The 144,179-nt window shown below is 40.2% G+C and overlaps 4 protein-coding genes across 6 annotated transcripts in view; all 4 read left to right on the forward strand.

Moving 5' to 3' along the window:
- Nucleotides 1-12,619: 12,619 nt before the first annotated feature.
- Nucleotides 12,620-78,587, forward strand: nbr1b (NBR1 autophagy cargo receptor b). Of its 3 annotated transcripts, XM_056400702.1 has the most exons (23): nt 12,620-12,846; nt 24,727-24,789; nt 25,372-25,390; nt 25,515-25,537; nt 32,316-32,504; nt 42,356-42,433; nt 42,551-42,804; nt 48,061-48,186; nt 54,279-54,485; nt 55,357-55,516; nt 56,130-56,213; nt 56,396-56,581; nt 57,425-57,541; nt 59,722-59,797; nt 62,168-62,278; nt 64,190-64,360; nt 66,415-66,696; nt 68,579-68,789; nt 68,950-69,198; nt 69,528-69,619; nt 71,863-71,938; nt 73,908-74,001; nt 75,133-78,587. In XM_056400702.1, exons 1-23 carry the CDS (start codon nt 12,745-12,747, stop codon nt 75,304-75,306), a joined length of 3,144 nt encoding a protein of 1,047 aa, XP_056256677.1. In that variant the 5' UTR covers nt 12,620-12,744; the 3' UTR covers nt 75,307-78,587. The 3 variants fall into 3 exon arrangements, with proteins under 3 accessions (XP_056256677.1, XP_056256678.1, XP_056256679.1); XM_056400703.1 differs by lacking the exon at nt 73,908-74,001 and having other exon boundaries at nt 75,133-75,317; XM_056400704.1 differs by lacking the exons at nt 12,620-12,846; nt 24,727-24,789; nt 25,372-25,390; nt 25,515-25,537 and having other exon boundaries at nt 32,479-32,504; nt 42,356-42,453.
- A 4,126-nt stretch (nt 78,588-82,713) lies between these two features.
- On the forward strand, nt 82,714-84,994 carry LOC130185468 (cilia- and flagella- associated protein 210-like). The gene has a single exon (XM_056401945.1). It carries the CDS (start codon nt 82,716-82,718, stop codon nt 84,165-84,167), a length of 1,452 nt encoding a protein of 483 aa, XP_056257920.1. The 5' UTR covers nt 82,714-82,715; the 3' UTR covers nt 84,168-84,994.
- A 13,761-nt stretch (nt 84,995-98,755) lies between these two features.
- On the forward strand, nt 98,756-110,162 carry LOC130185748 (transmembrane protein 106B-like). Its single transcript, XM_056402378.1, has 8 exons — nt 98,756-98,895; nt 101,709-101,897; nt 102,105-102,168; nt 102,276-102,429; nt 102,526-102,666; nt 102,898-102,941; nt 107,200-107,253; nt 109,490-110,162. The coding sequence occupies exons 2-8, from the start codon at nt 101,711-101,713 to the stop codon at nt 109,608-109,610; spliced, it is 765 nt and encodes a 254-aa protein (XP_056258353.1). The 5' UTR covers nt 98,756-98,895; nt 101,709-101,710; the 3' UTR covers nt 109,611-110,162.
- Nucleotides 110,163-141,611: 31,449 nt separating this feature from the next.
- LOC130185725 (ADP-ribosylation factor-like protein 4D) overlaps nt 141,612-144,179 on the forward strand; it is a 3,663-nt gene continuing 1,095 nt past the window's right edge. The window contains exons 1-2 of the mRNA XM_056402341.1: nt 141,612-141,767; nt 142,492-143,211. Of these exons, the coding sequence (XP_056258316.1) occupies nt 142,768-143,211 (444 nt within the window). The 5' untranslated portion in view covers nt 141,612-141,767; nt 142,492-142,767. The remainder of the gene's footprint in view (nt 141,768-142,491; nt 143,212-144,179) is intronic.

The raw sequence follows: 144,179 nt of genomic DNA on the forward strand, positions 1-144,179 counted from the left end.
CATTTTTACGGTCGTATGTCAGGAAATGTTTTGTTAAAATGTTTAAAATGTTTGAATAAAAAGTTAAAAAAAAAAAAAAATTACCAAATAGTTGTATATTACCTAGATTTACAGGGCTACTTTTAAAATAAATCAGTAAAGGGATTATTAACTTTAAATTTATTCTTTTAGCCTTCAAATGTTTTATAATTTGTAATGGTATTAATTCTTGGCATTGCATTTGCATTACAAATTCTATCCTACATTATTGTAGAAAAAGTCTACACTGAAATCTGCTGAGCGGGAAAGTGGACACACCAAAAGACCACAAGAGACCCAGGAAACCCACATGCCTGTTCTATAATGAAGATGAGGATTCAATTCCCACTGGAGATTCAAACAGCGAAATTCAAAGAAAGGTAATTTAACAGCTATACAATGTGCTAGGTGGGGAAATTGGGATGCAGTTTGATTCGACCAAAGACAGCACTACCATGTATAATGGCTACTGTCTTCTCCACAATTTGTCATTTAGACAATGCATTAGTGTGCATTACTTAGTACATCTTACTTTTTAATACATTAGGGATTGAAAATTGTCCAAAGAACTGGTATCAAATTAAGAGTATTGGTTCACCTGTAATCAAAAGTCAAAATTGAATCTTTTCACCCTATATAAAAAGTCACAAACCTGCAGCTCAGACACATGGTGAGGAGAAATTATTTCTGAAGACAACCAATTTAACCCAGGATTCCAGAATCCAGGAGAATCTTCAAGCAATGAAAATGCTGCCCAAATCAGGGACCTCCAGAACCAGATTAAGGCCTTGCAGAAGCAAAATACAAGACTGCGCACCATATTAGTTAAAAGCAAGTATCTCTTTTAAATTAAATACTAATGAGTGCCTCTTCATTTTAGAAAAAAATCATCGATGTGTACTTAATTTTAGACTAAATATGTAAATGTAGAAGAAGGAGATAACTTTGATGCCAGATGAATCTTGAAATTCACATTCACACATGATTCAGTCTGGTGATGATTCCCATTCAGACGACATGGACAAACCAATCAGTAGATTAGCACACAGCCTTAAATTGAGCATGTGAGACAAGACATGCATGTGCCTTTTACTTTAAATTTGGTTTCATGTTGTTCAGATAGATAGATAGATAGATCGATACTTTACATAAATATACATACAGTGTGATCATTTAAAGCATAGGCTACTATCCAATATCAGAACTGTCAGAATCAAATTAGTTTGAACGAGCCATAATTGCTCAAATCGATTTGTGAGCTTTTTTCTGTATTTTTTTATTCCGTAGCAACATGGGGAGCATCAACAGAAAGAGTGACAACTTCAACCTGCAAATACAGCACCTAAGTGGCCAGTTTGCATGAATATTCTATCACACATCATAAAACTGAGAGAGAGCCAAACTGTGCAACTTCAAAGATATGGAAAATGAATTTGGCTTAAACAATGTTTGGTCATCATATGTATGTGGTATCTGATACAAAACCTTTGGGAAAAAAAATATTCTCACAGTACAGTTGCGATGCAACTAAAGACCCAAATCAGACTTGTGCATGCAACATGGACTATATACCAAAATTTGCAGACATTTCAGAGTTATCCTGAGTAATAAGTGGCTGAAAATTAGTTGCGTACATGGGGAGTGCAAGTGCAAGTGTGTCTTGAGAGGATAATTTTTGCTGCGTCCTTATGGAATACAATTATAATATACAGTGATGCAGTTGAAAAATAAAAACTTTTATTTACTGTAGAAATGCTATTCAAGCTGTGCCCTCACCAGCTTTCGCTTTCAATTCCAATGGCAGTTTAAGTTGCTGCTACTGACTCATCCAGAGAGGTAAGCTGTAGAGGTAAGCTGCAACCCTTGTGTAAATGTTCAACTGAGGCATTGGTTGTTGTCACCTGACCAAAACGCCCTTTTCTGTGCATTGCCAGTGCAGAAAGACATTTTGCACCATAAAGACCAAGGAGACCCTCCAGATGTTGAAAAAGACACTTATTCTGATCGTTTTGACCAGTATTTTTTCAATCTATCACCAAAGTGATTATGAGCTGCTCATATCTAATTTCTGGCAGAATGGAAGATGTTAATGAAAATACTTGCTATGAAATTATAAGAATATTGCCATATCATTCTTTTTTTTATTCTTCTACAGTTGAAATACACACACACACAAGTGGATGAAAGAATATTGTTACCTTGACACAACCGAAGGATGAGACACATCCATTGAAAACATTATTGCCCAAAATGCCTCAAAAACAAATCTGGCAACCAGTGGTAAAGTGTTGGGTTTTTAGCTATTTCTGGTGTGCTGCCCTCTTATCACAAAGTGTTAGAAATAGAGCGAAGGTGCCATCCTCCTCCATGGTTTGGGGATCCAGAAAGGGCTCAGCAGGGTCCCCTGGAGTGGATTTTTGGGCCTCTTTCTTTCTTTTAACTATGCCTGTTTGAAAAAGAGTTATCTTAGTTAATGCCATATCATCATTATCATCAAACATATCTTCCTTGTGTTTCATAGAATATGTAAACTGAAGCATATCTGTATTCTGCTATTTAAGTGCACTCAATTGAGCTTCTACTGTATAACCTCATTGTCTGAGTGTTACCCTTTATCTTGTTCCTGTAGATTATACACTGAAAATGTGTATGTGTCATTTGAAGACATATGGCATATTTGGCTATTCATAATAATTGCTGAGGCAGACATCTCACACCTGTCAACAGTGAGTTCTGAACAAAATATTAACTTTCCAGATTATGCCCTTTTTATTATTCATAAGACTGTAATGGGTTAAATTGTAAAACTACTGTGGGTTATGTGGTTGGGCTGGCCTCTTATATCACAGTTGAGTTCTTAAGGTGGTCCTCGGTTTCATACTGTATATTATGGTTGTTGGTAAATGCCCACCCTAAAAAGCAGGCAGTCTGGTGTAATTATGTAACTGTCAACTTCAACTTCTAGATCTGATTGTGGTGGTTGTCACTTTTTACAGTTTTTCCTTGGACCAAAGAATGAGTTGCACCACAATTTACCCACCAATATTTACATTTTAAAAAGGAGTGGGAAAGTAACCACACAGCACAACTAAGTTTCAGATACAAAGACACTTGGCAACTCAATGTGTACTTCACTGAAATAACTAGTTAACTTGGGTTGGGAATTGGTGAGAATGTTGGAACCAGAGGAAGCAGCTCCAATGTTGATGAGAGTGCAAATGAGTGCAGACGTGCATGGTGAACAGACAGAATAAATCCTCAGTGCGAATGTTAGACTCACAGTTACATATTTGTATAATGTTTGTGCTTATTAAACTAACATGAAAACATCATCATGTGCTCAAAACAGTGCTCAAAATTTATTTTTAGAGCACTTTTCATACAAGAGATGTACCTCAATATTTTGAGATGTACAAAGGTTTCATCTTTCATTTGTACTAAATTATTTATTGTAGAATTGTCTAGGCCCAAGGGGTTGTAGATGTTAATTGATTTCTGATCTTTAAAGAATTAGAAAGTCATTCCAATAGTGCTAAGCGTATTGTAGAGTGTGTAAAATATAATAGTACTAAAAAATAAGAAATAAACACGCACAAATAATTATTCTGTTGAATAACCTTTTAAGAGGCTCTCATCTAAATATTGCATCGCCTTGAGTGTAGCACTTTCTTGCCCTTTGGCTGCCTCCATAACACTGGGGACACAGCCTACATTTTCCATGGCCAAACAAAACAATTGTGTGTAAACCCGCCATCTTGAATTATGGACCTGCAAACAAATTTGAACATTATAAAAATAGATGACCTACTAAAACAATCTGGGAAAACAATTTGGCCTACCAGCAGTCTTCAATATTGGTCAATAGATGAAAAATATATATTTTATTGATAGTCAAAGCTAAGGAGGAGGAGGAAAATACATGTTTTTGAATAGTCTATTTTTGTCAGAATAGTGCCACCATGAAGCCAAACAACTTCACAGACCTCCTTGGTATTGAACATACAGTGGGCACGGAAAGTATTCAGACCCCTTTAAATTTTTCACTCTTTGTTTCATTGCAGCCATTTGCTAAAATCAAAAAAGTTCATTTTATTTCTCATTAATGTACACTCAGCACCCCATCTTGACAGAAAAAAACAGAAATATAGAAATTTTTGCAAATTTATTAAAAAAGAAAAACTGAAATATCACATGGTCATAGGTATTCAGACCCTTTGCTCAGTATTGAGTAGGAGCAGCCTTTTGAGCTAGTACAGCCATGAGTCTTCGTGGGAATGATGCAACAAGTTTTTCACACCTGGATTTGGGGATCCTCTGCCATTCTTCCTTGCAGATGCTCTCCAGTTCTGTCAGGTTGGATGGTGAACGTTGTGGACAGCCATTTTCAGGTCTCTCCAGAGATGCTCAATTGGGTTTAGGTCAGGGCTCTGGCTGGGCCAGTCAAGAATGGTCACAGAGTTGTTCCGAAGCCACTTTGTTATTTTAGAGCCCCTCCCCCCCACTCTCCAACACCACACCATTCAACTCACCTGAAACAGACAAACTCACCTAAACAGCCAAAGACACACTACAAACCAATTCAAACAATACAAGCAAACAATACAGGCCACCTCACCTGGACTAACCACATGGTCTCAAAGAGGCTCACACAGGCCACACCCCCACTTAAAAACACTTCCTCTTCTGGATTTCTTCCTTGCTTCTCCTAAGAGTCTGTCTATCCTAAGTGCTCCCCCTGCTGGGCCCCCAGCTAACATTACTTCTTCTCATCCAAATCCACTGACTGGATCTTGCTGCCTCATCTGACATGTCCTTTACTATTTTCCTCACACTCTGTCCACTTGCTCCTAACTCCCTTACCAAAGAGACAACAGACCTTGCTACAAATCCTCTACATCCTACTTCCACTGGACAAATCCTAACTTTCCATCCTCGCTGCTCTGCTTCTGCCCCTAACTCTACATACCTGAGCTTTTTCCTTTCATATGCTTCTTCAACTAAGGCCTCCCACGGAACAGTCAGCTCTATGAAATATACTTTCATTCTACTCCTAGACCACAAGACTATGTCAGGCCTTAGCTTTGTACTGGCTATTTCTTGGGGAACAACAAGCTTTCCTCCTAAATCTACCTGTATTTCCCAATCACAAGCACCCTCTAAGCTGCCTTGCCTCCTTGTTGTGTTACCAACTTTCTCTCCCTCTTGAACAAACTTGATTGCAACTCTCTTTATTTTAGGCCCTCCTAAATTTGCCTGCCTCCGTGACTCTTCAATTCCTGCAGCTAAGCTTTTTAAAACCTGGTTATGTCGCCACGTATACCAACCTTGCGACAGACTAACCTTACACCCTGACAGAATGTGCTTTAAAGTTGCCTCCATTTACCTAGAGTTTTAGGTTCTGGGGAGTTGGCAATACATCATAAGTTGCCCCTATCAAAAATCTAATGCTACTTTCCTCCATACTCCACAGTTCTTTCCAGCTAAGCTTTTTCTTGTCTACACCTTCCCAATTCACCCACTGTCCCTGCTTAGCCTGGGCCACTGCCTTAGCACCCCTTAATATTTCCTCCTGTCTGTAGCGTACATACGTGGCCTGGCATCAGTCAAAAGCCATTAATTATCAAACCTAATTCGTAGATGTAGTATCATAGTGTATAGCCATAGTGTATAGCCATAACATATTCTCTCCCACCATTGCCAACTCATCACACTGCTCATTTCATTATTATTTTCATCTTTATGATTATTACATCTTGCATTTACTCTGTAGATAGTAGTTTAGTTAAATAAACACCTTTATTTACACCCAGTTGTTGTCCTGTTGTATTCTTTTGACGTAGAGACTGGAGATCCATTGAATCGAGAAGTCATGGCTTCCGATATGAGATTGATAAATTTGGCAATGAAGTAATTCATTGTTGTCCTCCTAGAGGACTGGTGCCCCATTTCAACGAGAGTAAATCCTTAAATATGGCTTAACGCTACATGTCTATGAACCTGCTCCACGACTAGCTTTCTCTTCTCCTTGGGACCTGCTCTACTCCACACCGGTTTGCCTGGGCCAAGCCCCAAGCCTCCCCGGCCTATTTGGACATTACCCACAGTCTCTGTATGCCTGAGCGTTGCTTCCGCCTCCTGCACTGCGATTCTTGGATTCCACTTTCTCCCCTTGAATGGGTTTGGAACCACCTTACTAACTACCGCATCTTTACTCCCAGATAACAGGAGCTCTGTCCTAACCTTGGTACATTTAAACTCCTCCACTAGACTAGTTACTGGGAGCTGAAGTATGTCTTTCCCATACAGTGCCACTGTGCTTAAACATCTAGGAACACCTGGCCACTTCCTAATATAGGAGCTAATTAATCTTTCCATATTTTCTGCAGCAGATAATGGAATCTCATATACAGACAGTGGCCACATCAGCCTGGGAAATAACCCAAACTGCAGACACCATAGCTTCAACTTTCCTGGAAGCCCTGATTTATCTATTCTATCCAGTCCCTCAGCAACATCCTTCCGAAACTGCACTACCTGTTCTCCGTCATTCAAGTCTGCCTTGTACCACCTACCTAGACTCTTTACTGATTTTTCACCTAATTAATGGAATTTCCTCTTCGTCTATTACAAACTTCCTATCACTTAACTTCCCTCTACTTATTGAGATACTTCTAGACTTACTAGGCTTGATTTTCATACTAGCTCACTTTAAGTTTTTATTAAGTCTCTCAAGTACTCTTTTCATACATGGCACCGTTGTAGTTATCAACGTCATGTCATCCATGTAGGCCCTAATTGGTGTAAGGCGCATCCCATCCATCTAGACTCCATTGAGGAAGTAGGTGACAAGAGGATGTTAGCTAAACTGACATCCATCATGAACAATAACTCTCACACTCTGCATGACACTGTAGGGTCTCTGAGTAGCTTCTTCAGCAGCAGACTTTTACATCCTCGCTGTAAGAAGGAGAGGTTCTGCAGGTCCTTCATTCCAGCAGCTGTCAGACTCCACAACTCCTGCTCTTCCTGACCATGTGCAAACTTGCACTTTTTCATGTACATATCGTGTGTATTGTGTATATTGTATTTATTAGTGTATATTCGGTATATTTTTGTTGTATATTTCCATAGATGTTTTATTCTGTAGATGTTTATTTTCTGCTGTGGTAAATGAATTTCCCAGTTGTGGGATAAATAAAGTTAATCTAATCTAATCTAATCTAATCTAATCCTGCCGCCTCTCTCCACCTACAACCCACTTAGAAGCTCTAATGATTACCTCCATCGCCAAGGTGTTAAATAGTGGGTACCTCATAAGATATTAGCTGAAGATCTCATATTTTATTTAAATACTAGTGGAATATAGGTTAGTAGTTTTTTTTTTATTTGTAGTTTTATTACAGTATGCTCTTTAAATTGTGCTGGGGGGAGATTTTAACTTCATAACTGTAAGTGCCCAGAAAGTGCCCAGACACATTACGGGGCAGTTTTTGTGGAACATGACTTCAGTGTTTGTAATATTTTATTTCTAGGATGACATGGCCACAATCAAGAGGACATGGTAGTGCCTGTTGCTCCTGTCCGGTCATTCAGTTGTCAAGTGTGCCTGATTTCTCTCTCACATTTACAACTATAACATAAAAATGTGCGACATAATGCCAAAATTATGCATATAAATAAAGTACTATTGTTCCTAATCTCTAACATGTCATTTAAGAGAATTTATCTGTTTTAAAGGTTAGCACAGAAGAGGAAATCTTAAGATTCCACCCCGTCATGAGTTGTTGACAAATCTAATCTTATGACATGCAGGTTAATGGTTCTTTATTATATGATTGTTTCATCTTGGATCCAAACCTCCCACTTCATATGCATACTTTGTACTGACATTTAAAAAAAATATTTGATCTTTGCACCCTGTGATAATTAAATAATTGTGGTCTGTGTACAGATAAGAGCGGATATGGAGGAGACAAAGAGGCCCAGGACAATCAACAATTAGGCTTTTGATAGTTGCAGACTTGCAATGTTTCAGCATATTTCTCGCATGAAGCATAGCGTTCAAATTGATAATCCCAAAATTTGATATAGATTATACAGATGTCACTGATTGGAGCAGGTTCTCCAACAAGTACAAGCAGGTCTTCCGGAGAATGTACTCTGTGCTGAATTGCTCGCATCTGCATGCCAGGAATTTATACTGTGCTTTGAAACTGGATTTTTTTAATAGCTTCCATGTCATGTGACCTACTGACTCAAAATCTATATTAGATATTATTACTACACTGGACAAATAAGACACACCTCTTTTTATCGTATTTTATTGGTTTTTTTTATTTTATATGAATATTTTTATGGAAAGAATCTGCATTTTTTTCAATAGCTTCCATGTCATGTGATCAAGTGACTCAAAATCCATATCAGACATTATTACTACACTGGACAAATAAGACACACCTCATTGGATTGTATTTTAGTGCTTCCACAATTTTATATAAATATTTATATGTGAAAATCAGCATTTTGTTTTCAATAGTTTCAACGTCATGTAAGCCAGTGGCTCCAAACCAATGCAGAATCGTATACTACACTGAAAAAATAAGACAGAAGTTGAGCACATTTCAGAGACACCTTATTTGTACAGGAGACATTTCCAGTTTCCTTTCTTGGTCTCTGCAAATTCTGTGTTGTCCATTGCTACACACACTGGGCATGGAACCAACTTTCACAGTCATCACATTGGACCTGTTGAAGTGTAAAACAATTTATTGATTTATTTTTATATTTTTTTATTATTTTTTTTATAAAACACCAAGTTGTCTAAATGCTTGTGTCAGGTGGCTTTCTCTTAGCATACCCAAGTGTACTTTTTATGTCTACATCACAGTTTCACATTGTAACTGCTGTTTCACAACAACTCACCCAGTCTGTAACAGGAGGTCCAGATCCCAGGGGCCTGAAGGCTGCACAAGTGTACTCATCAAAGACTAAAACAAGAATTACCAGATATTATATATTAAGTATACTGTAGGTATACTGTGTGTGTGATTTACAGCATATATACCTGATGCCTCTAGGATTTGGAGAGCCATATCTCTCCTCCCCCTTCTCATATCCCTTTACTCTATTACTTTGCACAGCACTGCTCCTTGTCTGCCTTCTCTAAACTGTGGCATTGTCCTATCCATCTTTTTTAGCTGTTTCCTCAAGCCTCTCTCTCTCACTGACTTCTCTTCCTGAACATATACATATGCCAAAGGTAATTAATCTAATTTCAATTTTAAAAAACTCTTAAACATAAATAGAATATAATATATAATATAATAATATAATTAGATATAATTATATAAGCAATACATATCTTAAAAGCTACAGTATAATTACAATCTACTTGTACATTGCAGTAATGGCAGCATAAAAAAAGTTACAAAATTAAGCTAACATTTCAAAGATTCTGAGGGCTAAACAAAGTTAGTTTTTTAACAGTACCTGCACAAAGCACCTCTGTCTAGACTCCTTGTCTGTCTTCATGCCAGAGGACCCTCAACCACTTCAGATTTGTTGTTGCTTTTAAACACAGCAAGTGTAAGCAGATGTAACATTTACCTCACTAAAACCATGAAAAATGAAAGACCTAATAATAAAATCTCTACCTCAAGAGGTCTGTATTTCTCTGTCTCTGACCTCTTTTGAAGCACCCCATTTTGAGATCAAACAACAATCTCCTTTTCCATGCTCTGTTTTTCCAAAATGTCTTCTACTTCCTTCTTCTTCCTTTTAAATTCTACGTGATTGTCATTCAAGTTCAGTCACATTATCTCCACCTACTGCTTCTCAGGGTTTCAGTAAACCTGAATCCTACAGTCCTGCCTCACATTTGGTGAATTTCAGTTTTTGCTATGTAAGTTTTAAGTTCTGTATTGTCAAATGCACAACCATTGCAGTGAAGTAGTTATTGGCATAATTCTCAGGCCCCCTCCAACAATGGTCAAACAATATTCATGTCTAAAAAAGAAAGTCACATGAGTAAAAAATGACAATCTAAGACATCAGACACAAAATAAAATAGAATCAGCTTCTTACCGTGAGTGATGGGGTCCTACATGCATTTTCTGCCACAGGTAAAACAGCGTTTGTTATTTCACGAGAGGTTTCTGTATCTGGATTTTATCTGTCATCTTCTCACAGATGTGAAATGTTCTCAGATGGATAAAGGTTTTGTAACATACTTTGGTCCACCAATCAGGATTTAGCTAGACTTTAATCAAAATCTGATGACAGTTCACAGTTGTTTATGTTGCCAGGTTCCCTGACAATTACATCTGATCAAACCACACCCACACAGTCCTGACACAACCAATCAATGTTATATACCCTGATTGTTGTAGAAATATAGAAGAAATATAGTCAGTCACTCCCTCTCTCATCCCCCACTTCCTCTTTCTCCTCTCAAACCTAACCGGCTGAGGCAGGCGGCCCCCCCACCCTGAGCCCGGTTCTGTTGGAGGTCTCTCTATAATAAAGTAAGGTCTTGAGTTTACCCTGTAAAGTGCTGTGATATAATGTATATTATGATTGGTCGCTATACAAATAAAATTGAATTGAAAATTGGATTGAAAAGATTGGAGTGTTTCTCAGCTGATATAATTTTTAAGTAGTATGGGCAGTTTTGAAGTATGGTCAGTGGGCCAGTGGATGAATCCTACTGGATCTGGTGATCCTTTGACTTTTCCTCGAGTGCCATCAGAAGGTCAAAGTTTTCACTTTTTCCTGTGAAATATCATCTACTGTATGGACTGGCACAAAATGTTACATAGACATGTATGTTTACCAGACATCGTACCCTAATGATTTTGGTAATTCCCCTGACAATACCTCTGGACCCACAGCTTGTAGTTTTTGACTGATCTCCACACTTATTGGACAGATTGCTACAGTTGGAAGAAACCTCAAGATTAACTGTAACAACTTTGCTGATCCTCTGACAATTCATACTCAAAATCTAAATTGTTTAGAGCCACTGTGTCCTCATACAGCCTCACAGAGCTGATAGCAGGACTGCAGACTTTTTAAAAAAATAAATAGATTATGCTACTTGTATGGTGCATCAGACACAGCTGGCAGTTTCTGAAAATTGATTGTAATTCAGTCTCTGTTCTAATTCTGCAAAATAAACATGAATCAACTAAATGTTAATTTTGTTGTCTTGTATTAATTTATGGTTGTCTACTGTATGAAACGGGAATCCGTTCTCAGAGTAAACTGAAATAGGATTTTAACTAGATTGGTAACACTGATGCAAAAGCAGCCTTTTTACTATTGTTGCTTCTTAAGATGCAGCCTGTTAGGTAATTAGTCCAATGGTTTTCAACCTATGGGTCAGGCCCCTCCAAAGGGTCACAAGATAAATCTGAGGTGTCTTGAGATATTTTAAGAAGACAAAAGAAGGTTCTGATACAGAATATGTTTTCAGTTATGGACTTTTCTTTAATCTTTGATTTTTTGTGAAATATTGGATCTTAGTTATTTAATGAAACCACATGAGAAGAACTGACAGATTAAAAAACTATCCAATATATCAAAGAAGAGGGAAGGAAATTGAACCTGAAAGCAGCAGCAATGTTTTTATTGTGCATGGATGTATGTATTTTTGAGCACAATTTAGAGTTATTCTCTTTTCAGATATTTATTTTGTGTTTCTTGGTAAAATAGACTTTTCTAATGCAGTAATTGATTATATCAAGGGTTTTCTAAGTCTGAAACTGTGGGCCACCTCCACCCCATCCCACCTTGGTTTACTTTCCTCGTTTCCCTGAAATCCTGGATGCCTATGGGATCATGATTATGTTATTTGATCACATAGAGACTCAACAATTGAGCCAAGACAGCCTAATACTGCTGTTTGACATACCTTGAGGTTAAACCAAACACATTAAAAAGGTCTTGTCCTAAGGCTATTAGTTTCTGCCTCCTACTTTGAAAACTTCTGGATTATATTAATATATTATTGATATAAAAAACATTCTAATGCTTCGTCTTTGTTTCTGGGTTGTGTAGAAAAGACAAACTGACCAGTGGCAGTATGGTATGAACGGATCAAAGCAGAGAAGCAGAGCGTTGGTCAGAGATAAGCAGTCCTTCCTTGTTACACCACACAGCATATAACAGTGAAAACATTATTGCAAACAAACAAATGTACAAAAATAAAGCAGTCATTAATAAACACAAAACAACAACAGAGCCAGAGGGAGTGACCACAAAGACCACAAATCCACTGTTTATATAGCTTTCTTATTTTTGGAGTTAAAATGGTTTTTATGTACTGTTTGGTCTCATTTTCAAAAACTATAAACAAGAGTTTAGAATGGCTAAATTTAGATTTATGGATATGACATTTTGCCAGAACCAAATTTATATAAAATTCTTTAGGTTTATTATTATTATCATTAAAGATAGCAAACGGTACATTTTCCCAGTGAAGAGAAAAGTCAGCATCAATGTTGTCAACACTCATACAACCTCAGCTGCGCTCTTTTTGCGCAGTGACGTGGCAGCGGACGTAGCGTCCACTGTTCCGGACACATGGTACAGAGTGGGCGTGCCCAGGGCGCTGATGTAAACACAAAATACGCCTCAAATAGAGATTAACCCAAATAGCCTCGCTGATCGGGAAGCGCTCTGTGTGCGTCGTGTGTAATATGTGTTAGAGCGCAGACAGGCGACGCCATGGACTTCTACATCAATCTGAAGGTGAATTTCAGGGGAAATTCGAAGAATTTCCTCCTGTCGGGAACCGAGACCAAGAGCTGGGAGTCGATGGAGGCCATGGTAAGAGAGGACGATAAACTGGGCGATCACCGCACACAGTCAGCCTCCCCTGCCTCGGTACTGCTCATATTGGCAACTCTCTTTTACATTTGCTACTATTTGTGACCATGGTTGCCTCTTGCGGGATTAGCCTGCCAGCTCCAGATGCTATTGCTATTGCTAGAGATGCTGTTGAAACAGCACTACCTTCATGCAGCTGTCCTGTGAGCTGTAAATATTGCATCTGTGAAAATATTCCATCAGACTGACAGCATATACCAGAGTCAAACGGCAGGGAGGATACACTATAAGTAGTTTGTCGTCATGGAAACACTGTTTACCAGAACAGTATAACTGGTTTGATCTTGTATCTGGCCTGTTAGCATCATGGAGATCTAAGTGAGTGTTCCTGTCAATGCACTTACTAGTCTGCTGTTAATAACAGCAGCAAGGCCCAGCAGGAGCTCTTCTGAATACACAGCAATAACAATCAGGAATACTATGACACATTAATGTGGTCAGCATAATACTATAAAACATGCCTATATACTGCTGTTATATTTGATCATATGGTAAACACACAAATCACAAAATTGTAAAATGGCTTCCTAATTTCAGACCTTTTTCTGTTTTCATTTGCTGTTCATGTAATCTCATCAATCCCACCATGATTACTTGTTGTCTTTTCTCAATTCAGTATTTAATGCTGTGTGGCGAGGCGGCACAGTAGAGCAGTGGCTAGCACCGTCGCCTCACACCGAGAAGGTTCTGGGTTTGAATCCCGGGCCTGGGGCCTTTCTGTGTGGAGTTTGCATGTTCTCCCTGTGCCTACGTAGGTTCTCTTTCGGGCACTCCGGCTTCCTTCCACAGTCCAAAGACATGCACAATGGCTCCAGCCCCCCCGCGACTCTATAAGCGGCAAAGATGATGGATGGATGGATGGTGTGTGGTGGCCATGTTGGGGGTGAGGGGGTGTCTGCCTCAACTGGTTGGATTGAGAGGAGGAAAATGGGGGAACAGCTGTATACACTGTTGATAGACAACAACACAAATTCTATAAATTATTCAATTTATGCATTTTCCAAAAGTGTCTATACAGTATGTATTGTTTTCACTTGAAAAAAATCATTTTTATATCCTTTTAGTCGACAATGCAGAGTGACATCAATGAATGCTCAGATAAGCCTATAGGGGCTTTAAACAGGTAACCAACACACTTCAGAGTTGGCTTAAAACTTGTCCAGGGAAAATAAATTTCTCCTACACTTAACCTACAACAAAGCCACTTGTCCTGGCCAAGCAGATAAGCCTTAATATCAAGTCCTGTAGTATATTATTAACATTATCATATGTTTTTCATGCAAAATCTAAATAATTGGAAAGTATGACTGTAAAATAAATGTAGTGGAGTAAAAAGTAAAATACTTCCCTCCAAAATGTAGTGGATTATAGCTTATAGAGGAGCAAAAACTTCAAATTACAAGTACTACCAAATTATACTCTAGGACTCAATAATAAGGCTACCTGTACCATGTACCTAGTTATTTTCTACAAATGGCATGTTCACACACACAGAGGATAGACAGGCTTGCTTGAAGTCTCAAAACCTCTTGAGAAAAAGATCAGCTACACTGAAAGCCTGTGGTGTTGTGACTGCTGGTATCGTGTTGTTGAATGATATTAGGTCAGAGTCGTCTACTTCTGGCGATGCTTTTCCCTCTAGTTTGGGACTGTTGTCAGTGTCAGAGAGTTTTAACCCACACACTAATAAGTGATATACCTATTAATAATGCATGTACTTGATATTTGGTTATGGACCTTTGTTCCCTGTGTTTATCTTGAAGACGGGGCTTCTCCTCAGTCTGGTACATTGCCTACAATGAGGAACTCCCTAAAAGTCAGAGAACAAAAGTCTCCAGTTAACGACACTGATAACAAGACAAATTTTAAGATAATTGCCTGCATTCCAGCTCTGCTAGATGGACGCTGGTGGAGTACGTTTCTGCAGCATTGATGTATTAATAGAGCTGATATGGTGCCACACGACAATGTTACAAACTGTTGACAGCACACACCAAACTGCAAACAAACTCAGTTATAACTCTTTGTATTAATGGATTTTAAAACACTGAAGATTTTATATCTCTAAAACATTCCAAGAATTTAGAATAGTGATTTTATGTGTTACCTCATCCCAATGTAAAATCTATGGGCTGAACAGGAATGCACGGGCGGGGTCAGAAAATGTTTTGGCTTATGCGCTCAATTTCCATTAAAATTAAGGCTACCATCTTGTAATCTGGTATCCAATTATTTACAATACATCTATCCCATGCTTGTAAACTAGCCCCAATTTGGAGGAAGTTAGCAGCACTAGTTACCACACAGTAGGAACAGCTTGTGTAACTCAATCTGAGTCATTTGTAGCCAATGAACTGTATTGATGATGGTTATTTAATTATAGCCATGTTAGATGTACTCAAGAAATTCCTCAGTGTTATTAGATACATTTAAATACTGGCTTTTAAATGCTACAGAGGTATTTATGTTGCTACTGACAATCTGCCTGAGCTATGATTGCCAGTGTAGACAAAGTGTTACCCATAACTTTGATTAAGGACCATCATAATATGTATACATACATATACTGTATGCGTATTTATCAGTCATTGATCTCCTGTAGCAGCAGTGAGCAGTCCAATCACTGATTGTAGAAGCTTAATAATACCTCGAATGGAAGAGACGTATCTCCGGTCAGATTCAATTAAATGTTGAACTGGTGGTGAAGCTTCAGTGCTGTTGCCATGGTTACTTACAGTTAAACAGGGACACATTAATTTAGACCTACAAACTCCTGCGTCATAGATGTCTGCTTACACTGTCCAGTTGCTACAGGTTACTTTTCCGCCAATGAGATTGGAGAAGTTGTAGTGTCCATGGTAAAATGCAGGAAACCAGTAGTAAGTCATGGAGTTATTTCACACGGTAAAGTGTTGCAACAAACAGTAATATGCAATGAACAAGAGAAATCTGAATCTCGCACAGTTCTGAGCCACTGAGGGGGTCACACACCATAAAACAATATAATGCGGAAATCAATGCGAAAATTTCTAATTGCATTTTACTAAATGCTAAATTGAGCATGTGTTTTACCAATGCATGTGGCCATAAAAGGGCGTAGGTTTGGTGTCAACATTGGTGGGAACTCAACAACTCTGCCACCCCTACAACACAAAGAGCATTTTTTAATGCTCTCAGTTGAATGGTTTATTAAGATAATTGTATATTGTATATATTGTATACAATTGCATATAATGGACAGTACAAGAAAGAAAAACTGCAAAATGTCAGTGAAAAATATTTAGGAAGATAAATAATAGATGATAATATAATATATAGCCTACAATAGGTATTTACAAAATATATACATTGCACAGATGATGTATGTTACTTATATAAGATCTGTGTTTCATTTAGATAAAAATTATACAAACTTTAGGAAATAACTTAAGTTAGAACTTTGAAATAACTTAATGGAAAAGAGAGAAAAATCAAACAATATGTTTATATTCAGTAGTCCTACCAGTGCTGCAGTTCTCCTTTTCTACTTGATTTCACATTTAAAACCAGCTCCATCTTGAGCAGCTACATCAGTAAAGTGCTGCTAATCCACTGATGCATCAGTAAGGCTGCTGACGTAAGCTAGCTCTAGCAGGTTTTCATTTTAAATCAATGTGGCTGCTGGATCGTTAGTTTACTACCTAGGCAATAGAGGAAAGGGAGTCATCTGAAATAGTACCTTTTTCTCCCATGCTTATGGTCTGGACTGACAGCACTGATAATGTACTGTTGTTAACACACTTAATCTGGTCTCACCTCCTCTGTCTGGCAGTAAGTGTGATATTTGTATGTGACATGAGATGCAGTTTCAGCCAATCAAATGCTGCCATGTCTAATTGGTTGCCTTGGAGACTTATCCTCATGGAGGGTACATCATAATTATCTAATGAGTTCACTCCAAACAGTGTAAACGAGTTCACTGAAATACTGGTAGGGACAATTCTATCCTCCCAAAATATAACTCATTGATTTGTAACTGTATCCTGATTGGTTGATTTCTAGCCGTATTCTAATTGGATGATTTATAACTGTATTCTGATGTGTTCTGATTGGTTAGTTGGTTTGTAGCTGTGTTCAGATTGGTCGATTTGTTGCTATATTCTGAATGGTTGATTTGTAGCTGTATTCTGATTTGTTGCTTTGTATCTTATTTGTTGATTTGTAGCCGTATTCTAATTAGTTGGTTTGTAACTGTATTCTGATTATTTGGTTTGCAGTTGTATTTTGATTTCATATCCCAAATTATTGATTTTTTGCCGGATTGTTATTGGTAGGGATGGGTACCGAGCTCTGGTATTGAACGGGCCCCGAGGCTACATTATTCAAGACTGCAGTATCAATAAGCTGCAAATAATAATATTATGCAAACACAGCCCCATGTCACAACTGTGACAAATGTTGTGTATGTTCAAGTTTTTTTTTCTTCCTCAAAAAGTATCGATAAGACTACCATTAAAGTACCAAATTGATAAGCAGTATCCGTAAGAGTAGTAGTACTGTCAACACCTTAACGATACCTATTCCTAGTTATTGGTTGATTTGTGCCTCTTTTCTGATTGGTTTGTTTGTAGCTGTATGCTTACAGGTTGATTTCTGGCTATATTCTGATAGGGTGGTTTCTATCTGTATGCCAGTTGGTTCATTTGTAGCTGTATTCTGATTGGTTGATTGTAGCTGTATATTAATTGGTTGCTTTGTCCCTGTATTGCAATTGGTTGGTTTGTAGCTGTATTCTGATCACAGGGTTTTTCCTGGCTGAAAATTAGGCGGGGGTGGTACTAAGCCGTATGACCGGGGGGTCACAATATTTATATATCCTTTATTATTATCTCTCCAGTCACTGTGGGTCAAAGCCACTCACTCTATGCTTTTGAGAACATCTGTGAAGATAAATGAAAAGTGATGTTAAAATCATGTAAACACTGGCTTTAAAAGAGATGATATTCACTTGTTTGAAGAGCCGCAAAATCAGGTTGCCGCCTCCTTCTGCAGGTAGAAAATCCAGCGCATTGTATTCTTCTTCTTTGGCAATTTCGGATCCCTCTGCCTGATGCACAGATTATGATACAGTGCCACTACATTGCCATAGTGGCGTACAGTAGCAATTGCAGTTACAAATGTCAAATCCACCAAGTACTGAGAAAACAAGTAGGCCTACTAGGATTTTGTCAGGAGGGGGAGGCGGCACGAAATTTGACAGCAGCAAGGCCCAGCAGGAGCTCTTCTGAATACACAGCAATAACAATCAGGAATACTATGACACATTAATGTTGTCAGCATAATACTATAAAACATGCCTATATACTGCTGTTATATTTGATCATATGGTAAACACACAAATCACAAAATTGTAAAATGGCTTCCTAATTTCAGACCTTTTTCTGTTTTCATTTGCTGTTCATGTAATCTCATCAATCCCACCATGATTACTTGTTGTCTTTTCTCAATCCAGTATTTAATGCTGTGTGGCAAGGCGGCACAGTAGAGCAGTGGCTAGCACCGTCGCCTCACACCGAGAAGGTTCTGGGTTTGAATCCCGGGCCTGGGGCCTTTCTGTGTGGAGTTTGCATGTTCTCCCTGTGCCTACGTAGGTTCTCTTTCGGGCACTCCGGCTTCCTTCCACAGTCCAAAGACATGCACAATGGCTCCAGCCCCCCCGCGACTCTATAAGCGGCAAAGATGATGGATGGATGGATGGTGTGTGGTGGCCATGTTGGGGGTGAGGGGGTGTCTGCCTCAACTGGTTGGATTGAGAGGAGGAAAATGGGGGAACAGCTGTATACACTGTTGATAGACAACAACACAAATTCTATAAATTATTCAATTTATGCATTTTCCAAAAGTGTCTATACAGTATGTATTGTTTTCACTTGAAAAAAATCATTTTTATATCCTTTTAGTCGACAATGCAGAGTGACATCAATGAATGCTCAGATAAGCCTATAGGGGCTTTAAACAGGTAGCCAACACACTTCAGAGTTGGCTTAAAACTTGTCCGGGGAAAATAAATTTCTCCTACACTTAACCTACAACAAAGCCACTTGTCCTGGCCAAGCAGATAAGCCTTAATATCAAGTCCTGTAGTATATTATTAACATTATCATATGTTTTTCATGCAAAATCGAAATAATTGGAAAGTATGACTGTAAAATAAATGTAGTGGAGTAAAAAGTAAAATACTTCCCTCCAAAATGTAGTGGATTATAGCTTATAGAGGAGCAAAAACTTCAAATTACAAGTACTACCAAATTATACTCTAGGACTCAATAATAAGGCTACCTGTACCATGTACCTAGTTATTTTCTACAAATGGCATGTTCACACACACAGAGGATAGACAGGCTTGCTTGAAGTCTCAAAACCTCTTGAGAAAAAGATCAGCTACACTGAAAGCCTGTGGTGTTGTGACTGCTGGTATCGTGTTGTTGAATGATATTAGGTCAGAGTCGTCTACTTCTGGCGATGCTTTTCCCTCTAGTTTGGGACTGTTGTCAGTGTCAGAGAGTTTTAACCCACACACTAATAAGTGATATACCTATTAATAATGCATGTACTTGATATTTGGTTATGGACCTTTGTTCCCTGTGTTTATCTTGAAGACGGGGCTTCTCCTCAGTCTGGTACATTGCCTACAATGAGGAACTCCCTAAAAGTCAGAGAACAAAAGTCTCCAGTTAACGACACTGATAACAAGACAAATTTTAAGATAATTGCCTGCATTCCAGCTCTGCTAGATGGACACTGGTGGAGTACGTTTCTGCAGCATTGATGTATAAATAGAGCTGATATGGTGCCACACGACAATGTTACAAACTGTTGACAGCACACACCAAACTGCAAACAAACTCAGTTATAACTCTTTGTATTAATGGATTTTAAAACACTGAAGATTTTATATCTCTAAAACATTCCAAGAATTTAGAATAGTGATTTTATGTGTTACCTCATCCCAATGTAAAATCTATGGGCTGAACAGGAATGCACGGACGGGGTCAGAAAATGTTTTGGCTTATGCGCTCAATTTCCATTAAAATTAAGGCTACCATCTTGTAATCTGGTATCCAATTATTTACAATACATCTATCCCATGCTTGTAAACTAGCCCCAATTTGGAGGAAGTTAGCAGCACTAGTTACCACACAGTAGGAACAGCTTGTGTAACTCAATCTGAGTCATTTGTAGCCAATGAACTGTATTGATGATGTTTATTTAATTATAGCCATGTTAGATGTACTCAAGAAATTCCTCAGTGTTATTAGATACATTTAAATACTGGCTTTTAAATGCTACAGAGGTATTTATGTTGCTACTGACAATTTGCCTGAGCTATGATTGCCAGTGTAGACAAAGTGTTACCCATAACTTTGATTAAGGACCATCATAATATGTATACATACATATACTGTATGCGTATTTATCACAGTCATTGATCTCCTGTAGCAGCAGTGAGCAGTCCAATCACTGATTGTAGAAGCTTAATAATACCTCGAATGGAAGAGACGTATCTCCGGTCAGATTCAATTAAATGTTGAACTAGTGGTGAAGCTTCAGTGCTGTTGCCATGGTTACTTACAGTTAAACAGGGACACATTAATTTAGACCTACAAACTCCTGCGTCATAGATGTCTGCTTACACTGTCCAGTTGCTACAGGTTACTTTTCCGCCAATGAGATTGGAGAAGTTGTAGTGTCCATGGTAAAGTGCAGGAAACCAGTAGTAAGTCATGGAGTTATTTCACACGGTAAAGTGTTGCAACAAACAGTAATATGCAATGAACAAGAGAAATCTGAATCTCGCACAGTTCTGAGCCACTGAGGGGGTCACACACCATAAAACAATGTAATGCGGAAATCAATGCAAAAAATTCTAATTGCATTTTACTAAATGCTAAATTGAGCATGTGTTTTACCAATGCATGTGGCCATAAAAGGGCGTAGGTTTGGTGTCAACATTGGTGGGAACTCAACAACCCTGCCACCCCTCCAACACAAAGAGCATTTTTTAATGCTGTCAGTTGAATGGTTTATTAAGATAATTGTATATTGTATATATTGTATACAATTGCATATAATGGACAGTACAAGAAAGAAAAACTGCAAAATGTCAGTGAAAAATATTTAGGAAGATAAATAATAGATGATAATATAATATATAGCCTACAATAGGTATTTACAAAATATATACATTGCACAGATGATGTATGTTACTTATATAAGATCTGTGTTTCATTTAGATAAAAATTATACAAACTTTAGGAAATAACTTAAGTTAGAACTTTGAAATAACTTAATGGAAAAGAGAGAAAAATCAAACAATATGTTTATATTCAGTAGTCCTACCAGTGCTGCAGTTCTCCTTTTCTACTTGATTTCACATTTAAAACCAGCTCCATCTTGAGCAGCTACATCAGTAAAGTGCTGCTAATCCACTGATGCATCAGTAAGGCTGCTGACGTAAGCTAGCTCTAGCAGGTTTTCATTTTAAATCAATGTGGCTGCTGGATCGTTAGTTTACTACCTAGGCAATAGAGGAAAGGGAGTCATCTGAAATAGTACCTTTTTCTCCCATGCTTATGGTCTGGACTGACAGCACTGATAATGTACTGTTGTTAACACACTGATCTGCTCTCACCTCCTCTGTCTGGCAGTAAGTGTGATATTTGTATGTGACATGAGATGCAGTTTCAGCCAATCAAATGCTGCCATGTCTAATTGGTTGCCTTGGAGACTTATCCTCATGGAGGGTACATCATAATTATCTAATGAGTTCACTCCAAACAGTGTAAACGAGTTCACTGAAATACTGGTAGGGACAATTCTATCCTCCCAAAATATAACTCATTGATTTGTAACTGTATCCTGATTGGTTGATTTCTAGCCGTATTCTAATTGGATGATTTATAACTGTATTCTGATGTGTTCTGATTGGTTAGTTGGTTTGTAGCTGTGTTCAGATTGGTCGATTTGTTGCTATATTCTGAATGGTTGATTTGTAGCTGTATTCTGATTATTTGGTTTGTAACTGTATTCTGATTATTTGGTTTGCAGTTGTATTTTGATTTGGTTGTTTTCAAGCCATATCCCAAATTATTGATTTTTTGCCGGATTGTTATTGGTAGGGATGGGTACCGAGCTCTGGTATTGAACGGGCCCCGAGGCTACATTATTCAAGACTGCAGTATCAATAAGCTGCAAATAATAATATTATGCAAACACAGCCCCATGTCACAACTGTGACAAATGTTGTGTATGTTCAAGTTTTTTTTTCTTCCTCAAAAAGTATCGATAAGACTACCATTAAAGTACCAAATTGATAAGCAGTATCCGTAAGAGTAGTAGTACTGTCAACACCTTAACGATACCTATTCCTAGTTATTGGTTGATTTGTGCCTCTTTTCTGATTGGTTTGTTTGTAGCTGTATGCTTACAGGTTGATTTCTGGCTATATTCTGATAGGGTGGTTTCTATCTGTATGCCAGTTGGTTCATTTGTAGCTGTATTCTGATTGGTTGATTGTAGCTGTATATTAATTGGTTGCTTTGTCCCTGTATTGCAATTGGTTGGTTTGTAGCTGTATTCTGATCACAGGGTTTTTCCTGGCTGAAAATTAGGCGGGGGTGGTACTAAACCGTATGACCGGGGGGTCACAATATTTATATATCCTTTATTATTATCTCTCCAGTCACTGTGGGTCAAAGCCACTCACTCTATGCTTTTGAGAACATCTGTGAAGATAAATGAAAAGTGATGTTAAAATCATGTAAACACTGGCTTTAAAAGAGATGATATTCACTTGTTTGAAGAGCCGCAAAATCAGGTTGCCGCCTCCTTCTGCAGGTAGAAAATCCAGCGCATTGTATTCTTCTTCTTTGGCAATTTCGGATCCCTCTGCCTGATGCACAGATTATGATACAGTGCCACTACATTGCCATAGTGGCGTACAGTAGCAATTGCAGTTACAAATGTCAAATCCACCAAGTACTGAGAAAACAAGTAGGCCTACTAGGATTTTGTCAGGAGGGGGAGGCGGCACGAAATTTGACGGCGGCAGCCGCCTCTTGATTTGTATCTGTATTCTGATTGGTTTATTTGTAGCCGTAATCGATCGGTGGGGGCAGGCATACACAAATGACCAAATGAGCAGTTGACAGTTGACAACAGATTTTACTTTCAAAACCTATTTATTGGCTGGCCAGTTGAAAATGGCTTTTATCGCTACCATTGAACTTTTACAATATATATCTCAGCCATATAAAATGTCAAGAAAAATAAATACCTTTGGTTTGTGAAAAATAAATGTTACTTCAACTCTAACCAGTTGAAAATGTAAAAAGTAAAAAATAAATAAAACAATAACATTAAATAAATAAAAATAATAAATAAACATATAAAGATCAGCTAGATGGGGCTGTAGAGTCAGTGGCAAAGTTTGCACCCAGGCTCATCTCTCTCCCCTGCACCTTCACCCAGCTCTCTGCTCTGCTCTCCTCCACTTTGTTTAACAACTCCTCCCTGTCTAATGTTACTTGTCTAATAAGATTACATTAAAAGTGTGAGTAACGTAACGCTAACAGCGTTATATAGTTTACACTCACATCACATCTGATTACAAGTGTGAACATTAAAATACTATTTTTTACCGAGTCGGTAAAAGGCTTATGATAGGCTACCTGACTAGCGTCTTCTTCATCTGTTGTCTCTATCTGTTGTATCTGAACAAGCTCATCTGAAAATGCAGTCAGAAGTTAATACATAATGACGTGTACATATTAGCTTAATGCTATCAATTAGTTTACCCAAGTTAGCGTCACTGAGTTGGCTAATAAGTCTACCTTTTCTCTGCTAATTCGCTGCCTTATTCTTCACGACTACACTTCTCTGACTCTGACCTGGTGCCTGACGTGATGTCACTTTCAAAACTGCGCTCTCGCGAGTAATTAACTCCAATAGGATCCCCCAGCCACCCCACTCCCTCCCTCCCCTCTCCTCCCCTCCCTTCCCTCCGCTGTTGCGCTCATCATCACACAGGCTGTGCTGTGAAGGTGCATTTGCGACAATTAAAAAAAAAAAAAAAAAAAAAAATTTTGAAGGCGTGGTGGCTATGATTTAGTGAATGAATGTAGAGGAAACACTGCCATGTGTCAAGAAAGAATGTGAAATATAGGCTTGAAGTCCTGGGATTTATGGTTCATCTCTTACAGCCACAGTTACCAGGAAGAGTTCATTTGTCTGAGTGCTGCTGAGTCACAGACATCAGACTTCAGTTGTTGTTTTGCCAAACAGACAGGTGTAAGTTGGTTTGCTGTACAAAGTTTAGCATTATCTGTTTTTCATTCATAATGATACAACATGAGCTCTTACTGGTTCATGTGTAAGCATAATGAATGCTACCTGGATACAGAGTTCAGCTCTCAGCCAGTAAAGTGGCTGTACAAGTGAGGGTGGGACCCACTCCCTGGCCACTGCTTCCTCCGGCTGAGCAGGGATGGACATGAGCCTTTGAAACCACTTTCATGATGCCAAAGACAAATGCACAGAGAGAGGGAGGGAGACGAACTGTGCTTTCTTTGTCCTTTGGCAACTGAAACAGTCATGAGCACCCCCTCTTCTCACCCATTTACCCACATACACACTCACATATCTCATTTTAGTCACTGACGTCATCTTAATTGAAATTGAAATTATGACCACTTTATCTGAGTCCTTAGCCTCTTATTCTGTCATCCTTTAAGAAAAGCTGCCCCATCATCCTTATCAGCTCTTTCTTTGTTTTGTGTGCAGGTGAAGCGTTCCTATGGTCTGTGCAGCCTTCAGCTGACCTATCTGGACGAGGAGAACGAGGAGGTGACAGACTCTGTTTGTGGTCACTCTATTCTTATTGCTGATTCCCCACTTATTTGCCTTCCTGTTACTTTAAAGGGGCACTCCAGCAATTAAGTATTGTACTTCCATAAAGTTGGAGGACTTACAAGAGATTAAAAAACACAATGGTCAAAATTGGTGCAACAGGCTGACATATCCTTACTTTTTATTCCCTGATAAAAGGTGAGCTGTATGATCCTACAGTTCCCATAATGCAACTCAACAGCGCCTATATTTAAACCTTTCCCGCCTGTTAAATGCTAATTCAAATTTTTACCAATTCTGTCAAACATTTAAAGTTTCTAAACCCAACATGTTTTCCTGACGACATCACCATGACATCATCAGGGTTCTTTTCAATTTGACAAAGCTCCTTCAAGACATATAGCAGGTTTTAATATGATAAGTAGCATTGCCTGTGATTGGTAAACTGACCCTCATATGTAACATTGATGGAGTGGCTCTTTAATTACTGAAACTATATCACCCAACCAATAACCAACTGACACCACTGTGAAAATGTTGACATATTTACATCAAATAAGCTCTACTTTCTTTCTTCAGGTGTCCATTAACAGTCAAGGTAGGTAAACAGACAGTAAGCTGCAGCAGTAAGCTGTGATATGCTACTCAAATCTATGAGATTTCAAATAAATTAGTATGAACGTCACATTAAAAATGGATCCTTTTTCTGTTTCTTATTCTAGTCGAGTATGAGGAGGCATTAAAGGTAAGCAGTTATTTATATACTTATGTTAAGTTCTGTACACCATGTTTTAGCTCAGCTCGTGTTACCTGTTTAAAATATGACTAGTAGTGACTGCTGGCTGAGTTCAATTACAGTATTAGGCACACACAACATGCAGAACACGAAACCACTTAAATTGTTTCTCACATCGATAAACTCAGTCCTGTAAACCTCAAGAGACAGATTTGCTTCAGCAGGTAACAAGTTACCTGTATTTCTCTCACTGCAAGTGACTCTGTTTTTTGGGAACATTTGCAGCAAACATGCATGAGTAGGAATCCATCAAGAAACAGCACAAGCAGGTAACACAGAGGATGAGCTGGCAGCAGCAGGAACAGAAGCACTAGAACTGGCAATGGGACTTTCAATCATTTCTTGAATCGGAAATTTTTTATTTCCTGCCAGGTCATTTCCCAGGTTACATTTCACAATTTAAAGGAAAATCTGAACAAATTCAAATTTTCAGGGCCCAAAAACACAAAAATATGCGATTAGCCCAGATTCACATCCAGGAGCACTAATGAACCAAGTGACTTCAATGGCCTTGACACGACCCAATGACCCCTGGGTGTCCCCATCACTCAGTCCGAGCTGAGAAAGCCTCTTGGATGCGACGTGAAATGTACATAGTATTATAGGGTAGGGTAGAGTATTAGGGCCATGCATGAGAAAAAAAATGAGAGGAGGAAGATTTTTTTTCATCATGCACTTTGAGAAAAAAAAGTCGAAATGTCAAGAGTAAAGTTGAAATTAGGAGTAATTTTTTTTCATTATGCACTTTGAGAAAAAAGTTGAAATGTCGACAAAAAAGTTGAAATGTTGAGAATAAAGTTGAACTGACTCAGAAGAGGAAGATTTGTTTTATTTTGTATTTCAAGAAATAAGTCGAAATGTCGAGAATAAAGTCAATTTCCCCTATCATATTTCGTGCCTCTGTCAGCACGCAGTCGCGCTGGGCATCCTCCCAAAGGGCGCAATGGATGTGAGTAGTCTGCTATTACTTCGGGGTCATTGTTTGTTCTGTAGGCCTCCATCCACATTACATAGCGACTTAAACAACCAATACAACCATTGATAGCAATGCTGTACAGCTTCAGATTATCGTAGGAATCCATATGCCACAGCGTGTTGGGACCTTTGTTGTGGTAATGCCTTTTCCTACTGAACAGATGCAGTTTTCGGCACAATCTCTTCAAAGTCTTAATGCTGATAACCACAATGTGTTTATGAGTCTAAAGAGAAAGAATTTCTTTGTCGCTAAAGCTGTTTCTGAAGTACAATTTCACCAGTTCATCTATACAAGTCATTTTTTAGAGGCATACGTACTGTTTGATATTGTCTCTGTAGCGGTAACGCCATATTTTAGAATTTACTCTAGTTGAAATGGGGCACCAGTCCTCTGGGAGGACAACAATGAATTACTTCATTGCCAAATTTATCAATCTCATATCGGAAGCCATGACTTCTCGATTCAATGGATCTCCAGTCTCTACGTCAAAAGAATATACAACATGACAACAACTGGGTGTAAATAAAGGAGTTTATTAACTAAACTACTATCTACAGAGTAAATGCAAGGTGTAATAATCATAAAGATGAAAATAATAATGAAATGAGCAGTGTGATGAGTTGGCAATGGTGGGAGAGAATATGTTATGGCTATACACTATGGCTATACAGCTAATGATACTACATCTACGAATTAGGTTTGATGATTAAATATTGCTATTTTTCGACATCAACCCAGTCATGAGCAGAGTGTTAAGACCGGCCTACTGTGAGTTGCGCTGTAGCTGAAGACCCTCGGCTGGAACCCAGGTGGCTGTGGATTGGAGTGGATGATGCCGTCCTTTATATGCTCCACCGGTGCTATTCTTACTTGGATGAGCCAGGTAGTTACATGAGGATTATGTTATTTGATTTCTCAAGTGCATTTAACACCATCCAACCCCCCATTCTTAAAGACAAACTGGAAGGGATGGGGGTGGATCCCTGTTTCACATCCTGGATTGTGACAAGACGACCACAGTATGTCAGGCTGGGTAACTGTGTCTCAGGGACAGTGATGAGCAGCACTAGGGCATGGCTCCGTTCCTGTTCACCCTGTATACGGCGGACTTTACATACAACTGATTCCTGCCATGTCCAGAAATACTTGGATGATACAGCTATTGTGGCGTGTATCAGGAATGGGCAGGAGGAGGTGTACAGGGATCTGACGATGGCCTTCAGTGAATGGAGTGACAAGAACTGCCTCCTTCTGAGCACCTCCAAGACCAAGGAGATGGTCATGGACTTTTGGAGGTCTAGGCCCACCCTTCAGCCAGTCAACATTCGAGGGAAGGACATTGATGTGGTGCACACTTATAAATACCTATAAATACCCAGGTGTGCACCTGGACAGTAAACTGGACTGGTCCCTGAACACGGATGCCATCTACCTGAAGGGGCAGAGCTGGCTCTTTTTCCTCAGAAGGCTCAGGTCCTATGATGTCTGCAGAGAAATGCTGCACGTTTTATCAGTCAGGGGCAGCAGTATGTCCGACATGAACACAAAGAGACTGGACAAGCTGGTAAAAAAGGCTGTGCCTGGCAGGAGTCTGGACTCACTCGGGACTGTTGTGGAGAGACGCATGCAATGTAAAATGGAGGCCATCTTGAACAATACGAACCACTCCACAACATTCTGGCAGGACAGTCTCTCAAACGTCTCATCTCACTGCGCTGCAGAACAGAGAGGTTCAGCAAATCCTTTATTCCCACTGCCATCAGGCTTTACAACACCTCAGCCAAAGGTGGACTAAACTAATTATTATTGTTTATTTATTATAAACTGTTTTTATTATTATTATTATTATTATTATTATTATTATTATTATTATCAACATTGAGCTAATGGACAAATGGATTTCCCCTAGGGGATAAGTAAAGTATCTTTTTCTAGTATTATTTTCTTATGCACCTAATTTTCCATTCAATGCTTACATACAACTTACATAGAACATAGGCGTTAAGCCTGGCCCCAAGATTTGTTTTGCACACAATTTTCTACAATTTAAATTTAAGCACATACTGATTTCATTTATTTCCAACCCTGTGAGGTAGAAATGCTACAGCTTGGCATCCGCATGTGCAAGTGCACAATGTTTACTCTAGAATTGATTACATTTTGATAGATAGGAAAATGTTTGCACTTACTCAGACCACAAAATTCCACATTATTATACCTGATCACTGTCCTGTCTCCTTTTCAGTGAAAATGGGTGACAGCTAAATTGGAGATTTGACCCTCAACTTCTTAACATCCCTAAATTCTATGAGTACGTACGATCACATATCATATTATTTCTTGAAACCAATGACAATGAGGAAACCTCTTCTACCTTATTATGGGAAACATTTAAGGCATATAAAACGGGGTGTGTAATTTCTTTTCAGGCTTCCCGAAAAAAGATGACAAAGCAGAGCAAGTGGAACTACAATAACAAATAAGCGAATTAGGTGGCGGAAAACACGCAGCAACCTTCTATTGAAAAATGTAACAATTTCATTACTTAAGTATAAACTTAATCAAATGCTTTCTAAAAAAGTCAGCAGAGCAATTACTTATATGAAACAGAATTTGGCGATAAACCCCAAAAGTTACTGGCAAGGCAACTACGTAAATTGGAAAGTGATCGAACTATACACCAAATAAAATCACAGACAGGTAATATCCTTACCTAACCCTAAAGAAATAAATTAAAGTGTCCAACACTTTTATGAGGGGTTATATATGTCTCAATCTACTGCCTCTCTGAGGGACACAAAAGAAGTGAATGTGAACTACCAACACTGACTCAGAGTGAGCATAAAGTCCTGAGTGCAAAAATTACATGTGAAGAAATAAAACAATCAGTTGGAATGCTCAGAGACAGCAATATGGTCCTGATGGGTTAGGTAACAAGATGTACAAGAAGTTTAATGATTTACTTGCCCCCTATCTACTTAAAATGTATAATCAGGCACATAGCAATGAGAAACTACCACAAACCCTTAATGAAGCAGTCATAACTGTAATCCCAAACAAAAGCGAAGGATTTGGAGGAGGTTAGTTCATATAGGCCAATCTCCTTATTGAATACAGATCAAAAGATCTTGGCCAAAATACTTGCAAGAAGACTAAGTCCTCTAATGGGTAAACTGGTGCACACTGATCAAATGGGTTTCATCCCTAGGAGGAACTTCTTTCATAACCTCAGGCGCTTCTTTAATATTATGCATCCCCCTATTAACAAATCGTGCTACAAACACAATCCTATAATACACAATTTAATAAGAATAAGGAAGCAACTAGCAAAACATTTTAAATGTAGAACATTTTCATTTTTGTTGCCAATATCAGCAAACCCTTCTTTCCCTCCATCCAGTTTAGACGGGGCCTTTGACATGTGGATAGAACTAGGGATACGGAATGTAGGAGATTTATACATGGATGGGACATATGCATCCTTTCTTCAACCCTCAACAAAAATATGGGTCACCCAAAAAACATTTTTTTCAATTCCTTCAAGTCTGAAATTACCTTGAAGTACATCTTCCCCAGTTTGAGACTACTGGACCAGGCTGGCTGGATAATTGCATGAAAGAGCCTGTGGGGTTAGAATTTACAATATCATATATATGTGATACACTTCAAAATCTTAGTTGCCCAACTACATCCACCATAAAGGCAGAGTGGGAGAAGGGATTGGGTGAAGAGATACAAAATGATATTTGGGATGATAGCCTGGGTTATATTCATACATGTTCTATAAATGCACATCATTGTTTAATACAATTTAAAATCATACACAGGTTACAATACTCAAAGGAAAAACTACATAAAATATGTCCTGATGTCTCTCCTGTGTGCGAAAAATGTGAAATAGGAGAAGGTTATTTCATCCACAGCTACACCCTTTGTCCCAAATTAAAAGGTTACTGGAGGGATGTCTTTGCATTTTTATCACTTGTACTGAAGGTTCAGATAGAACCCAACCCAGTTTTAATAATTCTGGGTCCTAAAACTAAAACTGGCACAATGGCTTCAGCATATGGACTGGTCACTGCAAATAAACGTATTCTGTTGGTTTGGAAAAAGAAAGAAGTCCGAACATTGAAACTTTGGCCCACAGAACTGGTGGGGGAAAAAAAAATTGGCAACCCTGATTTCTCTTCTAGCAGGTGGAACCTGTTTGTAGTGCAGTCCTAGATGGGGACAGGGCAGGGATGAGGGTGACGGTTAGGAGGGTTTTGTTTGAGATTTCTATGTGTTTCTATTTTATTATTTCGGTAAGGACTCTTACAGGTGACGCTCCAAATATGACTGTATTACTTTTTATGTCGCACACTTATATTTTTTCTTACTCTTATGTACTTTTATACATTATTTTGCACTTTTGCTCAGCGGTTTATGTACCTTTTTTTTTTTTTTCTTTTCTATTTCCTGTTGGTTTGATCAATGTTTTGTCTAATTTAAATGTTTTTATTTTTTGATATTGTTATTATTTTATTTTTTTCTCCTACATGTTCGGATTTGTTGTCTGATTATACATAAGAAGCAGTTACTCATTGATTGTGGTTATCTATGCAAGAAGATGCTTCATAATAAAAATATTTAAAATCTGATCATTCTGTTGCCCCAGTGAATGCTGGGAAGTTATTAAACCCGCCTCCTCTGTGTGCCACTTGATGATGAAGTTCTCTTACACATCAGCCAGTTTAGCTGCTGCTCAGCTCAACCTGTGCTTGTTTTCACACAGCGATGGGGTCTAGTTTTTCTGCAGCTGCATGCAAATGTGCTGACTGATCCCAGATAAGACAAACAAACAAACAAACAGACAAACAATAAACAAGTATCAAACCTACTGTAACTCCCTAGAGTAGTGGTTCCCAAACTTTTCCAACTCATAGCCCACCTGAAAATCAGGACTGACTTGAAAGCAGGAGAAACTCAATTATTCATTTTTGTTTGGCGATTCACCCTTTGTCTCTAGACTCTTTCCTTGTAACTCTTCCTGGTGCTAACCAGCTATCCATTTTGACCCTCCAGTTTTTGCTATGGATGCAATCTGTTAGTGTGCAATCAGACTCAGATAACAAACAAGTAAATGATGTGTTCCAGCAGCGAAAATGTGAAAGCTCCCATCATTGGCTTATGATAGTGATCATCATAATAAAGTTTTAAATGTTTAAAAAAAAAATTTAAAGATCATTTCATTTTTAATTGTATTTTTCATATAATTTATATCATTTCACACAATCGTACTGTTTTCAAATGATTTGTTGACCCACTTGCAGTACCTTCATGGCCCACTGGTGGGATCCGACCTGCTGCCCTAAAGTAAATTAGTACAAAACACAAGAATATGCGCATTCATCCCTACAACTTCAGTGCTAATTACAAATAAACGGTAGATATTTTATCACAGATACTAAGAGGTAGCCAACTAGGACACTAGGACAAACAATATCTCAGATTTAATATACACAATCACAACAAAAAGAGAGGCAGAGGACGGAACCAGTGCGGCTGCCAGACTGCTGGGAACCTGGCATTTTAAAAGTTAGCATGTTTTGAATTAACCAATAAGCAGTAGATATCTCCCAGGTCAAAGCCATTAATCCAGCCAGTCAGATAAGTTCACACTCTCACACAAACACGGTCATACAGTCTACAGGTCAGGAAATACTATATTTTGTAACACTGGATTAACTAACCCATTCACTTGTTTCCCAGAGTGCAGCAAGGCAGGGGAATCGATTGCACATGAACGTGTATGAGACTCGAGGCCAGCCGGCAAGAGTCCCCACCAACAAGGCCAGTGGAGCAGAGCCCAAGAAGGGCTTCAGACCTCCACAGCACTGCCCAGCCCTGGCCCAGGTGGTCAGCCGCAAGGTCCAGGCTGCAGTGCCAGAACAGGGCATGGTAAGACCCCAACACACAGTGTATTTCTTTGTGTATGTATCAGTCATGATACTTTCATAAACTTTGTAAGTGACACATCACACCAGTGTATTCCAGTGTTGCTGGGTATGGATGAGTCTTTTGTATAATATTAACTTTTGTATGAATTTTTGACATAAAATAATGAATTTCCCTATAATTAATAGTGTTTGATGTATCTAGCATAGGACCTTATGTCAAATAAGGGTCATTAATATATATATATATATTTTTTTTTTTTTTCAAGTGTAGTTTTTGGGCTTATTATGCCTTTATTGGATAGCACAGTAGAGAGAGACAGAAAATGGGGAGGCAGAGAGAGGGGGAATGACATGCAGTAAAGGGCCGTCCGATGCGGGATTCGAATCGGGGCCGACTGCAGGGGCACCTGCTCAACCCACTGCGCCACCCGACGCCCCGGGTCATTAATATTATGAGCTTGTGAAATGATGTTCACAAATAATTTCACAGCCTGCAGTTGTATATCACTTTTTGTTTGCATGTAAAAAAAAAAAAAAATGTGTGCACATATCTGAATGTGAGAATTTATTTGGTAATGTGTAAATAAGTTTTGTAACTGTAGAAATATTTTGTGAATGTCTGAAAAAGTTTTGTGCACTCAAATATAATTTGTACGTGTGTAAAAAGTTACAAGCTACAAGCTAGGAGTTACAAGCACCAATTTTGATCCGATATTTACACCTGGAAAATAAATGTAGTCTGAATTGCCAATTACCACGATTCCCAATGACCAGCCAATTAGATGAAGGCAAACTGTCCATTATGGACAATAGGGTGGAGCTGGGGAGGAGCACCTGCCCGGCAACCTGACTGCACCAAACTCCCGGCTGCATGGTGCAAAGTCAATGCTAACACAGTTAGATTCCATATTTCAAAGAAAAGTTTATAGCTATGTGCTAAAGTAATCTTAGTAGCTAATTGCGTATATGTCTACATTTGGCCAATATTACATATATGAGGAGTAACTTGTAATAACATGTCTTGTTAATTTACTGCATGTAAGCTAGCTGTGTGGTGTAACCACTTGGGTAAAAACCATAGACTGTATATAAAGCGTTTAACATATTATAATATCAGATACATGCAAAAATATATATTTTCTTTACATGCACACAAAAAGTGACATACATCCAACGATGTTATCATTTCACAAGCTCAAAATAGTAATTACCTTAATTTGACTCTATAGACCTAAAGGTATGTGTTTCATAGTCATAGTGGAGCAGCCATGGTGTTAGCAGCAGGCTAACAGGAGCTCCAAGTGAATGTTTTTCACACTTCATCCCCGCTTTCTCACACGGTTCTGCTACTACAGTGGATATTGCTAGCTTTAGCCTGGTAATCACACTGAATTGTGGTTTTGTTTCAAAACGGACTGTCTCTAAAAAAATTTAAAAAAATAGCTGTCTGTAATAGGCTAATTATTATTATTATTAATAATTATAATAAATTATTAAGAATTATATAACGTACCATTTACCAAATAAGAAATAAATCGATAGGCCTACAAACAAACATAAAACCAATGTCGGTCTAGATATGTTGTAAATTCAGCAGGGGCATATCCAGATGTAACTTTAATACAAGCAACAGCCATTGTTGCAAAGAAACAAAATTAAAACAATGCACTCTTACTTGTGGCATACTCCATACATAGAAAGACAGTGTGTGTTTTCGATATTTTGCTTTATGCAACATCCACTACTGGCTCATACAGGGGCTTTCATCCCTGACACGTATCCACAATTGATTCATGAAAAATTATATGTTTTATATCAAATCAATAAGCCTACAAACAGACACAGATTCAATGTGATTATACTGTAAATTTAGCATATGCCAAAGTTACCTCACGCGAAGAATCACACAACACACACACACACACAAGTACATGCTAAGACACTGAGTTGATTTACCTTAGAGTTGCTCTACTACCTGAGTTAAAAGACTAAGAGTTAACGTTAAGTCTAATTAGCCAATCACAGTCAGCTTTGCCCATTTCTTTTTTTTTTTTTTTTTTGGAAGAATCTTTTGGGCTTTTTGTGCCTTTAATGGACAGGACAGTAGAGAGACAGGAAATGAGGAGGCAGAGAGGGGGGGAATGACACGCAGGAAAGGGCCGTCCGAAGCGGGAGTCGAACCGGGGGCCAGCTGAAGCGAGGACTGTAGCCTCTATATATGGGGCGCCTGCGCTACGTGACTCCCCAGCTTTGCCCATTTCTGCCCAGTAACTGTCAGTAGCAACTGCTGAGACACTGGCTGCTACGGTGACTGTGGCCACCAGGGGGAGGAGGGAAACACACACACAAACCCCCTTTGTCTCCCTAGACAGACAACAGCTTTTAAGATGAAACTTGTGTTCTAAAATGGGATAATGGAGGGAAACTGCAAGTCCTATTGAAAAGATCACCTTACCATGGTCGTCCCAAGGCTTCAATAAAGAGATTGATATCTTATCTGTGCGTGATGTCATCCACTATAAGTCTTAACATTCTGTGCAATACAAACCCATTATAAATTCAGAAACTGTCTGAAAATGACACAAAACGTAAACTGCGATTTTTGGAAAACCGTAATAGTTCGTTTTCTCCTGAAATCAGCTCCTGAATTTGTATTGCAGTCTATGGTAGAGTTGGAGGGTGCTCGCATCACTTGGAGGGTCACATTTCAGATTCTGTTATCTCTGTGCTAAGGTAGACACTTTGTATGAAACAGGACAAATTTGTCTACTACTGAGGAAGAAATTATGTGTGAAAATTATGTGGCCATAAGGACGAGTGATGTCATCCCCTCAAGCCCTGAACATTCCGTGCAATAGACACCCATTATAAGCTCAAAAATTATCTGAAACAAAGCATGCAACTAAGACTGTGATAATTCAAAAACTGCAATGATATCATAAAGTTGAATACAAGTTTAATAGCTGAATGTCTTTAAAGTTTGAATGAAGTCTGTAGCTGAAAGTATGCTGAAGTAGTTGAAGCTCAAAGAGGCTGAAGATTTCAAGGAATTGAATATTCTTTCCTTTCATTTGAATGGCAAAAAGATTGCAGAACAAGCTTAATATTTTGAAAATTATAAATAGTAATAAAAAGTTTTGTCCACCCGATAATGTACAGAACAAGCTGAAAGATTTGATATTTGAATGGTTTCCGTACAAAAAAGTATGAAGGAGTAGTTAGAGACTGTGAAAAGGCAGAAGAAGTAAGAATAACTAGAAAATCCATTTCCTGAAGAAAATGCGTGTGAATGCTGAGAGATGAATGAGATTGCTGAAGCAATGCTGAAGAAGCTGAAGCAACTCCTGAAGCAATGCTAAAGTAGCTCAAGCAATGGCTGAAGATAAAAGAAAAAATTGTAAGCTGGAGGTTGAATGAATAAAATGGTTCAAAAAGACCCGAACTGTTGATGAACGGTTTAACAAACAGCACAAAACTCAAAAAAAAAAATTACAAAATGTACAAAACAGAAAAACATCATCAGAACAGGAAATGTCACACCTGAAGGAGATCTCTGACACACTGTTAAAATAGTTGAGAAAGCAGCTCATATTAAGAAGATTAAAAAAAAGTACAGTGCTTTGAAAAATGACATGCCAAAATTTTAAACTGGAGGAGCGGAAGTCCTTAACTGCAAACGCTGACAATTGACACATTTTGTTGAAACAATTGAAAGCCAATTTATTTACTGGCGAAAGTGGAAGTTAGAATAAAATGCCTTTAAAAAGTGAATAAGTAATTATGGTGAAATATGAACTGCATCCTAGCATTAGAAACTTTAATTTAAGATATCAATAAGCCGAATAATCGCTAAATAGCGTTGTGTTGTGAAAACTTTTAAGTTTGAATGAAGCCTATAGCTGAAAGTATGCTCAAGAAGTTAAATTTCAAGGACGCAATAGATTTAAAGGATTTGAACATCATCTCCATTTACTTACACTGTGAAAAAATTGCAGAAAAAAATGATCATTTCGAAAATGAATAATATCAAAAAGTTGAAGGTAAGGATACATCTCTTGATGAAGCTGAACATTTTGATAGCTGAATGGTTTAATATGGCGCAAAGTGGGGGTGTGTATCTGTTTGTGTGTGTGTGTTTGTGTGTGTGTGTTTGAGAGCCTGTCTATCTGTCTGTGTGCCTTTCTGCTTGTCTGTATTTATGTGTGTTTCTGTGTCAGTCAGAATGACAAACTGAAATTAACTGCCAAATGCTTCCTTAATAAAACTGGACTGAAACATATTTCCAGTGAAAACAGTTGAGATGTGTGTCATTGCAGAACTGTCAGTAAAGTGGTTGATAAACACCACACATATCAGAGGAGTCTCTAATCAGGTAATTTGCCCCAGATGTGTGCCCCCTCCCTCCACTCAGAGGTTGATAAGGTGACAATGCTGTCTCACTGGATGCGCACCTGTCTTTCTCTTTGAAAAAGGTAGCACCTGACAAACACTGGTTAAAGGTAATCCACCAATCAGAATGAGCTCCAAAGGCAATTGACCAATCACAATCAGCTCCAAAAGTAATCCACCAATTAAAATGTATGTAATGTGGAGTCAGTTAGATTTCAAACTGAAATTAACAGCTAAATGTTTCGTGAATGAAACTGTCTATCTGCCTGTCTATCTGCCTGTCTGTCTGTCTACATTTCTATGTGTCAATTTTGTGTGTAAATGTGTGTGTCTGTGTGTCTGTGTGTGTGTCTGTGTGTCTGTGTGTGTAAGAGATAGTCCGGCTGTTGAAGACACAGAGCTCATACAAATAATGGGAGAAAGGGGTCAGTGAACTTCTCAAATTCCTGCAATTTAATACAAAACAGTACATCATATCAGCAAAATTATCACTTGGCCAGTGCCACAAGACTCTCCTGAACACCTCTATGTGGTTTTGGTGTTTCTAGAGCCAAAAGTGTGGAAATAGGAGCGAGTTAAAAAGAAGGGTTACTTCTGGTTTGAGGGTGCTCGCATCACTTGGAGTGTCACTTTTCAAATTATGTTAGTCTCTGTGCTCATGTACACACTTTGTATAAAACAGGATGAATTTATCTACTAATCAGGAAGAAATGATTTGTGAAGACCGAAATACATGACTGTAAGGATGAGTTACACAGAATTTTTCAGACAAATTGTAGCGCTTCCCCCACTAACAGAAACTCTACAGACTGCAGATGAGACACCACACTGACGTCAGTATGTCAGCATGTCAGCACGTCAACACGTCAACACATGAACAGTGTCACTAGTATTAGTGAAAAGACAGATCAGTATAAGTAAAATCAGTCAGCTCTTTTAATGCTTTCTTTTCTTGAAAGCATTAAAAGAGCTGAAGTCGTCTCAGTACACAAAATATATGGCGATATTTAGAAATCTCCTCTGTAGAACTTGATAAATGCATGATTTAACCCTTTGATGCATAAAGAGACACACTCTCATGCTTCGCTGCTGCTTTGTGTGATCAAGATTCGGTATCTTGCCTGTTTTTCACTTATGATAAGCGGCTCCCAGCAAAAACACAGGGAAACATTTGTTGATATACATACTGATACGATACCAGCAGTGTTATATATAAATGACACCTTTCACTAGCCTATAGTTTCAATATATGAACTTTATATGAATATGACACAGACATGACATTTTCCCGGATCTCTCTCTCTCTCTCTCTCTCTCTCTCTCTCTCTCTCTGTGTATTTGTGTCTTGCTCTAAACCAGTGGTTCTCAATCTTTTTACACCAAGTACCACCTCAGAAAATACTTGGCTCTCCAAGTACCACCATAATGACCAACACTATACAGTAGCGTAGTAAGCCTAAGCATTCATCAAAAACAAGGCAGAGGTTTTATTCCTAAAGAAGTATATTTAATATTGTCAGCCAGTGTAACATTTTACACAGTTTGAACAGTAACACTGCGCTTAAATATAGGAAAATAAAAAAAACAGTTCTTAAATAATGATTCAATTAAAATATATTGCACATAAAAGTAAAATAAACATTGTACTTGTAAATAAATGTAAAAAAAAACAAAAACAGTTCTTAAAGACTAAATAAAACTGTACTGTACTTGATTAAAAAAAAATCAAAACAGGCTGTCCGAACTTCACACACTACTGTATGGCTGCTTTCTGAAACAGAAACACACACAAACAGAGAGGAAGAACAATAAGATTAAGAATAAAACAAAAGTGAGGAAGAGCATTAAGATTAACAGCTGTACTTAAACATACACAGACTATTGATGACAACTTACATGAGCTTAATGTGATGGGTGCGCGTGCCTCTGTGAACACAGTCCTGCAATGTCTGGGTCATGCGATGGTTTCATGCATTCGTTGCTCAAAACGTCGCCACATATCACACACTGCGGCCTGGGCTCTTCCTCTCTCCCGCTCCAAATAAATCCAAATTTGATATAGTTTTCGTCATATCTCCTCACTGGTTTGTGCCTTTTTGTTTTTGCTAGCAAAAACAAAAGGCTAGTGGTGCGCGTACCACACTTTGAGAATCACTGCTCTAAACAATTGTAAACAAAAATAGGCAAACTGTATGTAGAAAGACAGAGCTGCAGTAGCAGTGGTGCAGCTGCCCGGGAAACGCGAAGCAGACTGTGTGTCCAGTGCTGTCTCTTATGAACCAATTTGTCTGGCTATGTCTTAAGTTACTGTTTCTATACATGGATAAACTTGCTTTGGCGCTTCTCTTTTTTTCGCTCTCAGTCCCATTAGTGCGAGATACAAGCACACACACCTCACCTACACCACACATGTGAGAGATTTCTGGATGGACGTTGGAGCTGGTCTATGTTTAGCCATCGTTGCAGGGAGTGCAGACAATAAGCCCAAGGGAACAACGGTTGAGGCCGCTGTCGCTTTGTCAAAGAGGCACAGGAACTGGACATATGGCAATGCCCTGCCCTATTGGAAGTGGGCAAGGAGCCGCAGAATGTTATCCACACACTGATCCACACACTGAGAGGATGGACAAGGCGTGTGATAGAGGATGGACAAGCCGTGTGATAGTGTTCAGAGCCACACCAATGAAAATTGTGCTCTGAGAAGGAGTCAGTGAGCTCTTCTCAAAATTGACTGTGAGACCCAGCGTGAGAGAAGGAGCTGTGACTCGGGTCGCCTGTGCCCTTGATGGTACACAGATCAGCCAGTTGTCCAGTATTTTCATGCCCCATGAGTGCAGGGGCGGAGAGACCGAATGGAAGCACCCGGAATTGAAAACAACGGCCATAGAAGGCAAAACGTAAAAACAGGCTGCATTGTTGAGGTGCAATGGCACATGAAAGAGAGTGTCCTTCAAGTCGATGGATGTGAATCATTCCCCTGGGTCAACAGGTCGATCAGCTGTTGTGCCAACCATGTGGAATGTCAGTACCTTGAGAAACTTGTTGAGCTCCCTTACATTAAGGACTGGATGAAACCCGTCTGTCTTCTTCTTCACCAGAAAACAAGACAAGTTGGACCCCATTGGATGTGACAGGGGATTTCCCAGTTCTATTGCACCCTCGGCCAGATTGGTGAAAAGCCCTCGTTCGGGGCTAAAGCCTTTGCCAGGTCCTGGAATGATGGTCAATCCGACCCAGTTGGAAGCTGGGGGCTTGCATTGGAATTGGATCTTGTACCAAGGATGAAACCACCCAGGGATCTGAAATGTAAGCAGCCTAGCATCTGAGCTACTGCTGGGAAAAATAACAGACAACTGGCCCTGAGGCCTCAATCCCTGGTCTCATGACCTCTGGAGGTCTTGGGAGCGGGACAATGAGGAGCCCAGGCTCGGTGGTTTGCAGAACAAGTGAGCTGGGCCATGAAAGTTATCGACTGGCCTCCAAGCATCGGGGCATTGAAGCCCCTTGTAACTCCTGGCGTGAGATGATGGCAATGGTAGGGAGAGGGAGAAGGCGGCAGTCACAGCAACCCTCTGCCTGCCAGAAAGGAGTCAAGCTGAGTTTGCACCAAGGTGGACATTAGGCATCCAAGCTCCCTGGACATAAAGGCAAAAGCCTGCAATGAAGCATCACTGAGGCTGGTAATGGAAGCATCTACCCCTGCTTATCGCAGGGAAGCTGAGAAAGGTGAGCATGAAGTGACAGAAATAGTTGCCGATCCGCCCCATGTGTGATGTTACATCATAACCCCTGCATTAACGGATCATCAGTGACTAAACACTGGAGTCGAGGACACCTGGAATCTGGTCTCAGGGCTTCATCAGGGGGCATTATGAGGGATGCAACAGCAGGCTCAATAGCCGGCATGTGATGCAGGCCGAACTGTATCCTGCATAGCAGCCAAGGATAGGCCATCTGAAGTATGATGGGAGCATCTTCTACTGTCCTCCCAGCATGCATGCAGCTCCCTCAAATACTCCTCTGAGAGGGGAACAGTAAAGGCAGCAGCGGGTGGCCTGCATCGTAAAAAGGCACTAACGGGCACCGTGTCAGATGGCATGTCAAGTGGCAGTCCTCACAGAGCTGGCCCCTGTGTCATCCATGGAGCTCTGGTCTGAGGAGCGAGAGCCCGGCTCCGAGACATGGGACACACCCTCCTCCTGCTTCTAAGAGGGTGTCCAAGGCTGTCCAACCCCCACTGAGGACATTGTATGTATACTGGGAGCACTGCTGTCACCAAACCAGGGTTGTAACATCTAACAGATCAGCTCCAGCGAGAGCAATGTTACTTACAGTTGGAACAAACCAAAAAGCATGTTTGGAAAAGACACAATCTTCACCAACTGATATTAACAGCTAAGCTAGTAAACCTGTCAGCTCAAACACCACTGCTGGCTACTAACAACCAAAAACATGGACCGATGTTGCTTTCTTTTTCTTTTCTTTTCTTTTTCTTTTTTTTTTTAGGCAAGCACCTTCTTGCCATTAACTGTAAAAAAACACAAACTACCAACGCTATCACATGCTGGGAACAACAGCGAGAGCACAAAGTAAGCTTAATAAGCTGATACCAACAGCAGGATGACCAACGTCTATACCCCACTGAGCACAAAGGGCAGACACTCCGCGTTCCCTCAGGAGACAGCTTGTCGCAGCCTCTTGGAGGGCACATATTCTGCAGCTCTGACCGATTTGGTAACAAGGCTACCAGTGATGAGTTTATTTTAAGATTGATAGAGTTAGCTTTAGCTAACACTATCACAGAAGTAACCCTGCGACACGGCCCTCCAAGGCCAGTGCTAGCGGTACAGATGGTAATACAACCATGGTACAGACGCATCTACTACTGCTGAAGCCAGTTTGTTTGAGCATTTCAAGCAGTTCTATAAACAAACGAGTTAAAACTCAGACGGATTAATTTTATATACGGATTTTAAATGTTACTCATGTCTGTGATTCTTCAGTGGTATACAATCATTCATTTATTTTGGGAGTGGCAATGATTTGGGCTGGTGATTGATGGGTAGAAGGAGGTTCTTATTCTTTTTATAGAAAAAAAAACGGTACAAATGAATGTGAACTAGTTAATTTTTATGTACATGAACTGAAATTTGAACTAGTTCTTTTTAAGTGAGAACTGGCACAACACTGGGGACTATCATCCTGCCCTGTCATCAGCATGAAATTGCCAGGCAGTGAAGACTCAAGGAAAGTCTGGCACGTGACTCCCTGTTAAACCACAACATGTCATGGACAATAGATTTATTTTGAAGGCGAGAAACGTATCACATTGGAATGATTTGTAAGATGATGATGATTCCATGCCACCTCTACACACACTGGCTAACACCAATGTTATTTTGTGTACATCCAGTGTTGTGGGTGTAGTTTTTTCTGATTGATTTTTCTTCTTCTGTTGATCAGGTGATCATGAAAGAAGTGAAAGGCACTAAAGAAGAAGACAAGACTCCTCCTGCCTGGTTCACCTCTTACATGGAGAAAGTAAGAACAACCAGATGGAGGTGACACTGTCTTTCAGCACAAGTTAGGTTTTCTGGTGAAGGAAATGTCTTATTACTAAAAGATGGACTTTCTTACTCTCCCAACTTCACCCCACAGTTTAAGGACCAGGTGGTTCGTGAAGCGGTGGAGAAAATCTGCAGGGAGTTTTCTGGACAGTGCTGCATCCACAAGCCACTGGGAGGAGGGGGAGGATCAGGGGGAGCTGGAGGAGGTAGAGGGGAAGCAGTAGGTGGAGCAGAGGCCCAGCAGGTTCCTGAGGTGTCCTCCACCCTGCCTGGAGCCCCATCTTCCTCCACCCCTCCCTGCTCCTCCTGCAGGGGACAGACCACTGGAGGAGGCTACCAATGCAGGTATGTATTGTTGGCAGCTAACTGGCTAATTGCAAGTCACTTTGAATTAGGAAATTACCTACATGAGTGCAGAGTCACATAAAGGTTCCAGCAATAGCAGCTTTTTGACTAATTATTTCCTCTTTGCTGTTCAGTCATTATAAGCTACCATCAATGAAGCCAAACACAACCTGCAAAATTATCTCTTCTTAAATACTAGTATTCTGCCCTTCAGGCATTTAGTGTGAGTTTCGGGAACCCCCTACAACATTTCTGTTTAATGGTACAGTCCTATGACGCAACTTCCTGTCTGGACAGGAAGTAGGAACAAAAACAGCACGTGGGCCACAGGAGGTTAGATTTCAGTCCCACCAGAGCACAAGGCATTTATCTGTTGCCATCCTGTTGTTGTGCCATAGAAAGCATTGCCTGTAAGTTTAAAAACCTTTGGGGGGTGCGCTCTCCAGTGCTGAACATTTCTGAGTGGTTGAGTAATCGCATTTTATTTCACCCACGATGTTTAAAAGTCCACAGGGAGCGAGCACCGAGTGAGCAAACAGATTATCCACACCGCGAAACAGGTCTGGGAGAAGGTAAAAAAACTGAAACGGGACTTAAAATTAAAAAATTAAACCACTACAACTGGAGTGGCTATGGTTGCCACCTGTCACATATAATACAGGATCATTTCGTATTTGAAAATAAAATGCTATGTCCTGTATTGAATGAATACGGGACATAATTTGTCCCATATTTTCATTCATGTTATGTCCTCAAAGTGCTGTGTATAATGTAATGTCAAGTAAAATTTTTGCATAATCTTCCCGGGACTTTAGGCCAGGTTGGAAACACAGACAACAATGGGCCACAGGAACCTTTTAGTTCCTGAATAATTCCAGGTACTTTTTGGTCGAAACGCGGTTCAAGAAATGTTGATTTCTTTTGTGATTTGCTAGTGATATTTAGCATATTTAGCATTTAGCCTTCACCTTCATTAAAGCTATATACATATATGTAGCTGTTAGAATGAATGCGCACTCAATAGGAAACTGGACTGTGTCCCCAAAATCTCCAACAAAGACAATGTCAAGCTCAGGGAGCTTGGTGATCTTTTAATGGAGCTTTGTTCTGCTAAGGAAGATGGATACCTTCCCGGGTTTAACCTGGATACTGCCCAATAGAGGAGAAATTACCCAAAGTCATCAAGATGTGTGCCATAAATGATGATCAGAGCAACCGCTCATTACTTTGGTCAGCCTTCTTTGATGCCTTTAACATCCAGAGCTCAACCTCTTACTCACTCAGAACCTGTGCTGGACAAGTTGACATATCTGGAAGAAAAGCAGAGGGCTTCAAAATCGAGTCAGTGAACGGGAAAGTCTGTCTTGATTTACCAACACTTAGAATGTACCCACATTCTTGTAAATACCGATGTCAGATGAAGCTCTTCATCTCCCCCACCTGAAGTCGGTGGCAGACCACATTCCGACGCTTGATCCAAAAGCCCAAATTCTTCTCTTACTAGGAAGGGACATTGTTAGGGTACAGAAGGTTCGACAGCAGGGCAGTGGACCACACAACGCCCCTCTCGCATAGAGGTTGGACCTAGGCTGGGTTCTGGTGGGTGATATATGCACACAAGCCAGTTGTGAGCACTTTCAGGACAAATGTGCTGGAGAATGGTAGCTCCCTGTGAGAGCTTTATGCAGCTGAAATAGAAAGTGAGTTATGGCAGGGAGCAACCAGGCGACCTGTCCGACTCTGTCAAGGGCAGCAAAGTAAGAGTCACAGAGCGCACGATTGAATGCACTTTGTTCAACTAAACAGGACAACAAGCTGGCTCCATCAATTGAGGACATGGTCTTTTTAAAAACCATGGATGAGGAAGTTTATAGAGATGAAACTAAGAGCCTTCAAGGTACTCAGGCAGTGTCTCCCCAACAACCAGGAACAAGCACCCTTGTCTTTGCGTTGCAGCTTAGAAAAGGAAGCCAGAGGTGAAAGAGCAATACACTGCCTACATGGGGAAGTTGTTGGAGAATGATCATGCTGAGCCAGCCCCTGCACTGCAAAAGGATGTGAAGTGTTTGCTGCTTTTGAAAGGAAAAGGTTGCCATCACCACTGATGTGCAACACGTTTCATTGCTTTGGTGTAAGGGAGGATCACCAAAACGTTCTGCAGTACCTATGGTATAGGGATAATCACCTGTCCAAGGACATCATCGACTACAGAATGAAGGTCCATCCTGCTGTTATGGAGGCATTTCTTTCAGAAGATCAAGCAAAGGTTCTGAGGGACCTAGACCTCAGCAAAGAGACTGCTCCTATGCAACGTAGTCTGGGACTATGTTGTGAAATAGCAACACATGTTCACCTTTTCATTGTCCTACAATGACAAACCTTTCACCCAGTGTGGTGTCCTGTCCACAGTAAATAGTGTCTTTGACCCCCTAGGCCTGGTAGCACCTTTGTCCAAGGGAGAGCTTTACTGCGGAAGCTGACTATGGACACCAGGTTATTTTTTACAGATGCAGATCTGTACAGTGCTCAGTGGAGACAAGTGTAGACCCTTGGCAACACGTTTTGGACATACTGGAGACGAGAGTACCTCCCAACCCTACAGAGCCAGCGAAAGTGGAATGTGGAATGTCCTGAAAGCACCATCAAGTTGCTTGCAACAGCATTGGTCACCTCAGCTCTCCCTAGCGCTGATGGAAAGGTGCGCAAGGTGGAAATTAAGACTACTAGTTATGGTACTCCAAAGACTTTCTTGAGACCTGTCTCATAGATTGTACTCCTGTTGCCGGGAGGAAAGGCCAAAGAGTGAAGGACTGTCTTTCATAAGTAGTGACCCTGAGAAGGGCCAGGCGAGAAGTATTCTGCCCCTCGGGCATTCATGTTCCTTAGTGTGAGTTTCGGGAAACCCCTACAGCAAATCTTGTTTAATGGTACAGTCCTATGATGCAACTTCCTGTCTGGACAGGAAGTAGCAACAAAAACATCACATGTGGGCCCTAGGAGGTTAGATTTCAGCTCCACCAGAGCACAAGGTGTTCATCTGTTGCCATCCTGTTGTTGTGCTATAGAAAGCATTGCCTGTAAGTTGAAAAAACATAAATAAGCAGTTCAACTTAGTGTATTAAGAAACATTTTGTGACAGGTAGCTGTTAGCTGTTAGCATTTGTTTGGTTGGTCTTTATTGTTTATTATTACTTTGGCTTTAGTACAGTGCTAACCATGCTTTACACTTGAATACTTACCTCTGTATAGGAATATTTTAGTGATTATACTGTATTCAGTTTCACTCCATTTTCACGTCATCATGCACCTTGAGTTGTATTAATTAGTCAGACCTAGAAAGCTACATCCTGACTCTCATATCTTTTGTGAAAAGAGCTCGGCTAGCTGTCTAATTGAGGTTTTCTACACCTTAAGGAGGACAGTATAACTGGATATGAGAAAAATGATTAACTTCTTATGTTTAGAAAACAATCCAAGTTGTTTTGGCAGCGTTGAGATGGCAGCATTTAAACCACCATGTAAAGAGAGAAAAAGTTCTGTGTGGCAAGTCAAAAGTTTGACTAGTCAAAACTGAATTACAGATATCTGCTATGACGTCACTGAAAACGACATTTGGCTCGTCACACATCTATAATGAATATGAGAGATCTGTAATTCAGTTTTAACTAGGCAGAATTAAAGTTAATGATATCGCAAACGTCATTTTGACTCGTCAGAATTGTTGTGCATGACGTTGCTCATTTGAGGCTTCCCATTGGATACTGACCCAAATGAACTGGAGGAAGAGAGAAGAGGCTTTCCATTGAATATTCGCCCAAAAAACAAATGATTTGAACAGTGTTAACAGAAGAAATGGCGGTTGCTGTTGTGGACAAGATAATTAGAAAATGCCATGAAATAGAGCAAGCTCATTATCAATGAATTTGTGGGGAACGAGAGCTTCGTTCACTTGAGAGTTGCTCTAGAAATGTACGACGTATTGAACATTTATTGTCTCCAGACACACGATGCGCTCCCGCCTACAGTAAGCCCCTACTCCTACTTGCCATAACTTCTGACATGATTATAATAATTAATCTGCAACGTCAATTCGCCTAGTCATAACTCTATTTCAAGATATCTTTAATTACATTTTGACTAGGCAGAATGAAAGTTAAAGATATCTCCAATTTGAGATATCTCTAATCAAAATTCATTTGAAGATATCTATAACTTGATAATAGATATCTACAATTAAAACTATCACTATCCATAATTCCAGTTGGAGATATCTACAATTTAATTCTGATTAGTCACAATTCAGTTCAAGATATCGTAGTCGAGATATCGTTTTGACTACGATGTCTCGTAGTCAAAACGAGACATCGTTTTGACTAGTTAATAAAATCTCAAACTGGAATTATGGATAGTCATAATTTAGTCGCAGATATCCTGATTGACGTTGTGGCTATCTACAATTGGATTAAAGATATCTGTAATGAGAAACCCCATACACATGAATGGGAAAAGTCATTTGTCCTAGGAAGACTGAAGTTGTGGATATCTGAAATGACAATTGTGGATAGGAAGAATGTCATTGTGGATATCTGAAATGTCCATTTTGACTAGGAAGAACTGAATTGCGGATATCTGCTGTAATGCATATGCAGACTAGCCATTAAATGTTAAAACGTCTTGCCATAAGTGGTGTGGTAGTTTTGGACATTGGGCATAGCCAGACTAGCTTTTTTTCTCCTGCTTCCAGTCTTCATGCTAAGCTAGAGTTATCACATCCAGCTATATGCTCAGAAAACTACTACGGTACTTTAGCATTGCTTTCCTACGACACTGTTGGACTCATGATGGACAGTTAAATAGGATAAATGTAACGTTAACACAACTGTGCAGATAATTATATCTGAGGCATCACTTACATGAGAATGGTGCTTGTGTAGTATTTAACATGTTGAAGTCTTGTCTTGTTAATGATTACCATGTGAAGGTGAAGTAAAAGGCAAAGTCAAAGCTTGACAGGAGACAGGAGGAGCATGCAGAAACTATGTTGACAGACATGTAATCTTTCCCTGATATCTCAGACATTAACCAGAACAGTCTCTGTAGATAGTGAAACTGAGGTTGCACTTAGTCATGCTGTCAGTTCTTTAGTTGGAATTTCCCTAACTGTTCTCTCTTTTTGTAACATTCTCCTGTCTCTCCTCACTCTCTGTATATCTTTTTTCCCCTCTCTCTCTTCCCTCCGTCTCTGTCTCTCATCAGTGTGTGTACTTCCTGTACTCTGTGCGAGCCCTGCAGTTTCTCTCATGATCCCAGTCACAACCTGGTGAGAGCCAGGACTCCTCTGTCCATTCCAGAACATGGATCACCTGCTCCTGACCACAGCAAGTATGACAACACAATGGTGCTACAATTACATATGTCCTGTTTTCTATATTTGTAGACATTTTTATGTCATATTTACTTTTTCTTCTGTTCTTTAACACATTAGCAATACGATTTACAGCCTGGGGTTGATAGTGACAAATTACAAACAGTGGTGGGGGAGGTATTCACACACCTTACTTAAGTAAAGTTAAGTAGGAGGGATTCTATAAATACTCCATTACAAGTAAAATTCCAGCATGTAGAGTGTCATTTGAAAAAATGTAAGGCTTATCATCTGAGTCAGCTCAGACGTCTTACCTTTTACGTTTTATTGCACTTACAGTGAAGCTCAGTGATAGTTTTCTTCAAGTCCAGTAATAGTAGTTTTCTTTGCTTCATCCGTTTCTGTGTCCGGCGCAGCCTCTGTCATGCTGTTTGCTCCGTGTGTGTGTCTGTGTGTGTCTGTGTGTGTATGTTCGCGCTATGTACCTGCAGCCCTGCTTCTACTGGAGAGCAGGCCTTTTATATGTTACCAAACTAATTGCCAGCTATATAAATGACAGCTTTACAACCCTGAACCGTGTTTAAAAACTCACTAACTCACTTGAGTGCAGTCTGATAAAGTTGAGCTTGCTTAAAGTAGTAGCTACATGTGGGAACTGAGTGCAGAGGATTGTAGAGGGGCAGGGGCCCAAATTCATAAAATGCAGTTTTTTAGCTTCATCAACATGCATCAGAATGCTGAATTGACTTAGTTAAGAATTATTAGAAATATATATATATATATTATAATAATAATAATAATAATAATAATAACTAGAAAATTCCTGGAGAAGTTTTGAATGTGCCTGCTGCTTGGTGCGTGCACGTTTTAATCTCTACAGAGGACATCATTTTGTCTTGACACTGACCTCAGTCACTGCAGTTGTCCCTCAGAAAGCCTTTTGAAGCTGTCACGACTGGCCAAAATAACCTCACACTAATGGTTTCAAACCCAAATTTGTCCCCACAACAATAGCAAGACATGTATACACACATGTACATGCCCTAACAGAAGTTGATCTCCAATAAAGTGTCCAGAGCCTCCAAAACCTTGTGCTACCAGGTTGAGACACTGTTAATATCCATATAATGATGATCGAGTTAGTTTGTCTTTTAACCTTCAAACAGCCCTTTGAAATTGTCAGGACCGTCAAAATTACCTCACAATAATGTTCTTTTTTTATCCAAAATTGTCCTCACCATTATAAAAAGACATATACACACACATGCAAAGAACCACACATCAACACGCACACACAAGTACACGCAAATACACTGTGTTGATTTATCTTAGAGTTGCTTTCATACCTGAGTTAAAAGGCTAACAATTAATGAGTTTAAATAGCCAATCAGAATCAGCTTTGCCCTTTTCTGCCCTTTTCTGCAGTAACACCTGCTCCTGAATTTGTAGTTCAGTCAGTAGGAAAGGTGGAGGGTACTCCCATCACATCCTGAAAAACCGTAAAAGATATCAGAATGAAACCAAAACTGGGGGATACAGGACCTTAAGAATCTCTACATTTTCAATTAAAAAATAGTCAATGAAAGTTGGAAATTGTGGGATTTAAATAGAGTTTGTCTGACTTTTTTTGGGGAAACATTTCAGGGATAGCAGTTAGATTTCCCAGTTAACTCTGTTTAGCGAGTGGAGCTGTGCCTAAAGTAAGACAGCAGACATCGCTGAAGATGTAATAAACATCACAATCCTCTACACTGAAGTTACAACAACACCACACCGAGCAAGTGAGAGAGAGGGAGAGAGACAGAAGCTAGTGCTAACTGCTAAGCTAAAGTAACTAGCAGATCGGAACAGCATGTAAACAACTGCTGAGTTTGTGAAAGTCGCTAAAAGGAGCAGAGAGCTCTGAGTGCTGGAGTGGAACTAGTGTAAGTTTAAATGTACAGCAGGTAGTTAGACACTGTGATGAAGAAAGTAACATTAACTGTGCTCAGACAGAGCAGCAATAAACTCTACCAGTAACAGAAACTGACTGGAGATATGACACCACACATACGTCAGCACGTCAACACGTGTCAGTGTCACTACTATTAGTGAAAAGACGTCAGTAAAGGAAATCACTGTGTAAAAATGTTCTCAGATAGAAGAACAAAGTAAGTCAGTTAAAATGTTTCTGAGGAAACATGTTACTGCGTTACATTTGAAAATGAGAATAAGAACTTTATCCATTACCTGTTCAACAAACAACAAACAGAAAAGAGATATTTTCATCTGTTTCCCCCACCAACCCCAGGTGTCTTTTACACAATAACACCGCGCTGGTAAGGATAATAACAAACTGTTAGGAAACACTACAACCAAAGCTGTCTGTAACTGATTATCTTACCTCACTATGAATCTTAAAAAGTGGCAGATTGTTGTAAACTGAGCGACTGGCTGAAACAAACCAGAACAATCAGTTCAAATGATACCTATCCCAACAGCTGGTTAATGTCTGACTTTGGGAGGATAAGCACATTAACCAGTGTTATTTTGTGATTATTATTTTTTACGGCGCACAGTAAAATCAGTCACGAACATGTGAAGGATTACCTCATGTGTTGTCTGTGCATTAGTAGACAGAACTTTTTAATATCTTTTGCGCTTGCAGCTGATAAATAATCTCATAAAATCATAAAGTCGGCTGCTGCAGTGTTTATGAAGATGTTTCCTGAATCAGGGATTATTGATCATGCCAAGATTTTTTTTTAATTTAGAGTTTCTGGAGGAAGATTAATCGTTTAGATCATCAACTATTTGATAAGATATTTGATAGATTTATTGTTAGAAAATAGTCATAAGCGGTAGCCCTAGTTCTTTGCGTGTGTGTACATGTCTTTCTATAATTGTGAGGAGAAATTTAGTTAAAAACTATTATTGTGAGGCTATTTTGGCCAGTCCTGACAACTTCAGAGAGCTTTTTGAAGGTTAAGCTTAGGTAGTTTCTAACACCACTCACACACATACATTGACATACACACAAACCATGTCCACCTTTGGATATTCACTGTATAAGTGTCTCAAAGTGGTAACACACGTTTTTTGGAGGCTCTATGGTAGACAGCTCTGCTGCCACACAACAATACACACATGCACATTGGCAGAAATACACAAGTGCACAAGTGCAGTCGCTGCCAAAACTTTCACACAACTGATTGCGATTGGCTAATTAGCCTGATTAACTCAGGGCATTTTTTACTGTTGTCCATGTTCTTCTGTTCTAGCAGGAGAAGTCACAATAGCTTTATTACAGCTCAACTTCTGTTAGTGCATGTACATGTGTGTATACATGTCTTGCTATGGTTGTGGGGACAAATGTAGGTTCAAAACCATCATTCTGAGGTCACTTTGGCCAGTTTCAAAGAGCTTTTTGAGGGATACCTGTAGTGACTGAGGTCAGAGTTAGGATAATTCTCTAAGACATGAATGAAACTCAAAATTCCGTCCTCTGTAGAGATTGAAACGTGTACACACCAAGCAGCAGGCACATTCAAATGTCTTGAGGAATTTTCTAGTTAAATATTATTGTTCTACTATTTCTGATTCATTAATATGTAAATGTAGTGTAGTAAAAGTATAAAGTAGCATGAAATAGAAATATGCGAACACAAGTAGCTCAGTTTTGTGCAAGTACTTAAATAAATGTCCTTGGTTCCATTCCACCACTAACAACAAGAAAGAAAGCTGAGTCTGCAGCCAGCCTAGCTGTTGTGTGAATCAGTTGTGCTAACTGTAAAGCAGTCGTGGTGAAGTAAATGCAAAAGTGGAAATTTACCATGTTGACTATAAACGTTTAGTACAGTAACATTTGATAATTACCACCAAGACGAGCTGTGGCTGATGTGAATTCGTTTTTTTTTTAGATGGTGGGATTGCTGAATGAAGCAATCCCACTCTATGTTGTTGTCAGGTCAAAAATGTTTCTCTTTATTAGTGTGAATCCTGAGGCATTCAACATATTATTCTTACTTCTTCCGCCTTTCTACGGTCTCTAACTACTCTTTCATACTTTTTCGTACAAAAACCATTCAACTATCAAAATATTCAGCTTGTTCTCTAGATTATTGGATGTATAAAACTTTATTCTACTATTTATAATTTTCAAAATATTAAGCTTTTCTGTGATTTTTTTGTTTTTGCCATTCAAATGAATGGAGAGAATGCTCAAATCCTTGAAAGCTTCAGCCTCTTTGAGTTTCAACTACTTCAGCATACTTTCAGCTACAGACTTCATTCAAACTTAAAATGTTCACAAGACAGGGCGTCGAGTGGCGCAGTGGGTTGAGCAGGCGCCCCATATGTAGAGGCTGAATCCCGCATCGGACGGCCCTTTACTGCATGTCATTCCCCCTCTCTCTGCCTCCCCGTTTCCTGTCTCTCTCTACTATCCTGTCCAATAAAGGCACAAAAGCCCAAAAAATATACTTAAAAAAAAAATGTTCACAAGACATTCAACTATTAAACTAATATTCAACTTTTTGATATCTTGTACAGAGAATTATCACAGTTTTAGTTTCATGCTTTTTTCAGATCATCATCATCATCATCATGGCTAGAGTGGAAGAAGCTCTACAATTTGTCTGAAAAAAAATCTGTGTTACTCGTCCTTACGGCCACATATTTCGATGTTGACGCATCATTTCTTCCTCATTAGTAGACAAATTTGTCCTGTTTCATATAAAGTGACTGCCTTAGCACAGAGACTAACAGAATTTAAACTGTCAGCCTTAAACTGATGGGAGTACAAACTGTCAAACTGTCCTATAGACTGCAATACAAATAAATTCTGGTGTTTATCAACCACTTTACTAACATTTCTGTCAAAATCTCACTATAGACTGCTCCAACACTAAATACAGACAATGATTTACACACCTCTAAACTGTTTTAACTGGAAATATGTTTCATTTCAGTTGTAATCAGGAAGCATTCGGCAGTTAATTTCAGTTTGTCACTCTGACTGACTCCACGTTACCTATATTCTAATTGGTAGATTACTTTGGAGCTACTTTTGACAAGTACATTATATCACTGCCTTTCTCAGAAAACACAAGGCTTTAGCTGATAGGATTGATAGTCTTTGATTGGCAAGTGTCAGGTTGAGAGGTGTGTCTTAGCTGAGTCCAGGTCCAGGAGTTGAGCACTGATGATCACCATGACAACCTCTGAGTGCAGATGGACAGACAGAGCTGATTCAGATCAGCCAATTAGACAAATTCTGTGATGTCTGTGGTGTTTATCAAACACTTGACTGACATTTGGCAGTTTTTATGCCGAGAGACATATTGGTTTCAGGATGTCTGTCCATCTATAAGGACAAACGTCCCATTCTGGTGTACACGATATCTAAGTAACGCCTCAACAAAACTTCTTCAAATTTGGCACAATCATTCACTTAGACTCAAGGATGAGGTTATTAGATTTTGGGGGTCAAAGGTCGATATTCAGGGGCGTGGTGACCTCAAAACACACAATTTGGCTTGACTTTGACTGGTTAGATTTTGGTGGTCAAAGGTCAAGGTCACGGTAATCTCACATTTATCCACCTTGAATATTTGTACCAAATTTTATGTCAATCTATTCAGTTGTTGTTGAGACAGTTAAATCTGAACCAAGGTGGTGGACACACTGATCACCCATCATTGCCAGCTATTCAACCATGCTGCTAGTGGGACAAAACTAAATACTAAAAATGTCATTTTTGAGTGGTTTACTACAGCAAATAACAGTTCAACTGAATTCACAGGTTGACCATGAGTGCACCAGCATGCACACTAGATTTTCAGTTATGATTTGTTTTTTGGGGTAATGCAGGTAAGTCATGAAATGAAGTGAGGCTGTGTGACTCCTATCTTACATTTCTTCCCTATATTTGTGCCCAGTAATAATACTGTACAAAATATTAGAGATCAGTATACAAAAGCTATTTTAATCTCTATTAAGAAGTGTCACCTCATACAGAGGGTTTGGCCTATACCTGGAAGACCAGTTTGGTTAGTGGTCTGTATGTGCATCTTCATGTTGCTGTCTTCGTTTTCATCACTGTCCATTGTTGTGCGGTTCCTCCCTCCAGGTTCTACAGGCGAGGGGACCGCAGTTTCCGGAAAGCTGAGAAGCAGCGGCTGAAAGCAGAGAAACGTCTGCTGAAGGCTGAGGTCAAAGAAATCCGCAAACAGCTGAGGATGGAAAGGCGGGGCATACAGTGGAGCTCCTCCCACAGAGATGGAAGCTCCTCCCCAGTCCTACTGCAGCCTCGGGCCACCCAGCACAACAGCCCAGAGTAAGGCCTTGTTCAGACCTGCATTAACATGTGTCTTCATTGATCAGTTCCCAAGTGGTCAGCTCTGAGTTCATCAGTTCACACCTGCTTTAAAATGAATCTCAGTGACCACTTGTGATCAGATCTCACTTCCCGCTTTATATCTTTATTATATGCAAATAAACAGGTTTTTGTTTTCAGCCAGTCAGACAGATGGGTCCATCATCAATGTGTGCATGTGTGTGTATGTGTGAGTGAGAGAGATAATGAAAGAGAGAGACAGAGAGAGAGAGAGAGGCACAGAGGGGTTGAGTGAATCATTGCTCTGCTCACAGCTCTGTGAGAAATGAAATAAGGTTTTATCCATTTAAAATAATAGGGGATGTAAATGAGTTGTTGGTCCTTCAATGTGGCACATGACACATTTACATTCACACTGTTTAAATAATGTGGCCATATGTGGTCCAGACCACCTCTGAATGAGGTCTGAGTAATCGGATCTCAAATGTGTCCTCAGTGCATCTTGGGTACGTTCACACCTGAACTTAGAGCTGACCACTTGTGACCAGATCACCTGTGACAGATGTTAATACCAGATGTGAGCAGGACTGAATAGGACTGAACAGGTCTGGCTCCCTATTAGTTAGATTGGAGGCCATTGATTCCCACCCAAAGGTGCTTGTACCCCAGGGTGTAGTTCTGCAGTCAACAGGAGTGAAGTAACTCAAGAAAAACAAAAACAAAATTATATCCTTATACAGGGTTAGCTATAACACTTGCACACCAAAAGGTAGATAAATGGTTAAATACTGTACATAGCAAATATTAAAAAGGTTGTTAAAAGAACAACTCAAGATGGATGCAGGACAAATGGACTTTATTTCTTACCCAGGCGTCCAAAACGTCCTTGTCCCCTGGTGGTTCCAGCCATGACGGCTGCATTTCTGGACGAGAACCTTCCTGATGGAACCCGATTGCGTCCTGGGACCAAGTTTATTAAGTACTGGAAAATGAGGAATACTGGAAGTACTAGCTGGAGCGCTGATACTAAGGTAAAGACCTCTATGCTAGCCATCTGCTCTTTTCTCATGGGTTCACTCAAATAAAAAGTGCTGTTCTATTCTTAGTGTGTCGAGTAGACCTCATGGCAAACTGCTAGTTGGATTAAGAAATATCTGTTCTGGCTTGATTGTGCCACAAGAGGAAATCTCATGGAGTGTCCAAGATGTAAAGAGATCATCCTCTGAGAAGCATGAATAGGTTAAATTGAGATTATACAAGAGTGGCTATTAGATTTTAAACCTTTTGAGAATATAGAGAAATTTTGACCACAGTGACACTAGCGCCATCAAAAGAATTGAGTCATCCATTCATCAAAGCCATCTGCCCAATGTCTGTAGCCTGCTGGATTTCTAAGATTATTAATGCAGTGCTAAAAATGTCTTTAGAATTTCTTTAACCAGTGGCACCTTAAAATCTTGTCCATGAAAATCACAAACAGGAAAACACTGGTGGTGATCCCCTGACTTTTTGTGTTGTGCTATTAGCAGGAAAAAAACTTTTCCTTTTCCAACGTAAAGGTAAATATTGTCGGATATAGATTGTAGATAAATAAATCCCCACAGATACGTGAGCATCATATTGTGCTTTGTTTGCTTCCTTCAGCTGAAATTCATGTGGGGAAACTTGGCGGTGGGATCTGGGGACCGTTGGAGAGAAGTGTCTGTTCCCTTCCTTCAGCCAGGACAGGTGAGAGGGCAACATGGGGGAAGTTTTCATTTTCGCCTATCTTTAGAAAAATATGCTGAATTTGTCACCTAGATCATACTGAATCACAAGCATATGGTCAGCACAGCACATCACTGTTGTGATATTTGCACTGTATTGCACAAGATATTACTGCTTTCTTGTGATATTGATGTTGTTTCTAGGTTGGTATAGTGAGCATAGCTCTGTGTGCACCTGCCTTGGAGGGCTCCTACACCTCCCACTGGCGTCTGGCCCATGCTGGAGAGCAGTTTGGCCCGAGGGTGTGGTGCAGCATCGTGGTTGACCCTCTGGCCCCTGCGCCGATGCTGGCTGATGGGATACTGGTGTCACCCTGTGTCACGCCACAGGTAGATAAATGGGTGGATGGAAAAACAGGAAACCACTGGAAATTAAACAGTGCCAAAAATTAAATAAATATTTGTATAAACTGAAATCAGGGCTTAAAGTATTCCGACCCCATACTGGATCTCCAGCGTAATGTTGTGAGAATAAATAAATAAAATTAGAAGTCAGTAAACTTGGGAATTTGTTGTGGATGTGGTTTTTCAAGTTCAAGATAATAAAGTTCACCTACCTGTCTTGGCAACACTGGCAATGTAGCATCCTCTAGGAAGATACTCTATGCACCAGTGATAAGAAAGTGCTCTCTTGTCATGAATTGGACCCTGGTCATTACGCTGCTGGCCGCGCACATGACCGGGACCGACAGTTATGATTGACACCATGTCTGCGATCAAACATACGTGTGTGCACTTGAACATGATCTGTCCTTCACAATTTCTTTTTTTACAACCCAAAATGAATGAAGAAAATAAGTGATAGTGGCCTTCTTGATTTCACTTTAAACTTCAGTTTACCAGTTCTTTAAGCAATGTAAATGTTACTGTATTTATTTATATCCCATTATTATCTGTTTTTCAGAAGGAAACACTTAAAAGTTGCTATAGTATTGCAGAATTGGTTACAGCTGTCTCTTACATTGCAGATATTTTTTATAGAGATTAGAGCAAAATGGTGTAAAACGCATATTGTATAGTACACACCCCCCCACCCCACCCCACCCCAACCACCACCAAACAACATTTAAGCCCTGTAACATACACACAGATAGATAAATGTATATACATGCACAGAGACATACTGTAGATATGGGTGTGTATGTGACTGAAATGATTTGTCTTTATCTGCAGGGTAAGAACCCACTGGCAAAGGATGGAAAAGCCTGTGTAGGTTCTAGGGAACAAGCTTTAATGTCCGTGGACCAAGAAGAGTACTACATTCCCTCTGTAGACCTGCTCACTGCACAGGTAATGAAAGCTGAAATCATTACACTGCTGTACACTAAACCAGCTAATGTTTATTTCTACGGATGCACCAATCCAAGTTTTTCTCCCCTATACCGATTCTAATACCTGAATAGGTATTGACCACTACCAAGTACTGAACAGATACCAGTGCTCTTTTTTCCATAATGTAAAATCTAATCTATAAATCTCTGTGTGGAAATGATTAAGATCTGAGTAAATCAAAATGAGGGTGTAACATCAGATTGCATTTTAAGTATAAGTGAAGATGATCATACACCATGTGTTTTAGGCTTGTGCAAATGTGATATATTTTTTATTAGTTTTATGAAATTGCATCATTACAATGCATCAACCTCAGGACAGACATGCTATCACATTCTTGTGTAATCCATGTAACATTACTGCTGTTGTGTTCAGTTACAGACCTGACAAACACTGCTTAGCTGCTATGTGTGTCCACATGACAGACGAGACAAGCATCACTGTTTCTACATCTTTTGACCCAAACATTTCAATTGTGCGTGGCTATGTGTTTGTCCTTATCAGTGTATTCTTTTTTTAACTGCAGTTGCCAACAATTCATTATTAATAACAAGAAACCATCTAGCGAAAGGCAAAAAGGCCTGTATTCTGATAGTCACCTGTATTCTAACTCAGCCTTCATTTTTATCTCACCTGCTCACCTATAAAGTCTCTGACTGCATCCTGCACTGTTGTGATGCTATTGTGATGATAAAATGTGGTACAGGTGTTTATATTTATATGTCTGTCCACAGTCCTATAAACCTGCCAGAGGACTGTGTTCAGAGGCTGCTCAGCCACGCTGTTGTGGCTGGTATTCATTTAATCCCAGCCCATCTTTCCTGAGCTGTTATCCTTTATTAAGCTGTTAAATACGTAATAAAATATATTCCATCCATGCAAAGTTTCAAACCGATCTCCTGACAAGTCTATCACTACCTACTGCTGCATATGAAGTATTTTGGCAACATTAGTTAGTCAAAAAAGTCAAAGCTGACACTTTTGGATTCAAAGTAAAGACGTCGAAATTCCAGTAACACTTATAGTAAACAAAAGAACTTTTATCTGACCGACACGTTGAAGGCCACAAGTCGAAACGTGTTTGTCAAAAGTTATTCTACTTACTACAAGTGTTGCTGGAGTTTTGACCTCTTTGAACTTTTTCCTTTCTCCATGCAAATTGGAAGTAGTTGAAGTTGTGCCAGAAGCCTTATTTTATTTCTACACGGTTTCAAAGTAAAGGCCAACCATTTTGCCTTCACATTGAAGTGAATTTATGGTGAAGCACATGCAGAAAGTGGCAAAATAACATTAATACAGGGTCCGCAATGAGTAACAGATAATAAAGGATATTTTTACTAAACCACATCAAAGTGCCAAATGAAATCTTTACATGTGTGGTAATCAGTAAAGTCAGTAGTGTGTGGTGTGCATGAGTGAGGGATGTTGGTGCAGGTGTGTGAGGTGCAGAAGAAAACATAAGGAATAAACTACGGCAGCATAACCAAAGCCAAGATGTGGTGTGCAGAGAGTGGTTAGTTTTATATCCTAGAACACAGCTGGCGCCACAGGTGTTCCTGATCTACCAATCAGCTACCTGACAGACAGATTAGTAGGGGGCAACCAAACTAAGGGGACCCCAGGGGTCATCGCACCTTGTTAATAATAATTTTATCTCTTGTTATATGCTGAATATTATCAAAAAATACATTATACATATCAAAAGCCCTTTCTTTTTCTTTCCTGAAAACATCATAATTCTAAAGATTCATCTTGAATTTCTTTCTCACTTTTTATGATTAATTGAAAAACCATTTAGTCTATGATTGAGTGAAAAATGGAGTACAAGTTGACGCCTTCAAACATCTTTTTTTGTCTAACCAACAGTCCTCAACCAGAAGATATTCAGTTTACAGTATAAAATAGAGATACATCGTCAAACTGGAGAAGCTGAAACCACAAAATGTTTTTCCTTGTTTCTTGATAACTTACTTCAACTTGTTCTCCAGTGATTAACTCTGCATTTCTCTAAAGTCTGGGAACTCTTGAGAAACAGGAAAAAAAAGTGGCATGTACCAAACCCCAGAAACACTACCAGCTACATTTCCAATAATGCAACTGTAAAGCATGTTTAGTGCTCTGTTGTTTTTATCCGTCAGGATCTTCTGTCTTTCGAGCTGCTGGACATCAACATCGTCCAAGAGTTGGAGAGTGTCCCAAACAACACCCCTGCTGGTAAGAAGAATTGTAGTGGTGCCAGTTGTTGGTGAGTGTGTTGAACATGGACATGAGTGTCCCAGGCTCATATGCAGGATAAGATGTTAAAATGGCTCACAGAGAAATCTGGTTATGCATATTCCCCTACACATGATACATACTGACTACTGCACCTGTGATGTTTATAGTCTTGTAACCGTTAAGCTTAGATTCATTTGACTGTGACTGTTGACCTGATTCGATCGAAAACAATCCATGACCCCATTGCTCTAAAAGTGACATTATACTTTCTCTGATGCCATTGTTTGTGTTTCTTTTCCATCAGTTGGTAGAAGCCACGCCTATGCAGGTAGTCAGCAGCATTCAGAGACCTCCATGAGATGTTAACAGCAGGATCCTATTTCTGTCAGAATACTCCAGCTAACATATTCGGGTATATCAAAACCGGGTTAAGGGCTTGTCCTCAGGTCTGTACTACAAAGCAGGATTTGAGGTTATCGAGGTAACTTCAGGTTTAACTCTGGGTTTTCAGTCCTACGACGGTGGTTCACTTATTAGCAGGGTAAATCACCGTGGTAACTTATGCTGAACTCCTTATCTGCTCCGGTGCAGGTTAACTTCAGAGGATCAGATCAAAACCTGTCAACAGCCAAACAACTGACCAATCAAATCACTGGAAAAACTGAGTCATCATTCCTACAGGATCCTTACAGGGACAAAAGAGTTTACAATAAAGTGTTCAATAATAACGAGCAGTAGATATTTATATAAACCAGTGGAATCGTTTTTCTGCTTGAGTGTTTCCATGGGTCCACTATGATTTTAAAACAAAGCTTCAAAAAAAGGCACAGAGAGTTTATCACACCAAATAAATATATCATAACTAGTCTAGCTTCATTTGAACTGAACACAGATTCTTTAATCCGACAGGATTCCTGACAGTGATGAAGCTTTTACTCTCTTCTTCATCACTGCAGCTCAGAACAACATGAGGAGAAATAAAAACAATGATCCACACACTGTTCAATATTAATCCATTGTCCATGATTAGAAATGAAAATTTCAGTCAGACTGACTCATCAGACATCAACTACTTCTCTGTTCCTTTCTTTCACTCCTCTCTGCAGCAGAAACAGTCAGTTTGTTCATCATCAGACAAAAGAGAAAAATACTCATTAAAAAACTTAATAATAATTCATGCACTTACAATATATCCTTAGTCAGATGTTTATAGAAATTATATTTAGACATAATAATAATAATATGTTTTTTTATTCTAGTCATGTGATCATATTGTTTACACTTCATCTTGTGGAATATCACTTTTGGACGTGATCATAACGGAACATACCAGCAGGTATCAGTGTTTGTTCTCATATCATATTAAGTACTTAATTCTTGGTTCTGATGATGTTCCTTATAATTAACAACTCTGCCTCTTTCTCATGAAAGCGCTTGTAAATGGACAGGTTCAAACTGAGTGAAATGACCCGGAAGTATCTGAGCAGCAGCCATGATCAGAGTTGGTTGATAAGGAAATGAGCTTCAATGCTTCCTATCTTATCTCCTTTAGTATAGGAAACACTGGACCTTCCTTTATGAAAGGAAAGGAGAAATACTTTCCCACAATTCCTTGCTACAGCAACATTTAAGGGACATACCATTGCAGTTTCACCACAGCAGACCCACATACATGAAGAAACATCACAGCAGCTGTTTTATGCTTATGACAAAATCCAGAACTGATGGAAATCTTTGTCTGATCTACTGAAGCCCAAATCCATAAATATAGATTTATTATCTTTACTTCCAGTCAGCAGTCATCATGAAGAACAAGCTTATTGAATTTATAGTTAACAATATTGTCATCATAACAAAATACTATAGTCTATACATAAATGTTGTTTCACTAAATCCCCTCCCATTGTGTAAAGCACTAAAACTGAATTTTCTCTACTTAACAAATGTATAGAAATGTTAAAAGCACCTATGACAGGAAACAAAACTTGTGTCTGAATTTAATTTATTCTTGTCCCTTGCTCAACTCCTTGTTTCTATGCTGCTCAACTTTCTTTACTTATATTTTCCTTTCATATCATCTTATTTCAACATTTCAGTCCAGTTTGATTTGTTTTTATGGTTAGGTGTTATAAATAAGTAAAAAAAGTGCAGTCAGATTCTATCTGCACCGCGATTGTCTTTTAAGTCCCTAAGAATTATCCTTCACATCTTTTCTTGACACCTTTTCTTGACCTTGACCTTTTCTTGATCTTTTCATGATGTTTTCCATTAAGGTTGCAGAGAAGATGTTAGAGAGGAGATTGCTTTGTTTTTTCGACTTCAGCCTTGAGGTCAATAAATTTTCCGTTTGTCTTTTCCCCCATTCAGACATGACTCCCTGTATGTCCCCTCTTCCTCAAAATGGCCACCTGCAGCACAAGAGCAGTCCCTCTTTGGGTCTGATCCAGGAAGAGACAGAAGTCATCAATAGTATCATGGGTAATGGAGTTTCCCATCCCTACTTTTTTAAAGTTCTTTGTAGAGATTTGTTGATACTGTAGCATCCCAGGAGCAGGTGTGTGGGAAAGCCTCCCAGCATGCTCTGAGGCAACAGATTGGTGTGTTTGTGTTTGTTTGTGCTCCTGCAGAGGGACAACTGTTCCTGTATTTGTACAGTGTTCTATGCGGTTACACCAAGAGTGATGTGTGGGGACAGTTAGTCAAGATCCTCCTGCCTCACAAATCCAGGGTCTGATTGAACGATGCTGTGTCTGTAACCAACCCACAGATATACTCTGCAATGTCAAATTGTTTTGTAGCTGAGGACCCAGGATTGACAAAGTAGTAAATCAAATAGTTCCAAAAAAGAAAGGGTGCCACTTTACAATAAGTCTACACTTATAAAGAATTTATGAGTGGTTTATAACTAGTTTATTAATTAGCTTGTTAACACTTTATAAATCATTTATACGTTTTTATAACACATTAGATATAAATGGCAACAATGACCTGTTGCTTGCCAAATAGTGAGCCCACATGTATCTGTACTGTTCAGCCTCATATCTCATTAGTTACTGAGCTTTCTTTGTTTTTCTCCACCATCAAGTGTTTGTACCTGCTGCTTCTTCACATATTTGTATAAATTATGATTCATATATATTATAATTCATGCTATCAGATTGTTTTACACAGTGGATATTAAAATGGAGATGCTTTTTTCTGGTTTATATCTTCTTTAGGACTTTAGCATTTCAGGTAGTTACAAACATGTATGAATCATAAAAGAAGCCTTATTATAAAATGTAAAATACATCATAATTTATTAATCAGTTACAATGAGGCTCCTTTCACCAGTTATAAATGGTAATAACTCATCAGTAAGAATAATGAATAGTAAGCCTTAACTTGATGTTGCCAAATAGTGAAGCTGCATCAATATATGAAAACTGTGTTATAACTTGTTTATAACTGTTTGTTTATTATTTATGAAGCGTTAACAACCGAATTAATTACTTAATTATAAACCATGTATAAATCCTCTATAAGGGTAGTCTTATTGTAAAGTGGTACCAAAGAAAGAGATAAATATACCGTGTGTAGAGATGTGTAAAATGTGATGGTCACATAAGGAACCAACGTATAGAATAGACAAAAGCAGAGTACCAGATCACACATATTTATATAGTTTTTAATTTGGTAATAAAAGAGTCGATCATTAATGAATGTCATTAATGGATCCCCGGGATCTCCTACATGGATCCACAATTAATCAGTGATGCATAGAAATAAGATGAAATAAAAGCATTAACTCCAGCATCTTGGTCTGAAACACTTTATTGTCAATTAGTTCAGCTCACACAGTCGACAGTAGATCTGCTTTGTTTCCATGTCACTTGGGTGTTTTACCTGTGATCATGTGACCACTGGTCAGGTGTGTGGGAACAGCAGGTTTATTCCTCATCAGCATTCAGAATAGAATGGTCATCTCTTGTGGACACACAGATGCTCTGTCCGAAAAGACAGCATCACATTAATGTGATGATTTTTACCGGCAATAAAACACATAAAAAAATAATAGTTAACTTAATAAAACCATGGCGAATTTTATATAAAACAAATAATATTCAGCCTGACCAAGCCAACTCAATTTATATGTACTTTTCAAGTTCATAAACATTATTTTGTCCACAACCACTCAAAGACTCATTACCTTATGGCAAATCTTCCATCACTTTGAGGATTACCCATAATCCTTTTCCATTACTCCTTTGCTTTGTGTTGCAGGAACAGGTTTACGACAGTAGATGGCAAAGATGTCCCATTTAGCAGGATTTAACCTGAACCTTTTTTTAACTGATGTTACAATTATACCTGTGTGTCAGCATTTGTTGTCTTGTTACTGGTCCTCAGAGGTCCCCCATGGGACAGTCTCTGAAGCTGAAGGGGGTGGAGTCCCAGCTCAGGAGGAAGGGGAGGATGACATCAGTGGGACTCACTTTGTTTGTGAGACTGTGATTCGCTCAATGACCCTGGAGGAGGCCCCTGACCACGCCCCTCTGAGAGGGCCCCGCCCGGGGACAGGTAAAGGAAGTCTTTTATTGATGTCCCTTACTTGTAAGTCGCTTTGGATAAAAGCATAGGAAGTTCTGGAGACATGTCACTGGTCTGAAGCTGTCTTTTAAATGCTGCTGGTTTTTATATTGTCATCAAATTTGATTCTAGGACTTTTATTTCCCAGCAAACATGAGGAAGCGGCAGAATTAGATTTTTAGAGGAAAATATAAGTAAAAAAAAAACCCACAATATATGTAATGTCATTAAAATAACAGTATGTTGGGGCGTTGGGTGGCGCCGTGGGTTGAGCAGGCGCCCCATATGTAGAGGCTACAGTCCTCGCTGCAGTCGGCCCCGGTTCGAATCCAGCATCGGACGGCCCTTTACTGCATGGCTTTTCCCCCTTCTCTGCCTCCCCATTTCCTGTCTCTCTCTACTGTGCTATCATAAAGGCATTAAAATCCCCCCCCAAAAAAATAAGAGTATGTAAAGTAATAATCTAAAAACTGGTCGTTTTAAAACCAGGGTGCAGTCATACTACATATCATGGTGCTGGTAGTCTTCCAAACCTGGACATTTCAGTCGGCCAGCAACTCATGGAATTTGTTATGGGATTAATGTTGAAAATATGAACTCACTGGGTGGTAGATGATATTCTTATCAACTTTTTCAACCGCACAAACTAACGTTTATTCATCATCACAGCTTTTGCTCACAAACTGCACAAACAAACTCAGTTTGAGCAATGCACTCCAGTGGCACTCCAGCTCACCAAAACTCACTGAAGTTCATTCGTAAAGAGGCTATTACCTACAAGAGAGCAACAATATTCCCACAGTGCTTTGCTTCCTCAGACCCTCTAGCTGGCAGGATTATTACTGTTTGAGCGACTCCCTCCCTCTTAGAGGTGAGATGTGATTTAGTTGTGTTTACATGGTCTTCTATAAAAGAATTATAGAGAGCTCTCTGATATGTTTTTTCCTGAACTAGTCAGAGCACGAAGAGTAGGAAATGGGAATATTTTTTTCTGTGCTTGATTTTTTTTCTTAAATTTCTTACAAATTATAGTGGTGTTGAGAAAGTTAAATTTTGACTTGTATAGATTTTTAAGTTGCACTAATCAATAATTTTACATTAATAATGACTCAAATTATTTTGTGTAATGACTGTTTGAGAGCTATCGCTTGTTCAGCTCATTGTTTTGGTTTTACAGCCTGTAACTTGACTGTTTTGATTTACTGTCACTCTTATCAACCTGGTTTCCAGCAGCAGCTGTGTATGATAAATTCACTGTGGTGTACCTGCTCAGCTCCAAACTGTCATCACACACAGTAAGTGAGTGAACTAGTTTACATTTAGCACCTGAGAAGCTGGATATTTCCCTGGAGTTAATGGGGAGGAGCTAAAAGGAGTAGATATTAGGATATATTGGACACATGAATGCTGAAGTTGCGCTGTGTCCCCATACAATATGCAGTGAGGAGAAGTTAAATGATATTTTTCAGAGGCAGAGACAGTTCCGCACAAGCTAACTAGAGATATTCTGATGAAGATGATAAAGAGGAAGGCCAACTGGATGTAAACTAACACAAACAGTCCATTTTACCAGAGATGGGCGACATCCATTAAAGTTAATACAGAATGTGTTGTTCAGCAGCAATGTGCTTTTCTTTCACACCAACAGCTCTCTCTGTTAAAGAGCTGTTGTTTATCCACATGCAATGTCCCGACTAACATTTCCTACCATCTTGTGTGTTTGTATGTTCAACATTCTTCCCATGATACATTTTATTGTATGAATACCTGATGTGCTGGACTGAAACATCTGTCACTAATTAGTATGAAGTACTTGTGGTGGTAAAAACTAGGACTGGCCAGACATGTGAGCAAATGCAGCTCATGAAATATGTCAATGATTCAAAGCTGTTGTGACACAGTCGGTTGATATACCTCGTACTCACTACTACAGTGTGCCAAATCTTCTTTACTTCTACATTGATATTTCAGATTGGATTTCTTTGCCTCAGTCTGAGTGTGAAAGAGAAAAGTATAACAGTACATCATCCTCCTTTTGCTCTTAGTGGTGTGTCCAGCTGCTCAGGGCAGCTCCTCCTCCTGTGTGAAGAGTAAAACAATGAAAGGAGAGGAGACCCCAGACAGTAACCCTGGCAGATCCAACAACACCCTGAAACCACCAGCTACACTGAAGGCTTCCCTCCCCTCCCCACTGAAAGCCTCCCTGCCTGCTCCCATGTCTGTGGCTCAGACCCCAGGGCCTGGTCCCAGCTCAGCACCCAGCTCAGCACCCACCCTGCTCCACGCTTCAGCTGGTGCCTCCACACTTCAGGAGAACACAGCCACAGGTGACGGCCGCAGATAGAGTGGTTGAGTTGCTGACATGAGATTAGATTTGACCTCACATTTCACACCACGTTTCCTGATGTTTGAATCCTGTGCAGAGATGCTGCTCTGCTAATAAACAGTAACAATAAAACTGCTTCTATTTAGGTAGGTAATTACCTCAAGTCAATACATTGAATGATAAATTACAGACATAAAAAAACAGAAATAGAATCAGAAATTATTTCATTTAAAGATTTTAGCTTCACACCAATGACTCATGACTTCACTTGGACTTCAGTATTTTGACATGTGATAAAGATTAAAACTGTGTAGCGAATCAGCTGTTCAAACTGTGTTTGTACGTGTACACCAACAAATAATCACATTAAGATACTCAACGATGTAGTTTCTAGTTTCTATTTTTTGCTGGTTTAACCTTCTCAAGCAGCAGGTTATATAAGCTGTAGCTGATTAAGGTTAATAGTGTAAGTAAAACTCACTGTTCTCTAGTTAATATTCACTCTGTAACACCACTTTAATATCATTAGTCTACTGTTTGTTTTGTACAGTGGTGACTCGTCTCTACTGAATATGTCAGTGTTGAATTATTCCAGTTAAACTTCATTGTATGCATTGATCAGCTGGATAGTTCTGAAACAGGACTTCCAGTATTTACAACTAGCAAATAAAAATAAAATTATAAGGTGTGTCAAATAATCTACAATGGTTTTTTGATTAGTGAGATACATATTCAATCTGCTGCTCACCTCATTTTCAGTCTGCTACTCAAAGCTTCAGTGTTTCTGCTCGATTCAGTCTTTTAGTTTTACTCATTAACTTCTGTTGCAGCAAACATTATTCCTGAGAGATTGATGAAAAAGTGGAAACATGCTGTATCTCACACTGTTAAGGAAAATGATCAAAAAGTATAATAATATAATGGGTTCTTCCCTGGCACATGCTCCATCCCCCCATCAAATTTGCAAATCGGTTTAGTATTTTTCATGTAATCCTGTTGACCATCAAACAAACAAACAAACAAACATGGGTGAAAACATAACCTTCTTGGTTGAGGTAATCAGTATTTTTTTGACTTGAAAAGGAACATTTTAACTTCTTGGGAATGACACACTTTGTGTTTCTTTCCAAGACTTAGATCAGGAGAAATCTCATTTATTAACACATGCTATCTGGATGATTTAATCTGTACAAACACAGAAATGTAAAAACAAGAAACTGTGGTCTTTATTTATATACTGGAACTATTTGTTGACAAACTACATCAGGGAGCAGTGTTTTGCATGAGGTCCAGCGATGTTGTCAGGTTTACAACCACTGTGCCTGTACACAGGCCAAAACCAAAAGCTGTGTTCACTGACTGGCAGCCTGCACTGTGTCCAGAGACACTCCACAGAGGTGCTCTGAGATAAACTCTTCCTCATCAAGAAATTGTTCTTGCATGTAAATTTTAATTTCTGCTCATGTATGGGTTAAACAAACGAACAAGATGCTTTAACTTGTTGATGAGTGAACATCAAAGGTGTTGGTCAGTGTATTTGTGAACTTTAAACAGAGGCAGGCTAGCTGTTTCCCCTGCTTCTAGTCTTTATGCTAAGCTAGGTTAACCACATCCGCAATTCAGCTCTTAACAGACATGAAATCGATGTTGATCTCATTCTTAGTAAATAAAAAAAAGTGAATAAACATCTTCCTCAAAATGTTATTGAATTAATCTGAATGGCTCACAGTCCAGTCCATGTGTTCTGACTAAAACAGCCAATCTTGTACTTATTTAAAAGGTCTTTTTTTGGCATTTTAAACATTTTATAGCAATATTCTCCCCTATATTGTCATCCCCCATATTGTCAGTGAATACGCTTCATTGTCTTGACCCCATTACAGATGAGGCTGAAGAGTCCCACATGAAGAGCATCTGTGTGGAGTCCAGGGTGAAGGAGAGAGAGAAGGAGCCAGAGGACGAGAAGGAGAAAGAGGGAGAGGACAAGAGAGAGGGGACAAGAAGTCGCTCTTCCTCCACCTCTTCAGAGGATTACATCATAATCCTCCCTGACTGCTTTGACACCAGTCGGCCACTGGGGGAGTCCATGTACAGGTATGTGTCATGGGAATTTGTGGTGCCTGTAAAAACTAGTTACATTTACAATAAACATACACAACTGTGGCTTTTATTTCATTTAAAAATGAGGTAAGAGAATCCATCCTCTGGATGGCGGATGTTTCCTTCCCTTTAATCTCCTCTCATCCTGTTGCAGCTCTGCTCTGTCCCAGCCTGGTGACATCCCCGTCAAGACCACCACAGACCCAGATCCTTCATCTTCTGACCCCCCAGTCAGTACTGTGGAGGGGGAGCTAGGTGATGCGAATGAAGCCACTGCAGCTCCAGGGACAGAGTTGTCGGGTACCAGTAGTGCCAATGACATGCTGTGTACATCTCAGACATTGGATGATGAGCCGCTCACACCTGAAGTGGTGGCACCACCTAAAGCCATTTTCACACCAAGGTCGGTATGAATGGTGAGGTACAGACAGTCTGATATTCAAGACAGGCCCTTTATATCTAACTCTGTTATATCAGTTGATTGTATCAGCCTCTAAGCTTTCTGACCAGCTCTCATTTCACTGTTGATTTCAACCACCACTTCCTCCATGTTTACCTGTCGTCTGGATACATTCAGTCAGATGTCCATTTCCACAGCACTAATTCCAACAGTACAGCAACAGTCATGTCATACTCATCACTCTGCTCTTCTCACCTTCCTTTTTTTTTCATTTAGTGTTTGTTGCACTAGTTGTAAATGATTGAAAATGTGTTGCTCTTGACTTTGTACAGTCCAGAGAGCAGTGGAGAAACAGATGTTGATGCTGCTGCTGCTGCTGCTGGGGAAGGAACAGAGGGCTCTGAACTATACCAAAATGAGTACGGTAAGCACATCAACAACACTTAGGACACTCTTATACATCCAGCACAAAGTGGCACCAAGTGTGACACAAGTGTCTTTGCTAGGTTCAAACTGATGCAAAAGTCATTTTCCCATCCAGCGCCCATGTTGTTTAAAAAATGAATACACTCTGATCTGATATGATCACCTGAGCTGGGTGGGTGTGTTGTTCTTAGTCAGGTCCAGTCCAGTCAGGTGCATTGTTGGCGAATTGCTATCTTGAGGCAGCAGAAATCAGTTTCATTATTGACCAGCAAAAACCTGGTCTGAAGTCAGTTCACTGTTATTTTAAGAACACATCCTGACATAATTGTAAGGCTCTCTGCTGAGTTTTATGGAATGTGGATTGGTCCAAAAAGTCTATTTTGACATCTGCGTTAATATGTCAAATTTGCACATCTTAAGACATTGGTTGGTTGGCATCAACATACCAGCCCCTTAATGACAAAGGGGATATGTTGAGCTGTACAGTATGTATGCCTACATTGTGATCATGTTGGCTCTTGGAAGTATGTACATTTGGGCTAAGTACAGCGGCACGAAAAAGTAAGTGGACCCTTTGGAATTACCTCCATTTATGTATAAATTTGTCCTTAAATATGGACAGTTTTTGTACATATAGAAAACATCATTCAAACTATCACAGTGCAGGTTGGAAAAAGTATGTGACCCCTCGGCTAATGGCATCAACAGAAACTAACTGGAGTCAGGATTGATCAAACCTTGAGTCCAATCAATGAAACAAGATTGGAGATGTGGGTTAGAGACACTTTGACTTAAAAACAAGACTAAGACATTTAGAATTTGCTGTTCACAACAAACATCAGATGATGTGAACCAGGCCTCACAAAAAATGTGAAAGGGTCACAGAGTCATCTTAAAAAGTTTAGATCTTCATAAGTCCATAGTCACACAAACTGTCTATAAATGGAGATGATTTAGTTCTGTTGGTATTCTGTCTAGAAGTGGACTTCCAGCTGAGATGACTCCAACAGCACAAAACAGATGATCAGAAACATTAACAAAGAACCTCAGTGTTACAGCTAAAGGCTTAAAGGAATCATTAGAGCTGGTTAACATCATGGTGCATAGTTCCATGGGGCATGGTGTCCTGCCACAGACACCACGGAGGAAGCTCTCCAAAAAACATTGTTGCACTCCTGAAGGTTGTCAAAGAGCACCTTTACAGTCCTCAATGGTACTGGGAAAATGTTTTATGGATTGATGAAACTAAGGTTGAATTGTTGGGGAAACACATGCAGCTCTATGTGTGGTGTAAAGTGCACTGCATTCTACATCCCAGCATCATCATCCCAAAGGTGAAGCAGGGTGGAGGGAGCATCATGATTTGGGGCTGATGGACAGCTCCACGTCATCAAGGGGAAAATTAATGAAAAAGTGCAAACCAAACATCCTGAGAATATGTCTGAGCTGAAGCAGTTCTTTAAAGAACAGCTACTGGAAGAGCTGGTTTGAGGTTATTAAATCCAATGGTTCACTTAATTTTTCCACAACCCCTGTAAATGTTTAATGGCTGTATTCAATAAAGACACGAAAGATGATAATTGTTTCATACATATACCATATATATATGGTATATGTATGAATATTATTATTAATAATGTCAATAATTCAAACCTCAATTCAGTTTGAGGTTGAATGGGGAAATGTTTCTTCTTTTGAAATGATGGTGGTAGCACCCAAATTTAAAACCCATAAAAAGCTGATGACATGTCATATTTGGTCCTCTAAACACATGCAAATTTGACATATTAACATAGATGTCAAAATAGACGTTTTGGACCAATCTGTGTTCCATAGAGTGCCGTGCAGAGCCATTACTGTGTTTACTTTCATTTGTTTACTGCACGTCGGCCTGTTTGGTGGGATCCTACTGTTGAGGTAGACTACATGCACGCTTTCATTTTGCACACAAGCAGATCCGTTTCTTATGTGGTGGTACTGTGGAATTTTTTTTTTGTACCACATCCATCATTATAGTAGCATTCTGCCAAGGTGCAGACGCCTGGCTTTTAAAGGGAATAGGAAATGTCCACTTGTCCAATGTACTCTAGAGAGTCTACAGAAACATTAGCAGCTATTTTTAGCTTCTTATTTATAGTGATACAGACACTTGTTGAGACATATAGACATGATTACAGACTGTATGTTTGTGGATGGATGTGTGATTGAGACTGGGATAATGTGATGTCTGTTGTGTCACAGCCTCTGGTCCCGAACATACTCAGACAGATGATACTGAAGCTACTGAGGACACAGAGGACAACCCTAAGGACCCCAGGTCTCTCTCTCTCTCTCTCACACACACACACACACACACACACACACACACACACACACACACACACACACACACACACACACACACACACACACACACACACACACACACACACACACACACACACACACAAACGCACACATGCAAACACGCACACATGCGCACACACAAACTATGTTACTATGGATAATGTATAATAATATATAACACAATATATTTTATAATAAAAGAAGTACTGTACATTTTAGCCTACGTCTGGTGTCATCCAGCATATGATAATGAAATCATCTCACTTGGTGTAAATGTAATTGTTGTAATCAAGATGTGTTGCACCAAGACCTGGTCATCTGCACATCTTTGCCTAATATTTAGTTCTAATAGCTTGATAATGGTTGAAATATTGTAGCTGGCGACCACTAAGATGCTAGCAATCCAGTACATGCTAGTGCTAGTCAGTCACAATAGCTCCCTGAGCTTCTTCCTGTTTTGTGTATAGTCATCACTGGCAAGATGGCTGGATATTGTTAAATGGCATTCATTTCAAGTTCACTGAATTTGAAGTTGTGTATATCTACTAATTGCACTAATGCCACTGGAGTTCGCTGTGATACTTGGCATTTTGAATGTGGCTGTGAGCAGGCCTTAACACTATATAAAAGAGCAGAGGTGGGAGTAAGTCACACATATGCAAGTCACAAGAAAGTCCCAAGATACTGTGGTGAGAATCAAGCAAGTTGAGTCACTGCTGTAAGTGCAAGAAATCTCTCAGATCAAGGAAGTCACAAGTCAAATTTTACGAAATCCTGATGATCGGCTCCAGTTACCAAATTTAATCATTTAAAGACAGAGGTCATGAAAAGTTTCATTTTACTTTCAACATTAACGAAAAGTGTTGCAGCAGCTTTAACCTTTAAATCTGACTGATATTTGACATTTTGTGGAAATGTAGAGTCCAGCTGTGTGACTGCAGCCACCAACTGCTATAATCATTATTATTAGTCTGATCATTATTATAATTACCTCCATCAAGGACGTTCTGTTTTCACCTCTGTCTGGTGATTCGTCTGCAAAAAGTACTGAACTGATCTGCACCAAACTTGGTGGAGGGATGGGGGAGGGGCCAGGGGTGCAGATCTGGTGGATCCAAAAAATGTTTTATTCCTTTTTTAATATGTAGGATTGTTTGGCCTTGGTGGAGATATGAGCTCTACTGAGCTGAACTCTTCTAATTATTACTATAACAATACATCTCTATGTGGAACTGGCAGTGTTATGTTCTCTTTCCTCCTGCAATCTTAATTTTAGTAATTCTGTGATTTAGCCCCTCCCTATGAGAGCTGGTTTTCAGCCATTGCACTAGAAATTACTCAATCATGTTTAAAAAAAATATTTTCCTTATCTGAAAAACATCTAGAAAATGTAAATATTTAATAACAAAGTCAAGTCCATTTAAATTTTCAGTCTCATGTCATGATACCAAGTCAAAGTCAAGTTGAGTCTTTTATCAGTTTTAGTCAAGCAAGTCTTAAGTCCTCAGATTTGTGTCTTAAGACTGACTTGAGTCAAGTCATGAGAGTCATGTGACATCCACCACCTCTGTGAAAGAGAAACAAATATCTAAAATGTTGATTCCATAAATGGGTTAATCCAAGGAATGAAGTCACCTGTTATCATTTACAAGCTCAAATTGGTTACTAATACTAATTCAGTTATTGTCTACAGCTGTGGTTCCGTTTTACAGTATAAGTTTATATATAACAAATTTGAATCCACAGTAATGACCACATGACCTCAACCCCAGCTTAGAAATGGGACACACAGCCAGTGCAACATGTCTGGGAGGTTATGATGGGGAAGATGTTTTACAGGCTTATTGGCCCCTGCAAGTGAAGTGGCCATTCAGGTTTTCTATTGAAATACCAAGGCTTTCACAGCAGATGTCACATTTTAGATGTTTGTCTCTCCTCAGGCACCCAGGTATCACCAGCGGCCTGGTGAAGGGAGCTCTGTCAGTAGCTGCTTCTGCTTACAAAGCCCTGTTCACTGGACAAGGCCCCACACAGGTCAGCAAGTAGTTTATCTAATAATCTTATTTCATAACTCATATTTTATATCTGTGTAGTCAAGGCATTTTTCTTAAAGTGCTCAGACCAGGGATGCACCTAAAACGTTTTTTTTGTCCATGATCCAAATCTGAGCCCTCTAATTTAAGGTATCTATGGATACCAAGGCCAATCTGTATTTTCCTCTTGCCATAGATTATGGATTTTGTCTGTTTATGACACATAGAAAGGACAGCTACAGGGCGACACTTTTAGGGGCACTTGTTTGGCAAATATTTCACTACTTTGAGTATGACAGAGCTGCTAATGGTAGCCTAACTCTGATCAATTAGATGGGGTGTACATACAGAACAAGTTTCCACATAACGGGAAGATAACTTCCCAAACTGTAGATGCCCTATGTTTTCTTTTAAAAATCTGTAATTCCAGAAAATAATTGCAGCATGGTTTGCTTCTGGCCTTGCAAGTAATACTGGAATACTACTGTAGCTATGTTAATTAACTGAATATGCTATCATTAATATCTAACATTGGAGAAAATAAGTTTAATCAATTTTTACATTTTTGCTCCTTAATTTTAAGCTTAACAACAGTTTTTCTTAACAAAGGATTTCAAGGACCCCCCCAACACACACACAAAAAAAAAGAAAAAAAAAGTAATCGCCTACTGGAAGATTAGCCTGGCTCGCTTCTTACTGTGGTTGCATCTCAGCATCTTGAGCGCTGCTCATAGCCAGTCCTACGAATAAACTGCAAAAATTTGTCAAATCAGCAGGTATATCTAACAAATATACTCATAATCCATAAAATTATTACTGGTACTACTACCGGTATAATTGAACATAAACCAAATGACAGTATCAAATAATGCAAAAAAATGTATAATTACATTCACAGGGTAGACTAGTCTTTCTCCCAGGGCAGCTGGGCTGCGACAGTGGGAAGTGTTGACATAGAATCTACGTCATGGCAAGCAACGCTGCTTAATGCCCCTTCGTTTAGATAGTTGCTGTTTGAAGTTGGGGCAAACAGTCAATTGTTAAATTGGTCTTTTCACATACAAGTGAGACATTTGTTTTCATATAATCAACAGCAGGTTTTATGGACTGATCAGATCTTGTTCCCATGCAGCCTCCAGTCGATGCATCAACCCAGGACACCATGATGGCCGTGTTGGTGGAGATGGGCTTTGGGGACCGGCTGCTGAACCAGCGGCTGCTGAAGAAACACAACTATAACCTGCTGGACGTGGTCAATGAGCTCGTTCAGATGACCGACAATGACTGGTACTCCACACACTACTGACACAAGAAATGAAGTCGTGAAGAAGGAAGAAAAAAAGAGACAGAGAAGAAGAATGGATGAAGAAAGAGGAGCACAGATGGGAAGAGAGACATTCATTTCTGCTTATCTACCTTTTTACTTTCAGTCCTTCTGCCCATCTCTCCTCTGACTGGTCCAATCTTCTCTATGACTGGGACCTCTGTTATCATGAATTAGACCATCAGATACCACCTGTCTGTGGTATTACTTTCAGTGTAGGTGCTTTCTTTGCTTATCAGTTTAAGAGTTGATGAAAGAGATATGTTTAGAACAAGAGGAGATTCACATCACAGTTCACTTTGTACCAGGACAGTTAAGTCTTACATTCCATGTTGAATTTATTGAATATTTTTGCTGGATACTAAACAGTGTTAAGTTCTGATATAGCCTACTTGCTTTTAATGAGACTTTCCTGGGTGATTGAGTGTTGGTGGTTTGGCTCTGATCTGTTCTGCTGCCCAGTCACACCCGAGGGTGACAAACTTTTCTGCATGTCCTACCAATGTCCTACTATCACTACTTGGAGGGCTCTACTGTATCTGGTGAGCTAATGACTTATCACATGACTTGTCACAACAGCTTCCCAAGCTAATGGGACATCAAATTTGCATGTTTAAGTTCACCACAGTTAAACGTGATGCAAAAGTTTTACCTGGGTTTAATTACAAGTGAATAAACTGACTACAGAATTTCCATTGAAATTAACTGTCACTGCAAAATGCTGGTGTGACTGAGCCTGAAGATTTTAGGCTTGGGTTTGGTCCAGGTTTGGTTATTTTTAAATTTAATGTAATTTCTTAAGAAATTTCTCTCTCTTTCTCTCTCTCACTGTGCCATCCTCTGCATTCATGCTTTCATGCATGTCAGATGTTTCAAGTAGATACACAATGCCCAAGAGTGTTGCCAATGCCTAGTAATAGCCAGACAAGCCAACAAAAGTAATAGTAGTAATAGCTCAAGTACACAAAAACATAGCTTTGGTTCTTTGGTCTGGGTCACAAAATTTGGCAATGGTAGTTGAGAGATATGGGTACCAGACAGGTTCAGGTCTCTGTTTGGGCCTGTGCAGAACTAATCTGATCATTCAGGTTAGGGTTAGTCAAAATGTTGATACATGACAACATAATATAAATCTGTCACCCTAACATTTATACCTAGGTATCTTTTCATTTTAATATGTCTCGTTTTATTAGGCAGTTTATTGTGGGCAGTGTGGCAAATCATTAGCAGAACTGTTTTGTGACAATATTAGATTTGTATGTGACTTGTGATAAATGTGATGAAGTCTCTTGATTTGTCATCACTGTATTAACCAAAAACAGACATTTCCATCTGGTGGTTTTATGTGTGACACTTCAGTTAATTATCAGTTATGAAAAACACTTTACATATGCCATGATAGGAGATATCATCCACCTTGCCCACACCTAATTACATTAAGTACACAAGCAAGTGTTTGAATAATGCCATTAGCATTGGAGTCACTTATCTACACATTCATGTTTGTACAAGGTGATTATCTATGTCCAAGTGTCTTAAATTTTGGCTGCATTTTTATGAATATTTATTTTGTTAGTTTGTTTTGTTTATTTTTGTCAGTATCACTGGAGAATATATACACAAGTTACTGTATTGTGTGTGTAACCAGCTGTAGATGAGTAGATGACCACTGAAAGCAGAAAAACATTCCCCTACATCTCTAAACGTAAAGTTACATGACACAGGGACCATTTATTCAACATAAAATGTAACTGTTTCCTACAATTGACCTTCACTTCTATCACGAATTGTTGTCTTGATGGTCAAACATCTTCCCTGATGTTGTTTGTTGTCCTGAAGATGCTAGTTGATTTTCTGTGTCCCCTGAACCCTGTGGTCAGACTGAAGGTCTCAGTGTGCTTCAATGAACTAGTTCGTTCAAGCCCTTTGAAACCTTTGCATATGTTGCTAATTGCAGTATTAATTGTGCATAATTATCACATTGTCCATTTTTTTAAGTCAGACTCTTCCATTGTGCCGTACGACAGGAGATCTCATCTGGTTTGGTTGATTTGAAACAAACACATTTGACTGCAGGCATGAAAACTCCGGCTAAACAACCACAGTCCAGTTTCAAGTGACCTCTGCTGTTCATTTGTCATGTGAAAGGAAAACACACCAACCACAGCAATTAAGAGTTTGATATGGGCTTTATGAGCTTTCAGCATGTAGCAAATAATTTGATAATCATGGTAACACATGCACTTCAACATGTGTGTTTGTGGATTTTCTGTGATTGAAGAAAATGGAAACCAGTTAAACAGAAATGCATGTCCATTCCTTTAAAAAGTTAAAAAATTAGGTGAAATCTAGAGGCTGTAATATTGTGGTAAATAGTGTTTCTTTTACATCATATTTCTACACGTTCATATTGATGATGATCCAATGAATTCTTAGTTTGAAGCATACAGAGGACTGAAGTTAAAAATGTTTCACTCACTGTCTTTCTCTTCTAAAATCACACAGAACACAGGTCTTTACAAAAGACTGCTTAAAGTGGCTGTTAAGTTGAGTTGGATGGGGAACATTTAGTGACTTCAAACAGCTCTGCTGGGTTGAATCCCTTCAGCAGAGCTCATTCGTGTACATATCATTTGTTCTGTGCTTCTTCGGAGTGGTGAGGCGAGGGAGCTGATGTTCTTCCTTTGGCACAGCACATTAAGAATATGTACAGTATGGTCTTTCCAAACTTTAACTGGAATCAAACAGTGTGTAACAATGTGAAATGTGTTTTTGTTTTTTTTCCTTTCCAAATGTGTGAATACAGAATCACCTATAGTTGGAAGCAATGACTGTCAGTTAACTTCATGAGTTAAAGTTAAGAATTGAGATTGCTTCAGGTGTTTTTTTTTTTCTTTGAATGCTTGAAGGCTGATTGGAAATGTAAAACTTTAGAGCTTTGGATGTTGTATTTTCAGGCTTATTGTGTGGTGGTTGAATTCGCTCTCCTGTATGTGTGTTAGTGTTATCTTTTGTAGGAAATGTTACCAGATTGATTGAATTGATTGTCTTGATTGATTGTCTTTTTGTTTGCACATGAGAGGACTTGAAGGATTTGTGGTTGGAGTTGAACAAATGGTTTAATAAAACAGCACTTGTTGTAGGATTATGATAAATTGTGTGCATACCTGATACCAGTATCAGATTTAGCACAGAGACGCTAACTGTGTATTTTTGTTTTGTCTGCAAATTCAAATAAAAACTGCTGTCTTTAGAAAACTATAGACACTAACTGCAATGAAATGAAGGAATACTTCAGTGTTTATATTCACACCATTTCCACTCATGTCTGTCCACTAAATATGAACCTACCATAGCCTTTAGCTTAGCTTAGCTTAGCATAAAGATTGGACATGGCAAAATAGCTAGTACAGATCTGTCCACAGGTAAGAAAATCCACCTCCCAGCAGCTCTACAGCTCAGTAGTAAGCAGAAGTCACTCTGTTGAACCAAGAAATAGCCCAGCACATACCCTGTGTAAAACAACAATAAGGTGTTTGTTCACTTGTTACAACCTTTTACACTGACTAAAGCTCACAAATGCACGTTATATCATTTGTTTAGAGGTGTTTGTAGATGGTTTTTGTTTCCTTCAGACAGAGCCAGGGTAGCTGCATTTCCAGTATTTGGGCTAAGCTAAGCTTACTGGCTACTGGCTGTCAAAAAACGTCCTTTGTAACCAATGTAAGATGTGAAAGTTGAAAGAGAATTCATTAGGACTGCAGTACTACAACAATCCAACTGCATGTACTCTAGGCTTTGTTTTTTACACCAACTTTATTTAAAGGGGACCCCAGAACCATTTCTTGCTACGTATATGCGGACTATGCAGATGCATAGAGCCCCCGCAGCCACTAGGGGGCCCCAAGCTGCAAGTTCAGCCTTAATACATTTGGGGAGAATTTAAATTATCTGTCTTTATTTGTAGCCAGCCAAGCCCCATCATGTGTTTAGTGAAGCACTTATAATTTCAAAAATTAAATCTAGGATATAAACAAAACTAAGCTGCATTGACAGGGAAGCTGTGGCTTGTGTTTGTGGAGTAATCAAGTCAAAGTCATCATTACCCTGTCACACAATGAGTGATGTCTGCCGACAGCTATGATGGGCTGGGATGGGAATTTTAGTTTAAAATGTTAAAAAAAATGAACTAACACTATCAATAGTATGTGAAGGAGTAACAGATGGTGTCATGACCAAGACCTCCAGCAATTATATTTCAGAGATATCTACTGAAATGAGCATGCTAACCAGCTAGCTTTGTCCCAGGTATTGTTGTAATACTACTTTATGATACTGCTGGAGACAGCTCCGGTTTGATGCCGAGAAAATTTTGTCATCTGCTTGATCACAACTACAGCAAAAAGTATCTTGAGTGCAGATGACAAACACTTTAAGTGGCATAAATGTATGATTGATGATGTTGACAGACAGCGATTTCGTAGAATTTAGCCTGTTCCTGGGCTGTTGACCAGCTACATGCGTCAGTAACTTTTTTACAAGTTAGACAAAGAGACTGTTTGATCCATAACCAGCAGGTTCAGGATCCACTGCCTAATAATGTATTTATTTGAGCATATTCATATCTATCCCTAATATTTATTATACACACAAAACAGACCAAACATGTTTGAATATAAAGAACTTGTATGATCTAAACTAACTGTCCTATCACATGTTTGTCTGTATCAGACCAGAATTCCAATCCAGTAGTTCCCAGTGATGGACCAGCACCTGCCTTTTCTTCTGCACCTGGCCTCATCAATCATCAACAACCACATTACAGTAACACCTTGGAGTATTATCCCTGCACAGAACACATATTGTCTATACTGTGATCTTTTGCACATCCTGCTCAGCAGGGATTTTGTCAACACTTTTGTACAGTTTTTTTCATAGTTTTATTTTTGAATATGTGCATCTATGTCAGTGGCGGCTGCTGGTCTTATAAGGAGGGGAAGCTCATTTTCGGCCTATATCATAAAATGTGTCCGTTTATTTATATGTTAATTCGCAGAGTGACAGAAGAAAGTCGCCAAACACAACACTAGTCGTTTTTAACAAAGACAAAGTCGCTGAGGATCAGTAACGTTTCCAGATCAACTCCGAACAACGGAATTAAAAACTTGAAATCCGCTGTCAATCAAAAAGGGACTCAGCCTCAGACAGATCATCCAATCATCATGCAGAAGCCGAGCGTCCGGGCCAGCCCACTGTCCCATAGACCCCCAGAGACGCTGAGCGTCTGATGGGCAGGACAAAGCCCAGCATTTATCCAATGACCGTCTAGTTTCGCTGCAGTGGAACAACCCACTCTCTGCTTCCCCGTTGAAGTCAGGAGACGCTCGGCGTCTACACTGTGTAAAGCTCTGTGGTGCTGCGGGGATGAATGGGAACAAGTCGTGTTGGTTACCTGTGATAAGGAGCTGATTCTGAACAAGAGATGAACGTGTTCTAGCGCATATTTAGTCAATAAAATGTACACACCTGTGAACTGATTCACCTGGCAGCCTAAAGATGCTCTTTAATTTAATAGTTTTATCATATATTATTATCATCTCCAAATAAGATGTTTTACCACTCCCCTTTTAATATGTAATGCAGTAACACATTTACTGTACTACTACTACTTTTATTGTATTGGCTATCAGTTAAAAAAAACATAACGATACCGATAATCGGAAAATGCTGAATATAACCACCAATAATCAGACAGGCCGATAATCGGTCAGTTCCTAGTATTTATATTGATTTTCTTGATAATAACAAATGTTGTTTTCCCAAGCTAACTGCATCATTTTTTTCCGAAATCTCCAGATAGCAAACTTTGTTTCAGACTGGTCCGTAATTATTTAAGGATCATGGATTAGGGTTTGTTTTTTTAAGCAAAGGTCTTAAAGCTACTTGGAACAGTGCCAGAAGTGAGTGATAAGTTATTAATGTTCAGCACTGAAGGTCCCAAGATTGGCCAAAGGTCTTTTTAGAGAGCTCAGCTGGTAGAGGGATCTTAGACAGTGCTTCAAGAGACAGTCTCAAAATTTGTTAAAGAAGTAAACAGGGATTCAATGTAATGCTCTGCTGGTTCTGTAGAAGCTAGAGTCTATTTTATTACTGAAAATTTCTAGAAAGTCATGGGCTGTAAAGGGCGAGCAGTTAAGAGACGGCTGCTGCTGAGTGAGTTTAGCTACAGTGTCAAAAAGAAATCTATGATTGTGTTTATTGTTACTGATTAACTGAACAATTACAAAAAGAGTTAACCAGTTATGTACAGCATTTAATTCGAATCCATAAAGTTATCTTTCAACAGGTGAAAGGAGAGGAGAGGGAGGCTGCCAGCTGCAGAGGATATGCTCATGAGAGTGGGTATATGTTAAGGTGTTCAAAAGAAAGTGGGACCAACCCAGGCGTGAAGGAGTCTTAGCAAACCCAACAGATCTGGGTGACGGTAAGAAAGTTTGGGTCCACATCAACCACTGCTGCAGAGCAGACAACCCAGAAAAAACACTTGAAGCAAGAGCAGTGTGTGGGTACATCAGCTCTACACCATGTTTCTGATAAGATTATGATATCATTATTATTTATACTATTTACAAAATGAAAGGGTTTTACTCTACTCAGACCAAAGACTGAGGAGTAAAGACTTTTATGACAAGAGCTTATTTTAAAGGAACTCATTGAAATTCTCAGCAGAAGATGAAATAAAACAAAACAAACACAGAAACAAGTTTTACACAGGTGACCTTGAAGAACCTATTAGAGATTTGAAGAAGTTCTTTCAAAGCGTTACCTAGATATTGCGTTCACAAAGACAAAACAGTGTTTTGTGGCCTCACCTTTTGCTTGACCTTTGACTTTTGACTGCCGACATCTAATCAGTGCATCCTTAAGTCCTACTGAGATATCATGTTCATGAGAATAGGAAAGACGGATGGACAGGTGGACGGACGGAAAGACAGAGAGATGAACCCCCGGCTCCGACTGTCGTAATGATGTTTGAAAAAAAAAAAACAAATAACGACCAAGATCAGTCAACAGAATGTGATGATGTCACAGAATCATAAAAAAAACGAAGAACAAGATCAAAGGCAGCAGAATGTGATGATGTCATCACCATAAATAAATAACTAAATATTCCACCATCAAAGGCAGCAGAATGTGATGATGTCATCAGGTTGCTTTGATGTTGGGTTTGAGGGAATAATAATTAAGACCTACGGGGCTGGGCAGAGATACAGGCAGTCTTACTTAGTCGTCTTAGTCGTGAACTCAGGCAAAACAGTTGACAGAGACATCAAATCTCACACAACTCTAAATAAGACAAAAACCAACCAATAGAGATGGCTACAGCAAACATGGCCAATTTATTCAAGGCTGAATGGGCCAGAATTCAGTCTCCCCAAAGAAATCAGCTCAGCGAAGCCAAAATGAACATCAGGCAGCCAGCGAGAGACAGATGTGGCACTAACCAGAACAGCTACCTCAATAGATTCAACAGTACAGTCTTAAGGACACTTGTAGAGAAGGAGAATCGGGTACTGACTGAACTGAAGATAAGACAGCAACAACTGGCTGAAAATGAAAAGAGGAAGTATGAAGCAATGGTGCAGTATAGACAGGCAGAAGATCTGAGAAGGGAGCAGGAGAAGATATGCAAGAGAAAGCTAAAAACCCAAGCTTTGACAGAATATCAGGTGAAGCAAATGAAAGAAAGAGAACTGCTGAAAGAAAAGGAGAGACAACAAGACAAGAGAGACGCAGAATTACTCCGCAAGATCGATGAACTACATGCACAAGAGGTTAGACGAGAAGTGGAAAAAAAAGCTGAGTCAAAGAAAATTAACCTCAAAAACAAACTGGAGGATATTGACAGAGCACAGCTCAAGAGAGAGGAATGTAGAATGGAGGAGCAGAAACTTGAGCTTCTACAGAAACAAATACTGTTACAACGAAAACCTGAACAGACAGAAAGCTCAAAGAGGTTTGAGGCACAAAAGGAGATGGTTAGAGACAAACTGGCAGCCACAAAGAAGGAGCAGGCTGCTACTACAGCTCTGCTGGAGGAGAAGAGGTTTGCAAAGGAAGTAGCTAAGAGAGAGGCTGAACTGGCAAAACAGCAGAAGGAAAAGGAGAAGAAGAGGTCTGCTGCCCTTCAGTCTGTCTCTGACCACAGACAGAACGTGATTCTGAAGAAAGAGCAGAAGGCAAACACAGAGCAACATAGTAACTTGAACTTGCTTCAGGCAAATAAAGAGGCTGACATGTCGTTCATAACAAGTGAAAAACTGAAGGCTCAGAAGATCAAAGAGGACAGAATCAAATTGGACAAAGCCAATTTGTCCCTGGCAGCTAAAAAACTTGCTCGTCTTGAGCTGCTGAAAAAAGAGGAACGGGACTCTGCAGTGAGGAATGCAGAACCGACTGCTCAGACGAAGCACCTCCAGCAGTATGTTCACCATGACCTTCACAAGGCAGCAGAAAATCTGTGGTGTCAGGAACAGCACAAGTTTCCAATCAGCTCTAAAGAGCCCAGTAAAGTTGACCTGAGGCCAACTTGCCTCCCACCCATTTCCAAAACAGCTAAAGCTACCTCAGCTGCACGGGATTCAACTAGTCAATGGTTTGGTCTTCGTTTTAGCACAGAAGGCTCCAGTTACCGCTCTGCTGATACCGGGGAGCCACTGCCCAGATTATCCAGGCCTAAACCAAGACACAAGAACCCGGAGCTCAGATATAGAGAGACCACAATTGTCGACCTGGAGCAGACCTGCCTCTCCTCTGTATGTACCGTCTGTAAGCTCCAGTGAGTCTCTGCAGCACCATCAAACACCCGCTTCCCACCCATGTGTAATACTGTCATGCAGAGGCCCAAAAACAAATGATCTGGACCAGCCTAACCCCCCCCCCCCCCCCCTTTAGCTTCCTTACCCTCTAACATTTCCCTTCTCTTTCTCTTTTATTCCTTTTATTATTTCTTACTTCTCACAATTCTTATTTCCCGTATTCCTTTCTGTTAGAAGTCCACATGTGTGGGTTTACTCTGGGTGCTCCGGTTTGCTCCCAAAAATCATCTAACTTTCATTTCTTTTTAATCACCAAATTTCAATAAACTGTCAATTCACAATCAATTAAACTTTAAATTCATAAAAAAAAAAAACATCTTTCAAGAGATGCTCATCATACATTTTTCACAGATTACAGAATGAATGGATTTTTCTGGAAGGTATGCACAATACTTTAATAATACAATAAGGGTCCATGCTTGAAGTCTGATTCTTCTTCAGTTCCTCAAGTCGTATATGAAAAATGCCAGTTTAGGAGGTATTGCCTAATTTCGTTGTACTACTTGTACTACTGTGCAAATGTATGATGACGTTTGTGAGCTTGTTCTCCATTTTTATTTTATTGTCATTTTGAATAAAGAAACCTGTTGACCTGTGATGACTCTTGACTGGTAGAAAGAGTTGATTTATCATGAACTTTTACCTTACTGTTGGCTCTTTTGTCCCGTCAATAACAGCACTAAACTATCAAATGTAAAAATCCCTCAAGTATATTTACTGCTCTCTGTCTTGACAAGGCTACATAAATAAAAATAAATAAACAGATAAATAAGCGATACTATAAGCCGTTATACTCAATCAGCAGGTGCTTTAACAATGATGATAGTCATTAGCCTTTATATAAAGAGCAACTTCAAAAGGACAGTATTTTCCATGGTGCTTCTCAGTAATCTGCTCACAACAAAGGCCTGTATTATAATTATTATTAATAATTATCAAATGAAAAACATTTCACTTTTCAAATTGCTTTCTTTTGAATAAATTCGACTTTTTTTATTCATGCCTGCTGTCCGTTGGCATTATGGGTAACATGGATTTCAGGCCAAAACGAGCAAATATGAATTCTTTCAGTGATTCATGTGATTTAATGCTACAGCACAAAGGATTTACATTACCTTATTTGCACTTAGTGAGTAGACCTAGCAAATAGTCTTTACACAGAGGACTCCTACTGCACTGAAGCATGCATGTCCCTCACTGTAAGTTGCTTTGGATAAAAGCATCTGACAAATTAATAAATGTAACTGTAATGTTCCTTCTGTATTATGCCAAGCTGCAACAATATTTGGTAAAGCTTTAACTTCTTTGTGGTTTATGTAGTTTCTCCATGGTTTGGTTTTTATCGTCAACATTTTGTAATACAGGCTAAAGTAAGTCAAACAGTCTTCATTCAACCCATTTGACTAGTCAAAGCACAGCAAGTTTTATTCTATATATATACAGTATATATGGTTAAAAAGGCTGTGTCTGTGCTTGGCAGGAGTCTGGACTAACTCAGGACTGTTGTGGAGAGATGCATGCAATGTAAGATGGAGGCCTTAGACCAGGGGTCTCAACATCCCTACATTGACGTAAAAAATTTAATGCAATTTGGCCCTTCAAGTTTATTTTTATTTATTTGTTTTCCACAATAAAGACAATAATTTTGCGTGCAATTTAAATTATAAAAACAATTCTAATAAAAAAAAAAATCCAAAATGATCTCAAGGGAAGTGCTGATGACGAGAAGCGCAGAAGAACAAGAAAAGTTAGTAGTAGAAGAAGATGTCGCTCTCCAAACGTAAAAGAAAAGTGGATGACGAACACAGACAATTTCAAGAAAGATGGACATTGGATTATTTTTTTGTTGAGTTCAGTGGAAATGCCATCTGCTTCATATGTAAAGAGAAACTTGCCGCTCTTAAGGAATATAATATCAAGCGACATTATGCGAGTAAACACATAGAGCATTATGATAACTACAGGGGAGATGACAGGAAAAAGCGAGCCGAGCAGCTACAAAGAGGACAGCTATCCCAGCAAGAACTTTTCCACAAAGCTGGTAAGGACGCGGATGCTGCAGTAGAAGCAAGTTACGCGTCAGTGAATTAATCGCCAAGGCGGGAAAGCCATTCACCAAGGGGCAGTTTCTGAAGGACTGCATGCTACGAGATGCTGATATTCTGTGTCCCGAAAAGAAAAGCCTGTTTAACAACCTTTCCCTGTCGGCAAACACTGTGGCAGAGCAGATTAACGGACTTTCAGGTAATATCTATGAACAGTTACGGGACAAAGCTCGAAGTTTCACTGCATCGGTGGCACTTGATGAAAGTACTGATGCAACTGACAATGCTCAGCTTGCAATTTTCATCAGGGGTGTGGATGACAGATTTGAGGTGACAGAAGAGTTGCTGAGTTTGTGTCCGATGCATGGCCATACTACAGCGAAAGATACATTTCAGCAACTGTGTGAAGCAATGGAGCGGCTTGGAACAGACTGGTGGGCATTACAACCGATGGTCTGTTAGCGCTGGTTCAGAGAAAGTTAGCGGAGGAAAACTCAGACCCAGACCTCTGCACTGCATTATACATCAGCAGACGCTGTGCAGCAAATGCTTGAAATTTGAACTTGTCATGTCTGTTGTCCTGAAATGTGTAAATTACATCAGGTCCAGAGGATTACAGCACCACCAGTTCCGGGCTTTTTTGGAAGAAATCGAAGCATCGTATGGCGATGTACTGTATTTTACTGAGGTGCGCTGGCTCAGCAGGGGAAACGTGTTGAGGAGATTTTTTGAGTTAAGAGCTGAAGTGAAGCGATTCATGGACGATGGCAAACTGAATGTTCCTGAACTAGATGATCAAAAATGGATAATGGATTTGGCATTACTTGTGGATATAACACAACAACTAAACATCCTGAAGTTAAAGCTGCAGGATCCTAGTCAGCTCATCACAACAGCCTATGAGAGCGTGAAAGCCTTCTCCATAAAACTGAGACTGTGGAAAATTCAGCTGTCTGCAAAAAACCTCTGCCATTTTGCTGCATGCAGATCTTTGGCGGAAGAGGGAACTTCTTTGGTCAACCTGTCTCGGGCTGTGAGGCAGCCCTTGCACTTGGTAATCTCAAATAAGGCAGAAGCCGTGTATTTGATCATGCCATCAGATTTCGCACTCTGGCTGCTGAGAGTCAGTGGAACGACGAGGCACTTGCAGACACTTTTTTTCCTGAGTCTCTCTGAAGATATGAAGGACAGACTTACTATGGTTGATCTTCCTACAAGTTTTGAGGGTCTTGTCGAACTTGCTATTAAGATTGACAACCGGATGCAGGAACGAGAGCAGCTCAGTGGAGCTACTGGCCTTGACGGTGACAGAACAGCTCTAGGACACCCCCTGTGGTCAGAACTCCATTAACCGATTTTCCGGCCTGCCCTGGATCTGCGCCTTTTAGCCCCAAGGAGGAACCTATGCAGCTTGGTTGTACCCGTCTGAACCAACAGGAACGCCAGCGCCGCCAACGTGAGGGACTGTGCCTCTACTGTGGGGAGATGGGGCACTTCCTGGCTCAGTGCCCGGTAAAAGGCCAGGCTCGCCAGTAACCGGAGGCCTACTGGTGAGCCACACCGTGACTGCCTCTACACCAGCACGCTCCTTGACCCCTGTTCAGCTCATCGCTTCTCCCAAGAATTCCCTGGCTCTTACAGCCCTCATTGACTCCGGGGCAGATGAGAGCTTCATGGATCTGAACCTGGCCCACCAGCTGAATCTACAACTCCACCCTCTGTCCAAGCCACGCCGGGCCAGCGCTCTCGATGGCCACCTGCTCAGCTGGGTCACAGACCAGACTCCTCCTCTGTCTCTGTTGATGTCAGCCACAATGAGACCATTTCATTTTTTATTATTAAGTCTCCTCAATACTCCCTTATCCTGGGTTATCCCTGGCTGTGTAAACACAACTCTCTGATGAACTGGGCTACTGGGAGAGTGTTACGGTGGAGTCCTACTTGTCAGTCTTCCTGTTTGTCTCCTCTGTCGGTTTCCCCGCCTGCTGATTCCTCTTCTGAGTTTCCAGACCTGTTCAGGATGCCTGAAGTCTACCTAGACCTGAAGGATGTCTTTAATAAGGTTCGTGCCACGTCATTGCCACCACATCGCCCATACGACTGCGCCATAGAGCTCCTCCCTGGTGCAGCTCCACCCAAGGGTCGTCTGTACTCCCTCTCCAGTCTTGAGAGAAAGGCCATGGATGACTACATCCACGGAGCGCTGTCTGCGGGGATCATCCGTCCTTCCTCTTCCCCTGCAGGAGCTGGGTTCTTCTTTGTGGAAAGAAGGATGAGACCCTTCGTCCTTGTATTGATTATCGTGGCCTGAACGACATCACAGTGAAGAACCGTTACCCACTTCCTCTCCTGTCCAACTCATCCGTATTTGTGAAGGGGACGAGTGGAAAACCACGTTCAACACACCCAGTGGTCATTATGAGTATTTGGTGATGCCATTTGGACTTACAAAAGCCCCAGCTTTTTTTCAGTCAATGGTAAATGATGTCTTCAGAGATATGCTGAATGTCTGTGTATTTGTTTATCTTGATGACATTCTGATCTTTTCCCAGTCCGAAGAGGAACATGTGGGTCATGTCCGTTGGGTGTTGCAGCAGCTGCTCCAGCATCAGTTGTTTGTGAAGGCAGAGAAGTGTGATTTTCACCAGACCACAGTGTCATTCCTCAGGCTCATGATTTCACCAGGACTGATCCAGATGGACCCAGAAAAGGTCAAGGCTGTTTTAAACTGGCCTGTCCCCACCGACCGGAAACAGCTCCAACGCTTTCTGGGTTTTGCCAACTTTTATCTCCATTTCATCCGGAACTTCAGTCAGGTCGCAGCTCCTCTGCATGCTCTCACCTCCTCAAACTCTAAGTTCTCCTGGTCTCCTGAGGCTGAGGCAGCCTTCCATGCCCTCCTGTCCTGGTTCTCCTCATCACCTATTTTGCAGATGCCCGACACCAAACTCCAGTTCATCGTTGAGGTGGACGCCTCTGATGTGGGGGTCAGGGCCGTTCTCTCCCAACGCTCTGCAAGGGACAATAAGGTTCACCCCTGAGCCTTTTTCTCCAGGAAACTCTCCGCCGCCGAGTGCAACTACGACGTGGGGAATCGGGAGCTGCTGGCTGTGAAGTTGGCATTGGAGGAGTGGAGGCATTGGTTGGAGGGGGCAGAGTAACCATTTCTAGTCTGGACTGACCACAAAAACCTGGAGTACATCCGTGGAGCTAAGAGGCTCAACTCCAGGCAGGCCAGGTGGGCGTTGTTTTTTACCAGATTTAATGTCACCCTGTCTTATCGCCCTGGGACTCGTAATGTCAAACCAGATGCCCTTTCAAGGCAGTTTGAGGCAGGAGACCGCCCTCGGGATGCAGCTCCCATCCTGCCCCCTGACTGTGTGGACATTGAGCAAGAGGTCCAGCACGCCCTTTCGGAGGCCCAGGTTCCTGATGGCTGTCCTCCTGGTCGGCTCTTTGTTCCAAACCTGCTCCGTTCCCGAGTCCTGCAGTGGGGGCACTCCTTTCCTCTTAGCTGTCATCCTGGGGTGAGTAGAACATTGAGTCTTATAACTCAACGCTTCTGGTGGCCCTCCCTCAGGGAGGATACCCGTGATTTTGTCTCTGCCTGTTCTGTTTGTGCCCGCAGCAAGGTCTCCCGATGCCCTCCTACTGGTCTACTCAGGCCTTTGCCGGTTCCACACCACCCCTGGTCTCATGTGTCTATGGACTTTGTCACTGGGTTGCCTCCCTCAGAGGGTAAAACAGTCATCCTCACTGTCGTTGACCAGTTTTCCAAGATGGCTCACTTTATTGCCCTGCCTAAGCTGCCCTCCGCCAAGGAGACAGCGGAGGCAGTCCTTTTTCATGTGTTTCGGCTCCATGGTCTTCCTCAGAATGTTGTGTCTGACCGGGGTCCCCAGTTCGCCTCACGTTTCTGGAAGAAGTTCTGCAAGCTGCTTGGGTCATCTGTCAGCCTCTCCTCCAGCTTCCATCCCCAAACCAACTTGCCAAACAACAGCAGATTTACTGTCGGATATTGTAATTATTGCCCAAAGCACCACAACTGCATAGAATTAGAGGAAATACTGTGAAGTAGAAAAGGCTAAATTATTCATACAAAATCTGAGTGTGCTTAATAAGTACTAAATATAATAGTAGAAGGACTTTGAGTACTTGACATAGTACAACATGTAGTAGTAGAAAAAGGTGTTGAGATAGTTGAATGTAATCAATGAAGTAGAAGTATTTCAAGCAGATGCAGAATTTAACAAAGCAGAAGTTGAAGTTTGTTTGGCAGGAACTGAAGAAGATAAAACAGTATTTGAAGAAGCTGAATCAGTAATTGTAGTAAGTATTTCAAGTAAGTATTTGAAACAGTAGTTGTAGCTTTAACCATTTGTCTCAAAATTATCAATAATTAAAACTAATAATGCAGTGGCAGTACTAATAGCAGAATGAGCAGTGGTAAAAATACAGGTGGTTATATGAGAGATAACTGTGATGCAGCAGGTCCAGACCCTCGCAGGTTCAACACCTACCTGTCCAAGACACCAAAGTCAATAGTAACCTGTCTAACAAACAGTCATAGCCTAAATGATAATTGAGGCTGTAGCAACTGTGTCGCTCTGATCTTAGAGACAGGATGTGGTTTGTGTACATTATATTGCACTTTTTAAAATTATTGTTTTCATATTTAATATTGGATCTTGTAGTTGAACAGGTTGGAGTTGAGGAAACAGTGTAACACAGAGGATTCTGATTGTCCAAGTATTTCAAATAACATTGTCTGTGAACAGGGAATTCATTTTCTCCAAATAAACTCATACAATGAATGTGGTTCTTTCAAAGTGTACTGTAAACTGGGGACAGACCAAGACAGACAATGTACCACTGTTTGACAAGACAACTGTATCGATTGCATCAAGTTATGACGTAAAACTCCCAGTTAATACTTGATGGTTATTTTTAAATGTTCTTTTGAAAGCAATTACATTTCAGTTGTAATGTTATTCCCTTCACCTTCTTCTCTTGTTCCTGAGGAACCGGCCATGACCTTCACACCATGAAGGGGGCACCCTTCCACCAACATTGTAGGCCTATTTGAAGACAGCCAGAGAAGCAATGTTGGTAATGTTAATAGGTACTTCACAAGTAAAGAGTTTGTCTAGTTAGAGCTTAGTAAATACATTGGCAAAACTTGTTGCTTTGTAGAACATTCATCAAGTATAACATCTCTTCAATTCTCTTTCAATTCAATGCATTGTAATTCAATTTTTCAATTTTTGACTGTCACACAAGTTGTAAATTAATACACTAGACACCAGAATTCCACACTGACAGCTGAGAGCTGAAAGACTATGTCCATTTCTAAGTCCAGCGCTGACTTCACCACATTGGTTTGGTCCTCCGTATTGTTGTCACATGGCTGTGGTTTTCAGAGAAGGAAAGACCACTGGAGCCCTGGATGTCTTACACTGAAGATGTTTATTGAGCTTGGCCGAGGAGAACAGAGGAATCATCAATACAAGCAAATGTGCATGATGTCACCTCAATTCAGATGAGAGTTTCTGTGTCTTCCCTTTAAGTAGCTCTAAAGAATGCCATGGATGTGCTTCTCCTCCTGCAAGGCAGAGTTCAGTATCAGTGTCAGGCAGACCAAGGGCATTCAGGCTGACCCTTCACCCTCAATCAGTGACACATAGCTCAGAATCATAATTCCCTCACACTAACATTAGCCATGTAGCAATAGCAAATCTTATATATAGCTCCTTTAAACAATGACAAAAAGAAGACACCTAAGTCACTGTCACAGACTGTTAGACTTACCAGTATTTTCTTGTGTTTTTTCCCTGTATGTCTTCCCCTGTGTCTCCTCCCCTTTTTTCTGTGTGTGCTTCTCAACAGGGGCGTGGCGCAACACTGGCTACCTGGCTCACCTGTTTTCCATCTATCATCAAGGTCTGTATAAAAACCCCGGCTCTTCACTAACTCATCACCAGATTGTTCCACTACCCATGTTTTACTGCCGACTCCAGTGCTGCTGCCTGCCCCAGTTGAACCTCCTGCTCCCACTCAGACCATTCACCTGCTCCACACCAGCCATCCTGCTGCAACTCTGATTCTTCAACCCCCAGCATTCCCCCAGGACTCTCTCCCTGCCTGATCTCAATTGAACAACATTTGTGTACACACAACTGGTGCGCACTTTGGATTACCCTAACGCTGTCACGGTTTGAGCAATCGGAAAAATTCCAACGGTTTCTGAAAGGTAAGACCTTGCGCTTTATAGGCATATAGGTCTCATTACAGTAATTTCACTCCCGCCTCTAGGGCTTATATATAAGCCCCGGGAAAGTGCCCTTTCTTTACCGAGATAGCAGAGTGGAGAAATACAGCTAGTTCATGAAAATGTTAGCAAGACGGTCCTCCCGTGTAACAAAACCTCTGCAGAGGTTCACAGCTGGGTGTGAGGATGAAGGAGCAACCGAAGGAGCAACTTCTGGCGAAAAAAGGTAATGTTAGCCGAGTTGAATTTCTGAATGAATGAAGCTCAAATTTATTCTGTGTGTGTGTTATTATATGCACGTGTCCACCACATTTTTATGTTTTGATGAGCTATTAGATAATTGAATTTCTCTTCTATCTATCTATCTATCAGAGGTCACATTCAGGGCCATAGAGGGAGAAGGCGTGGGGATGCTGGAGGCTCCGGTGATGGTGTTAGAGACCATAGCCGCTCACCACATCATCAAAGGTGGAACACTGTCGACTGGAAAACAAGGAGATGGACCCACCACTGTTTTTCAACATGTGCTTGACATTGCCATGACTAACTCATTCGTGATCCACAAGACTCGCTGTGCCAGCCTGCAAGAGAATCCCAGGATGTCAGCAATTCCAGGAGGAGCTTACTGCGCACCTCCTTGGAGTTGATGTGAAAAATGGCCCACAGAAGACCCCAGGTAACAAAAATCTGCCTGTCCCCACAAGCAGCGGCCACACAAAATCTAACAGAGCCAGCATGGGGCGACAGCGCTGCAAGCTCTGTAAAAAGAGCACTGCCTGGCAGTGTCAGGAATGTGGTGTGGGACTGTCTGCAGCCAGAGAGGAACATGGAAAACCTCTTATTCATGTACAGTTTCAGTGTTTTTTCTTTACTAAAACTCTAAAATCAAATTCCGTTTACGTGTTTTTCCTTCATTTAAACTGTTTTTCAGTGTTTTAACATGCAGTAAATTGAAAATAACAGATGCTGACAAAGACAACTTACTCTCAGGACATTTTCTGATCTTTTTTTATAGTCAAAATAAGCAAAAAAAATCCAGTTGGACATTTTGAGGCTCAGGTGTTAAAGAGTTAGCCAGATCATTACAGAACAACCTAGCCATAAAATGGACCCCGCAGATTCAGACACACTCTGCCAGGCATTAGTGGCCCTGGGAATTTTGGTTGGACAACATGAGAGGGTGCTCCTGGATGTCGTGGAGAACCTTAAAACCCTCAGTGCCTGTCTTTCAGCTGGGCATACAGATGAACCACGTTTCCGCTTGCCTGACTCCACCAGATTTGAACCCACCTCCAGCTCCCTCTGCCCAGGCTGCCCCTGCTCCTCTCCCCTGTGAACCCCACATTCCTACCCCAGAACGCTACAGTGGTGAGTTGGGTACTTGCGCATGGTTCCTTCTGCAATGTTCCCTAGTGTTTTCGGAACAACCAACCACCTATATTTCTGGTGAGTCTTCTCACCGGCAGAGCCACTTAGTGGTGTTGTCTCTCTGCCAGGATTCGAAATCTCTATCGAGTTTAGAATCCTGGCGGCCCAGAATGGTTTGGACGAGGTCTCACTCCAGGGTGTTTTTTCTCACAGCCTCTCAGAAACAATGAAAGATGAGCTGGCAGTGAGAGATGAGACTGAGTCCCTCGATGCTCTAATTTCCGTAGCCACCAGATTAGATAATCGCATGAGAGAGTGACGTAGAAAAGAGACCCACCGTTGGCAGGCTTGGAGCAGGGTTTTTCTTTGTTGGGGTAAAAAGATGGCTCTTTTCGTCCCTGCATCAACTATACTGGACTGAACAACATCACTGAAAAAATAAAACCAAAAAAATATAAGTACCCTCTTCCCCTCATCGACTGTGCCTTCAGTCCTCTTCACCAGGCTAATGTTTTTTCCAAAGTGGAGCCAAACATCTATTTTTGGTATGGACGGACCACAAAAACCTTGCTTACCTCGAGGCGCCAAAAGAGATTAAAGTCTCGCCAGGCAATGTGGTCATTGTTTCTGGGGAACAACCATTAACCCACAATCAAAAACCTAATGCCCTCTCCCATCAGAGTGACAAGGACAAGACCAGTACTGTCCCAGAAACCATTGTTCCCGTGTCCTGCATTGTTGCTGCTGCTCTCTGGGAAATAGAGACACTAGTTAAGGATGCCCAGCGCACGCAGTCTGACCCAGGTAATGTTCCTGCTAACCGTCTGTTTGTGCCTGGCCCTATGAAATTCCATGTTCTCCACTGGGGACACTCCTCCAAACTTACCTGTCATCCAGGAATTCAACGCATGCTCTCATTCATCAAACAGCGCTTCTGGTGACCCACCATCACCAAGGACACTCAGGCCTTTGTGGCGGCTTGCTCCGTCTGTTTCCACAGCAAATCTTCTCATCAGCCTTTGGCGGGTCTCTTACACCCCTGTTTGACCCCAGTTCTCCTCTGTCAGCCTCAGCTCGGGATACCATCCCCAGACCAACAGCCAGACATCCCCCCCCTCCTCATGCCCGGATGAAGAGATTGAGGAGGATGATTATATATATATATATATATATATATAATAATAAAAATAGTTAATAATAAATAAACAATAATAATAAGACTAGTCCACTTCCTTCGGCTGAGGTGTTGTATAGCCTGATGGCAGTGGGAACAAAGGATCTCCTGAACCTCTCTGTTCTGCACCGCAGGGAGATGAGGCATTTTCTGCACCTCTAACTTCTTCTCTGTCCTGCCAGAATGTTGTGGAGAGGATGGTTGTTATTGTCCAAGTTGGCCTCCATCTTACATTGTGTGCGTCTCTCCACAACAGTCCTGACTGAGTCCAGACTGCTGCCAAGCACAGACACAGCCTTTTTTACCAGCTTGTCTAGTAGTGCCTGTGTTGGCCCCCACATAGACCTGAGCTCTGTAAGTCCATACGTAAAATCCACTGTTAGAAATCTGGGTGTGATTATGGACAGTGATTTTAAATTGGACAAACACATCAATTCAGTTGTGAAATCTAGCTTTTTCCAACTGAGGCTTTTATCAAAGGTCAAGTCCTGCCTGTCTTTTAATGATTTTGAAAGAGTCATCCATGCTTTTATGTTGTCCCGCCTTGACTACTGTAATGCTCTTTATGTTGGTGTTAACCAGAACTCCCTCTCACGACTACAGTTGGTCCAAAATGCAGCAGCTCGTCTTTTAACAGGAACAGGCAAGCAAGAGCAGATTTCTCCTGTGCTGGCCTCCCTTCACTGGCTTCCTGTATGTTTTAGGATTGATTTTAAAAATTTGGTACATTCAACCCCTCAATGACTTCTGTCCCTTCGATCATGATAGTTGCACTGGCTGGATCAGATGCTTTGGCGCCTTTGGTGACTAGGATATTCATCACTTGGCTCTCAAGATCTCCAATTTGGCCTTCAGCATCCTGGGAGCACAAATATCAGAACAAAATTTCAGTCTTCATTGTCATTTAGCTGGTATCCCTAACCCTCTCATAGGCTATTATGTTAAGGGTTGGAAGAAAATACTGTATCAAATTGATGACTGTAGTCAAAATGCAAAAAAAAAAAAAATTGATTTAGTTTTACCTACCAAATATTTGAAAAGATCCTCCTCCTTTTCCCCAAGATAAACCACTAGGCAGCGGATGGCAACCTCTCGGCGTGTCTCAATTGTGTTGTCCTGATAAAGAATTTTTTTTTAAGTTTTCTAATTATTTAAGGGTTTCATGTAGCACCTCAGGATTAGATTCCCAGAAGAAAAAAGGTAACATGGATGAATGAAATTTTCCTAAAAAGGGTAAATTTTTTAAATTTTTATCCTAACTATTGAATCATGTACCTTAAGGAGTTCCATGATGTTCTGGATCTTTTTTGCAGCCCCTCCTCTTGACAACACCAATGGCATTAGGCTTGGTATGCACTGATCAAGATTTTGCATGAAAGTTGACTCCAGATTAACGGATCCTTCTATATTCTTCATTGATCTGTGTGACACACAAAACAAAGCAACATGGGATAAGAGTTGTCAGAATTAAACTTTCATTCAGCTAAAACCATACTCCTGCCAAATTTTATTAAAAAACAACAGCAACAAAAAAAAACATTTACCTGTGCTGGAAGAAAAGGAGCAGGCCAACGTTCCTTCAAGTCACTGACAGGTGGGGACAGGGTGACAACTTCCTGTCTGTGAATGGACAATGTCCTTTCCATTTTCTCATTGATGATCTGGGAATTATTCCTCTTCTTCACTTTGCTTAGGAGCTCCAGTGTTTCACATTCCAAACTTTCTTGTGTTTCTCCCTGTGGATGAGGTGGCAAGTAGTTCGCCTCACCCTTCCGTGCCTTCTTCACATTCTTGGCAGGCGTTTTTTCATTTGCTCGCTTCTTTTTTTAGAGCATTCACATCAAGCTCAGGGCACCCAAGCCCTCTAAGTTTGGGTCTATAATTGCCCATTTTAAATTTGAGTCTTTGTTGCCATCCGTAACATCCATTGTAGGACCCTGTTTCTTTGAGGCAAGGATGTTTTCGAATCAATGCTTCTGCTACATTGGCAAACTGTGCAGCTGTAGGATAGGCAACATACTCAAAGATGCTTTCAGCTAATGTCTCAAGGACGTCTGGAAGGATGGCAGTAGAGCTGAGTGGACTTCCATCTTTGTTGAAAGCTTCATTACCTGCTGCTAGCACAAGGTGTTAAAGTTGATGGAGGAATGGAGGCTATCCAGCAACTTCTGTGTAATGGACATAGCATAAAAGAGCCTCACTCGCTCACATGTACACACTTTTCCTTTCCTTGTTTACTTTTTGTTTGATTGTAGTTTTGTCAATGCTGTATAGCTTTAGACAGTGTGTGAATGTGAGTCAGAGCACATAAGGTACTAATAAGCTCAGGAAGTGTTTCATGATTTTAATTTTCTTTTGTATCAAGAAAGTCATCACCAGATTTAGACTGACAACTTGTTTACTGGCTGATAAACATTCTGTTAATGGACTTGAAGGACCACTTAACCAAAAAAAAAAGTATGTTTTTGGACCTAAATATATCAGCTCAGTGCCGTTTTATAAACAATCCCAAAGTAATTCATTAAATGTGTAATGTGTAAGATCGTGCTACTTGCTCCACCTCCATACGGGGCAGCATTTCACCTCTTCGCCCCTGTTCAGTCATCCGTGTTGTTGTTGTTGGCTACAGCAGCATGAGGAAGGGATGATGACATCATCACAATGGCAGAATCAGAAAATAAGGTTTATTGCCAAGTATTTCTCTTTTTACAAGATATTTGGCGTGGTGTGGCAAAACCTGCCACTGAAGTGCCAAAGGAGGAAGTTGCCGCTTGGTAGCAGTCCCATTCCTTGATTACACCTCATCAATGAAGTATCCAGCGATGACCTTTGGATCACACTTTGAGCATATGCATGTAGCCATGTCACCATTCATAAAAACTCATCTATTGCACCATTGATGCAGATCTCATAAGGTTCAGGTTTATCATATGAACATGCCAAAAAAATTTTGGGTCACTGAAGGATATTCCGGCACCTTAGTTGCACTCTGTGGAGATCCAGCATTTTCAGCAATTGCCTGATTGTCTCTTTTTGTCACCATATAGCCAGCCTGTATGCATTTAAGATGCACCATCTTATATCTGTGACGCATGCCGTGTTGGTTCAGCTCATCATGCAGAAATACTGCAATATCCAGGATATCAGGATGGGCTCTCAGTCTGAACAATAAGTCCTAAAGGTGCCTGCGCAAAGTCGAAAAACTAATAACAATACTATCTATATTACTTAAAGACACAAGTATCTCCCAATGTCTCAAACCAAAATAAAACTGGATCAAACGTACCAGGCGGGACATGTTTGCTTCAACACTAATTCAGAAAAGCTGGAATTTATTTTTCACATTAAAACTTTTATCAGAATTCTCAAATAATTATCTTGTTAGAAGAAAAGAAATTTCTAATGAATGCCTTACACTTCCATACTTGTTTCTTCACTGAGCAAAAACAAACAAAAATGAAGAGAAATATTTTTGGGCAAAATAAAAAATAAATCACCATCAGCTGCCATCTGCTGTAAGAATAATGCAAATAAAGGTGAAGAAGATGTCACACGGCGATTTTGTGGAGTTGTACATAACATGTTTATGTGATCAAACAACTTCTCATTGTATAATTAAACGCCGAATACAGTCGGAGAAACAGCATAGTGGACATACTTTATTATGACAACTTTACTTTGAAAGCGGTCACAGGAAGTGTTTGCGTGTTGTGTTCCGCGGGGTGTGATCCGTGTACCAGCGCCACATTGCTAGCAAACAAGAAGAACTTAACGTTATAATACGCAGCAAGTAGATGAAGAGGCTGTGAACGACTCAAACAGAAGCTCACCTGTCAGGTAAGCTGCCGACACCCTGTCCGCTGACTGACGAACATGGCGCAGACCGGTGAAGAGCGGGAAATGAAAGTGCGACATGTTGAGGAGGGTTGTTGTTGGTGTGTTGCCTTCACTGACGAGATGAGACTAGACGGTTTTAAATGATCCAGGTCAACGATGTACACTGGGAGGGTTACAGTGTGTGTGTTACAGTGTGTGTGTTACAGTGTGTGTGTTACACTGTGTGTGTTTCACTGTGTGTGTTACACTGTGTGTGTTGTGTGGGGGTTTCCTGTCTTCCTAAAAATAATTTAATTTCCGTGTAAGAAACAAAAGCGTCCTTGACGGAAGTCCATAGTTCAGACTTGTTATTTGCACTTTAGTGTGTACGTAAGATTACTACACTTGATGACACAGCTGTTTGTCAACAGAATCATTCTAAATGAGTGAACACATACAACAAGATTAAAGGGCTGTCTGAGTTCTTTCTTAAAATGAAGGTTTGTTTTTATCTCCACCAACTCCTGAAAGAAATATGTCTCATTAGCTCCTGATGGTCTGCTGTGTCTGTATCTGTCTGCCTGCTGTTTGGTGCCTGGCATGAAAACTGCACACCTGTTTTTATGAGATTTGTTTTGACCTCTGACTACTAACCTCAATGTTACACACAATCATTTTATCCACTGTTGAGGGTAAATTGTGGTGTATTTCAGGCTGGAATATTTCCTTTTACGTGGTCACTCTTGGGTCAGGGTCACAGACATTGAAATTATTAAAGTCCCAACCTCTGCTGTGACTTTGATGCAATTCACTCATCAGAAACATCATTCTCACAACTCTTAATGCAGTTCTCCCAACACTAAATCACCAGTGCAAAAGCCTCTAAAACAATCAACCTTGTTCACGAGTCAAAGCATGCAGTCAGTCAGTCACTTCAACATTGTCACCAATGAATTAAACCTTTTCACCAGAGTTTCAAGACTTAGTCAGGCTTTTATCAAAACATCAAAAAATGTGTAATCTGACTTTATAAAAAGAGAAGTGCAGAAATATAGAGCAAAAAATGTTCTGACACAAACTGAACTACAGTTACAACAGTAACATGTTGGAAAAATTACTATATTCTGTTTCAACACTGCATTGGTGTTTATTGTACTGGGAACATTTCAACCTCTCAGCAGATCAGTGTCCTGTCACACTCAGGGTATTTCCTGCATGGAGAATTGACACGTCGCGGCTGGAGAGATAATGATAATGAAAATGTAAATATTGCGACACCCCCCCCCCCCCCCCACACACACACACACACACGCTTAGTACCACCGCGGCTTAATTTGTCTTAAAACATGTGAATTTTATTCTTGTCTTTTACAAGATCATTCAGAAAGTAATAGTTTGTGTCACATCTACAGGTACATAACATCAACAGTTATAGCCAAATCTTATTCAAGAGTTTAATGAAATAAGTGCCATAAGTCCAAGTGCGTATATTAACTGTGCTTTTGGATTTTCATTGTTAATAGTGACAGATGTTACTGTTCAAAACACTCAGAATTTCAGATTGACCAAGAAACAGATAACCTGCTGACACTAATGAGAAGGGTGGTACTGAGATCTGGATTTCAGTAAACAGGCCAGATCGGGTTTGAGGGCACTGGTTGAGATGCGTAAAATGTCACGTAAGCGGGAGTCACTTAGTCTTGACCTCAATCGGCTCTTGTTTAAATTCATGACAGAGAATGCCTGCTCACACAAATATGTGGAGCTGATTAAGCTCAGCATTTTCTTTGCAAATGTTCGCATTTCTGGAAACCTGCCTTTATCCAGCTGCCGGTAAAAGTCAACAAGAGAAAGCTGCTGGTGTCTGCGGCGCCACTCGTCGTAACACTGCAGCTCAATGAGCTTCAGCTGCAGCTGTAGGACCCTCATCAGGGTCCGTGGAGAGGGGAGAAGAGAAAAGCAACATGTCCTTCTCAATAGCTGCATATCTGACGATATGTCCTCAATTCTATGTGCCACAGTGTTATGAGCTAGGCAAACATTAATCAATTCTTGCTTCTTTTCAGGGCAAATGTTCTCAACCATTTTCATGACACAGTCTTTGATAAACGTACCCTCTGTAAAAGGTTTGCCATGTTTTGCTATTAAAGGGGGCCACTTTGTAGTTTGCTTTGGTGATGATTTCAATTGAGTCACAGGCCCGCATGAAGAATCGCTGTTGTGATGCCAGAGCAGCTTGGAGGTGCTTCACTTTTTCAGTACGGTCACTCCCTGTTACCTTGTCGTATGCGTTAGCATGTTTTGTCTGGTAGTATCTCTTTACATTGAATTCCTTAAACAAGGCAGCCGTCTCTTGACAAATTAGGCAAACACAATTGATTTTCAGTGAAGAAATATTGTAATTCCCATTTCTCCTGAAAGCAGCGGCCCTCACTGTCAACTTTCCTCTTTTTACTTGCAGTTGCCATGGTAGAAATGAGCAGAGAATGGTTCACACACAGAAAGGTTGCACAGCCAGATAGCATTAGAGTGGTGCTGCCACCATGCATAGTGATGATAAAGGTGTAATTTTAAGAATGATATTTTAGCTGTAATATTTCAAGATAAAGTAATAATTTATATAGAAATTCATGTATGAGAATAAAATTGTAGTACTAATTATACTTAAGATATTCATACATTTTGATAACAAAATATTGTATGTTAATTAGTCTTTTATTATTATTACAGATGTATTTTCATAACATTAAGATGTTTCCTCAAAAGACTACTAATACAATTTAATTTCTTTCCACTAGTCCAAAGTTTTGCAGTTGACCCCTATCTTTCCTCAGGTATGGGGACTGTTCCCAGCACATGTGATGGTGGCACTGGGTTAAAGCACGATGGGAGTGGCCAAGACAATGACCACCAGCCTATAATTGAGAAGGATGAACTCAAGAGGCGGAGCTCCAACAGGAGAGACAGCACAGGAGAAACACTTCACTGTCCAACCTGCCAGGGTACTGGACGTATACCTAGAGGTACTAAACACCCAAACAAACACACACACACACACGTACACACACACTGAGGCTGTTAAAGTTCTCCTTTTGCCCTCTTATTATCTGTATAGTTGATGTTGCCCTACTTGTTTCTGGAGGCAATAGATTAATTACAGTTTGAATATTCAAATTTTTCCCACATTGGGAGTATGAAACATATGAAACTGTGCTCCATGTCTGTTCTAGGTCAGGAGAGCATGCTGGTGGCTGTCATTCCCTGTAATGACCAGAGGCTGAGACCCAGACACACGTAAGGAAGCAAATACTGAACACTTGAATTAAAGTGATGAAGTTTTTTCTCAAACCACTTGTTGGACTATATGACCTGATGATGTTTGTGATATCTCCTCCTCTCAGGAAGCTGTATGTTGCTGTGTCCATCAGTGTGTGCCTCCTTGTCAGCTCCCTGGTGTTGTTCTTCCTCTTTCCTCGCTCTGTCCTTCTGTCTCCAGTAGCTGTGAAGTCATCCTTTGTATATTTCATTGAAGACAAAGTCCAAATTAACATCACGGTGAGTGGAGAGAGAAAGCAAGGAGAGCAAAGGGTTTAATGGATAGAACAGTGAAACTTAACTGATTCATTCAGTCACAATTCTTTCTCCTTGTAGAATGTGTTGAACATCACCAATGACAACTTTGCAGCAGTGCAGGCCTATAATCTGACAGTGCAGGCCCTCAACTTTGACACAGTGGTGGGAACAGTGTCCATTAAGAATGTGGCCTCTGTCAAACCCCTGTCCATCAAAACGGTGAGACTTCCCAACTTGACATAAACAGCTACTATCATGTAGAGATGATCGGATGGATGGCTACCAAATTTAAAAGTGAGAGTGAGAATCTGTGAGGTTTTGAGTCTGCTTATTTTGTATGATTTTTCTGATACAGTAAAGTTTTATATGAGAATATTGTTGATATTGTGCTAGTGATGAATTAGAGGGCAGTGTGAAGAAAGTGAATGACTTGCTTATGTTTCCTCACAGTACTCCTTCGTGATCCCCATCAAGCTGACAGACCCTGACCTGAGGTGAGTTGCCAGCGTTACTTAACCTGACAGAAAAAACGTATGGTTTGATTCAGAGCCTCCTTATATGGGAAGATTGTGGTATAACTAACGGGTTTAGTACAAAATCTAAAGATCTAAAAAATCTAAAGATGTTAGGCAGCTGGCATTAGGGGTGGGCTATCTGACGATCTTATATCGAGGACGATCTTACTTTGGCATATTATCAACTTTTCAGATGAATCGTACAGATCACCTCATTAAAAGATGCTGTATTGGGGCTTAGTCCTAACTGCAGCCTAGTTCGAACGCGACCATGGCCTTTTGCTGCATGTTAATCCCCTCTCTCTCTCTTCCTGTGGTTATCATAATAAAGGCAAAAATGCCAAAAAATAACTTACAAAAAAAAGGTGCTATATTTAGATATTTAATTTTAAAAGCCTCAGTTCTCCACCTGAGTGGAACCAGAACCACTGTTACCAGCTGCAGTCCAAGATGGTGGCGTTACAGTCCGTCCACTGGACAAGAGACCTGCTTCAGGCAGGGAAACAGGAGGAGGAATGACCCGGGGCTAGCTCGTTGATGACTGAACTTTAAAATTAGAATACTTTCATATAGCACCTCATAAATAAATAACAGCTGTCCAAATGAAAACTCCACATGAACTAAGCAACAAGTGTGATTTGTTGGGACAAACATCTGAAAGAATAGTCAAAGTGGCAGAAAAATACAAATCACAACTTCCTGTCAGGACTTTCACAATTAAATCAGAGCCCCGTCATTTAACATTGCTTTTATCAAAGTGAAAGTAATACTGTATTGAAAAAGAAAAACTGAATTGATGGTCATGTGATTTACTGTGTATATACCAGGAAAAGGGAGGGCAGCTTAAGGCAACAAAGTTAGAAGTAGAAAAATATCTAAGAATCACGTATTCAGATTTTGAGCAGAATAGAGTAATAGGCCTTCCACCTGACATGCCACCAGTAGGAAAGATAGATCATGAGATGGATGTTAGACCACCAAGGTTGAAGGAGGTTGAGGAGGTAGTCAGGCGTGCAAAGGCTTCTTCGGCCCCAGGGCCAAATGGAGTCCCCTACTGGGTTTATAAAAGCGCACCTGATATCCTAAAGTTTTTGTGGTGGCAATTAAGAATAGTTTGGGAGAAACAGGTTATTCCCAGAGCATGGCGTAGGGCAGGAGGTGTTTTTATTCCAAAGGAGAAGGAATCCTCAGACCTGAGTCAGTTTCGAATGATCTCTCTCCTAAATGTAGAGGGGAAGATCTTCTTTAGCGTAGTCGCACGGAGATTAGCTAGTTATTTAGAAAGGAATAGCTTAATAGATACTGCAGTACAGAAGGCAGGAATACCAGGTTTCGCAGGATGTTTAGAGCACACTAGCATGATTTGGCATCAGATTCAGGCAGCCAAGACAGAGAAAAGAGACTTGAATGTCATATTTTTGGATTTAGCAAATGTGTTTGGTTCAGTGCCACATAGCCTTATTTGGGAGGCATTTGATTATTTTAGAGTGCCTGGAGTAGTGGTTAATTTAGTAAAATCGTATTTCCAAGATATTAGACTATGCTTAAGCAAAGCAGGCTTTACAACAGGATGGCAGAGGCTAGAAATAGGCATTATGCCAGGGTGCACGATTTCTCCATTGGCATTCACAATGGCGATGGAGGTAATCATTAGAGCTTCTAAGTGGGTTGTAGGTGGAGAGAGGCGGCAGGATGTGATGCGCCTTACACCAATTAGGGCCTACATGGATGACATGACGTTGACAACTACAACGGTGCCATGTATGAAAAGAGTACTTGAGAGACTTAATAAAAACTTAAAGTGGGCTAGTATGAAAATCAAGCCTAGTAAGTCTAGAAGTATCTCAATATGTAGAGGGAAGTTAAGTGATAGGAAGTTTGAAATAGACGAAGAGGAAATTCCAATAATTAGGGAAAAATCAGTAAAGAGTCTAGGTAGGTGGTACAAGGCAGACTTGAATGACGGACAACAGGTAGTGCAGTTTTGGAAGGATGTTGCTGAGGGACTGGATAGAATAGATAAATCAGGGCTTCCAGGAAAGTTGAAGCTATGGTGTTTGCAGTTTGGGTTATTTCCCAGGTTGATGTGGCCACTGTCTGTGTATGAGATTCCATTATCTGCTGCAGAAAAAATGGAAAGATTAGTTAGCTCCTATATTAGGAAGTGGCCAGGTGTTCCTAGATGTTTAAGCACAGTGGCACTGTATGGGAAAGGCATACTTCAGCTCCCAGTAACTAGTCTAGTGGAGGAGTTTACATGTACCAAGGTTAGGACAGAGCTCCTGTTATCTGGGAGCAAAGATGTGGTAGTCAGTAAGGTGGTTCCAAACCCAATCAAGGGGAGAAAGTGGAATCCAAGAATGGCAGTGCAGGAGGCGGAAGCAACGCTCAGGCATACAGAGATTGTGGGTAATGTCCAAATAGGCCGGGGAGGCTTGGGGCTTGGCCCAAGCAAACCGGTGTGGAGTAGAGCAGGTCCCAAGGAGAAGAGAAAGCTAGTCGTGGAGCAGGTTCGTAGACAGGAGGAAATATTAAGGGGTGCTAAGGCAGTGGCTCAGGCTAAGCAGGGACAGTGGGTGAATTGGGAAGGTGTAGACAAGAAAAAGCTTAGCTGGAAAGAACTGTGGAGTATGGAGGAAAGTAGTATTATATTTTTGATAGGGGCAACTTATAATGTATTGCCAACTCCCCGGAACCTAAAACTCTAGGTAAATGGAGACCCACTATGTTCATTGTGTTCAGGTACTGCAACTCTAAAGCACATTCTGTCAGGGTGTAAGGTTAGTCTGTCGCAAGGCAGGTATACGTGGCGACATAACCAGGTTCTAAAAAGCTTAGCTGCAGGAATTGAAGAGTCACGGAGGCAGGCAAATTTAGGAGGGCCTAAAATAAAGAGAGTTGCAATCAAGTTTGTTCAAGAGGGAGAGAAAGTTGGTAAGACAACAAGGAGGCAAGGCAACTTAGAGGATGCTTGTGATTGGGAAATGGCCCCAGGAAATAGCCAGTACAAAGCTAAGGCCTGACATAGTCTTGTGGTCTAGGAGTAGAATGAAAGTATATTTCATAGAGCTGACTGTTCCGTGGGAGGCCTTAGTTGAAGAAGCATATGAAAGGAAAAAGCTCAGGTATGTAGAGTTAGGGGCAGAAACAGAGCAGCGAGGATGGAAAGTTAGGATTTGTCCAGTGGAAGTAGGATGTAGAGGATTTTTCTGTTGTCTCTTTGGAGTTAGGAGCAAGTGCACAGAGTGTGAGGAAAATAGTAAAGGACATGTCAGATGAGGCAGCAAGATCCAGTCAGTGGATTTGGATGAGAAGAAGTAATGGTAGCTGGGGGCCCAGCAGGGGGAGCACTTAGGATAGACAGACTCTTAGGAGAAGCAAGGAAGAAATCCAGGAAGAGGAAGTGTTTTTAAGTGGGGGGTGTGGGCACAGCCTAATCCGGCAGGGGAGAGCTAACCCAAAAAGGCACCTCTCCCTGACTCTACCTCCCTCATTCAAAATGGCCGCCACTTTCTCCAACTGTTTGGGGGAGTTTGTTTGCTGAATCTGCTAGTGTGTTTTGTCAGAGTTGATGATGGTGTTGTTTGTGGTAGCATAGGCAAGATAAAGAAAATAATCGTGGTGTGAGGAGCAGTGATGGCTGGCATTAGGGGAGTGACTCTGGGACGCCAGTGATCACTGTCTAGCCTCCTGGAGGTGTCGTGGGACCAGCTAGACGAAACACTGGTGAAAGGAGGTTCCCACCTGATGACCCCAAAGACATGTTAGTTATCACTGCTCATTAGTCTGTATAGCTAAATTAATAGTCATCATAGGACATGTTAAGCTTAGGGAGCTATTCACTGAGTCTGGTCCATTTTCTGTAGCACAAGTTTCTTGTGTTTACCTTAAAGTATGAACTGTTAAAGGCAGGGCAGTCATAGCTGGAGAAGCAGGTCTAGTGGTTTAAGTTTACTTTATGAAATTTACAAAAGGATTACAGAAGGTTGTAAAACATGAAAATGGCCATTCAAGTTTATTTCAGTCCCTCTCAGCTCTCTGTACAAAGTCAGAGGAGTTTTTTGGTTTTGAATTACATACAGCATGTATGCTACGCACTGGTAGAAACCTGTTGTCTGTTCCTGTCTTGTGTTCAACATCTGTGTATATTTAATCATTATTGCAGCATAAATACTGTCTTTGGCACCTCTCTAAACTGATCATTCATTGGCTGTTTTCACCTTGTTTTTCTCTGCAGTATCTACTGTAAGAAAGCTTCCTTACCCGTCCACATTCTGTATGTGCACCTACAGTAAGTATCAAGTTTCTCACAGTGGGGAAAGTTGCACTTGGGACAGTGTTTTTGAATGTGTTGTATGTAATTTGGTCAAGGGAAGACCTGTTTAGGAATTTGTAGCTGTCTTTGGAAGGTTTAAGGTTGTTTTAAATTGCACTCATGAAGTTAAATAGCTAAATAAAGCTGTGTTAAACTCATTGACATACAGAAAAAGACACCGATACTATTAATCCTTTATTGTGGCTGCTTTCTGAATCTCTGAGTGATAGAGGCCCAGCAGTCAACAGGTTCATCAAGTCCTGGATATGATTAAAAGAACTTTAATATTATAATATACATACACTCAAATGAGTCAGTTTGGCCCAGCAATCAATGCCGCACAACCTGAGGAATGGCACACATATTTCTGAAATGTAGATCTATGGTTATATATTGGTATTTTAATACTTTATGTTGTTTTACAAAGATCATATGTTCTTTCTGGGTCAAATTTTACAGATATCACCTCTCAGCACAAAGACACACTCATTTCAAAAGACCTTGGTAACACTGTAAAGTCTTTATTCAGACTGCAGGTGAATCAGCTCTGTAGGACAGACTCCCCTATTGACCTGAATGTTATTTGCCAGTAATCAGATTAGATTTGGGAGTCCAGACATCACCAACCGATCTGCGTGTGTTGCTGTAGTAACAACACAGATACAATCACTCTGGATTAGACGTCATTATTGTGTGTCACGTTGTGAGTGACTCAAAACAGACTTTTAAATCTGATCTGAGCAGCCAGAGTGTCTGGACTTAGACAGACCTATAGCATTTAATGTAGTTTTTTGCTGTTCAGACTTTCTAAAATCAAACTGGAAAAGTCAAAAAAGGTACAAGCTAATATACTGTGGGTACGGAAAGTATTCAGACCCCTTTAAATTTTTCACTCTTTGTTTCATTGCAGCCATTTGCTAAAATCAAAAAAGTTCATTTTATTTCTCATTAATGTCACTCAGCACCCCATCTTGACAGAAAAAAACTGAAATGTAGAAATTTTTGCAAATTTAAGGATCAGATTTTCATTGTTGTGACATTTCCGGAATAAATAAAGCGTATCTAACTAACAAGTTTATATGGCACATGAAATTTTTTTTTTTGATAGAGACAGACAGGACTGAGTGATTAGAGAATTGCTCCTTAGGTTTTAGACTTCAGCTTAATGTTGAAAAGCTGCTTTTTCTCATGTGCTGGAACTTGTTTTAAGGACAAATCAGGTCTATCAGAACAATACATTGAAATGCATGAATGGATTAATTTACATATAAAATGTTGTTTTTGTGTTGAAAGATTTAAACTAATTGTCAGTTTTTTAAAATAGATTTTGGTCAATAACTAAGTGATTTTGTCTCTGAATTTAGGACAATGTTTTTTCCTGTATTTCATAAGGTACCAAGTCCTGTCTCTCTCTCTCTCACTGCACCTATCAAAATAAAGGCAAAAATGCAAAAAAATAACTTAAAAAAAGGTACCAATTCTGTACCTTTCCAGTGTGTATATTTTTGTACCTGGACATAAAGGTACAGACAAGAAGGTATAGAAATGTACCAATGTTCAAAGGTACAGTGCTCTACCCTGCCAGGCTACAGCTGAAGCAATGAAGCCTTTGTACATTTTTAGGTCCATTCCTGTACTTCATTTGTTAGTGTGTACTATGAGTGATGTGGGCCTACATGAACACACCTTGGTAACTTCTCATTAGATTTCTCTGTTTGTATTTTTGTCATTGCTTTTCTTACTGGTTTGAATGGAATGGGACTAAAAGGGGATGTCAGGATTGTTTGACTGTTTCAGTGAGACTAATGAGGAATGAGCATTTACACTATCAGTGTTGACTTCTGCCCCAGTTTGCTCTGTGAAGCCAGCACTCACATGACTGGTGCATGGATTAAAACAGTCCCCCCACCCACCCTGCCTCAGTCACATATCTAAAGAAAACCTTCACTTTTTGCCAACATTTAATTTACCCTTAAAGATCAACTGTGTTACTCCATGTGAGATCCAGGAATAGTTTGACAGTGTTGTAGACTTCACTATTTTGAACTTGTCTGCTGCTGCTGATGTGATTTGTGAAGACAGAGCACTGTGCATGGTCAGTGCAGCTGAGGTCAACACTGTAGCTGACATCCTTTCCTGGAGAGGCCATGTTTTAAACTTGTTGCCAGTATCTAGTTTTATAATTCTTCATGTTCTGCTTGTTTTACTGCAGGATGTCTATGACTGTTTACTACCTGGCCCACTATGAGCAGCTCTCTCTGGAGACATACGAGTACATTGACTGTGGAGCAAACAGTACCATACCACACCATGTACAGCCCCCGCCACCCTGATGAATGGACACATGGTGGACATACTGTTTTTTCTTCCAAGAACGATGACACTAAAATGTTCAATAAGATATGATGATGTAGCAGGATGCCATTCATTCTCATTCTGGAGTGATGGATGAAGAGGCCTGGAAAGCTGGTAAAAGATGTTTGGTTTGGTGGAATCAAACTCTGGTGGGTTTGCCCAGTTAGTGCAGTTGGTTGGTGAGAAAGGTGTTAATCGAACCCTGGTGACAGGACCTCAGTCCGCTTGGACTCTGCTTTGGTTTGTTTGTACACTGAAAACAAACACATCAACCACAGTATGTTGTGATAGCAGATTCAAAAGTGTAATACTAATAAATCCATCTCTGTTCAGGAAGCCATTTTATAATTGCTCTGTATGAGAAGTAAATATATTAATGTAAGTAATTTGGTAACCATGGTAACGAGTGCAGGTATTTTACCCTGATTAGCAGGCAAAAGCAGTTAAAAGTCTCATCTGTTGTATTTGTAAACTCTATGTACTTTGTCAGGTCATTAAGTCCATTAAAAAGACGTGTGATCCCCCCAGTATATATCTGCACATCTTTCCCCTTTTTGTCACTGTTCACAATGATTAATTTCCAGCCTAATAATACCAACTAGAAAATTCCAGGGAAATTTTGAGTGCCACGGGGGCTACTACCGGGATGAGTACATGATTTATTTCCAGTGTTCAAAAGTCACCCTGATCATATTCTGGTTTTGAGAAATGTCTTGATATAAAAGACTCTGATATAAAACAATGTCACATCCCTCCATCATGTATTATGTGGGAAATATCTCATATTCTGTGTTGTTTTTTTTAATAAAACAAGAGGCAACATGTCTTCAAACTGGCATTTAAAGGGTTACAATCCTGAAAACTAATAAACATTTGGTAGGTTTGAGCAGAACTGAAGTGGTTTAAGAGATTTATGCAAAAAAAGCAGAAAAAAATATTGATATATGATGATTTTATAGCATTTTCTTTGTGTGTCCTTTTTTGGACGCGAGGAACCCCAGAGGGTACAAAGTGTGTTAGCAGTGTATAATAGACCTGTAACAGTAACTGACATTAGATTTTAAAAATATGTCAAAAAAGACACTTTCTTGCAGAAATCCATACCTTCAGCTGTAACACAGCCAAAATGATCAGCAAATCAAAAAAGAAAAGTAAAGAAAACGGCTAATGTAAAGCTAGCAGAGCTTGGAGAGTTGGTTATCTGGTTGCTAGGCGCACGCAGGTACGCACACAGGTCAGGAGCTGCCGTTGCCATGGCAATGTGAAAATCTGCCCAGAATTTGGCTTCTACATGGCTTCAAAACAACTGCAAATTATGAGAAAACCGTTACTTCTTTTCATAAACCGAAAAGACCGTGCCAGACACTGAAGCCAGAAGTTTCTACAGACTCTATTTTATTCAGATATTCCTTAAAATGAGTGAGTAAGCTCAGTGCGAAGACAGAGAGAGATTCTTTTGAAAAAAAAGACGATTACATTAGGTGTCAATGAGAGTGAGACAGGTATTGCTGCCGGACTCGGCACCCCCGTTTAAATTTTGTGCAGACCCTGCCTGTCAAAGTTACATTTTATGAATCCCAACAACTATGTCTACATTTTCAGAAAGAATTATTTGTCTCCTTTTTACGGTTTGGCCGCGAGCTCGAGTTAAAAATAAAAATAAAGGTTAATTTTTACTGCTTCACGCACTCTGGCCAACTGACGCTTTCACTCTAACTTTGAAGAAAAAGTGATTTGCACTCCTCCTTTGAGTGCTCACAGTTTGAAAAGTTTACATGTTATGTAAAAACAGTTCCTATCTTTTTGAGAGAGCAGAAGTTTTCCTCCGTTTTACAGTTTGAATCACATTTCTACGTGCAGGTATGAGAGAGCTGGGTGACTCAGCAAAAAGGTGCAATTTTGTAGAAAAAAGGTGGGTTTCTAAAGAAAATTCCAATGCATTTCTAATGCATTATTTATTCCCAGTTTTTTGGGAATAACTTTGGGAAAAATTGGAATTTTAACACCAAATGTCATAGCACCCCTTGCGGGATCAAGACGCACGTTTTGATGTATATATTACCAGGGTTTTCTCAAAGCTGCGGGACGAGTTACGCGCCGAAATATGGCGGAAGAATAATAAACCCGAAACAGAAGATTAATAGATGCTCCGCCCCGAGGCACTCCTCTCAGCTATTCTAGCTTTAGAGGTGTGCCTCGGAGCTGAGCACCCGTGGCACTAATAATGCTCATAATCATTGATTTCTTCATTAAACTGCAGACAGAGCTGATGGAGTTAGATTTCCCAACTTTACAATTACTCTTAGTTGGTATAGAAACAGTCAATGTGAACACAAATGGGACCAAAACTCTAATACAACAGTGGATATTTTCATACAGACCAAATGAACCAAAGTACAAGTGTAAAAGAACCTAACTAAAGAATTAACTATATCTGAATGATTTAATGAATGAACAAAGGAAGGATGGGCAGAATGCACCATTCAGCTGACAGCTTTATAGTTCTACAGTTTTTTAAAGAGGCCAGTCCAGGAAGGATACAGAGGCAGTGTGAAAGATGGCAAAGAGAAACCACGTGAGGACCTAAATACAGTATGTTCTGATTTCAGTTCAGAGCTTTTGTAATTTAAAGCTATAGTACGTAACCATTGTCTCGTGTTTTTGATCTGAAAATTTTTCTCAAGCATATGGACAGATAAAAACTAAAATATAAACAATCAATATTTAGTGAGTGAGGTGTCAGTCTGATTCCCTCCCAAACTAGCTGGAGCTTCCAGACTTTGTAGGTCAAAGTTCAATCAGACTGAAGTGACGCGAAGGAGGTCGGACAGTGAATTTGTGAATTCAGTTCCACATAGACATGAATGGAAAACATATTTTGGTGTGACCGCACAATAAATTGTCTCAAGCTGGTCCCTTTGCCCGTTCTGGTTGATGTACCCTTCAGGAACAATGAATAGATATCAGATTATTAATTTTAAAATGTATTAATTATTAACAAAACAGCAGTTGTTGTTGCTGCTGCTGCCCTTACTCTGATCATTATTAAACCAAATCAAGTGTTATTGTTATTCCTCTGCACCGGCAACAGTCAGAGCTGGAGGCATATTGTTTTCGTCCGAAAGTCTGCAATATCTCAGTAACACCTTGACAGAACTTCTTCAAATTTGGCACAAACATTCACTTGGTCTCAAGAATGATCTGATTAGATTTTGGTGGTCAAAGGTCACAGTGACCTCTTTTGGCCTTATGAACGCAATATCTTGAGAACTGTTTATCAGGCAGACGGATGTGGATCACACATTGTAGAGAAGCTTGTGATCACATCCCTTACACTCTTTTGTGTAGTAAACTCCCAAAGCCAAGAGCAACTGAAAAAGTTCATGCTACTTTCCTGAAGCATATTTTACGCCCATAGAGTTGAAGATGACTCCAGGGGTGACATACTTTAAAAATAAGTGTCTGTGAGCATTGTTGTGCATTTTTTGTGAATTCTGAATTGAATTAATCAGTTTACAAATGATGAATGTGAACCCAAGCAGCTTCAGTTTTACGGGACGTCGCATGACATCTGCCAGCAGTACAGACGCATCTACTACTGCTGAAGCCAGTTTGTTTGAGCATTTGAAGAAAGTTTTATGAACAAACAAGTGAAGACTCAGACGGATTATATTTATATACGGATAAATAAAAAGACGTGTTTAAGCTGGTCACCTATTTTCTGAGTCACCCAGCTCTCTCATACCTGCACGTAGAAATGTGATTCAAACTATAAAACGGAGGAAAACTTCTGCTCTCTCAAAAACACAACAACTGTTTTTACATAACATGTAAACTTTTCAAACTATGAGCACTCAAAGGAGGAGTGGAAATCACTTTTTCTTCAAAGTTAGAGTGACAGCGTCAGTTGGCTAGAGTGCGTGAAGCAGTAAAAAATATCCTTTTTTTTTTTTTAACTCGAGCTCACGGCCAAACCGTAAAAAGGAGACAAATAATTCTTTCTGAAAATGTAGACATAGTTGTTGGGATTCATAAAATGTAACTTTAACAGGCAGGGTCTGCACAAAATTCAAGCCAAATTCTGGGCAGATTTTCACATTGCCATGGCAACGGCAGCTCCTGACCTGTGTGCGTGCGTGCGTGCGCCTTGCAACCAGATAACCAACTCTCCAAGCTCCGCTAGCTTTACATTAGCCGCATGTTAGGTCTTAAATTACATTTAGTTAGGTCTTAAATATGTAAGTCCATTTACTGCTTCCTTCGTTGCTTTTTGTTTTGTTTTGTTAAAAGAGTGAATGAAGTTGTGACGGTCTCCGCTGAGACAGAGGAGAGGAGAAGCTACTAGCCCTCTCTCGCTGTCACTTCTAGTCGCGTTGCTCTCCTCCCCAGTAATGTTAAAGTTAGCACAGAAAAAAACATAATAGTGGTAATTTAAATAGCGGTTCATGGGATTTATTAACCCTCAGGGGTCCCTCTGTCCTTTTTTGGACATTTTCTTCACTTTTCTTTTTTGATTTGCTGATCATTTTGGCTGTGTTACAGCTGAAGGTATGGATTTCTGCAAGAAAGTGTCTTTTTTGACATATTTTTAAAATCTAATGTCAGTTACTGTTACAGGTCTATTATACACTGGTAACACATTTTGTAGCCTCTGGGGTTCATCGCGTCCAAAAAAGGACACACAAAGAAAATGCTATAAAATCATCATATATCAATATTTTTTTCTGCTTTTTTTTGCACACATCTCTTAAACCACTTCAGTTCTGCTCAAACCTACCAAATGTTTATTCTTTTTCAAGATTTTAACCCTTTAAATGCCAGTTTGAAGACATGTTGCCTCTTGTTTTATTAAAAAAAACAAGACAGAATATGAGATATTTCCCACATAATACATGATGGAGGGATGTGAAATTGTTTTATATCAGAGTCTTTTATATCAAGACATTTCTCAAAACCAGAATATGATCAGGGTGACTTTTGAACACTGGAAATAAATCATGTACTCATCCCGGCAGTAGCCCCCGTGGCACTCAAAATTTCCCTGGAATTTTCTAGTCATTATTATTATTATTATTATTAGTAGTAGTAGTAGTAGTAGTAGTAGTAGTAGTAGTAGTAGTAGTATAGCAGTGAATTATCCATATAGCACTATGCTGATGTTTTGATCAGCTCTGAGAGGACCAGGACTCATTGTGTCTCTTGTCTCTGGCTGTGTTTGGATTTCTTGTCCTGCTGCAGGATGAATTTAAAACCAACCAGAAGCCTCCTTGATGACGGAGAAGAACATCTAAGTTGCCTGAATCTTTTGCAGAGTATTCTTGAGGTCAAAGGAAAAAAGAGATTCTGGTGGCTGTCTGCCTGCCACACAACAGTTCAAGCATATGTGTAGTAGTAATGCGTTAGGGAATACAATCTCAAATAGTGTGTCAATATCAGGAGGATGCATCGGGACAATACGGCGAGTCCTACCTCTCAAAATGTCTGATCGTCACTGGTTTTATGTGATGTTGTAGCCTTACTCAGTCAGTAGGTGGCACCATCATGCTTTGTATCAATTTAGTCCTGAGCTAGTCCATCAGTCACGTTTAGTGAATAACTGAATGAAAACACAGCAAGTGGAGTTGAGTTCAGTGTTTTATACATTTTTTATAATGTAGACATATGAAAGACACATTTTACAGCTGATCTGAGATGAGACATTTTAGAAGCAACATTAATCATGTTAACTTATGAAAGAGTTGAGATCATCTCACGTTGACGTTATAGGAGAGCAGTGCTGTTCCTCTTCCTCACCACTGCTGAGTGTACTGCACAGACTGAAAGATAAACTGATGTTATTCCACTGGAAACTATCAAAAATGTGCTGTGCCTTTACAATGAGATTCTTCTTTCCTAAGATAAGTGATACTGCTAAATCCAATCAAAGCTACATTCATGGAGAAAAAGTTAAATACAGTGACACATGACAATCATCATCAGAAAGGTGCTGATACCTACTGAGTATCTATTGGGGATCTTGGCATTGTGATGGACATATGTCTTCAGGTCGTCTTTACAGTGGGGACACCCACCTCCAGCTAAAAACAACACATTAATAACAGGATGCTTGTTAAAGCAGCATTAGTCAGTAGTTTTATATGAAGCTGCAAAGTGTTTACCCCATTCTACTGAACAGTAATACATTCTCTCGAATAATGTAACCATCCTATAGGTTTATGGCTCAGAGCCTCCTCTCTTCTGATTGGCTGACCTGTTGTTACTAGTGCTCCAGAGAGAAGAATGAGAGAAGAGATGTAAAACTACACTGAAATGGTTTTTGGTTCTTAAAACCACAAAAAAAACTTCTTATGGATCAACACTTCAAATAATGGGGACAAATAATATGGAACTGACTTTTCAGACCAGCTGAAGCTAGACTGAAACCAGCTGATACTAAGCAGAAAACTAAGCTGAATGTAAATGGGTTTTGTATAACAGCTAATTAACAAAACTAGGTCAAAACTTAGTATATGGCTAATATGCCAATGCAGATACACCCTATTTATTTGTGTGTGTGTGTGTGTGTGTGTGTGTGTGTGTGTGTGTGTGTGTGTGTGTGTGTGTGCATGGGCCGCCCTGTGTTTACAGTGAGTAGTTTTATGCAAATGTGTGTGTGTTCCATGTTTGACTCCATATCTGGGCTCATATTTATCAAGTGTCTCAGAGAATGAAATCCTTCCTACAGCCAAAAAGTCTCAGTGACATTTTTCATTCTTAAAGCTTTTTATTTACTCTCTTAACTCAGGACACCTCTGGACTGACAGGCCAGGAAATGGTCAAACAGAGATATTCTGTGAGAGGAGAGATAGAAGAAATTATTAGTGCCATGGGTGCTCAGCTTGTTATTATTCTTCCGCCAAATTTTGGCGCGTAACTCGTCCCGCAGCTTTGAGAAAACCCCGGTAATATATACATCAAAACATAAGTCTTGATCCCGAAAGAGGTGCTATAACTTTTGGTGTTAAAATTCCAATTTTTCCAAAGTTATTCCCAAAATAAGGCTGCACGGTTGTGCAGTGGTTAGCGCTGTCGCCTCACAGCAAGAAGGTTCCGGGTTCGAGTCCCGGTTCGGCCGTGAGATCTTTCTGTGTGGAGTTTGCATGTTCTCCCCGTGCAAGTGTGGGTTCTCTCCGGCTTCCTCCCACAGTCCAAAGACATGCAAAATGGGGACTAGGCTAATTGGATACTCTAAATTGACCATAGGTGTGGCTGTGAGTGTGAATGGTTGTCAGTCTCTATGTGTTTGCTCTGCGATGGACTGGCGACCTGTCCAGGGTGTACCCCGCCTCTCGCCCGGAAAGATGCTGGGATAGGCTCCAGCCCCCCCGTGACCTAGTACTAGAGGATAAGCGGTAGAAAATGAATGAATGAATGAATTCCCAAAATACTGGGAATAAATAATGCATTAGGAATGCATTGGAATTTTCTTTAAAAACCCACAAAATTTCACCTTTTTTCTACAAAATTTCACCTTTTTTCTATAAAATTTCACCTTTTTTCTACAAAATTTCACCTTTTTTCTACAAAATTTCACCTTTTTCTTTTTTTTTTTTTCACCCAGCTCTCTCATACCTGCACGTAGAAATGTGATTCAAACTATAAAACGGAGGAAAACTTCTGCTCTCTCAAAAAGAAAGGAACTGTTTTTATATAACATATAAACTTTTCAAACTATGAGCACTCAAAGGAGGAGTGGAAATCACTTTTTCTTCAAAGTTAGAGTGAAAGAGTCAGTTGGCTAGAGTGCGTGAAGCAGTAAAAAATAACCTTTTTTTTCATTTTTAACTCGAGCTCACGGCCAAACCGTAAAAAGGTGACAAATAATTCTTTCTGAAAATGTAGACATAGTTGTTGGGATTCATAAAATGTAACTTTGACAGGCAGGGTCTGCACAAAATTTAAACGGGGGTGCCGAGTCCGGCAGCAATACCTGTCTCACTCTCATTGACACCTAATGTAATCGTCTTTTTTTTTCAAAAGAATCTCTCTCTGTCTTCGCACTGAGCTTACTCACTCATTTTAAGGAATATCTGAATAAAATAGAGACTGATTTTAACCCTTTAAATGCCAGTTTGAAGACATGTTGCCTCTTGTTTTATAAAAAAAACCAACACAGAATATGAGATATTTCCCACATAATACATGATGGAGGGATGTGACATTGTTTTATATCAGAGTCTTTTATATCAAGACATTTCTCAAAACCAGAATATGATCAGGGTGACTTTTGAACACTGGAAATAAATCATGTACTCATCCCGGCAGTAGCCCCCGTGGCACTCAAAATTTCCCTGGAATTTTCTAGTTAAGGATTACTGTTACAAAAACAGCAAACAGATTTTGAGACTGTGTGGGAAGCAGAGAACACTTGCTGTTCCTGCAGAAACCAATGGCTGTCCAATGTGTGTAGGCATATAGAGATGCAGAGATGTAGGCACTAGCAGGCCACAGTCTTGAGAGAACAGGCAGGTCTTTAGCTTGCTTTTAAATATGACACAGTTGTGGTACATCTTATACCATCATGTAGTTTGTTCCAGACAGAGGAGATATAGTGACTGAATGCAGCATCTCTGGAGGGTACAGTTAGGAGACCATGTCTGGTCGGAGGGTGCTGGAGTGTTTGTGGCTGTGAACTGGTCACAGTCGTATTTAGGAGCCAAACCATGAAGTGATTAGTAGACAGTGAGCGGTATATTGAAATGAATGGGCAACAGTCACATCTATGTGCAAGATGAAGCTTTTATAGGCTGTAAAAAGATGCGATTAGCTGATAGGACAGTATCATATAGCTGACTCAAATTGCTTCTTAATTAAATGTTAATCTGTATATGGGCTACATTTATTTTTTAAGCTTGTGGCCTGTTTATAGATCTCTTGTATGAACCAATGCTTCTAGATTGATGTAAAAATAAAACCATAGCTACACCACTAATCAACAAGAACAACCCCTGAAAGTACCTGGAACTTTAGTATCACCTTCTGAGCAGAGCCCAGATTATGTATCAGGAACTCATCCTCAAATCCAGCAGAAGAAAAGGAGTATATGACAAATAGCTCTAAAAAAGTAAAACTTGGCTTTTTGACTTGTTCAACCGTGTTGTTTATATGTCCATCTTACATCATCATACCTGTTTGCTCTTGTGTTGTGTTTGATTCGGTTGGATTGCACCTGGTGTCAGGACCCCCAAGCACCAGCTGTAAAGAGAGAGAGAGTTGAATTGAAATAAACATCAGTAGAGAGAAAGCAGAGGAAAAGAGATCACCTCTACTTTATCTCTAACATCCAATCATACAAAAGCAATGCAAAAATTGTCTGCCGTGCTCCATGTTAACATGTTAATGTAATTGGTGTAACTGGATATTACATTAAAGTGACAAGTCTCAGCTTTAATTTGATTTCACAGTTTTTCTCAATCGCTTTGATGCAATTCATTCATCAGTAACATCATTCTCACAACTCTTAATGCAGTTCCGAAACAGTTCATGCATTTCATGCATTTTGTGTGTGTGTGTGTGTGTGTGTGTGTGTGTTGGTCTTTATGGTATAGATAGACAATTGACCTAACTACACACCGACATTACGCGGACATGAAGGTATTACATGGACCATGCGGATGTCTGCGTAATTCGAGTGTATTCGCATTCGTTAGTGTCTAAATAACATAATCTCTCATTTTCGTTGAAAGTCCTTTTTTACCACAGGTGATGGCTGTATTGCAGTTTCATACACATTTTCGATACACAAGATGCAATTTTGGTGGGCTTCTTTGTGATTGGCTGGTTTACAAGTTTGGGTGGTCCCTACCAACACTCAGCTCCAAGGTCCGCCCACACCTCCGCGCTTTAATTTCTACATGTGCTCTGTGCTGGATGCCGCAGCATGGCCTCCCTGGAGGATTAAAAACGGTAAGCAAATATATTCGTTAATATCGAAGCGTTTTTTTCCATTTGTCTAGTTTAATGAAAATAAAGTTAATTTACTCTGAATATTTAAACTGGCCATGTGAAACTGGTTTACATTATGCTCCATACACTCCACTGGCTGCCCGTCCATTTTAGGATTTATTTTAAAATTCTTTTATTTGCTTTTAAAGCCTTGAATGGCCTTGCCCCACCTTACCTCTCTGAGCTGCTGCACCCCTACACTCACAGCCGCTCTCTCAGGTCAGCTGACCAGCTGCTCCTGATAGTGCCTAAAGCTAGGCTTAAGCTCAGAGGTGAACGAGCGTTTGCTGTTGCAGCTCCAAAACTGTGGAATGGATTGCCGCTGCACATTAGACAGGCCCCCTCACTGTCACTTTTTAAATCTCTTCTTAAAACCCACCTCTTCTCTCTGCTTTTGACACCAAGTAGCGTGTTGCATCTTGTGTGAGCAGTGCACTTTATTTATTTTATTCTATTTATTTTATTTGTTTTTATCTTATTTTATCTTATCTAATCTTTTATTTTAATTGTTTTTATCTTATTTTTATTTGATTTCATCTTATTTTATCACTTTTATCCTAGTCTGTCCTTCATCGTTTTATTGTGTTCTGTTGTGTTATTTATTGTGTTTTTATTTTGCTGTGCAGCACTTTGGAAACCTTGTGTTTGTTAAAATTGTGCTCTATAAATAAAGTGGATTGGATTGGATTGGATACATTCGGAGAGAGCTTTGGAGACATGTCCGCAGATGCCCCTGCAAGCTGGGAGATGAAGATTTGGATAAACAACCTGGGAGAAACAAAATACTGGGTCTGGTTGTTGCTCAAGACTCTGCATCCTGTCATCAGATCTCAAGTGGAGTGTGGAAGCTCCTTAGTGTCATGAAACAGGATGAAATTGCCTCTGCTGTGTGAAATGACCTGTCTTTTATTGAGTTTGCCCAATCATTGTACAACAGACACGGACAAGGTGAATTAAAAATATGAATACATGAGACAGAAGCTCCGTTAAGTGGGGCGTTTGTTGTTATGCCTGCGCACAGAATTCTCAATACATAACTTGGAGGAAGCTGTTAAACCTGCGAACTTTGCGAGAGTTGTGCAAGCTGTAAAGAAAGTTTTAGCTTTTGATGAAGAAAAACACTCGTATGGAACACCAAGCCTTGCACTGAAATTGGGACACGCTGCACAAAATCTGTGACATTTTCCATTGTAGGGCATTCATGGCAGAAGATGAAGAATTGATCAAATCCACTGATATATTCAAGAAGTTGTACACCTCCAAATGGTCTGAGTTGGTGTCTCACAGTGCCTTGAACACACTGAGTGATGCAAAGTACAACAAGCCATCAACATTACCCTTCACTGAAGATGTTCAGATTCTTCATAGGTACCTTGAGAAATCTGCAGAAAATGCCTTTTGCAACTTGAAGGAGAAGGCCACCACTCAGAATTATGCTCAACTTGCAGTTACACTTGCACAAATCATTGTATTCAATCGCAGACGTGATGGGGAGGTTTCAAAAATGCGCCTCAAAACTTTTAATGAAAGAGACAACACAAAGCTCCAGGAAGATGTTGCCATGGGGTTGTCAAAGACTGAACAGAGGCTGTGGGAAAAAGGGGCCAAAAGGTTGCAGTTCTGCTCAGACCAAGCATGATGAATGCGCTCTCACTACTGACCAGTAAAAGGACTGAATGTGGTGTTGGTGCCATAAACGTCTACCTGTTTGCACGACCAAAATCAATGAGCTATTACAGAGGACAGGACTGTTTGCGAGTTCATGCAATCCAGTGTGGAGCAAAGCACCCTGAGCACCTCAGGTCGACACATCTTAGGAAACATGTCGCCACACTCTCACAAGTCCTTATTTTAGAAAACAATTAACTTGACCAGGTTGCAGATTTCCTGGGTCATGATATCCGTGTTCACCGCGATTTCTACAGACTACCAGTTCCCACAACAAAGTTGGCCAAGATTTCCAAACTGTTTTTGTCAATGGAGAAAGGACGTCTTTCCAACATGCAGGGGAGATCACTGGATGACATTGAAATTGAAGGTTAGCACATATATTAGCACTAACAGATATTTTCTGAGCATTTGTTTTTTCTGAATGTAAAGTCACATGCATCTGGACACTTCAGATCAGTGGTCACCACCCTTTTCTAAGCAAATATTACTTTTCATGCACTTTTCATTATGTTGGAAAAAATTATACTTTATGATTTCATAAAAACGATTGCCCTAGGGAAAAGGAACTGTACATGATGAACTATCAGTGAACTAGTAACAAAAAGGAACTGTACATGACCAGTCAGTGAACTCGTCACGAAATTGGAACTGTCTACGTCTTGAAATAAACTTTGGTTGAGAAACCAGATGTGGGTGATAAGGACAGGAACTATCAGAGAGGAACAGAGTGACATTCTCTGATCCTCTTAGACACCGTACCTACACATGAATTATATCAGTAAGAATGTGAGGACACTCCCATATGTTACATGTATATACGTATATATCCAGTTTGAACTTTGTATTCTTTGAACATTTGCACTGCAAGCTCTTTGTGTGTAACTTGTTCCCTTGCTGCAAGAATAAATATCCTACTCTTGTGAATCTCAGACATTATTCTTGAGTTTATTTGATAATTTTCCTGACACATTACAATTGTATAGTCCAAATAACTTTTTTTTTTTTTTTGTGCACACCAGTTATTAAGTTTCTCTTGTGCACACAGCATAATGACGTCTTCACAAAGATTGATCAACTCCTCCTTTAGATTAAAACTTGAAGTTGGCATGTCATCACTTAACACTGACTGGCCAATTACAGAATTGTGGCATTAAATGATAACTACTACAGTGGCAAGGAAAGTCAGTGAATGCGGTGAAAAATCATACGCATAGATAAACATAATGTGCTCAGTCTCATCCTCAGTTTTTTTTTTTTGTGCATCATCCTCAGTCTCTGAGATCTTTGTTGTGAGGCCTGGTTCACATCAATTGCTGTTTCTCTTAATAAGGCATAGTGTCACTAACCCACAACCTCCAGTCTGGTTTCACTGACTGAGTCCAGAGGTCTTTACTAGGAAGCAGGGTTAGCGGATATCAAGGTAACTTCAGGTTTAACTCTGTGTTTTCAGTCCTACGACAGTGGTTCACTTGTTACTAGGGTAAATCACCACGGTAACTGATGGTGAACTCCTAACCTGCTCCAGGGCAGATTAACTGCAAAGGATCAGAACCTGTTAACAGCCCGACAGGAAAAAGGGTTCACAATTAAGTGATGAATAATAACAAGCAGACATTTATATAAATCAGTCAATTCATTATGCTGTTTGAGTCTTTCCATGTCTCCACTTTTAATACAGAGCTTTTAATAAACAGAGTAGAGTTAATCACACTAAATAACTTCTTAAGAAGTGTTATAACTTCATTTGAACTGAACACGGACTCATTAATCCGACAGGATTCCTGACAGTGATGAAGCTTTTACTCTTCTTCATCACTGCCACTCAGAATGACATGAGACTCTATGACCACAACTAGAAAATAAAAACTCAACCTCTGATGTCTTTGAGAACAATGACTCACACACTGTTCAATCTTTCATGATTTATAAATTTCAGTCACACTGACCTCATCACATATCAACAATGTCAGTAACAAACTTATAATAATCCATGAATTTATCCTTAGTCTGACTAACAAGTGGAAACTATCTCTAGAGTTTCTTTTTTAATTCTAATCATGTGATTATATTTGTTTAGATTTCACCTGTATGTCACGTTTGAATGTCACTGTAACCAAACTTACCTGTAGGTATCACAGTTTCCTCTCATGTCATGGTAAATACTTTAATCATGTTTCTGATGATGTTGCTTATAATTAGAAACTATGTCTCTTTCACATTAATACGCTCGTAGCTGGACAGGTAAAAGAGTTAACTGAATCAGTTTGTAATGTAGGTTATCTGTAATGGCAGGGGTGTCAAACTCAATTGCACAGGGGGCCAAAATTCAAAACACACTTTAGGTCGCGGGCCGAACAGAATAAACATTTATTGAACACACTAAGACGAAATGTTTTTTGAACATAAATATGAATAAAAAGAGACATGAATGTTATTCTGGAATAAATAAACTTAACCTTTAAATAACTTAACTTAAACTTAAAAATATATCCAGGCAAAATTATACAAGTTAGAAATATAAACATGCTGCAAAAAATGCCTGAAAAAAATAAATACAAATTGTGACAGTGCTTGTGCTTTAAGTAAACATTAAAATAACAAATCAAAACATTTGAATTTCTTTGCTTTTATGTCATTTTATATAAAAAACTTAAATTTTAAAATAACCCAAATGATTTTACTCTCCATAAAAATATCTCCTGTCAAAATTATACAAGTTAGAAATATGACCATGCTGCAAAACAAAACAAAACCTGGAAATATAAATAAAATTTGTGCTTTTCAGCAATAACAAATAACGAATCAAATCATTCAGTTTTCTTTGATCTTATGCCATTTTATCAGAACTGGATGCTTGGCATCTTTTTTTGGTAACAAGTTCGTTTATGTTTGGCGTGAGGTCCCGTGTTGTGGAGACTCTCAGGATGGACTGCAGGTGCTCATCAGTGAGACGACTCCTGTGTGCTGTTTTGTTTGTCTTCATCACTGAGAAGTTTCTCACACAGATATGTGCTACCAAACATGCACAAGGTTCGAGCCGCATGTAGACGGAGCTGGGGCATTGCTGCGGGAATGGAGTGAATAAACTCTGTGGGCAGCTCAATCAGCTCCATCTGAATCTGTACAGGTGCAGTTTCCACGTAGACAGCAAATGAGCTGCGAAGCAACTCGAAATTCTTTTTTTGTTTTTCAAAGTCACCAAAGCGCCGTGCGAACTCCGTGCGCAGTGCGCTCAGTTTATCAGCATAGTGCGTATTTGGGAACACCGTTGTGCCGACTTGGTTCAGCATTACTTGGCAACGGGGAATGTGGGGCAAGTTGCACTGGTGCATTTGTGTCTCCCATAAAAGCAGCTTCACTTGAAATGCCTTCACTGCGTCATACATATCAGTGATCATGCGGTCACGTCCCTGGAGCTGGAGGTTTAAGGCATTGAGATGAGCTGTTATGTCAGCCAGAAACGCCAACTCGCATTTCCACTTTTCATCTCGCAAAACGGTGGAGTCTTTTCCTTTACTGTCCATGAACTGAAAGATTTCGTTGCTGAGTTTAAAAACTCTGTTGAGAACTTTTCCCCGACTTAGCCAACGCACCTCTGTATGATAAGGAATGTCGGCATACTCTGAATCTATCTCCCGCATAAAGGACTGAAATTGACGGTGATTTAAACCTTTACTTCGGATAAAGTTTACGGTTTGCGTTACAGTGCTCATTACATGGTCCATCTTCAGGACTTTGCCACATAGTGCTTCCTGGTGTATGATGCAGTGATATGCTGTTAACTCACCAGTACAGTTCTCCTCCTGCATCTTTACTCGCATCCTTCGCACTAGTCCACTTTTTTCACCGCACATAGCCGGTGCTCCATCAGTTGTAAGTCCAATAAGTTTGTCCCAGGGCAGTTTCATGTCGGTTACACTTTGACATACGTTTTCAAAAATGTCCTTTCCTGTCGTTGTCCCGTGCATCGATTTAATGTCCAATATTTCCTCTGTAACGCGCAAATTGGAGTCCACCCCACAGATGAAGATGGCTAGCTGTGCAGTGTCAGTCATGTCAGTACTTTCATCCACAGCAAGAGAGTATGCAATAAAGTCTTTGCTTCTTTCACTCAACTGTGTTCTTAAATCAGTGGCCATCTCACAAACTCGATCAGCAACCGTATTTCTACTCAGGTTTAAATTTGCCAGCATCTGCTTTTTGTCTGGACATACGACGTCGCACACCTTGATCATGCGGCTCTTCAGAAATTCTCCCTCGGTGAATGGCCGGGCTGCTTGAGCGATCTCCTTTGCCATGATAAAACTTGCTTTCACAGCAGCTTCACTTTGTGATTTTGCACGGGTAAAAAACATCTGCTGAAATGTCAGCTTCTTTTTTAACTCTTTTACTCTCCGCATCTTCTGCTCTGCATTCAGGTCTTTCAGGTTATCCTGGTGTTTTGTCTCATAGTGCCGTCTTAGATTAAATTCAAAATTCACTTTAAATACAGCCACATTAGCGCCACAAATGAGACAAACGGGTTTACCGGCAATGTCAGTAAACATATACTCAGCCTCCCATCGGTTTTGAAAGGCTCTATTTTCAGAATCAACTTTTCTTTTCGGCATCATGAGGGGCTAGCTTCGCAATAACTTGCAGCAACAGACACTAGACCTGATTAGCGCGGAAAGCGCTCAGCAAGACAGCTGAAGCGCTGCATTATGGGATCTGTAGTTTATGTGTTACCAGCGCTGAATATTGCCGGGCCATTAGTAACAATAATATAAAATGATCAAGCGGGCCGGATATAATTGCAAGCCGGGCCGGATGTGGCCCGCGGGCCTTGAGTTTGACACATATGTGTAACGGGGTGTGGTAGAACCCAATTGCAGCACAACCAAACAGGTGAATAGTTGGTAATGACTTTTATTGAAGAACCAGCAGAGATATTGGACACAGGTGGGTATTGGGGATAGAGGAAGGGGTCCGGGGCTGGAGATGCCGTGTTGCGGAGCAGGTGAGTGGAGCGGGTTGGGAAGGCTCACACACACACAGGGACGAGTTGGTAGGAAGGCCACTGCACTGCTAGGGAGCAGGCTGGAGATGTAGTCGAGGGTGCAGGAGGATCTGAACCAGGTGTGCAGTCAGCGGGGCAGACAAACCAGGAAGGAGCAGGCAAGCAGGTAATTGGAGTCAGACGAAGGATCGGTAAACCAGCAGGGAAGCACTCACGCTGCGACGTCGGAGCTGGAGAACGCCAAACAGCCACAGGGACAGGCAGGCAGGGACCAGAAAGCGCACAGGCAAAACTTGTGGACGGGGACAGAAGGCTGAGGCGTTTACCGGGGCAGAGACGAGGCAGGATGGTCAGGGACGAGCAGAGTGGATAAACGGAAGTCAGTCTGGAGATGAACGCTGGAAAGTCTAGCATGATACTGAGAACAATCCTGGCAAAGAGCAAGTGAAACTCCTGTGAGCTGGTCCAGTCCATCTCCTCAGCCAGGTGGGTGGAGGGGGTCTGGTGGAGGGATCCCTCGTCATCAGATGGCCCCTCCGCGGGGAGATCCACGTCAGAGGGAACAGGCAGGGAGGAGGCGTGGACCGTCGGACGGGGACCCCTAGGTGGTGCTGTATTGACGAGGCGTGCACACCGGAATCTTGATTCAGAGTGTTTTTTATTCATGACCCTTTCCACATATATGAACTAGGATAGCACGACAACCTTGCGCTACTGCCACCTGCTGGTGCAGCGGTATAACATAGCGAACTCATTCCACGTGTACTTGTCATATCAATACCATAGGCGGCGCCAGCACCCGGGCCCACCCATTTTGAACCAGGCCCACCCATTCAAGCCAATCAGAAGAATATGTTTTGGGGATTAAAATGTTCATCCAATTGCCAGCTTTAGCTGAGCTCATGTGAAGCTAACTTCTCAGTCTATCAGCAGCTTTCTATCATATGTGAGGGCCCGCCCCCAGGCAGCATCATCAGCATGTGACCCAATGAAATGAATGAGTTAGTTTGCGCGCAAACAGTCAGGAAGAAAGAAATGTGTAACGTTACAGGTAAAGAGAAAAAAGAGAAAGGAGCTTAAGATGGCGAAACAGAGCAGCTTACTTGTTTTTTTAACAAAAGACGCCGTGTTGAGCAGGAGGAAACTCCACTTGATTTAAATGTGAGTGCTAGTTTAAAGGCCAGCCCAGCCGTCCGGCCCCGCTCCCAAAGCAACACTAATCCTCCTCCCCCTCCTCCTTAATCCATCCCCTCACAGTCATGTCAGCAAGGGAAAGAGAAAGGCAAGTAATGTTAACAGCAGTGTCTCTGTCTGTTTGTCTGTCTGCACGTTTTCTGGGGGGAACACTATTGGCAGCAGCAGACAAAGGTAACATATGATGGCGTTATGTGTTATAGGAGGCAGGGTTCAGCAGCAGCCTAGCACATCGCAAGTTCCCTGACCCAGAGACATGTCACAAGCGCCATTTCCATGTCTCTCTCTCTCTCTCTCTCTCTCTCTCTCTCTTCTGTTCGATCTGAGTACCGGTATGTTGTAACATTGTAGCTTGGTTGGTTAAATAAATGGAGAGAGACAAAACCTCCAAAGATAAATTTCTTGTTTGTATATGTTTTGTGTAGTCAATAAGAGAGAGAAATGAAGTCTGCTGAGTTATAGGTCTTTGTCCAGTTCAGCACTGAGCCGAGGACAGCGACACAGGAGCCACTCAGGTGAAGAGTCATGGATGCTGTTGCATTTGATTGTTTTGTCACATTTGGTTGTTTTGTCACGTTCGATTGTGTTGGGTCTGAGCTCTACCTCATGAGCTGGACACCAAATATCTTGGATTTCGGTTGTTTATCAATTTATTGATCATATAATAAATTAAGAAAATATAAATATTAAAAATATTAATATTAAATAATAATAATAATAACTTTAAAATTAATTAAAGTCCACGGGGCACCAGCCTAAACTAATAGGCAAAATAGCCAATATGGTTTTAGTCTCAGTTTATTACCATTAATCTGGAACTGTGATTAAGCTTACTAACTATAACCAAATTACCATATCAACAGTAAGTTAAAGTTGAAGGATTGAAATTCGACCAAGTAGAGGTTGGCAATATTCACGCTCCTGGGTACCGATGAAAGGGCGACATTGTAGATGGTTTGAAAGGGGAGTCAAGGAAGCCATCTATGTAAAAGTGGAGAGGCCATCGCTAAACAGGGGAGGGGGTCTGCGACACCATCTATCCCCCATCTACAATGTCGCCCTTTCATCGGTACCAACCGGTCAACAACATAACCTCAGACGACTCTCAACGATCGTCATCCACCAGGGGCTCACCTGACCCTAACGACTGTCGTTCACACGGGATAACAACAGGGTCACTGACCCTAACGACAGTCGTCCACATGAGACCACAACAATGGTCAGGTGAAACCAGTACTTTCATAGGTACTTTGGTGGACCCACCCACAAGAGGTTAAATACCTGGGTCCTACTCCACTTTCTTGGTCAGACTAGTGTGGACTAGAGAGACCAATACATAAGAACTGATGAAGGCGCTTGGATAAGAGGCGAAACGTCTTCCACAGACAAATATAAGTCAAGTTGCCTTCGATTTAATTTGAGAAAGAGATTACATTGCAAGATAAGTTAGCACTACACACTCCCTTTGTAGGTATAGGCTTGTCATCATAAGTTCTTAGATTTACTTTTTTATCACGAACCATGGGCTTTTTTCTCAGTCTGTAATAGTCTTCCATTGGCAGGATATTCACCTGCACCCTTGTGTCAGGTTTCAGTGAAACATCCGTGCCATTCACATCCACATGTGCTATCCATTCGTCCTCTGTAGTGCTCTAAGCATCCTCAACCAGATCGACGTAGACTGGAGGCCCCTCTTTCTCTTTGAGACTGACGTCATCTACGAGCTTGACTGTATCCACGAAGAACGGTGTCTCATCCTCAGCACTGCTGTTGTCACCTTTGTTCTCCACAAGCTGCACTTTCTTTGTGAAGCAACATTTGGCAAAGTGATTTTTACCTCCACACTTCCTGCAGTCCTTCCCGAAAGCCGGTGTGTCTGTTGCCACACCGATCGCAGCCCGCACTCTCTTGTTGTTTAGGCGCTTTTCTGTAGACTTGACATTGCTTTTTCTCTCTTCTTTCAGCCGCACAGCATCCACCTCAGCTGTTTCGGCCATGGCGCCATTGTCAAAAGTCTTAATTTGCATCCTCGTGCTTTCAAACATTTGGCAAATCTTTTTTGCCTTCTCTAACGAGAGGTGAACGTGAATCCTCACGTTCTTGTCCCTTACTCCAATCACTATCTGATCTGTGATCAGGGATTCACACAATGTCCCAAAGTTACACGAACGACTTTTTAGCCGTAAGTCCGTGACATACTGTTCAATTGACTCTGACTCCTTTTGGAGACGACTTCTGAAAACATACCTTTCATAGGTCACGTTTTTCCTCGGTGTGCAGTACTGGTCAAATTTCGTTGTTACTGCCTCGTACTTCTGCCTCTAACCCTCTGCATCCACAAAAGCAAACATGCTGTACACATCTAATGCGGCACGTCCTGCTACAGTTAGCAGCAATGCTATTTTCCACTTTTCTTCATTGTCTTTCAGACCGATAGCAAGAGTATACAGTTCAAAACTTTGCTTGAAAGCTTTCCAGTTCCCATCAACATTTCCAGTCAAGTTTAACTCGTCTGGCTGACGAAGGGAGTTCATTATTCATCACTTGTAGTCAATTTTTCTCCTGGAACCATGTATTGACGAGGCATGCACACCGGAGTCTTGATTCAGAGTGTTTTTTATTCATGACCCTTTCCACATATATGAGGGGTCAGGGTCGACGATGTGGCGAGAAGGAATCCAGGACCTCTCCTCCAGACCGTAGCCCTCCTAATCGACAATGTACCGGAGCCCCCTTCCACGACGACAGGAAAGGACCAGGTGCAGAACTGAAAAAACTGGTCAATGAGGCAAGGAGGAGGAGGCGGGGCCGCCGGTGACAGAGGGCTTTCGTTGACCAGCTTCACTTTGGACACGTCGAAGGTGGGATGGACGCATGGTGCGTGGAAGCCTCAGTCTCACCGCTGTCGGACTGATGACCTTCTGGGTGGGGAATGGGCTGATGAACCTGGGAGCCAGTTTTTTTGGATTCCATCCGGAGGGGTCCATATTCAAGATTTTACATCATGGTAACAACTGGAATCTGTTGTATTAGTTGAATTTGGGTTTTCAATGCTCCAACTGTCTAACACATTTTGTTTTCTGTTTCTGTGATTTTTTTTTTGTATTTTACATATCTTCCAGGACAAGATGCTGTTCAAGAGTCCAGAAGAGTGCTGAAGAAAGGGTGGTCTAAGGCTGAGGTTGCTGCAGTAATGTGGCATTTCAGAGATAAATTAGAGTTCAGTGAAGTTTGCAAAAAAACAAACCACAGGAACCCATGTTTCCAAATCCATGTTTTTTTTTAAATTATTATTATTTTATATATATATATATATTTTTTTTTTCCTTTCTTTTTTGGGGGGTGGGGGATTCTTATTTTTTTGTTTTTGTTTTTATTTTTTTATGTACATTGTAGTTATGTTGGGGATTAATTGTACTTATTATTATGCTTTTCTTTTTACATTTGTTTTTATTGACATATATGCATATTTATATACAAGTAAATATGTTTGTTTTTTTGTAGGTTAATACCTATAGTATTATATGCAGTGAACACACAGAGAAACAGGCAACTTTCATGAGAAAAACCACAAAGGTAAATGAGAGCCCTTAAAGCTAGCTACCACGTTGCTGAACTTGTAGAAAAGTCGCACACTGTGGCAGAGACATTAATACTTCCCGCCTGCAAAACCATTGTAAATGAGATGCTCTGACCTGAAGCGGCTAAAGAAATAGTCAAAGTCCCTCTCTCAGATAACACAATTTCCAGACGTATTGATGACATGTCTGCAGACATCGAAAGTGTGGTTTTGGAAAAGATCCATATCAGTAAGAAATTTGCATTGCAACTTGATGAGTCTACTGATATTAGTGGACATGCTCAACTCTTGGCCAATTTGCGTTTTGTGGATGGAGACGCAATCAGAGAAAAGAGCCTGTGTATATTCTCATTTGTCCAGGTCATAGTATCCTAAAGGAGTTTTTTTAAATCGAAAACAACTGGACTAGGTTATTTGTCTGGGAAGACGTTTCACCTCTCAGGGCTAGGACTGGTCCAGGACCAGGTCAGATGCGTACACGAACTGATGAAGCCTCTTGGATGAGAGGTGAAACGTCTTCCCAGACAAATAACCTAGTCCGGTTGTTTTCGATTTAAAAAACCCCTTTAGAATCAGAGAAAACTTCCTTTTTTGCAAGGCATTGCCAGAAAAAACAACAGGAAGGGAAATTTTTCAGGTCACATCAGAATATCTTGAACAAGAAGGACTTAAGTGGGAAAACTACACGAGTGTCTGCACTGATGGAGCTGCAGCCATGGTCAGCCGCACCAAAGGCTTTGTAAGCAGAGTGATGGAAAGAAACCCAGATGTGATTGTTACGCACTGTTTTTTACACCATGAGGCCCTCGTAGCCAAGACTTTACCAGCAGACCTAGTTCCTTTCCACGACACATCTGTGTGAGGTGAGCTTTTCAAGCCTGACTGCTATAAAAACTAAAAGCAGAGAGAGACTGAGAGCTGTTGAGGAAGAGCTTCGTATGTGTCTCTCTTCGATTCCTGCCAGGATATCAGCTCTGTGTTCATCCAAACAGGTTTCACACTGAGCGAGTAGAAATATGAACGATTATAAAATACTTTTTCTTTGTGTTTATTTGATTCCTATTCAAGACACTTTGATGAGAACGACTTTATATTGTCAATATAGGCTACAGAGTTTCATTTTTCAACATTTTCTGCTGGTGGTGTGCCTCGTGATTTTTTCAATGAAAAAAATGTGCCTTGGCTCAGAAAAGGTTGAAAAACACTGAGCTAGAGGGCTGCCTGCAGAGAAGTATCCAGTCTTCCCTCAATGATGCAGCGTACGCAACGCTGACATGGTTGTCTTTGTTGGAAAGAGTGAAATAAGTATTTTAAAGTAAGATTCAGATAAGTTAAAACTGAACGGGTGTATCGCCAGAGAGAGAGAAAACTACTGCAAGCTGCAGGGTCGCTGTGGAAAGAGGAGCGCATGAGATACTCTGGCGGGTGTTTTCTTCTAATTATCGGAGTATCCTGGTGAGTTAGCGTCAATGGTTTGCTGCAAAAATAATTTACTGGTGTGTTGTTTTACCTTGGAATGCATGTAAAGCTTAAAACCAGTCAGGATATATTTGTGTGATGTGGAAAAAAAACGTAGTTGATGCTGCTAAGTTTATTTTAGCCGCTAATTGCTCTCGGCCGCATTGCGGCCTAGCGCTAAGCTAACTGTAGTGTAATGTCACTAGTTGCTGCTGTAGCCTGAGATAACACATGGGACAGTTGTGTTTAATTGGAATGTGTTTAAACCGATGTGTGTATTATAAAATATAAATTGACTAGATATGTGGGTTTATTTGAAAAGTGTGTGTATATAAAAGATAATTTACTTCACATGGTTATTATAGTTAAAGTTTAATTCTGTGTTTATGCAAATTTAATTCTGGTAAACTCTAAAACAATGGATAGTGAAAACCAGAAAATACAGACTGTGTTTTAACTGTTCTACACACTTGTGTGTAGGCTGGTTTTTATTGAGGGACGATTCTATCTGTGACATCGTGGAGCTGCTTCGTCTTCTGGTCCAGATCGCCATCACTGTTGTGGATGCCTTCATCCTGTCAGGACGCTGACAAGTGTGGGTTGTGCCAGTCCAGGGGACGGTAGGGACCAAATCAAAGGAACTCAAACTGAGGAGAATTATTCTATTTTCTTTGGTACTTTTTTCCACTGAGATCTCAGGTCATTTTTTTGTTCTTGAAGCCAAGAGAATTAAAGGGGAAAAACTAAAATGGACAATTGAACTGATAACTGCAACATAAGTGTATTTTGGTCCACTTGTGGATACATTTAATTTGTGTATGAAGCACTGAGAATTGAATATTCCTTTATTTTCTAACCACTACGAATTGTGGTGAACTATTTATTTGTGTTTATCCTATCTTTATGGTATTTTGAGTTAAAGATTTGGGGAAGGGGAAGGTGATGTGCAGGTTACATGTGCGTGCATGTATGTGTGTGACTGGCATTGCTCTCTCATACATATTTGAAGAAAGTTTAATATCAAAACATCAAAACATTTGGAGTTTAAGTCGTGAAGCTCACGTGAAAAGGTTTAAATTCATTCGTGACAATGTTGAAGTGATTGACTGACTTTGCATGTTTCAACACGTGAACAAGGTTTTGATTGAGGCTTTTGCACTGGTGATTTAGTGTTGGGAGAAATGCATGAACTGTTTTGAGAACTGCATTAAGAGTTGTGAGAATGATGTTTCTGATGAGTGTATTGCATCAAAATGATTATGAAAAACTGTAGTTAAGTGCCTAATAAATGGCTTTTTGTCCAAGGGATGCCTTATGTTGAAATAACTCTATTTATTCAAAGTTAATGCTACTTAATTCAGGAATTTATTAAACAAATTTCTGTCTGGCTCTGAATGCATCCTGGACATCAGTAACATGATACAAGCCGTCAGATTCACCCAGGAAACAGGTTGGACCCCATGCTGGGGTGTCGCATGTCCCTGCTCCTTTTCCAATCAGTCCTCCTGTTGTTCAATAATAAAGGAGACCAGACAAAGTGCAGCAGGACAGTCCATGTGATTTTACAGCCACTATGGAAGTTCTGTTTTTAACTTGACCTACACTGTTGTCACATCACTGATCCACCACAAACAGTAAATTAAGTATATTCTTATAGTACATTTTGAATGGCGGCTTACTCAAAATCAGTAACTATACCACCCAGCTGTTAAATAAACATCATAGACAGGTGACACATGAACAGCAATATTAGAAAGTCAGATTCAGGGATTAAGATGAACACAGAAAATGGGCAGCAGCAGCAGCAGCCGTGACACTGACATGTTTGTAATATTGTGTTAACACTATTTTGTTGCTGTCTATAGGACTACACCAATTTTGATGAGCTGATGATATGTTTCGTATGTAGAATATGAATCTGCAGAGTAACTACAGTTGTCAGATAAATGTCTCTATCTGAAGTGTAGTTGAAATAAAGGACAATTGAACATAAGTATAGTGCTTGAATAAATGCACTGTTACATTACAGTTACATCATAGATAAAGGGTTCCTTATCAGAAAGTGGTTATACATGTTACTGACCTGCTGTTTGTCGCGGGTCACCCTGTGGTCTACAACACTCTGACGCCGCCTGGCCTCCCAGTGCATCGCAGACATCCTGCTGTGCAGCAGCTGGAGGAGATGTTAACAAGTCACAGTAATGTTCCCTATGGGGTGATCTGACAATGCACAAAAATGCACGGTAAGTCACAATATAATTGCGTAATGGGAAGTGTAGGATTGTTAAGTATGTTAATTCATAGTAGTGCATTCATTCCATAATGAGTAGTTTCCCACTTGTAAACAGTGTTCATGTCACAATCCAAGTCCTAATTTCAACATACCTGAATGCTACAGCACTTGGCACTAAATATAGACATCTCAAATCAGACAGTCTGTCGTTTTTGATGTAAACTTACTTAAATGAAAGATTTTGGCACTTGAATGTAATTTCAATTATTTTATTTCAAATTGAATTTCCTGAAGCACTGAGCCTGAAGAACAGAAATGTGTAACTGTCTAAATTGTTACGATGCTCTTAACTTTCAATAAACAAAAATAATATGTTTTCTTTTTATTTGCTTGATTCAAGTTGGCATTATAGGCTGGTATTGTTTTGTGTGCTGAAATGAAGTGGAAATCACACACGGCTTAAACCTGGAGCACGAGTGCAACACCCTATCTGCCACAGAAGGCATGGTGTTAAATTACTGTTTAATATTTACAACTCAAAGCTTAGTTTACAGCTTCATCAAGAGCAGAATGTGGTTACAATTACAAGATATTCTGTCCTGACACAAAAACAGCATGCAAATGTACGCTCATACACTCTGTTAAACTGTATGTGTTTGATCTGACAGTAGAGTAACCTGATACATCCTGATTCCCAACCACTGCCATCACTTTCATTACTTATTTCCTTTGTGTATTCACCCGACACATACTGTACCTATCACAGCTAATTGCTAGTTTGACCCAGTTTGTTAATGTAATAACCTACTATAGAAATCAAAGACTGACTAATAGCCCATCTTATCTTCTTAGAAAACTTTAAAACATCAGAATTAAACAGAAATCCAAGTCTCTGATCATTTGTGTACCAGAATATATTTTTTTATAAATCATTTCCTGAAGATATGACGTCACACAGCTGCACTGTATTTTCTTCCTGGATATTACTTTCTTTCGTACAACAAAAGATCTTTCTTGTCTTATTCAACATGATATAACAAATGATTCACATTCAATAACAGTGTTTACTCACCGGTCTTGTGCCCTGGAGAGAAGGCAGCCTGGTGGAGGAGTGGTGAAGGCTGAGGAGTCCGTCTCCTCGCTCCTGTCTCTCACCTTGTTAAGTGTAGTTTGCAGGCAACATGCTCTCCTAGGCTGAGAGAGAAACAGAGAGATAGAGTAGGACAGTCTCCCTGTGTGATTGTGTGTCATACAGTAACTAATGAACCTTCACCGAAGTAGGGGACATTTGTGACATTTCTCTCTGTTTCTTTTAAGCCAGTGCTTTCAAAATTTAATACCACACACACAAACACACATGTTCAGTTGTTGAAGCTGGTGAACATTTGAACATTTTGTTCAGTTTTATTATTATGCTCAAATGTCTTCTCACTACTATGACTATGACACAAACACACACACACACACACACACACACACACAAACAAACTTAAAAAGTTGTTTAAGTGTTAAATAGTAAATCTTTCATTATCTCGTTTTTGTCATAATCTCCATGTCATACTGTCACATTTCAGCCCAGAGTATGTTACAACTAACCCGGGCTATGTGGTGAACTGTAACATGTCATTCCTTGTGTTTGAGACTAAACCAGAGACATTTTCTGTTTTTTTTGCAGAGATAAAACCCACATCATTTAATAACAGACACATGTAACTAGTTAGCATAATAATAAAACTGAACAAAATGTTCAAATGTTCACCAGCTTCAACAATTGAACATTTGTGTTTGTCTGTGTGTGTGTGTGTGTGTGTGTGTGTGTGTGTGTGTGTGTGTGTGTGTGTGTGTGTCTGTGTGTCTGTGTGTATTGTCATTACAACTAACCCAGACTCTTGTAGCCATGAACTAGCTTACCTTACAGCTAACAACTAAAACATTACCACTGACATCTAACTTGATAAATATCTACATAGACTCAGTAAAGATGATTTAAGTTTGAAGAGTTTAACTACAGAGCACACAGCGCTGATACAAAAATAAATGAAGTAAAAAAAATACTCTCTTACCACAAAATGGGCTTCAATTGGCAAGCTCAGAGTGAACAGAGTCAGGTCTGCTCCCTCAGACCTGAAAATCAAACACTGATCACCTTACTGAGAGGAAAACACACGTGTGTTTTCACTGTTTGCACTGGCCACAGAGAATCACACATTGAACTAAGCAGCATGTTGTAGCCCAGCACTGAGGTCATTCTTGCTCTGCTGAACTCCTTAGTTTGTTGCAGCGCTGTGTTGTGACATGCTGACATCAGTGTGGTGTCCCACCTCAGTTTCTGTTACTGGTAGTGTATATTGCTGCTCTGTCTGAACACAGTTAAACTTGCTGTTTTTTTTTCTTGTTGTTATCACAGTCTAACTCCCTGCTGTACAGTTAAACTTACACTAGTTCTGCTCCAGCACTTAGGAGTTCCCTGCTTTGCGGGAACTGATATATCTGGTAACCTAAAGATGTTCTTTCATTTTAGCTCTCTCATTTAAGTGCACGAAGGTCTTGTGCCTGTCATGGTCCGCTCATGGCTCTGATAAACTGTTTTCATGAGTTGTCAATGTCAGATGAGAAATGCATCAACACAATGAGAAAACGTCTTTGGTAGTGAACTATGTGTGGATACAAACGAAGCTTGGGCAAATACAATGAGAAAGAATAGTGTGAGGAAATAATGAACTTAGGAGTTATGAGAATGATGTTTCTGATGTGAGAACTGCATCAAAGCGATTGAGAAAAACTGTGACTCCTCAAATTTTCCCTTTACAGTGATCATCCATTATAGCTGCTGTTCCTGCTGCTGACAATAGAGTGTGCTACTACCCTTTACACTGATTGATGTCATTGCTTACTGCTCTAGGATCAGGTTTGCAATTCACTCAAGTTTTCCCTTGTCAGGTTGGTTTCTGGATCAGTTTCTTTCCAAACTTCAGACATTCTGCTGTTGAGAAATGATAATTACTGGGACAATTGTTGATGAAGGCTGGGACATGTGGTTCAAAGCTCTGGAAAATGCTAAGTGAACATTGAGTTGTCAAGGTACTGTTGCCCAAGGTCAAAAATTAACCTGAATGCTCATGCAGTTATGCTTTTTTTTAATGGTTTAATTTGGATGGACCTGTGCTCCAAGACCAGGGCTGTATATGATATTTTTTAAATATTTTAAAAGTACATAACTTTAAAACAAACAAACAAACAGGGATGTTGCAATGACATGGTTAACATCTTAACTCCCCTAGGCCAATAGGATGCCCCCCTGTTTGATACTGATGCCAATGGAATACCATAGTTCTAGGACCAAAATCTTTTGATGCTTACTTGCAGGTATATGAACACACTTTCTATGAAACCTGTCTCTCCATTTAAAGAAAATGCAAAAGTTTTCAAATGCATCATTGTCTGGGGCTAAGATTCAAACTGACGGCAGACCCTCTGTAGGTTGTTTCCAGAAAACACGTGTGCAGGATGCTGTGATCATATTTTCTTCCTCTGCTGGTCACAGCTGATAACAGCCTTTTTTACAGCCTGTCTCACACACACATTCCACATGCATCTGAAGATTCCCTGATACAATCAGTGTCACAGTGACCCCTGCCAATAATCTCACAGCTGTGTCGTCCTATTCAAATCAGGGCATTTATAGCTGCATCCTGTCTGAGTTTCCAGAGCAGGATCAAACAGCCACAATGAATTATATCAAATGTTCATGTCATCCAAGTTTTATCCAACTGACTCTCAGGATTATTTTCTGTGTCCTCTCAAAACCCCTCTACTCATGTTACAGGCCACCACAGGCCCCACCATATTTTCTCAACAAGCAGTCAGTCAGCCTGGCTCCAGTCAGCCTGTCACAAACCACCTCTGCTCAGCGAATCAATAGGTCATCACTTGTTTCAGACACACACACACAGACACACATCCCCCACCACAGGCAAATTTGCACCCACCCACATTGTTATCATAATGAGTACCAGGTATCAAGGAAAGAACTGCGTGGGCCATTATCATGCAAATCGCTACACCCATTATATCATAGGTAGCTCATACTGACCCATGATGACCTGTTAGCACTCTGAGCCTGCATTCATTGCTCTGTTTGTGAAAACACAACCCTTCCCATTCATTTGAATGGGGGAAGTGTGTTGGTACACAGCAGGAGGTTCTGCAGTTCCTCTTTAGGGACTGCATGAAAATGACAGACAGCTGACTTCATGACATCATATCTGGGCGAGCCTCTGCTTCATTACACACGAAAGACAGTCAGTGATCCAGCGAACTACCCAAACTGATGTTGAAATCAATGAGGATTCTCAGGAGAAAATGTGTCTTCACTGAATTACAGTTACTATCGCTTTGATGCAATTCACTCATTAGAAACATCATTCTCACAACTCTTTATGCAGTTCTCAAAACAGTTCATGCATTTCTCCCAACACTAAATCACCAAATGTTCAGACACAACACTGTACTGCAGTAACAACAGTAACATGTTGGAAAAAATGACTATATTCTGTTTCAATATTGCCTTGGTGTTTATTGTACTGTGACCATTTCAACCTCTCAACAGATCACTGTCACTTTAGAACACTGTATGGAAATGTATATAAAAGCCCTCTGTTAGAGCTTTAGATTTAGAACATGGTGTATCCAAAACATTACTATACTGAAAAAGATTTTTGGCATTTGAAGCAAATACTTGATTTTCAGATGTTTTTACTGTATGATATTTTCAATGCAGTGTTTTCAGTCTTTTATTTTTAATAAATTAACAAAAAACTCCAAAAACTTGTTTTTGCTTTGTCATTGTGGAGTATTGTGTGTGTAATGAATTGAATCCATTTTAAGATGAGTCTGAAACATAACAAAATGTGGAAAACTTGAAAGTGTCTGAAAACTTTCCGTATGCACTGTAGTTTAGAAAATGTGTGATAGGAGGAAAACATGGAACTATTCATTGGAAAATAGACAAAGAGAAATATAATATAAAATATGCAATCAAACTTAGAACATAGCATCAATTATAGTACAGTAAATTCACACCATATACAGTAGATAAATATATATATACACAGTATATGTGTGTGTGTGTGTGTGTGTGTGTGTGAGACTTGCCTTGCTCTCTCATACATATTTGAATAAAGTTTAAAGTGATCTGATTGAAAACATTGATGCTGCAGGACGGTATCAAAGTGAGTGAGAGGTCTGTCGTTGTATCTGACGGAGGAACAAACTGTTTTCATGAGTTGTCAGAGTCAGATGAGAAATGCATCAACACAATGAGAAAACGTCTTTAGTAGTGAACTATGTGTTGATACAAAAGAAGCTTGTACAAATACAATGAGAAATACTAATGTGTGTGAGGAAATGATGAACTGTTTTGAGAACTGCATTAAGAGAGGTGAGAATGATGGTTAATGGTTTGTGATGTGAGAACTGCATCAAAGTGATTGAGAAAAACTGTAATAATTCTGTTCTCCCTACAAACACAGCAAAGGCCAATCAAATTCAGCAACAGGGGCTGGTTACACAAAGATATATTGGACTGGTCTCTAGTATTGGTGCAGTCTTCATTTTGGATATAGTATGTCCAAATGTATGATGTTAGTCAGACTGTTTGAGAAAAATAAAGACTGAATAATTTTAAGCCAAAAAAAACATTAGACAACTTACCTGCAGGGGCTGGTTTCACAAAGACAGAGTTTGACTGTGGCTTATATATAACAAATAGTCAGACTTCAGTCTGAGTCCATTGCACATAGCAGTTTAGTTCTTGACTATCTTAGGCCAGACTGTGGGACAATAAATAAAAGGCAATACAAAGAATCAAGCCAACCAAGTTTTACTACGGGAATTCAGCGAAAAGTGAAACAATAAAAAGAAAATTATGACTTGGAAAAAAAATCGCTGCGGCTTCTAAAAACTCTTTCCCTTCTCATTGCTCTCTTAAGCCAGACTTTGGTACAATGAATTCTGGGTAAAGTAAAACCTTTTTCAAATTAAAAGAACGGCTGACTGTTGAACTGCATCCAAGTGCTCAGCTTCATTAACCCCAGCAGAAAATGTTTGTCTTTTGGTAGAATTCAACAGTTACAAGGAACGTGAAGAGTAAAAAAAATTTTAATGAGTCAGATTTTTTGGTCCCTAAAAACTCTTTCCCTTGTCATTGCTCTCTCCATAACAATGTTAGCAAACCACACATTATGAGCAATGTTTTCCTGATTTTTTTTTTTGTTGTTGGGTGCTACTCCTCAGCCAGGAGTCACTGATTGTTACCATGGTAACATTGGTCTTACGCCTGAGATAGCCGAAGAGAAATGAGTCAGTCTTTATTTTTGTTAAACGGCCTGACTTGTATTAGACTAATCTATGAGCCAAGTTAAGCCTGACCTAACACTACAGACCAGTCTGAAATATGGTCTTAGGCCTGATTAGGACCTGCCTAACACTACCAATGTTACCACTGTAACAATCAATGACACCTGTGCTGATCAGCACAGGTGTCATAGCACAACATTTTCTGCTGGCGTAAATGGAGCTGATTGGTTGAATGTGGTTCCTCAGTCGGCCATTTGTCTTTATTTACCCTGAATTCATTGTACCACATTTTGTGCTTGAATGTGGCATTGTTACATAATTAAAGGAGTCTGAAAATGAACACGAGTAACTCACAGGGAAATGACAGTAACATGACCTGATGCTGAGTTTTGGACCGCTTTCTCCTCCATTGTCCAGTCCTGTCTCTCTCTCAGTCCCTCCCGCCGATACTACGTCAGTAGTGGGGGTTGGTCGTGCTCTCACCGGGCGCTGCCGCCCTACTGCCTTTAGTCGTTGTAGAATAACAGCCGGAGTCATACGGCTCTGTACGAGTCTGTCGGGATTATTATTATTTTTCACATTAAAATTCTGTTATTATTAGAAACTTCGTCGCACGTGAACAATGTTGAGTAGTTTAAGGAGCGCGGGAACACCGACAGGTGAGATGGATTAATCATTTTAAACCAAAGTGAAAAAAACCTACGTTTGTTGACTTTGTTGTAGCGCGGAACCAGAGAAGGTTCCTCCGCGAGGCATAAGATCAGAGAGAAGGACTAGTTTTTGTCGATTCAACTCCATAACTACATTAAAACTTGATCCCACATGTGTGGAAGCATGTGTTTTTTGCTTTTGTTGGTATTATGTTATTTTGCTACTTGTATTTAAGGTAATCACGTTTTTGTGCATGTATTTAACCAAGGTTTTATAAACAGGACCTGGTCCCAGTTTGGGTAAGAGGCTCCCATTAGACAGAACAGGCGCTGCAGGATTTCACTCTGTGATCCCTGTTTTTCCAGTTGTGTGTAGGAGACAGCTAGAACCAGAACCAGAACCAGAGAACACTGCTGATATTGCCTCCTGCCCCGCAGCCGCTCATCATTCACTGCAGTCAGGACAAAAGCATAGCTACCAGCAGTTCACAACAACAGCTCCAGTCAAGCATATCATCCCATAGTGTTTCAGCCTTTTAAATGATTGTTGCTCTGAATTTATAAAAGAGTACAACCTAAATCAATTTTTTAGAAATAAAAAAAAAAGCAGTTTGGATCAATCTGTTCCTCTGTGGTGTGGCAGTGGACTGGAGCTGCACTAAGTTGGCTGGGTTTCTGACAGCCCAGTGCTTTGTTAATACTGCTGACTCATGCTTTCCTCTTTTATCTCCAGTTCCTCAGTGACTGCGGCCGACTGGCTGTCCCCCAGTATCCTCCCACACCAGACTTTGAAGTGAGGCCAGGAGTGTGAACTGCTCTCCAGCTGAAAGGACTCCTCCCTGCCCCTCTTCAGAGCCTGTCCTGACCCTGACACATGTTTTTGGCTGCCAAGGACACACAGGGACCCAGGAGAACAGGAATTGTGGGATTTTAAAGGACCATCCACCAAACGCAATAATCTGGTCCTTTACATCTTTAGAGGGATCGCTCTACCTTATTGGACCTAAACATGGGGAATCATTTCACAGAAATTGCCCCCAACACACCTTTCCTCCCCGGCTTCCAGTCATTGCATGTAGTGGTGATTGGTTTGGACTCTGCAGGGAAAACTTCTCTCCTCTACAGACTCAAGCTGCAGGAGTTTGTGGAGACAATCCCCACCAAGGGATTTAACATGGAGCGGATTAAAGTAGCCATGGGGAACATCAAAACAAACACCACCACGTTCCAGGTGTGGGACGTTGGTGGTCAGGAGAAACTGAGGCCCCTCTGGAAGTCGTACACCAGGAGGACGGATGGGCTGGTGTTCGTGGTGGATGCAGCTGAGACAGAGCGCATGGAGGAGGCCAAGGTGGAGCTCCACAGGATCACTCGGTCAGCAGAGAACCAGGGGGTGCCCATACTGGTTTTGGCAAACAAACAGGACCAGGATGGAGCCATGTCAGCTTCAGAGGTAATAATTGTAACACGAACTGTTTGGTATTGCGGTGATGAGCATTTTCATTACTTTCTGATCCTTTACAAGTAGTTAGTTTTACGTAGGTCTAGGTGTCATGCAGTACTAAGGGTTTTGTAGAGATATGGGGAGGAAAGTATCACATCAGCATCTGAACCAAAACCCAAGCACTGAAAAATTCATACAATACTCCAAACAGTCCAAACACTGAATTGCAGAATATCAAGAGAAGCGATGGTTGGTTTTATATTATATATTATGGTCTTGGCTATTACCAAGAAAGACCCTAACCAGAGAAGAATAATCTATAGCTGAACCTGTAGCATTAGAGTTTGATCTCCTGGGTAAAGTTCAAATGATTTTCATCTCCCCATCTCGGTGAAAGTTAGTGCAGATGACAGATTATGAATTGAATGCTTTGCTCCTAAACCAAAAAAGTACTTTTAAAGATATGATGTAACGCTTTGTATTTGCCAAAGGATTATCTCCTATGGTTGATGATTATGGCACCAGTGACTATGAAAACCATTATATGGAATATTACTGCTTTTCTCCCTCTAGAAACAAAAGAATGATAAATATATTTCTCAGTCCTGAGCTGGCACATGTTTGTGTCTAGGCATGAAACATATAATTGTTTTCTCTATTGTTCAGTCTGCTGATTGGCTCATTAATCCTTTATTCTATATAATATCAGAAAGTGATGAGAAATGTCTATCACAATTTCCCAAAGTCCAAGGCTTGGTTTGTTCAACCAACAGTCCTAAATATCAAAAATCCTAAATATATTCAGTTTACTGTCATGTAAGATCAAAAGTCAATAGTGCAGAATGTTTGGACTAATCTTTAGTCATCTGATAAAATGAAATGGTTAAATCTTGCAGAATTAAGAAAACACATACTTACATTTAAAAAGATGAGCACGTGCTATTGGAAAATTACAAAGCCATTTTCTATCAATGAAA

Source organism: Seriola aureovittata, chromosome 17, assembly GCF_021018895.1.
Source record: "Seriola aureovittata isolate HTS-2021-v1 ecotype China chromosome 17, ASM2101889v1, whole genome shotgun sequence".
Taxonomy (NCBI): Eukaryota; Metazoa; Chordata; class Actinopteri; order Carangiformes; family Carangidae; genus Seriola; species Seriola aureovittata.

Coding starts and splice junctions, on each gene's coding strand:
- nbr1b (XM_056400702.1), top strand. CDS start 12,745: ATGGACTTCTACATCAATCTGAAGGTGAATTTCAGGGGAAATTCGAAG. Junction 66,697..68,578: donor TCAGGAGAACACAGCCACAG/GTGACGGCCGCA, acceptor ACCCCATTACAG/ATGAGGCTGAAGAGTCCCAC. Junction 69,199..69,527: donor AAAGCCATTTTCACACCAAG/GTCGGTATGAAT, acceptor GACTTTGTACAG/TCCAGAGAGCAGTGGAGAAA.
- LOC130185468 (XM_056401945.1), top strand. CDS start 82,716: ATGGCCAATTTATTCAAGGCTGAATGGGCCAGAATTCAGTCTCCCCAA.
- LOC130185748 (XM_056402378.1), top strand. CDS start 101,711: ATGGGGACTGTTCCCAGCACATGTGATGGTGGCACTGGGTTAAAGCAC. Junction 101,898..102,104: donor TACTGGACGTATACCTAGAG/GTACTAAACACC, acceptor TGTCTGTTCTAG/GTCAGGAGAGCATGCTGGTG. Junction 102,169..102,275: donor AGGCTGAGACCCAGACACAC/GTAAGGAAGCAA, acceptor TCCTCCTCTCAG/GAAGCTGTATGTTGCTGTGT.